The following is a 142,044-nucleotide window of genomic DNA, read 5'->3' on the forward strand; positions in this document are numbered from 1 at the left end:
TTCCCTATCCCAAAGAAAGGAGGACTAGCTTATAATATTCTTTACAGCTACATCTCATTTTTTATTTGTTCAAAAGTTACAGTTTTCAAAGTAATGTAATAGATCAGTCAAATTCACTGGGACCTGACCTACATTTAAAGTTAAGGGTGTGATTGATTGCAGTGTACTTTGAAGAGACATCTTCCTGACTTGGGTCATTAAGCAAATGAATAATTTTATTCATTCAGCGAGAATGCTGTAAGACATAAATATAAAAATGTTTGCCATGCTGGCTTCTTAATATGGTGTTCTCCACAGAGCAGATATCATCAGATCTTGGGAATACTCTAGTTACAGTCAGTAAAATGTGCGCAAGAGAGCTCACTGAGTACAGTGGGGCTGCATTTCTACATTTATGTCTTATTTTTCTGATCAGTTTGGAAACACAAGGAAAATAATGAAATACCCATGCCTGCATCCCAGCAAAAATGTTTTCACAAAATACAAGTGGATATTGAATTTCAAATCAGTTTGGCATACCTATTTAATGTAGCTTTGAAGGTCAGGCTCCAAACTGGTTACATATTCACTTTTTTGCGGCAAGGCGTTGTGGAACACAGTTCAGCATACAAATGAACGAATGTTATTCAGGAGATGCTTGTGCTTTTAACTTCCTCAGCTTCTTCAGTAGATCTTTCTTCTAAGAGGGGACCTAAAGAAGCCCTTCACCCATACAGTTCCCTTGACTCTAATGGAGTAGGTCATACAAGTAATTGACTCTCAAGTGTAAAGTTGATTCGGAAGCTGGTCTTTTGCTATCATACTTGTTTAGCTGATCGTTTGAGAGTTTCATATTCATTCAGATTTTCTACGGTTAGCAAATTTTTAAATTAAATCTGTATATAAATTAAGAATGTGATATATGGTGTACATATAGACTATGAATAGTAAATCAGGTCATTCTTAAATTATTAAACACTTTAATATCCAAATATCAAAATTTTAAGTTATCTAGAAAAGTAAGGAATTTTTCAGTTTTTGACTGTCAGCTTTGATCTCTTACGCCAGCTTTTGGTTCGTTTTTGTTTTTGCACGTATTCAAGAGTTAATTCACTTAGTAAAAGTTGAACTGTGTGTTACTAGTCTTTCCCTAACCCCTCTCATCTTTCTCTAACAAATAAAATACTACTTAAAATGTTTTGAAAATGCTAACCAATATGTAATGATATCCACTGTCATGTCTATTAAAAAATATTCCTTCAAATTCAGCACTGCGTCTAACACAAAAAGAAACAATTGGACTCTAAACTATGCATACTTTCAAGAGCTTACTCTTGGTATCCATTTTTAGAAATACAGAACAATTCCTCTAGCTTTTTAAATAGCTGAGACTTAATGTGCCATAAAAACATACTGTAAATATTTCTGTTGCTGTAATGGTGTCTCAGTTACCACAAAGAGTTGCTAGGATATTATCTTTGTCAGGAAGTTTGTTATGCCTTTATGAAGGAAAACCAACAGTCATTTTGATACATTATGCAAATAATATCCTGTTTTCTCAACAGATTCCTTTGGAGCAATCGAAAAAACTCCCAGTCTCTGAGCATCAGAATTACTATATTCTGCTGTTAATATCCTTGGAAGTAACACTTTCCCTCTTTTTTGAAACTATTGCAACAGTAAATAAATCTCTACTTAATTAAATTTAGTGCTAGAGATCATAGTGCAAATGTATCTGTAGGGAGCATTTTCCAATTCAGAAACAGGAAAAAAAAGTTATAAATAAATCATATTTTATCATCAAAATAATATTTAGAAAGGACACTGTTAAACTGCGATGTCGCTGTCTTTAACTGATGGTTATCAGGTATGATATATTTGATAAAGATGAGGATATGTAGTAAGGTGCTGAAGTTAATAACTGTAAGAGATAAATGTTGTTGTAAAATTGCTGCTGACCCCTAGATATATGACATCTAAAAGTAATCTGTGAGAAAACTGAACTTTTTTAGCTTACTTATGATACTAAGAGGAAGTTGGTTTCCCTTAAATACATCAAATTTCCTCCTGTGTTTGAAGTTCCCAAGTTTTTTATTAGATATGCAGCAAATCACTTTGGGCCTAGCTTAATTTCAGGCAAGCCAGAACTTTGCTGTGCTGTGTTCTGGCATCGAAGAGTGACAACTGGAAAGGAAATTTTAAATAAACAGAAAATGAAGTTGCCTGCTCTTACTGTCATAGAATCCAAGTAGGTTATTATAGAACATAAAATGATTAACTGAAAATATTAGTGGTGAAATGCTTACCTGGAAGTACTAGCAAAATTGAGAGGATTATAATGTCTGGCATGTTTGCATAGGAAAGGTAAAATATAAAGTTTTTAATTTAGGACTGTGCTACTTACTTTGTTGTTATCCTAAACAATCCCTTTAATTCCTCACTTTATTCAATAATTAGCTCTTCGATTTCGAGCTGCTTGTCTGAATAAGGATTGAGTGCAAGTTAAGTAAAGGCATCTGAATTACGGCTCTTGTCCCTTGCTACTAAAGACAGCTAGGTTGGTTTTTGATTAAATGTATGCAACATAAATCGTGGTCCAAACTTGAACCAAAATGAATTTAACTTCTGTAGAGCTCAGCTAGCTCTCTAGCTGGCTGGGGTTAATTGCTTGCAGGCCAGCGCACTGCTTGGGCTGGCCAGAAGCGAAGTCGCAGGAGAAGGTTTGCTGTGGTTCTCCTGCCCTGGCTGGGCTTGCAAGTGGCAGCGGGACAAGAAGGTCACCTGCGAGCCGCAGGGTGAATTCCAGGGGAAAGCTATTCAAACAAGTATGACATGAATGTTGCTCGTTCTGTTCAAGTTTGACTCATTACTAATGTGTTTTGTACTGGCAATTTTAATGTGGATTCAGAAGAATGGAAAGGATGAAAGAAAGCATTTTCCGAGATGATCACAAAGGAACCTGTGGTAAAGCTGTTTTTCTCCAGCACTGGGGTGCAAGTCTGAGAAATGCCATAATGGAGTTGTTGTATTTGTTCTTTATGCAAAGAGAAGTATGAAGAGGGATTAGACATCTTTGTAGGGTTTTAATGGCATATATCTTGGATAAATTTCATAGCTCTGTGTCCCAAATATGTCTTACCTGTTTTTCAATTTAGTATCAGGTGCAGACAATTATTCCCAAAAGTTGCTATCAAACTGATGAATGCCAATTGATCAATCTGAATTGGCTGAGTTTTAGTGCTACTGCACGCGAAATGCTTTAGAAATGACGGGAGATCATCACAAAGCAGCTGTGAGGGCTCTCCTATCCTTGAAAACAAAGCTACTCTCGGCTTCAATAAAATTGGCAGCAGGTCGTGACAAAAACGGCGCCTGTCCTGCAGGGGTCTTGAGACGTGATCAAATGGGTGGGAAGTTTGAGTCAGGCTGGAGAAAGGGCTGTGTCAAAGGCGGGTTGTGGATGCAGCACTGCACGGTGCCTCCTGCAATATCACTGCCGTCTCCTAGTGTATGCTTCGTATTTTTTGAAAGTTTTATCTGTTTACCCTCTGCAAGCTTTCTTCATTGCAACATAGGTTCCCCGATACGGAAGGGATGGATGCCCTGAGCCTGCTTGTCCTCCTGCAGGGCTGAGGCCAAAGCCAGGTGCGCAGTGAAAATTAGCTCCTATTCCATGGCTGCTGCCACAGCCTGCCCATGTGGTGAGAGAGCTTCATAGCTCTGTTTGTCTGAGTGACCTCATAAGTGTTATTAAAATGAAGTTAAGGATGAAAAAGAAGTTTATTGTTATTTCATCAAAGGAAAACCACTTTAAAAGAATATTTAGGCTGGGAGCTTTTTTTTTCTTTTATTTTCAAGTGCGCCCCTGAAAGTGCCAGAATTTGGCCTGCCAAGACCAGCAACATTCAGATATGGATGTGCGTGGGTGCACGTGTGCCGCACACATTTGATAAGACGATCTTTGATTGAATATACTGGTTCCGCTTATAGAAAGCTTTGAAAAGGTGCAGTTTACTAGCTTTCCTTTTTTTTTTTTAATTAAGCATTTCCCTTAACTTTACGTCTTTCTATGGCAGTCCATACTATAGAAGCCATCCTGCAAATTTCTCAGAATACTTTCAAACAGCACTTAATTATTCATATTGTGATAGTGCCTAGAGACAGTCCCTATTAGAGAATATAATTTCTAAAAAGGATGGCAGTTAATGCAAAACTTCTGCTCTTAAGATGTACAAAATATATAACGGAAAGACACGCTGTAAGTATTCATTATCCAAACTAAATTTGTTTTACTTCTTGTAAGAATGAGAAATACATTACATGTATGTATTTAGCATTTTTACCACTAGGTCAATATATGAACAATTAAGTATGAAGTATTTAAAAAAAAAAATGCATAGGAATAGACATGGAGCTGTCATGTACCCAAACATATGCAAGCATATTTCTTGCCTATTCACATTGTGTCTAAACTAGTAGTGGTGTGGTAGCAGGATGGGATAAAACGTACATACTGCTGTCTTTACATAAAAGGAGGATTTTTGCATGGGAAGAGAAATCCAGTCTAAAGAGAAACTTTGTATTATAATGCAGATGTAGAAGTTCACGTTTCTAGAGAAACCTGGAAAATGAGCATGACAACTGTGTGTGTTGTTACTGTAGCATAGTTAATATAGTATAACACTTGAGTCAAGACTATATAAGAACAACGACTTTCTAAATATGAAACATTTTTAATAAAATCATTGTATTTGAAAAGTTTGAGAACAGAATACATTCTGAAGGATTAAAGTGAAGCAATAGTCACATCACATTGAATATCATTTTCAGGGAGTCTAAACATTTCATCACTGCTAATTCCAACATAATATCTCCTGTGATTTTTAAATAAAATGTCTTTTTTTTCATTTCTCATGTAGTGAAAAAGAGGAATAACCCTTTTTTTTTTCAGCCTTCCTCAGCTGTAATTCAGATAAAAGCTTTTTTCCCTCCCTCTCTCCCCAGTTATAATGAAAAATAGCTTATACTCAAGGTAACCTAATGCAACTTATTTGCTCAACAGTCAGTGGAGTGATGCTGATGCATATTACTAACATACAGACAGAGAAAACAGACACAGCATACACCTTGCTTAACAAGTGACAGTATCGTGCCCAGGAAATGAATGCAGATTTCTCTGACTCCTCTTTCTGCTGTCCTATGCTTCCTCAACAGCTACCTGGTTATTAGCGCCAGACCAGCTTGAATGTTCAGCTTTTGGAAAGTCTTTCCAAGGAGTATTGGGTTAAAATGCTTCTCAGCAAAGCTCCTCATACCTCTTAGCAAAGAAATCTTCTCCAGTATAGAAACTTAGCCACAGGTGTGTTTCTTCCGTAATTTAATCTCTGTAGTATATTCTTTTTTATCTTCACAGCTCCTCATCAAACTGTCATGCAAAGTTTAGAAAAAGGTATCATGCAGTAACATTTAAAGAGATTTCATGCTTGACAACGATTTACCAAGATCTGCATATTTTACTCTGTGATATTGAAGGTATCCAGCACTTTGCTAGATCAGCTATGATGCTGCTACTCAGCTCGGCCTGCTCCCAATGGGTCATGCTCTGTCTCTTATTTTATGGGCAAAACTCCGTGTCATCTTCAATGAACTAAGATGAGCATGAAGAATATAGGTGCATTTCAGCTGCTTACCATTTATCTGCTCCCAGCTACTGCCACATGCCAGCCTCTTGCCCTCGTTCCACAGCAGCAGCCTTACTTAACGCAGTAGCCTGCCTCATATCAGTAAAACTCCCCCTACTTTAATGGGCCAAAGTTTCATTAAATCTTTTTATTTGGCTAGAGGTCCCAGTTTTCGGTGAGACCATTTTCCATGAAAATCAAATGAAGCCCAGCCCTCAGCGATGTGGGGGGAGGACCAGAGCAGTGGAACCCTTCTGCAGTGGAAGCTGTGTTGGTCCTGTCAGAAGGTGGTCTGGTCAGGTGGTAGAGGTAATATTCGCATTGGCATACTAGAACTATTTTATTTATTCTTACAGAAAGAGACTCTTTCAGTTTAATGGCAGACTTAATTTAAAAACAATTCCTTAGTTTCTTTTTGAATCTAAAGTCAGCAGCAGTTCACCAGAACGAGGCAGAAGTTGAGGTAGGAATATAGTGAACAGACAGGATGTTAGGCTGGATTTAGGAAGGCCTGTCTAAGCACCATCCCCCCTCCTTTTTTTTTTTTTTTAAACTCTGCATTTTGAAACAGCTACTTATTGTAAAGAGTGAAAATGATAGTGTAGGGCTATTCACATGTGAAATAAGGGAGGCCAAACTTGGCCCTTCTGCCAGCCCACAGGCGCCAAGCACTGCTGCTTGCGGAATCTCAGAAGTTGCTGGTGACCTCATCGTAGTAAATGAACTACCTATGCGAGGGAAAGGAGTTAAACATACTGGGGCAAGTTTGTCCCTGGTGCATCTCAGCTGAAATCTGTCAGTTTTCACCAAAGATGTCTGCAGCATCTGTTTATGCTTTCCACTTTAGTGTGTTAGCCCCTTTAAAGAGTGCAAATTCACTTGGAGAGCAGAGTGTTACCAAATACTTTGTTTGTTTTGGTATGGTGTCTGCAGCATAGTAAGAAGGGACTGCAGCTCATCATCGGATTAAAAAATTTCCAAAACACAGCTATATTCAGTCTTTTTAAATTAAGTAAATACACATTCTTACTTCCTTAGGGAAATATACTTAAAAGGAGGTCTCTTTGCAGTGGGAGATGAAAAGTAATTTCTAAAGCACAGTAAATATGTAAGAGAGGGAACAATACACGCCACCTAAACTTTTAACTTAATATTCCTATACAGCAGTTCTTCAAGATTTGCTGAATCCCAAGTTCTACTTCTGAGCAATAGGACTGACTGTGGGGTAAGTATTTCTGTATTTACAGGGTGAATTTCTTAAAAGACACAATGCCGGTGTCCCCTTCGGGCTACAGTGGACGTATAACAATGATGGTGCCAACTTGAATTAAGATTGAACAACAAGGATTAAATACAGAAATCCATACTTGGGCAAAAGTCCTGCCAACACTAATACTTTTTTTACTTCAGTAAGGATTTCGGGTTTGGGCTTTGGGGATTATTGATTTATAACAGAAGCACTTTTTATCTGTAACTGATATAAAGTGAAAATCTGAGCTGTGTGACATTCTGGCAGCAAAATATGAAAACAGATTAAGCTTAGTTTCAAAAAGATTAAGACCAGCTAGTTTTAAATTTTGTCACTAGCTAAAAAGGTAGACTTGCCAACAAGTTTGAGTTAGCGAACCTCATAAGTAATCTGAATTCTGATTTAAACTTAACAGCTGATTCATCTCCCAGGCTTGGAAAAGTGTGAATCACTATGGTCTGTAGAGTAGCTCTTCAGCGCTGGACAAAACTTGGTCTGAACCCGTAGACATAGTAATGATTTATACTAGCACAGAAAGAAATACCTGCAGTCCCATTGTGCTAGGTGCTGTATGTAGGTATGTTCCTCGACTTGTCCACGCACTCCAGAATCTAAAATCCAGGTAGGCAAGACAAAGGGAGCAAAGCTACTTTGTTTTACAGATAGGCAATGGAAACATAGGGAGAGCGTATAGGGACTTGCTGAAATTCACATTGGAACTGCGGTAGAACTCAGAAGTGGGCTCAGTTTTACTGAGTACTGGTCCAAAGCTTTTAGTTCTCCAGCTCTTTTTTTTTTAATTAATAATAGTTTTATTAAAACATTGTAATGATAATATTCAAATATTGATGAAGGTTTCTAATAAGGTACAATCTAGGCAGACCAAGAATGGAAAAGGAAATAGGCATAGAGAGATGCCAAAGGTCATGCATTACGTGAACAGAAATTGGGTCCTTTGAGTACCATTCTGCTCTCCCTTTTCCTGCAAATTTTGCTGTAATTTTAGGATTCCTTTGAGACTTGAGATATGGAAAGTCCCATGAACTAGCATTAAGAGAGAAGCATAAGAACCGTGAGTGCTTTGTGAACCAAAAAGGCCAAGTTTCTTACAGTTTCATTCAGAATGTGATCATATTTTAGAACTAGTTCATAGAAATTCGTTTCTTAAAATTTAGACCTAATCATACCACACGTGTTGTTTCCTGCCCTGTGGATATATTCAAAGCACAAAACACCTTACACCGATAAAAACTCATGAAAACTAATAAGCAAGTTTTTAATGCCCTTGGTGAAATGTCTTAAGTCAATCAAGTCCATAGCTTGGACTGACTTTAAAAATGCTCCTGAACTCTCAGAAGTAGCTCTTACATAGCAACAGCTCTAAATAACATGCAGTAACACCTTTGGCTAGAATGATCCCAGTGGTCCTCCCCTGGTGTGACGGAGTTTTCTACAGTGAGGGTAAAATTCATCTTTGCAATCAACAAAACTTCCTTGGTCATTAGCCAAAGTTTCTGAAACAATTTCCCACAGAGCTGGTTACCATCCTAAAAGTCACAGTCTTCCAAGCAAAGTGCAAGGAACATGTCTTGGATGTCAATCTTTCTCTAACCTGCATACATAGCTGTGCGTCTCCATAGGCGTGCTTGTGAGCATGTGTGAAAGTATATTATAAAAATACATGCTACCCTACACACTTCTCCCACTGGGAAGAAAACATTAGTCATGTTGCTTGATCGCCCCTGAAGGGCATTCAGACAAAGCAGGAATGAATGAGGCTAAAAAAAAAAAAAAACCTGGAAGAGAAGAATTTCTGTGTGCTAGATCAGAGTCCAGGAGGGCCTGGACTCTGGGACTGAACCCACCATTGCCACCAACTCCCACTCCCAGGCAGAAGCTCTCCAGAAGGAAAATGAGAAAGAAGAGACCTCAGAAGGAAATGTCAGGGTAGTCATTTTCTCATAGGACTCTTCTTGGCAGCTGGAGACAGTGACTCTGTAATAACATGTTAAAGTTTTGAAGGGGGATTCCTCCGGAACGGAAATGTCCTTAGAAGGACCATTTCCCTAACTATATTCAAGTCTGTGGGAAACTATTACCCTATGACGAGTTCTTCTAAACTAGATAGGATTTATATTTATTCTTAAATTATGTTTTATTTTTGGCAACTCCCCCACTGTGACTTGACATCCCAGAAACAAAACCCTTTGGATTCTCAGAAGCCAGAAAACACTGCTAACAAAACTTACTCAGAATTGTCTTTGTCAGTTTACTCACTTAGTAACTTTTTCTTTCCATTCAACTGTTCCTTTTTATACTAATTCTGGAACTGCTGGGATGTATATTAATATGTTAATAACCACCTTGGAGACATATAATCCAAATCAAGAGAAGCAAGAAAAGCAGCTCTCTATTGGCTTATTCTGATTATATTTCTATGTTATGAGGTTTGGATTTTGCAGGCTGAGACTTAGAGTTATAGGCAGATGCTGAGTAAATAGTCATCTTGGAAAATATCCCCAAAGCATTCCGTTTGTAGATGTAAATCTGAGTGTGTGACATGAGTTTTGTGGTTCCTGAGTTTTGTGTTTAGAAGGTTTTATTCATTCCACTAAATTCCAATTGTAATTTTATGCAGCTACAAGGCTGTAACAGCTCGTATTTCATGGGACTGATTGTTATAGTTTTTTTCCTTTCTCTGCAAACCTTACAATCTTAATCTGAGATCTAAGAATAAGACTGGATTATTTCCTATTTACACATCCTCATAAGAAGCACGAGAGTTGCCTGTTTGCTACACTATGCCTTCAGTGATATTCTAAAACTCCCTGGAACTCTATTCATATGAAGCATATTCATGTAATAAACCATTCTGCTGATAATGTGTAATGTAAGAACAGATTCTAGCTCAATATTTTAGTGGCACTGGTTGTTCAGATTTGGCAGCAGCAATGAGTGGTGAAAGCTGTTGCTATTAGATGAAGAATGACTCCAAGCACACGCAGAGGGAAGCTGACACTTTTCCAGCCTTTCAGAGCAGGACCACAATTTTAAAGTGTTGTTCGTTACTTTCCCTATTACTCTTCCAGTTTTCACACAAGAGTAAGAATTAGGTGCCTCCTGTTGTTACATTTCTCACTAGACTCTTTTGCTACATACACCAACAGCTGTCTCAAAAGTGAGTTGACAAACTGGCAATTCAGGAGCCTTTTTTACTGATAAAATGAAAACCTCTCCCCAGGAAGGGACCACACCGGATTAGGTACCACTCTGTGCCTCTTCGAGGGCTAAGGAGAACTAGCAGAGGGCTGCTTTGCCAGCCCTCTGCCGGAAGACGCTCATGTCATTACTCCGTGATGACGTGCTCGGATGCCTGCTCCGGAGTAAGCAAGCCAGAGGCTGCAACATCTTTAGACAAGCAATTTGGGCTGAACCTTGTATGTAATGGGCAAAAACAAATCCAGAAGAAAATGCTCCCACTTTTCAAGGTTTTTTCCCTCCGTATATTCCTACCGTTGTTTATGTTAGAATTTAGCGCAGGCAGAATTAGCTCTTGTACTGTATGCAGTCACATCAAATGATTGCATTTCAGTGACCATAACTCTCAGTAACAAAAAGGAAAATCTGTCTCAGATGATGCCAAACCAAAAGCTTTAGAGCCTGTATTTAGCTCAGAGTGTAGTGTTTCAATTTATGCTAGTAAGCAGGCAAGCTGAAGGTTTATGTTAGTACAGGCAGGTTGTCACATGCCCGTAGGCAGGCAAGAACAATTCGGGAAAGTTAAAATCAGTGCACTCCCTTTGTTATTGGAATTGAATTTTGGAAAATAATGTTGGATTTAAAATTTTTAAAAAGGTAAAGAGTATTTCTATTTCCCTTTTAAGGGTGTTGCTGTTTTTCCACAACCATCTTGAATGGCTCAGTAAGAACACTGGCACTCACGGAGCCAGGCAATGACAAGTGTTAACAATCCCTTGGCAGACATGATCCCATATCCAAAACAGCAAATTGCCCATGAGTTTCAGGGGGAGAGAAAAAGAGCCTTTCACTAGGTCGGAGAGTGCCACAATCGCTAGTCTCTGTATGTTGTCTGCGAGATCCTACATCTCCTGTGAGAAAAGAGGGAGTAAAGCGCAGATGCTAGTGCTTTAGTGCAGGGGTCTGAAGGGGGTGAGCTTTCTCCTTTGATAGCGTATTTGTACAGGTAGAGGCCCTATGTTTGAATAAAATACCTTACTGCGCTATGAAACCCCAGGGAACGTCATGCCAGTGGATTTTTACTACTAGCACCTCAAACACTTGTGCTTTATATGAAGCAATGTCTTGGCTGAGCGATGTCTTATTGAATTAATAATTGAATTATTTGTCTCCTCACGCTTCCACAATTTTTCTTTTATTCCTTTTTTACATTTAACATATGTATATCATATGTAAAGTTATTCATATGTGTGTGATCTAACAGCTTGAGAATCCAGACGTGTCACCCAGCGCATGGGCAAGCACTGACGCGTGTCTTGTGCGATCGGCTCCTTCCTCCTGTATAAATACCACTAACACGCTGGGAAGGTATGTGGTGATTCGCGTCTGAACGCTGCAGAGCAGGACAGAGCTCTTAAATGCGACATCTGTGTTTAGACATAGATTGCACCAGATAACTAACCTGGAAAATGAGATGCAAAGCAACATGAAAACTCTTACACAGACTAGACTTCCAGTCACTGAACGTTGCATAACTGAAGATAAATAGAAATCTTGGTTACAAAGCTTAAAAAACCTCAGGGATGGAATGCTTCTTGAACATAATACTGTCTAACTAATTCCTACTTTGTCAGCTGCAAAATTCATCTCCTCATTAAAAAGAAAGTCAAATAAACTGAAGTTTATGAAATGTATGTTTGTATTTAAAATTGTTTTGCTGTTCATTTTCAGATGACTTTGGAGACATGGCCTGTGTTATAATACCACTTCCATTAAACATTGGAAGCTCGACTTTTTACAAAAAAATTCACACAAACATTCTGCTCTTAATCCAAACATAGGGGTTATGAACTGAACCTTCAAACAGAAACTTTCAATATTTGGCTTCTCAGCTCAGTAGCACCAATATGGTATGCCAGCTATCGTGTACTGTAATTAATAATTGTTGTAAAGTAAAAAAAAAAAAAAGGTCTTTAAGGCAGAATACCCACTGCATATAGCTTGTCTGCTTTTTTAACCAAATAAGGTAATAGGGCATTACACTGTTTATAATAGCAACATGAAATACGATGTTTCAAACTGTTAAAGAAAACACATTTAAACTTTTCCTACCCATTTCCAAGTTTCTCTAACTTCTAAAAAACTGGCTATGATTCTCTGGCAGATTTATAGAAACCTCCATTTTTCACTTTTCAAAACACTTTAACAAAGCTTCAGAGAGGAACAACATATCGGCCAAGTTCTGGCATTTATATAAGGATTGTACACACAGTGTAGAGAGAGTAAACATGCAAAAATCAATTCCAGGGACTGACAGAAAGCGGAACTAATTAAAGGGGCCTAAGCAACAGAGATCATTTTCTAAGGCAAACAGGCCAATATTTGTCACATAAATAAGGCTAGTGCTATAGTGCATCTGGTGATATTTATAAATATACATTTCACCCCATAACATTTTGGTAATTAGAAAATGAATGCTAATAAAATGAGTGTTAATACTTAAGCCCTACACTAGATGCCTCTCAAACTACTGCTTTAGACTCCTATCAAAACTTAAACATTATACTGCCCGACATCATCGTGAAGCCCTTTAACGACCCAGTGTTTATTATTGTTCCCACTTACCACTGTAACTTTATCGATTTCGCTGGAGTTGCTTTTGATTACACCAGTGCAAGGAGATGGATTCAGACCATGTAGTTCTCATTAAACATTTTGTTCCTGCACTTTTCTTACCCTGCAAGTCTGGCGGCTGTTTAGCACGGCTGCCTTAGGCTCTGCTGGTGGCGAGGCCAGCCCTATGCCGCACTGATTGTCCCCACCTCGTGCTGGGGGGCTTCCTGGCATCAGACCCAGACAAAGTGCATCCTCAGTATTTTATCCATGCTGCAAGTTGGCATTATGAGTCGGAGCACAAAACTTAAGTCGGTGGGTTTCCACTTTCCGGAAGTGAGAGCAAAGAAGCGTATTTGGGCTGAACGGGGTGTTTTCCCCGCTCCTGACAAAAATCACAAGAGGTATAATCATTTTTAAAGTCTTTCGCTGCTGAAAGTGATGCTGCTACAGTCCGTCCTTTCAGAGAGTTCTCATCAGTTAAGTGTTCGCTGTTCAATACTAACAAAGTGATGCTCCACCAGAAACTTTCCCCAGTGCCTTCCTTTTTTTTTTCACATTCAGGTCTTGTTCTTTTAAGGCAAGGAGTACAAGTGTTTTGCTATGTCATTTTGTTTCTAGTATGGCATGCCACTGAAACAGAGCTGCTTGAAGAGGCGGCACCTATTACATCTGCCACTGGAGACCAGACTTCTCCATGCTGATCCCAAATAAGAAAGGTGGGAAAGGGTGAGGCGGGGAGGGAGCGTGTGCATATATGTGTGAGTTTTGCAAGCTCTGTGCATTTCTGTGTTCAATTTCATTATCTCTTTCAGGTTTCCTGGTATATTTTAATCATTCAGTTTATTTGAGACTTTTAATTGCTTCTGAGTTTTTTATGTATCAAATGCATTCGGGAAATACTTTAATTAATTTTAAACTACAGCTCTAGAGCTCATGAATTGTGCAATAAAATTCTGCTCTGCAGATCAAAGTTCCTTTTGTCGTCAATACAAACTCAGCATGCAAAACACATGGGAAATCTGCAGCAGACCTGCACAGCACACAAGAACATTGTGCTGGAGAGCTTCCCTTTCAAGTCTGAGTTTTTGGGTTTGGCATGGCTAAGGCCACTGCAGGTACTGTGGCAGCATTGCCTTGATATGATGGAGAGCCTCTTTCTATTCTTTCCAGGTAGAAGGGGGTAGAAATTAAAATATAACAGCAAGAAAGCCAGGTTGCACTCATCATTTTATTTCTACTTGGTTGGTTAGTAATAGAATTTCCTGTCTGCAGGAAAGTTCTGTGTTTTGGAAAGAACGCTATATTTCAGGGTGATTGAAACAATATACAGCATAGTTGACATTTTAATTTATATTATAAATCAAGTGAATAAAATAAAGTTCAGAAAGTTTGCATTTTTGTCTGAAATGAAATTTTATCCAACCTGACGTCCACGATGCTGCAAGTCTCAGTGTTCACAATAGGATGTCTTCTAACTTTTCTGTGGCTGCTTCCAGTTTGGGCTCTAGTTCCACATTCAGCAGCACAGTTATTTTGGGTGCCATAAGTCGTCCCCTGCTCTTCCCCCTTTCCAGAGCTGCCTCCTGCTCTGGACCATCACCAGCATGCGTGCTGCCATCTTATGGTTTGAGGAACAGATCCAATGGAAAACAAAATGAAACAACAACTTTTTTTCATTCAGCTCAGTTTCCTGACTAGTTTCTCAGCGGGTTGTGGAGCCATAGTGCAGGGGAAGGAGTGAGCGCAGCAATAAAAGGCCCAGCACAGACACGCACAGCGATGGCTTAAGCCAGCAGTGCTACCAACAGCTATTCATGTGGAACCACAGTGGCTGTACGATCTCATCATCAGGTACGGGCCACCTTACTTCCCCAGGGCAATGTGTCCCAATCCCCAAAGAGTCAGTTCATATGCTGGAGGGAGACATATTAAGTACCATGCCTGGATGAGAAACAGATGTTTTATGTGAATGTTAAAAATTCCAGGACAGTTTTTGCAATGATAGAGATTGCTCTGGTGTCCTTGGCTAGTTTCCCTGGTGTTGTCACTAGTATTGTATATTGTTTGGATACACTGCAGAGATGGATGCTTCAGTCATGTTTAATGTAAGGCATCTATCAAAGGCATCTCAGGAGTCTAGGGTACACGTGCAAACTCTCTGTAGATAAAAGCGGGAAAGAACAAATGAAAGGAAAGCAGAAAGATTTGAATGTATATAACTAAGGGAAAAGAGCAGGTAAATATAAAAACAACTGTAAGAATAACTTGTAATGACTCCAGTGAAAAGCAAGCAAATCACGCAGACATGAGTGAATACCAATTACTGAGGCCCCGAGCAAAAGCATCAGGTGATGTCTTGCACTGGCTGTAATCCTATCCGCTTACTCAGCTGGAAACCGAAGTGAACGAGCCCATTCCTGTGAAGGAGCTGACTGCAGTATGGAGCCGCAGCATAAGACAGGGACGGTTCTGCTTGAAGAAGAGACACCCGGCAGCTTAGCGCCAGCAAAAATCAAACTTTCCCAAGGCCAGGAATTAACACTGTCACCAGCATTCACAAAGAAATGTCCGTACCATAAACACAATTGGAGACATGTGGCATAATGGATGCAAAAACCACTACTATTTCTGGAATTAAGTAAAAAGAAAGGGAGAAAGATTTGGCTTAGGCAACACTCCCAAACTAACCTGCTCCTCACCTTGTCTCCATCCCACCAACTATTTCAGGTTAAGAAAGTGAAGAAAAAGCCTCTGTCACACACATATGAAGTCTACTCCGCTTTGTTAAGCAAGAGACTTCCCTGATTTAAGGGGCTAATAAGTGCAGTTGGAGGCCACTGTTTTAAGGTTAGAAAAGCAAGGCTTAAATCTCATGTTTGCAGGAGTTAATGGCTTTTTCTCCTAGTAACTGGGCCTGTTGTCAGTAATGTATGAGGTAAAACATTTCTAGATGAGAACTAAGGCACAGACAAGTTAGCTGACTCATATTCACAAGCTGGGTAGTTAATAGCGTGAAAAGGAATTGGATTTCTCTCCTGTGTTTTATCCACAAAACCATTCTTAAGTCACAGAATACTTCTGAGTGTATGATGAATTTAAAAAATACATTATGTGTTCTCTATAACACATATATATTACGAGGCCAAAAGAGTTTTCTCCACCTGAAAAACACGAATCAGCTGTTCTGCCTACATGAAGGAAATCAAAGGCTAACAAGAAACAGTATTTTCACCTCTGCAAATGGAGGTTATCTGGACAAAGAAACTCAACACCTGTGGTGGTGCTGCAGCCAAGGTTATACCTGTATGCAATTAATGTGGAGGTAACTAGTACCGAGCCCCTTGTCCCCAAGCAGCACCCCTGCCCTGATCTCTGTAGCCTCCCTGTCTGTCCCAAACCCCTTCTGCCTTTCGCTCTGCACTGGCACCCCTATCTCTGCTGTTGTGCAGATAATCAGAAAGTATAGGTTATCCCATCTGCAAGTTTCATGAGCGGAAATTCTCTGATAAATCCTTCCTAAGTGTGGCAGACAGATGAACACAACAGTGAATAGGCGTTCATAAGCTGTATGGATACAGAGAATGGGGAAAGTAATTCTTCTGTGCAGTCCCAAAAACTAGGTAAATTATCAGGAAAATCTTAACTGTGAGATCTGCAGAATGATTCTCCCAAGCAGAATAGCAGATGCTTGAAACTGTCATATTTGGATCATCATCATATGAATGGTATGATTGTCCGCTGTATGTTATAACTGCATTGCTAACCCATTTTAACTCTAAACAGGATTGTGCTCAGCTGCCAATTAAAAAGTGCAAAAATAGTCTGTCACTTGCAAAAGTTGTATTTCCTCCTTGTAACTGTTACCTGCTGAATTGGGGTTCCCATCTAAATGAGCTCTCAGCTAGGGGAGTCTGTTTGGAGACCTAAAGTTCACCTGCAAAGTGTTAATTCCTTTGAAAACTAGTTCAAATAGTGTTTGTGTAGGTTGGGAAGAGGGAAAGGCCGGGCAGATAATTACCTTGAGAATTACAAGAACATACAAAATCCAGGAGAGTGGGCCCAACAAAGCAGGAAATGCCTAAGGAGGAAACTCCCGGTGCCTGAAATCAAAAAGAAAAATGTAAAAGCTAGAAACAAGAGCCATTCACTGAAGTCCCAAAGGTGACTTGTTCTCATGAATGATGCTACAATGCTCTTTTGTGAGCCACAATGGGAATACAAAAGGAATAGTAGCTGATCTTTTGCATACGTAACCTTACAACCTGACACAGGATCTTGCAGTGGGTCTAAAAAAAGCAAAGTAGAAGTTTAGCAGTTAAAAACAGGCGTTCAGATCTTCAATTGCCCTTCTGTAACGATAGGCCTCAGAGCATCGTAGTCCTGCTCTCAGGACTGAGGTGGTGCATGAGCCTCGCGCTCACCCTCCACCCTGGGACAAATCCCACTTGCTCATATATGCATGTGAGCTTATTTTAATAGATGAGACCATACTAATTTAATAACGTTCAAATCTTAATCTATATTTCAAGACCTCCTTTGCAGTCAACCTTATTAAGAAAATATAAAGAAACTGAAAAGGGACTGCACATTTGAACAACACAAACATTTCTAAATTAAAAAATGCAAATGGTCAAAATGGTAATGGATTAACTTTTACATTTTTCAGGGTTTTCAGTGATTTTTCTTAGAAACTATATTGCCTCTCTATAACACAAAGGATTCCACCTTCTGGGAGAATCATCTCCAGCCACAAATAAACCAAATTCTAGCTAGTAAAAGAAATGAGGCAGCATAATATGCACATGCCAGGGATTTACTTTTCAGTTCATATCAGATAAAGAAATGATAAAGCACTACATTGCTTCTTTCCTTTATTTTCAAAATCTGTCTCATTTGAAAAGTCTATCAAGATTTGTAAGAGTTTTTTCTAACTTACTATAGGTGAATAGTTTCTGTCTTGCTCCACTAGCTTGTTGGTGCCCCCTTGTGTTTGAAAGAACATGATAAATATCAATTGTGCCTATAAATCTTTTAAGTCATGAGATTCATGGAGAAGAATTTAAATAACTATGGCTTATCAAGACATGAAAATTAAGGTAGAGGAAAAAATGTTTTTAAAGTTTTTTTTTAAGAAATGAAAACAGATTTTTAGCCTATAATTTTTCAAAAATGTTTTTAAATATTTTCAGATGTGACCCAAAACAGTAATAAATTGAAGATGTTCATCTGCTTACAGTAAATAGATTTTTTTAGTGAAAAAGAACAAATGTGCAAAAAGAACCTCGGGATTTATTCTCTTTTTCTATTCTGTTCAGGTTTATGTTATTCTCATGGATATAATTAATGAAATAATTGTTTTAAAAAAATCCAGCAAACAGACCAAAATCAAAAGCAAAAACAATCATAAAGTTTCCCCAGGTAGTCCCCGTGCTTCAGTAACACTACACGTGTGCATGAACGCAGGTAACATGCAACCCCTTCTTCGATAGCCCCCCCATCCCCCTTCTTCCACTATACTGTTTGTTATCTGAGGGTGACAGATATCTGAGGGCTTGTTTTCAGGTATCGTTATTTTAAGGTGTGTAGGTTGTCAGGCCTGCAGGTTATACGTGTTAAAAAAGAATTGTGGCAGAATCAGTTGCCACAAGCTCTGTTACGGCATCACTGATTCACTTTCAGACTTGTGCCATGCACATCCCTTAATTTCTGTAGCTGTCAGTACCTTCATCTTCAAAATACGCCCTGGCATCTTTCCATAGGATCTCAGCCTGCTGCTAAGACATTGCAAAAAACCTGAGCATGAGTCTCTCATTTTTATTTTATCACTGTGAAACAGGACGTAATAGAGAAAAAGGTAAGAGAGAAAAATGAGATGTCGTAGAGAAAAAGGTATGTCTGCAGTAACTAACGACAAGATCTCCCCCCTATTCTTGTACAGCAATACAGGACAGGAAAAAATACGGTTTTCAGTCCCAGCATGAATAGAGGCGGATTTGGATCAGTGGGCATGCTGCCAAGCACATATTTCACGGGGATCTCGATTAATGGCAGAAAATTGCATCCACCATGTCCGTCGTAACTTGGGAGCGTAGGACAAAGCATGTCAGCAACGGAGCAGCTGAAAGAGCTGCCAGACTGTGGCATCGAGTTATGAGAAAAGCAGTGACCAGCCACAGGTTGGGTGGGTGGCAGCCATCCAAGCACAACACAAATTTAACTGCTCCTGAAGGTCTCATGTTTTGAAAGGAAAAATGCAAAGGCCGGTCTTGAAAAGTGCATGAATCACCAGCATCTGTGTGAATGTTTCTGTTTCCCACTATGAGCCACATAAGCAACACATGCAGAACTTCCTAAAACCCCGCAAGTTCAGTTTTTAGCTGTGGTCAGCAAGAGGCTGCTGCGATTAGCGTTCTTGTGGAAGGCAGCGCGCCTCCTCAAAGAAAAGTCCTTCATCCAGCGCCTCTCGCGCTGCAGCCCTGGCAAAAGTAACAGTGAAACAGCCTTTCTTCTTCTCCTGTGGATAGATATCCGTTTGAGAGTCTCCAGGGTGACTTGCATGAAATTAAGTCCCAAGAGGTGCAATTAAGGGGGTTTATTAAGGCTAGACAGGAAGATGAGATGAAAGCTAAAGAAATGGCCTGCGTGTTACACCGACCCTGACATGTGGGGAGAGTCAATCCGCCAAGCTCTACTTCAGTCCAGGCTCAGGGAATAAAGGGTTTACAATGACTCATTTCTTTCCCTTCTTGCCCAGCTCCCCGCGCTGGTCCCTCAGCCGAGCCTGCTGTTCCCTGCTTTTGTGTGACCTTGTTTTGTCACCCCTTCCCACTCTGCCTGACTTCCCATACCCTCTTTCCGGGAACACCTGGGCCTGTTGTCACCCTCTTGTTTTTAACACATCACTGTGCAAGTGACACACTTTGCTGGTGTGTTAGTATACAATGACGTATTACATGGGTTTCTTACTCCTAATTACGCAGCCAGGTATAGCCAAGCTAGCTGTATTTACATTTACAGGTATATCACTGTAAAGTGTGTGCTGTGTTCACTCTGACCAGGAAACAATCACTGCTGCATTATTTTATTTATATAAATTCAAAGCATGATGTAAAAATGTCCATATGCTTTCTTGGATCCCTTTGATATTCAAAAATATGTACACGAGCCTAAACAGGATAGTCAGCTCTCCAGGATCAACTGAAAATGGGTACCGACAACAGAGACAACTATGCCTAATGACTAAGGGCTGCACTCACGAATTACATGTGATGTTCTGTCTTGCTATGTACCCTGCCCTGGATAAATGATTGCATACTAAAACATTCTTTTCCAATTTTTGTATGTATTTATTTCTCTCGGTACCGGTCCTGCAGGGACACACAGGTTGGAAGCTGGAAAAGCCAACACAACTCTTTCTTTAATTAGCTCATCATCCTCAAATGTTCTCATGCAGGTCCTTGGATATTCATACTTTGGAAAATACTGGTGAATCCATCTGAACTTTGTGCCAACTTAGAGCTCTGAACTGGATCCTGGGTATTTTGTTCCCTTGTCTCCAGGGAACCTTCACGGAGTCCTGGCTGAATTCATTCTTCATCTGTTTAAACCTCAAACTTTGGAGTGGATAAATTGTGGATACTGAAATAGGTAATGCAACCAGTTAGAAAGAAAACAACTAGCTAACACCTGTTGCCAGCAGTTGTAACTATTTTTAAGTATGACATTTAAACCTATAATTCAGTGATAGTCACGTGTAATTTCACTCTAATTTTTGATGTCCATAAAAGGGCCTTACGATATTTGTATGTTAAATACCTGGGAAATAATTGCTGTATATAGACCAGTGAGGCTTGTGCTGTAGTTATCTAAATTCTGGAAAAAAAGCAGCCATACGACAATATATAACACCATCCAAGTGTTAGCACAGCAGCTTCTCTGCTGTTACACAAGGATCTGGTACTGTCATCACTTTAGTTCTTCGCTTGTTCCCGGAAGTCCCAACTTGCTGCTCCTTCTGAATTGCTATTGTGAAACTATGGCCTTAAATCCTCAGTCACCATTGCACAAAATACACTGGTGAGAGGATCACAGCAGCCTGGGCAGAGTTAATAAAGGCCCCAACGTCTCCCCAACCATGGCCAAGCTGCCAAGTGGCAGCACCTGGGAGGGAAAGGGCCGGTAGCTGGTCTCTTGGGAGGTGGCACCCTTCAGGGAGCTGTGGGAAGGGAGAGACCCCAGAGGGCTGGTGGGGCAAGAAAAAGGCTTTTTGCATCTTCATCTTTTCATTCATCAAAGTGTCGTGGTGGAAATCAGTGTGGGACTCCAGGTGTGATCTCTGTTATGCGTGGTAAGTAAGTGCCTAATTTAAGGTGGCCAGAAGAGTCCTGGGTGGTCACGTGGAGGGACTGGAAGCACCAGCACATCCTTCTGGAGGTGCCATCAAATTTCTGAGTATTTCAGGGTCTAATCTCTAGTGGCCAACAGATTTCTAAGGCCAGTCAAACTTCTAGCTGTTCTAGTGGCATATCTATTGATAAGCAATGCAGGTATGTGAGTATTTAGGTCCTGGCACGTAAATATGCAAAAACTGTTGATATTCATGGCAAAACTCTGGTTAATGTTAATGAAGTATTAAAAAGTTCCTCTCTTTGCGGACTTTTAGTCTGCATAGGCTGGTACAATGCTTTTCCAGATGCCTCTCTGCCCTGTAGATGTCAGGAACGGCACGTGCGTCTTCCAGTGCCCAAGCCACTTAAAGAGTTTGAATCGTTATTAGTGCTTCTTTGGAAGAAAACATTGTACTGTTTCCTGTATGAATGGTGCAATGATTTCAGGTTAAAAAGTGAAGTCATAGTGGAACACCTATACTAAATGCGTGTCTAGGGAGACACTGGCTCATATAATTGTAAAGAATGGCGTGCCAAGTCACAAATAAATACTTCCCCCCTTTCTTCCCTGTGAGATCCAAATGATAGTGAAGCTATAAAAGTCACATCTGCCAAGTAATTTTTTTTTTTTTTTAACTTTGTTGCTTAAGACCTAAGCTATAGAGGCAGGCCACAGCATGCAGTTGCAGCTTGCACGCAGACATGCTCTGGACTAATTTGGGCTTTAGACTGTATACCACAAAGGAATAACAAGGTGTATCTAACTTCTTATTATTTTTCTAACCTCAGTTACCTGAAACTTTGGTTCAAGAAGACAGTAATCAACAGCTGCTGCTAAATTTTAGCCACATAGATCAAAGAGAAGGGAGCATATATTTTCACATCTACTGGAAACAGCCATGGACTGATGGACATGCACTAAAGTAAGGAGGGACTGAGATTTAGAAGTTAGGATGGAGTTAGACTGGACCCAACGATGGAGGCTAGAGCAGATGGAGAGGGCTCTGTGTCACTTCTCCATGGCTCAGCGAGCGCAGCTGGGCGAGCACCACGGCTGTCATAATTTCCTTGCATAAAGAGCAAGGGAAGCACAGGAGACTAACCGTGACTCAGACGGGTCTGAGCCAAACCTTCTCTCTCACCATTCCTGTCAAAGCTTACAGTATCTTCTAATTTAATTTCAAAGTCCTGGCTGGGCTCTTGGGCGGTGTTATTTTCAATGGTAAACTGTAGAAAGGAAGAAGTGGGAGGTTCCCCTAACTTCTGTAAGACAACATGTGGAAACTCTTCTCCAGCATTAATAGGAAAACCCTGTACATATTCACAGCGGCTAATAGTAACTAGAAAAAGCATTTAATGGGGAAACTGAGAGAGAGAGTAGTTCACACATACGTGGAAGCAGGGTGTTTTGTCTTCTTATTCTTTCTGCTCTCAGGCAGAAGAACTTTATCTTTCATTACTCTTACCTGTCTGAACTTGTGAAAATTAGGCATCCTATTTTGTTCTTTTAATTTAGGGACCGTGCAGGCATCTCCAGCCTGCTTCTGTTGTTGGCACAGGCAAACACCTGCAAAGTAGCGGATTTTTTTCAGTATGGACATTGTTTGATTCCATCCTTAAACTGCATTCAGCTTTGAGCATGTGTTTGGCATACTGGACATTGCTACTTGCAAACATCAATATTTTTCTCACTCAACTTTGGAAAATGTTGAAGCATAAAAGAATTAGCAGGGAGTGTTCGCAGAAGTAATATTAAATATAAGCATGCACAGAAGCAGTTGAAAGGTCAGGGTATTGATGAAATAATAAAATTAAGTTTTTAGCAGTATTCAGTTACTAATTTCAGCACAGAACTATGCTCGACTTAAATGAGATCTCAGAGCAAATAAAATATTTTGTGCTGTGGGTACATCAGCACTTTATAAATGCAAAGTATTATACAGCCAAAAGACTTGCGATACTCTGTCAGGTCTGAGGTCCGTCTAGCCCAGGACCCAGTGTCTGTCAGTGGTAAGTAGCAAGAAAAGGAGATAAGAAACAGAACATCCTTCCCCACAAATGCCTTTCTAACAACCAGAGGCTTAAGAGCTTACTGAGCTGAAAATTATATCCAGACTACTTTGTACAATAGACACTGCTGGACCTATTTTTCATGTTTCATGTCTCTCTCTAAAAAAAAAAAAAACAACTGTGCTTCTGACTCCAGTAGTATTGCACAAAAATGTGATGATGCTGTGTATCCACAATTTTATTATATTTGATAATATATGATAATTACATAATAATATAATATATTCAGTATACTACATGGAAAAAATACGACTTCCTGCTTTTCTTAATATTGCCACCTGCTAATTTCTGCAGGTATGCCTTAGTCTTTATGTTGTGACTAATTGCTTGCAAGGCAATTAAAATTTACAGTTGTTTTCTCTCTTCCACTTTGGGTATGATTTTATGCATCTGTATCTGACCCTCCACCACATATATAACACATCTACTCGCTTGTTTGTGTGTGTGTGTGTCACTGGCAGCCAGGGAGCGTCTTGCTTCCAGTGCCAAGGGAGCGGAGGCAGGGGACCCCAGCCTGCTGCGGCCACGGCCAGGCTTTGCTTCACCCTCATGTGACTACGTCCAAGCAGCGTGCGGCTGCCAGGGATGTGGGCTCTTATCTCCGGGCGCCCCTGGCCGCCGGCCCGCCGAGAGGGGAGCGGGAGCGTTTCACTGCCCGCGCCATGCTCACCTCCAAACCATGAAAACGGTCATAAAAGCAGCGCTGAGGCGGGCGCAGGCGGGGTGGTCGGCTGGTCGGGACGGCGCTGCGCCCCGGCGTTTCCCGCAGCGCGAGCGTGCCTGCGCCCCATCTCCGGGGATGAGAGCGCCGCGTTATTATTGTTACGGAGGTACACAGTACATTTTGCAGGAGAAAACTGTAAATATTTCCAGGCAGTGCACTTACTATAGGTGCAGATGCCAAGCAGCACTGTCTCCTTCCTAATTGTTAAGAAAGCGTTTTTGTTTTATTGCGTAGACGGGTAGGTTCCCCGTCCCTTAACAGTCCTTCTGGGCAAGTATGTGTTGAGCTGGCACCCTGGGTTTATCGCACGCTAAGGAAGAACTCTGTAGTTGGCGTCTCTGTTTCCTATCAGCGCAGCAGCCTATTTTAGCCCGCAGGGCTCTTGAAAAGACAAATTGTGCTTCCTTTGCTTGCGTGCGCGGTCACAGGCTGAACGGCCCTGCTGCTCAGCGCCGTCACTTCAGGCGCAGAAGTGGTCCCGCGGCTCTGACGCTCATCGAACTCTGAAGTCCGTGACCTGCCCAGGAGCAGCCCAGTAAGTCTTCATGGGCAAAGGCAAAAGTGTGTGGAAGCAGTACAGTGATGGAGGCAGGGCAGGCTCTGCTTCAGTCACGCTTTTCCCCGTTACCTACGGAGCCATTTCCAACAGTGGGCTTACCCAAAGCGGTCAGGGGATCTGCTACATCTCGGCTAGAGGAGTGGATGGAAATCTGCCCTGTCTGCTAGTACCGCTGGCTGCAGTACCACTTCCACAACACACATCAAGACTTCCATCACCACCTAGAGATGGGCCGTGCCAGACCAGGACCTTCTAAAATAATACTAAGTTTTTAATGTATTTGAATTTTCAGGACACTTTAAAAATACGTGATTGCTCCTTAACACTCAAACACCTGGAATGAGGCAGTGCTGTTACATCACAGCTTTCTTCTCTTTGGTTGCTTGGGGTTTTTCTCAGCATGTGGCTGGAACATAAACTTGATTTTTTTGAAATCCTGCTGGTCAGACTAAAACTGCCGAAATGCCCTTACAAAATGGTGTCATTCATCAGCTGGCCAGCCTTTGGCTGGACTTTCAGTAGGGAATTACTTTTGATAAAGGGACACGGCAGGAGCCTGCCGTGGCTGCCTGCGGGCGCACATGCGCCTGGGTAAGGTTGCTCATCTCTGTCCTCCCAGGTTCTTCACAGGTGAGGCAAAAGCCAGCAAGTGCAGTTCTGAGTAGTGTCTGACCATATGTTGATGAATGTGACAGCAAGTAGCCCTCAATTTTGTTAACTGGATGCTTTCACGCTTGTTTCGTCTCAACATCGACTGCTTTGTTAGGGGGGCTCTGCTTGAAACGGGAGGCTGGAGCCTGGCATGCAAGGTTTCCTTGCGTGGTCAAACTAGAAAGACCCTGAAAGCACGGGAGATTTGGGGCCTGCGGACTGGGTTCTGGTGGTACGTAAGTAGTCGTGGCGTGTTCATGTGGGTGTTCCTCATTGTGAGATAGGATGTTGGAGTCTGGCATCATTTCCAGGCTTCTTTGGGTTTCACATTTGTAAAACAAACATGTATGTTGGTCCTGTGCCCATATTTGGTTCTGCTGCAAATCTCCATCCAAAATAAATTAATTTTAGGCAAAAGAAAAAGAGAATGCTCTGAAGTGCTTTTGATCTAGAGTTAAGCAAGGCTGGTAAGTGAGGCTTTGGTACATGGCAGCTCTGGCACACAAGCTACTAGCCTGCTCTTCTGCTAATAATAAACTAAATAATGTGCATTTTAAAAATAGCCTAAATCCATACTTTCTCAAAAAAGCACAAAAGTTAAAAAGGAGTAAAAAGATATTAAATCTAGCCTAAAAGCATCCTGACTCAGTTTCAAAGCCTCTAGGGATTATATTCCATGAAGAAAAAGTCCATAAGCATAAATTCCCTTGTTTATATCTGAATGTGTTTTCTATCCATCATGTCCAATTTCCAACTTGCCCCAGCAAGATTCTGTTACTATTTTTAAAATATAGTCCCACAAAAGCATCAAAAGCGTAACCTGTTACATTTGTGCTAACGAGGCAGATTTGAGAGCGGAATTAGGACTGCCGTCTACCCGGGAGCAGGCCGTGCCTGCTCGCCCCAGGAGCGCGGCCGAAAGCGGCGTACCTCAGCGCTCGTCCCCTGGCAGCGTCGCCGGGTCCCCCGGGGCCAGGGGGCACCCTGTTCTCTTCGCCCCGTGGGCAGGGCTCGGTCCCTGTTTTGGTTTGGTGAAACTTGGTTATGGTTTGGCACAGCTTCTTCCCGGTCTGTGGGAGAATAAAGGGGCCGGCTGCCCCCTCGGTGACGTCCCTTCTGCAGCGGGGAGCGTGCAGGGCAGCGAGGGAGGCGAGGCCTGCGGGCAGGCAGCTCGCCCGGGGCGGCGATTGCGCTGTGCCTGCGTGCAACCTGGCAGAGCTTAGGAAACCTTTGCTTCTGCTTCTGGTGGGTGCGTTTCCCTCCGGCAGAGCCCTGAAGTCCTATATTCTATCCAAATCGCCATCTTCAGATACATTTATGAGGCTTAAGTTTTTGCCTCAGACCAAAAACAGAAAAAGCAGTCAGAGAAGGGTATGGTTTTTCCTGCCTCGGTTTCTCTAAAGCGAGTTTCTGCACCATGGCCCAGCATCAGGTGAGGGGGGGCTGCAGAGGACTAGGGAATGCGTCTGGGGCAGAGGAAATAGGTGTTTAAACCCCTTGAGATGAATAAGCCCAGAATTGTGTTTTCCCCTTTCTGTGCCAATCCTGCAGGCAGCTGCTGGCCAAGTGAGCAGCAGTGATTCCACACACCCCCCCCCAAAAATGCGGTGGGGTTTTGTGAGGGCCCACGCTTGCTGCTCTGCATGGGGATGTTCGGAGCATCCCTTCTCGAGCCTCCGGGTGGGGGAGAGGTGAAGGCAGCACCTCCAAAGCACCACGGCGGGGCTGGCCACCCCCAGCAGGTGCAGCTCCCCCGAAACCCGGCCTGAGAAACAAGGCCCTTGCCGCCGCCGTTCGGGGCGGGCAGGGGCACGCGCCCTCGCGGCACGCCAGGTGGGAAGGGCCCCGCGCTGGAGAGGAATGCCCTACCGCTATCTCGTCAGCCCTCTGGGCGAGGGGGACGTTATCACGGTCAGCCCCAAGTTACGGCATCTCCTTGGTACAAGACCAAGAAGGTGCTTTTAAATATATATATATAAAAAATATAGACACACACACACACGCATATATATACATACGTACACATACATATATATAAGAAAAAACACACACAAAAAAACCCCCTGAAACCACAGAGCGTTGCAGGAGGATTTAACGTGCACAAAAATAAGGGAAGGGACCAGCGGGAGGCTTAGGCCGGTTCCACCGCCCGGAGCCGCCGGCGGGACTCGCCCTCCGCCAGCGCGGCGGGGCAGCCCCCGGCGCGGCCCCCCGGGGCCGCGGGCGCGCACGCCGGGCCGCGGGCGCGCAGGGCGCGCTGACCTTCGGCGGGCGCGCTCGCCGCCGCGCAGCTGCCGCCGTCGCTCCGGCCGGGCCCCGGCAAGGTCAGCGCCGCCGCCACCGCCGCGTCGCGGGCGGGCGCGCAGGGCAGCGCGGGGCGTGGTGTGCGCGGGGCCGCGCGGGCCGCGTCACGCGGAGGGCCGGCTCCCCGCGGCCGCGCTCCCGGCGGGCCGGCCCGGCCCCGGCGCCGTTATTTAAAGTCGGGCCGTGCCCGCCCCGCCGCTGGCCGGGGGGCGGCGGGGCGGCGCGTCGCGGCGGGGCGCTGCGCTGCGCGGAGCGGTGCGGTGCGTTGCGCGGAGCCGCCGGCCGCCCGGGACCCCGCGCGGGGCGCGCCCGTGGGCTGGCTGCCCCCTGAATGAGAGCGCGCACCGAAAAAACAGAAGGAGAAAAAAAAAAAGACAAGGAGGAGGAGGGATCCTCGCAAGTTCAGGTTTGGTACCAAGTTGGAGCTGGGCTGGCGGGCGCGGATAGGAGATGGATAAGGATGAGATCCACCTGCGCAGGCTGCCGCCCGCAGCGCCCTGGGGACCGCGTAAGTGTTCCGCGGCGGGGCGGGCGCGGGGCGGCGGGCCCTTCCCCGGCTGCGAGCGGCTCCGCGGGCGCCGGGGCGCTCGCTCCGTCCTCCCGAGTGCCGCGATAAGGAACGTGTTATGAGCGTTGTATCTGCTACTTTTAAAAATCCGGGAGTAATCTGCCCCGAGTACCGGTGAAATAAAATAGCTGTCTTACTTCCCCCCCTGCTAAAGTAGTGTTGAGTCGTCTTTGCCTTAAATAAATACAGCAATCAAAAGCTCGTCTAACTCGGGGAGCCAGACTAATTGCGAGAAATTGCTACAATACAAAGTATATGAGATAACGCTCAGTTTGAGGATTGCTGTTAATTCATGCTGCTCCGTGGAAAACCGAGCAAGAAAAGGACTTAGAAAATGAAATAGGTCTGTATCAGATTGTCAGTAATGTTTTTACAGAACTGACTAAATCATGTATCTCCATATCATTAACTAATGTGGGCAGCAAGATAAATTATATATATTGGAAAGGGAAAATACATTCCTTGGCTGAGAAGTTACAGAATGTTTAGAGCCAAAGAGCAGATCATTTAACTGGTAGGGGGTGGGAATTTCCTTGGCTTCCCTCTAGAAATAAATCACCGATCAGTGTGTGTGTGTGCATGCATGTGCACCCACATATACATTTATACAAAGCCTTTCTGCACATGCACTTGTATATAAATTCAGGTACACACACACGCTGTATATAAAATCTTCACGCACACACATTGGAAAACAAATTTTACAAGCCCTGTTTACTGAACACATTTTTTCTACTAGTTTAAAGGCAGTAAAACTAGGAACTTAGATGCTAACCAGGAACATACTGTAACACACTTGATTATCCAGCTGAATTGTATACAAATGAAGTAAATTTAGCATGGCACCATTTATAAATTCCATGCTTTACAATCAAAATTCCAAATCTAACTCTTTGCAGCTAAGAATAGCACGGGGAGCCCTTTTCTTTACTCCCTCTTTTTGGATTCCCACGAAAACCATTATCCTAGAGCCTGGTTATTAAATGGCCAAATATTTCACTGGAGTTCAGCCCATTGCTAAAAGAAATACTGTATATTCGTAGAACCATAGACTAGCCAGAGCGCTCAGAATGAAAACAGAACTATGTCTTTAATGTCTGACAGAAAACAGCTGGACTTTATATCTAAATAATGGAGGGACAAGGTTTCTGCATGTCATTACGTGTATACTTATTTATTAAAAAAAAAGGAACTTTTCGAAACTCAACAGAGGGGTATACTCTGAAATGGAAAGTGAATAAAGCATGGGAAGATGAAGTGTTATCATAGTACATTAACTCCATCAATAAGAGGACTAAATGATAAAATGGCACTAGAAAGCTCTACCGTTACTCATGGGGCAGGTGGCTATTTATCATGAGGTAATCACAGTGATAGTTTGAGAGCGACCTGAGAAATTGTTTTAGTGGCTCTTTATCTTTGAGAAAGTTTACATTATATTTTACAATGACATTCTCCATTTAATTTACTCAATCGCCCATTAGCAGCATGAACACTGTGTACCAGCTTCATTAATAAATGCAAGGAGCAGCTTTGTTCTCAGAAGCACATCTTTGCATTTCTATTGCTTGCCTATACAAAAAGCTTGTTTGTAAAAGCTGGTCATACCAAGAAGCTCCTACCTAGTTATATAACAGATCCATGTATTGCAGTACAATATAATAGTTTTATCTCATTCTTTGGCAACTTTTGCTTTTATTGCTGGAGAGGCGTGTGGAAACCCATTTTTTATGTTTTTACTTGATCCTTACTCGAATAAAATTTCTGCAGACAACTAGGGAAGAAACTTGCTTGGAACAAGGAGTTAGGGAAAAGTTAGGGCCAGCTAGAGGGCAAGAGAAAACAGGAAAGTGGAGGGGAATCTGTGCCTGCGACCTGGGTAGATACTAAGTCCAAAATACTATTTTGCATCTGTCTAGTGAGGAGCTGATCAAAACAACTTTCATTAATTTTTTTTGGCCTCTATTGGTGGCATGAGAGGACAGATGTCCACAGCTGCATCCGTGCCCTAAAGACCCGTACTTCACTGCTGATGGCTGCCAGATCATCCCTATGCTGATTCCTTCTTCATGTCCTGGAGTAACGAGTGTGTGCAATGAAGAAGCGGAAAAGGGGCAGACTTGGGTGGGCTCCAGGGAAAGGTACTGGCATTTTGCTTCTGAAAGGACCGCCGTGATATCATGGCACTTCAGAGAGAGGTTTAGAGGTGCTGGGACAAGTGCTCAGGATTAAGCACAGGATTAGGAGTCAAATCTTCACCCCTTGCATTTCAGCAATCAAGAATTGCCCAGGGGAGAACCCCTGACCCTATTGAAGTTGAGAGTTTTGCCACCGTCTTAAATGTAGTCAGAATCTTATCCTAGAAAATGAAATCTGTTTTCCCTTCTTTCTCTGGAAGAGATTGTTCAGCCCTGAGCTCTGACTTCCAGCACAGCTCCATAGGTTTCTCAGATGTATTGCACTGCTTCCCATGGTAGCACTGTAGCTATTTCCATTAACAAGGAAAATGATGAAGCATATTAAGCTAATAATTAATCAGAGATGACAAAGGACTAATAACCATATTGATTTAATTAGGACTTCTTTTCCAGCAGTATTCTGTAGCTTGCAGTCATGCACATCATTAACTTAATATTTTAATTTGTAGTAATGATTTATTAATTTCTGCAGATGGGTGCACGTGCAGCCGAAGCACGGCTCTGACTTTGCGCTAGACTGCAGGCTTGTGCCTTGGTCCACTGAGTAGCTAGCTTCAGGAAGTGCGTCTTGTCCTGTACGAGACTGACGGCAAGCCTGGCAGTCTCCAAGACATGGAGAGCTCTTAGAGAGCATATAGGTTGAGGGAAATGTGGTGTGGCAGAGTCAGATGTGGTAAACGTGCTGGGAAAGATGTATGTAGCTCTATAGCTACATGATGTGGCTGTACAGTTATGACAATGAAATATGAAAGAAAAGTAGTGTGCCAGAACAGAAGGCAGGAGAGTATCCCTGGGAAGTAGCAGTATTGGCATCAAGAGGGGAAGAAAGTCCCTTTTGACTGTAATTGCACCCTTTGGATTCTGGCAATTTTGAGAAAAGGAAACGCTTGGGGACATGCTGTGTTTGGAAAATGAGGCTTGCTTTAAATGAGAATCACTTTGGGAAGCGGGAAGAAAGGACAGAACATGACAAATTTCTGGACTTCAGTATGTGAAAGACTGAGGAATGCTAAATATGCTCATCTCCTTTTCATTTTGGTGGGGATGCTTAGCACTCATTGAGGCATGCTTAGCATCTTATGCAGCAGGGCCCTCAGCAAGCCACCCATGACCAGAGCATAGTCCAGTTGGCAAGGGGGAGAGAGGCAGTTCTCGCTGCCAAAGGGATTTCGCTTTCCGTGTTGAGAGCACAGCGCTAGCTATATGCCTGTATCGTATTGTACAGGCAAAGTAGTGATTCCTCAGGAAGGACTTCCAGTTTGCCTTAGCATCAAGCTAAGCTCAGTAAGTTGCTCTGTTTTATCGAGTTTCTTGTAAATCTTTGCACAGCACCGTCGCAAGGCTGAACGCTCTGTGCTCACTTCATCCTCTGCAGGGCAATCCGCACAGGGTTGGTGTCTCTGCAAGCCCAAAGCCCAGAGCAGGTTCAGAGGAGAGCCTCTCCGAAGTACTTGGCGTTGTCCTTCAGCAAGATTATGGGGAGTTTGAAGTACTTAAACTGTCAGACTTTCATTTCACATGGAGTTCTTCGGTCACTTTATAGGTAAACCATTAGACTGATAAGCTCCATGAGCAAAAGCCACCACTTCTTTTCTTACTTCTTGTAATTGTTCTCAGGGATTCTGAAAAAGTACTTCTGCATACATCTTATATTTTATTATATGGGCCGAGTTATCAATAGTATTGTGAAATAGTTCTGCCTACCTTCAGAGATTACAAAAGCAGTTTAGCTAGGGAAAAAGCGTGCTGGTAAGAGAATACTCACCTTTCTGGCCTCACCCATGTTTGCCACAAAACTTCAGATTAGTCAGACCTGCAGTTCTGCCATAGGTAGAGCAGAACTCCAAGAGGAGTTTTACAGGTGACAATTTTTCAGGAATTATCAGCCTACATGTCTTGTTGGGACGCTACCGTACTGTTATGTTCAGTAGTGCTAAGTCGGCTTGTGCCAGCTGGTAGATCTAAGTGATATAATGCAGTAATGTGAGTAACAATGTACAGTTTTCTTCCTGTACTTTGAAGAGAGAAAAAATAGTGGTGCCTCAATTGTCACTGCAAGGTAATTTATGGTAAATAGAAGCTTTTTAGAAATAACCACAGTGGCTGACTCGCTTGCAAGGCTCTGAACGTGCAGGAAGTAAAGCTCCGCATGCTGAGCTGCATTAGTCACTACCATTACTTCGTATGCTAGCCAACATGCAGTCAAGGGAAATATGTTTTTATTTATTTGTTTTAGCCTTCGGTTTGTATCCCTCATCTCTATTTTTCTGCAAGTAGTACTGCATCCTGGGGGGAGGGCCAACCCCACTCCTCGCACCCTAACCTTCCTATCTCCGTTCGCCTTTATCTTTGGAAAGCTAATCTGTGCCCCGGCGTATATTCTGGCTTCTCACTTGTTCTCTTTCCTTACGCTGCACTGTATGTTGTGCTCTTTCAACTTGCTGTGTTTTTTCTAGTCTCTCATCCCCAGAGCAGCCCTGCCCTTGCTTTGCTGGTGCTGCTAGCTTGTGTGCCGGTATTTTTACTTTTTTCAAACTCCCACATGTTCACATCTCTCAACCTACCACTGGCAATCTGTCCTTCCTGCCATTATGGAAACTATTTCCAAACTTGTATTGATAAAAAGACAGTGATGATATTAGATCCCTTCTCATTCCTCCATAGCATCTTTGTCTGCCTACCTTATCTGCTTGCCTTATTTATTCTTGGTGGCTCTGTATCTATCCTAGACTCTGGTTGTACGTTCTAATTCCTATGAGTGGAATATTGATAAGGTATATTAATAATCACTGAAACTATAAGACCAAGTAAAGATTATTTATTTGACTTGGATCTGTGCTTTCAGACTGCAACCCCCTAAAATAGAACGTGGAAAAAAAAAAAAACCTAATATGAACGCCTGTGACTTTTTGCACACAACTGTAACTGCTCCAAGGAGTTTTAAAATACGAAATCTGTTATGAAAAGGTGAAGTGGTCTACAAGCCTTAATGACTGTTTTTACATCTTAGAAACCATTTAACTCATATCGTGATATCAGTGATTGCAGGTTATGTATTCCTGCCTCCCAGTCCTGCTATCTTTCTTCTTCTGTCTGTGTGCTGAGTGCAGTAAAACTTGATGACTATACACTAGAAAGAGGAAAAACTTTGTTTTCTAAACACATTGCAAATATTTGTTGCCTCTTTTACATCTTCATTGACGTCAGTTGATGTCCTGCTTGCAGAACAAACTTGGAATAGGCAATAGGAATCTGTATGTTGATAAGTAAGGTTCGCTAAGTGAAATTCTGTCCAGGGAGAAAAAATCAAGCATGTTTTACAGCACTCAGTTATTAAAAAAGGGGAAGGGATGGCAATTTAATTATGTTTTCAGTGCAAAATGAGGGTCCTTTTTTTTGAAAAGTAAATAGGGAAAGTGAGCAGATACCAACTTCGGCGGCATTGTCAAGGTAAAAATAGCAAACATCAAGTCTTCTGCATTTGTTTTAAAACTCTTCTTTCCAACGTGCTGCAGTGGCAATTTTATAATTGGTCTTAAGAAGAAGAGCCAAGGTGGAAGTTGCAGGGCTAAGCATCCCTCAAGGTTTAATTTTCTTTTTAGTAATTTTTGAAGTAAGGAAAATGGCAGAAAGTCATCCAGTGCAGTGCTAACAATCAAAGAAAACCCTATTCTGTGTTTGTGTTTGATCAGTTGTACTAGCGCGTCTTGGCTGACAACTTACTGCAAGATACGTCAATGAATGTGCATTGTGATTCTTCCCGCATTTTGACCCGCAGAGATTCAAAATATGGTATGACTTTATGCTTATGGCATGAGTGCCCAGAAGTCTACTGCAGACTGAAAAAGATGGAAGCTTTTATGCAAATATCACTAAATTCATCCCAGTGTGTTGCAGCACTATTGTCTCAAAAAGGTTTTCTACTAATTTATGCGTGCTATTTTGGCAACCCGGCAATAGGAGGAAAAAGAAGGGTTGTGTGGGTGTATTGCATTTACTACTATGTTTCAGGAAGTTGAGCATCCAGATCCGTTTTAAAGCCTGTATTTGTTTTGATTTAGCGTTGGCGTGTTCGGCTTATATGGAGGAGCTGACGTAGGCCTGGGGCCCTTGGCCCCTGTGTTTAACTTCGTCTGGACGCTGTTGCTGGAAGGTGTGCGTGTAGCGGTTCGGGACGTGTGCGAGGGAGGTATCGCCTGTGGAGCTGCTGCGAGGATAAGGCTAAACAGACCCGGTCAAAGGAGCCGCAGCATGTGCAGCGAGAGCGCTCCTTGCAGAGGCTTGCTGGTGGAAACTACTACATTATTGTCTGTATCCTGTGTTCCCTGGCACGGACCCTGAGACTGGGCTAAAGAAGGAAAACGATTCTCTGTGTGTAGTCTGAATGCTGGTATGTGGTCAGCAAACCTCATCCAGATGCTTGTATCTTGATGCATATTTTTGAATGTTCCTTTTTTTGATGAATGGCAAGAACAGGTTTCTAAAAATAAATTAATGGTTTTCCCTTTTTTTATTTCCTGTGACTTAATATACTTTATTTATCCATATAGCCCCTAGTCATCATCATTCTTCAGCTCACAAGAGTATAAACAGAAATGAGCCTGAGTCACAAAGTAAGGACGTGGAGCCAGGCTTTTTCCAGGTTTTTAGCCAGGTGCAGAAGTTACAATCTGGAGCTTGCGGTCTGTTCTGTGGGTAGACAGGATTGGCTCTTAGGTTCTGGTTCCAGATTCCCACACATTAAATAGGCAGAATATAGGTAAAATGCCCTCTGCTGTCCTTTCCCACCTCTTCTTCCAAGCTGTTGCAAAGTGTATCTGGGCAAGCCATTCAAGAAAATCTGAATGGATTTGTATGGTTAGTTAATCACTAAAATAATAAAACTCCAGTGAGATTCCAATTAATTTTTCCCCTAGCACTAGATCAGGCCAACATCCAAAACAACAATTACTTTCATTTAATCATCTTGAGTAGCCTATTTGAACAAATATAGTCTCCTAGGGAATGCAGTCAAATCACCGTGCTGCTGGTAGCGTCTTCCAAAGAAATCATAAACGTGAACCAAACGGATCTGAAAAAATTACTGTTATTGGGGTTTTTAGGGAAATGGTGTCCTTTCTGTGGTGACTGCCAACTAGAATACAAGGCTGTTCTATACCACAAGAACATAACATGCTGTAATTTTGTTTATTCATGAGAAACATGTAGTATCTGACCTAAAACATGCCGAGTGTTGTTTCATTTCCCAGAGCATAGCTTGGGAGTACCTCTTTGTTGCTAAGCAGCACATCTGTATCTTACAATGTTTGTTAAATAGGAAAGCAAACCTTATAGGGCGTACTGTACAATATCTGAAGCTGTGCTTGTCTGAAGCTCTGTGTATACAGGTATGGCTAACAGGCCTTGCTTTGTGTCCTGTGGGAGTAGAGAACTTGCTAACAAACAGAATAATACAGAGAGAATGTCAAAATATTCCACTTTTTTTTTTTTTTAATCAGAATGACTGGTTGTATGGAGGATGTGAATTGAGTAATCCTTGATTTTCCCTGCATGTGATTAAATACGTTCAATTCAGCTCTGCTAAAAGTTGGTGCAGATGTATCATTTGACCTTGTATCTAGTGGAAGATAGCATAAGGTTTTCCCCCCTTTACTATCCATGCGCCTTTCCTGAGCTTGCCAAGACATAACATTTTTCACAATTTCATATGTACCATATATCTGTTTTCCTTCTTATGGGTAGCATTTATTTGAATGCCTTGTTACTTAGTATACTTTCTTGGGAAGGGGAAATCCTTCTCTTGTTTCTCCTCTCATTAGTAACCATATTTGTGTAGCTTTATCCACAGCTCTCCTTAGAATTGCTGTTGGTTTGTTTGATGAAAGTGAATGTTTCTCCGAGTACCGTCATGTAGGATATTGCAAAAGTCTTCTTGGCTTCGCTCTTGACTGTCGAGTTAGTGAAAAGGAATCAAAGCCTCAAAAAACAAGTCTTCCCCCTGAATCCGTGCTTGCGATTCCCCTTGAGTTAAATGGAAGCCTTCTCTAAGTATACAAGGCCAATATTTAGTCCAGAATCACAGAATGGTTGAGGGGACCTCTGGAGATCATCTAGTCCAACCTCCCTGCTCGAGCAGGGTCCTCTAGAGCATATTTCCCAGGATCGCGTCCAGGCGGGTTTTGAATATCTCCAGGGAAGGAGACTCGACCACCTCTCTGGGCAAAATGAATATGTTGTATGAGGTCACAGGTTCTGGGGCATGGATGTCAGAACTCTACTAATAGTATTTATAGGCTCCTTGAATTTGTCTGTGAACAGTCTGCTAGGTTTTAATGTGGATGTTGACAGGGACATAGATTTGAAGTGTTATTTCATCGTTAAATTTGCTGTAATAATCCATTTGGCAGATAGCTGAGGCTAGCTAAAATGCATGAGAGAATGGCTTAAGGTACACTATGAGGACATGCTTCAACTAGCACGGATAAGGAGTTCCATGTTATGAATTTGTATTTCAGGTTCAGTCACTTTACAGATATATTTTGCTCCCATGTGCCCAGAGACTTAAGGGGACATTTGAACCCCCCAAATAGGAGCAGATCCCATTTCTGAGCAGCAGCACTTGAGGATGCACGACAGGTTCTCCTTTAACCCCAGTAATAGGGGGCCTGGTTGAGACGCAAAAGCTGAACACAGAAATTACATCCTAACCCTATCAGACATGCTTTAAAAGTGCAAAGTATTTATTTACCTAGTGAAGGACTTTATAAACCTTAGTGAGCCTTCAGGTTATGTGGGAGAATCCATCAACCCCTTTTTTGGCATATTCGTTTGCTGTTGCAGAACCTGTATTATGTGACAAGAAAAATTTACTTTAAAATCTCCTGTTGAATTTACAGGGTGATAGGCAACAGAACACAAGAATTGTCATTTCAGTTCACTTCAAAATGGGCTCAGTTGAGAGAAGATAATACTTGTGCAGAGTGCAATAATGTACATTGTGTACAGGAGAGGGGAAGAACTAGAGCAGCATGTACCTGGCCCAGATTAAACAAGGTAAAATTGCTCCAAGTGCGCCTTAGTGAAGAATTGTATTTAAGACTATTAGGCCATGTTTATTCAGTTTACTTTAAAGAGGACTGCTGAATGTTCATCAAATGGTAAAATCTGGCCTAAATGAAGTAACTTATTTCTTAAATTGCAGCCTATAGTTTTTATTCTAGAAGGAACCTGGTGTCTTGAGTAGGCTAATAATGACGGGTCATCAACTGGAAGAGAAGTTGTGCATCATCATTACCATTCTTAAATGCCTATAGTACCTTGTCTTTTGTATGTTGTAACAAAGTATTTTAATTAATCTTACCAGTTTAGGTCCATCTGACAATATAACTGAATAGTTAGATAGTAGGAAAGACCACATATGAATTACTAATGCAAGAGCAGAAAGGTGTTTTAGTTTAGATTTTGAACATTTTGTTGTTGTACCAGAGGCATAGAAATTAAATCTAAGCCTTTTAAAGCTAATTGTTTCTAAATGACAGCTGAATGAATTTCACTTTTAAACTTTCTCCTTTTATCACCTTGCTAACAAACTTTCAGTTAGAAGAGCCAGACTCTTGTTTCCAGAACATAAGACCTTTGTTGTCTTTATAATACAAATTAATGAAAGCTTCCCTCCCCTCTCTTTTCTTTTATTTCAGTATATTTTCTCAAAATAGTTCATGGGGGCTGTATTCTGCAATTTGCTCTGCACTCTGGCCCTAGTCCGATAAAACACTTATATGTGCAAATAGTCCTAATGACTGTTTTTGGTGGAAAAACAAGGGGGCAACTGGGTGAGAGACTCTGCTGTATGCCCCGATAGCTTGCGTGCCGTTGTGTTTCCAAGGGACTTGCACACTGTGATTGCTGCTCTGCAGAAGTCTCTCTCCACCAAACATGGGCAGTAATTCACAATATTGTCCTGAGCCTTTATTCATGCAGCTATTCAAGAGGTTTTGAGAACTGTTCAATTTGAGTAAGACGTGGAGGATCTTCCTTAAAGGTCTGGTGCAGTAGGATGCAGAGCATGTTGTGTTTCAGGTGGCTTTCAGTAAACTCTGTTCTGAAATTCAGGGGAGATTTTGTTATTCATCTTAATTTTGGAAATGAAGCACATGGCTGATGGTAGTTGAGGGGTTCAGTGTCTCACTAGACAGCGCTAAATCTTTGAAGTAAAATCCAGTGAAAGCAGTTCCTGGGAGTATGAGCCTGCAGTTGACTTCAGTCCTGCAATTTCTCTGTATTGACTGCCTTGAGCACGTGCCTCCGTCAGGAGCAGGAACTTGCCATGGAGACTCGGTTGCGGGAAGCTTTCATGTTTTATGGGTAGAAAATAAAATCAGGGACCTCAATTAACATATTTCAACCTTTACATGACCACTTGAATGCTTAAAAACTTTTAAATCTCATGGACTGTGTGAAGGGTAAATATGTGCTGCCATTTAATAATATAAGTAGGAAAATAATGATTTCTCATAACAAGATTATTACAGGGGTATGTCTTGCCTCTTGAGTTTGGATATTGCTATTAGACCAAAGCATGGAGCTATTTTCAGCCTTTACCAAGTTTGATACCATTGTTCTTTTTGTTTCTTTGCACAACATCTTTTTTGCAACTACTTTCTTTTTCACTCTCTCATTTTTAGGATTCTGGAGGGGGAAGAAAATATGGTATTACAGAAAAAACAGAGACAGAACTGAGCCAGGGTAGGGAAAGTGCCCAAGATACCCACCAAGACGAAATTTGAGCTCCTTTGGAACCTGAATGAGTTCTGGAGCAGTCTCGTTATTTTTATATATTTATTCCCCTGTTTGGCTATTCTGTCTGCTTTTCCCACGTTATAGTCAAAGCGGCCCTAGAAGGGACAGTTGTGAAACAGAAACTATCTGTGAGCAGAGCAGCAAAAACGGAGTTTTTGTTAAGCTACAAATGCCCTGATTTCTGTAAAACCAAACGTTTTCAATTGCCATAAGTATTTGCAAATGTTGCTGCTCTCTTCTAAAAGTGTTTTAATGGAGGGTGGGGGGGAATAGAGAAAGGCAGAGAGAGATGCCAGTGACGGTCCTCTTTCATGGAAATTTAGGTTGAGCCAGTGCACTGATGGTGGTTTCTACCTCTTCCTACTTTCTGCCCTTGCTTGAATGCAGATAAGTTTGTAGCGGTAAAGCTAAAGGAAAAAATAGTTTCTTCCCCTGGTTCACATGAACTGCTTTGAACTGGAACAGATGTGGATGTGCAGAACTGTCTGCTTACAGCAACTGTTCCATTTATAACCACAGATTTTCTATTCAGGTCTCTTTATCATTTTAACTTATTTTGTGTTTCCACATCCTTTTCCACAATAAAATATTCTTAACTAAATGGATTTTCAGCTCGCATGCAAAACCTTTGAAAGTACTATTCCTTGCATGAACTTACAGTGCCAGCATTATAGTTCAGTGACTTTTTCTAATAATGATGGCCTGTGGAGGCCAAGTCTAATTTGGGTTTGTAGTAGTGTTGAGATGGGGTTCAGAATATTGGCTTATTACCAAATTAGGGGTAGAATCCAGAGTCTGATATAGTGATGATAAAATCTCACAAAAGGTGGCTTGTAATATCTAACTTTAGAGTGACATTTCTATTAAATTTCTGATTTGTTGAGCTTTACACACATTTGATGTGCAAAGTAAGTTTGTATACAACCCAGACCAAACTGGCTCCAGTGAGTACAAGATAAGAGATTCAAATTCAACCACTAAAATTCAGGCAGCAGTGTTGCTTTTGCTTTGTATTTTTCATGAACTCCTACAATGGAATAAATTCATTCACTCTTTGGTTTGATTGAGTGTTCAGTAATTAATTCTCAAAATGTTTTGTTAAGTAAGAAGGCGAGGACTGTAGTTCCAACTGACGGCGACGTAGGGATGTGTCCTGAGATGAAGAAAAATGCCACAGAAGAGACCGAGCAGTGATGTTTGGTTAGAACTAATCTCCAGCTCTGTTCTCCGTTCTGCAGACCATGTGGCCTTTATTACAAAATTAGGAATTCATTTTTTTAGAATTACTTCAGTTTCTCTGTTCTCTAATTTTCTATGGAAACAGTCAGTTGTTTGTGTATTGGAGACTGTACTTGTCAAGCTCTTTGTTTTAGTCCGTTGCTTTCGGCCTTGACACAGAAAACAAGAATCTCATCAAAGTTATGGAGGCAGATAGGATTTTAATCAAAACCATACTAAAAGTCAATACCCTCCATGATCATGGGGGGGTCCTAGGGTTCAGGCATGCTTTGCACTACCGACATGAATGCCAGAGAGTTTTCTCAGTCACCTGAAGACACTTTTCCATTTGATTCAATACCAGCCTTAAAACTGGATCACGCAGTTCTGTGAAGCAATGTTTTGTAAGTGTTTGGGTGCTCTGAAGAACAGTCCAGGCAGGCAGCGTGTCCTGGTACCCCTGGCTATGGCTTTGGCACAGCATTGGGTAAGAAATGCATTGCCGTTGTCTGGTTACCTTGACTCACTGAAGCTGTGCTAAGGTAAATGAAAACAAGAGTAGGTATTCACAGCATGTAAAAGAGATACTCACTTAGAAATGCTTCTAAACAACAAATAGAAGAAGAAACAAAAGAAAAATGCGTGCTTAATCTGTTTGCGATAAGGTTAAATTTATAAGATCTTTCTCTCCATCTGTTGAGCTGGTTAGGTGTAGACAGTTTTCCAAGACACAGCCTGCACTTGCTTAGACTCACTTAGACTCTGGTGTAACTGCACCCAGGGTGCACCTTTGGGTGTGAAGTGTTCCTCTCGCCATTGCTCCCTTCCCATTATCCTTATATTTTCATATCAGTGTCTACAGGAATGAACATACGTGATAACAAACATCAAAATGGGAACCTGCGTAGCAGTCACGTTGGCTTTTGAACAGAGACAGGGAGGTAATTGACCCTTTTGGAGCTGGTGGCTGCCCTGGGACTCTTTCTTGTAGTGACTCAGTAAACAACCTTTTTCTGGGATTCAGCATGGAGTGGCATCATCTAGGCTGGCAACTGAAGTGAGAATTTTGCTTCCATTGCTAGTGCATGATGAAGGCCTTACAGGGGTGTCCTTACATAAGCAGAACATGAATCCTGCTTGGTGATACTCTGATATAGCACAGGAATGCAGGATCAGGTGATGAGTTGGCTTGTTGCAAAGAAATGGAGAAAGGACTGTGCTGATTTTGCGTGCTACCATTTTGTTTGTACAGGCGAAAGCTAGGCCATTTGTTGTGATCTCATCTGTCCATTAGCTGTAGCTCGCTTTATTTGCTTGTTTTAATTTTCATTTAAAGTTCCTTCTAAGAGAAAACTGCAAATATTTATCTGCAAATAATTTTTTAAATTTCTTTAAATGTTTATGGTTATGTTACATACTGCAGCCATATAGAAAACCCTTCCTAAATTACCCCCAAGCGGAGCTTCCCTCCTGGATGCTGGTCGTGTCCTTGCACTACCCTGCTGAAGCTTTCATTCTCCCCTGGGCACGTGCCTAATCCACAACCACATCAAAGCTGTGGTGAAGGCCAGTTTTCAGACATCCCCCAAAGCTGGCCAAGTCTGGATTTTCAGTTTTGGTTTGATACGTTATATGGAGACCCTACTTGCAACGTTCAATAAAGGCTAAAGAGCAGATACCGAGCTCCCAAACCCTAATTGCTGTCTGAACTGAGGCAACATCTCGCTTATCCATTCCTGCAACTTATCCACACGAGTTGTCTTATCCCCTCTTTAGTCAAAGTGCTGCGTAATTTGTCTGGTTTTAATACGGACCAGTATTAAGTTTTTAATGTTAAGAATGTGCAGGGAAGGAAAATCCGTTTACAATTATTTGATAGATCGGTTCCAGTTTTGTTTGCATTTGCCAGTTTTATTGACTTTATTTTAAGGAAAAATAATTATGTGGAGTCTGGTTTTAGTCGAGGATCTTTCTGTTTTATGTGAGGAACAGACAAAAACCTGTAGCATCAGAAGAGTAAAATTAGGTGTGTGGGGGGGGAAGCGTGCTTTCCTTCCAACAAATAAATCAGCTGCTTCCACCATGCAAGAATATATAACAGTTTAACAAGTATGGGCACTAAGGATAAGCAGACATATCAACAGAGGGAAATCTCTGACTAGTTTTAGGTATGTCACTTGGACATGGGATGTGTCTTAGCAGACAGTCTGTCACTTTTATTCCCCAATTACTTTTGACAAGAGACAGATAATACTGCAGAGTTTATTTTAAGGTAGATTGTTTAATTTTATCTGTTCTCTCTTTTTTTTCCTGGATACTTTTCCTTTTTCATACGAAAAAAAAAAAAATCCCCTGGCTATTTGTTAAGTTTGGGGATTTTGGGGTAAGTAGTGGGCTATATTTGGGAAGGAAGCAATGGATGCAGAGAGCAGCTGGGTTATATCTGAAGTGTCAGTTCGTTGGCTTTAGGAGAAGTGCCCACAGCTCCCGTGCTTCCCACCTGTGGTACTCCCCTGGATGCCAACGGGAGCCTTGGGAGCTCAGCAATGAAGGACTCTCTGTCTGCAGGAAAGGGGTGATATTCCTGAGTTGCCCGAGGTTCAGGAGGAAGAATGCAGATTTATCATCTTTGTTTTTCTTTTTTGCCCTTTTTTCTTTCTCTCTCTCTCTCTCTCTCTCTTTCTTTTTTTTTTTTTTTCCTTTCTGGATGCATGTCACTCTTTGGCCAGGTGAGCAGCACCTGACAGTGTTGGTTAAATACCCCTTCACAGAGCTGAGCTGGGGTAGGTCAGTCACGGTGCTCTCCTACCTGCCAGCTCCCAGCCTTGAACAGACTCCCAAACTGTATAATAGTTGTACCCTGGATCAGGTGTCTAAAAACGTCGATTGTCTGAACAGCACTCGTGGCAGCAAGGAGATTGAAAGATGGGGGTCTCCGAAAAAGAAAAGGCTAGATTTAGTTCACTGGTTTGGTGTCTGCTGAGCGTTTTGAGTGCTGGCAGTGTTTCTCTGTCTGTTTCCGGCACGGTTCTCGCAGCCCGCGTGCAGCCCGCGGCCAAGCGCTCCAGAGAGCAGCCGAGCGCCCTCCGCTCCAGCCGCTTCCCACGCTCGAGGGTGCCGGCAGGAGCAGTGGGTCAGAGTCGGCGCTGGGCAGCTGCGCAGCCAGCAGCGGATGGAGGACCGCTCCTGGGGTAAACGGGGTGGGGAGCAAGGGTTCAGGAGCAGAGGGAAGACGGGAGCCCACTTGGGAACAGTATGGGAATATCGGACCCATCCGGAGAGGCTGCACCTGGGAGGAAGGGGGTTTTAAAGCTCTCTGAAGGGGACAAAGTTTTGGTGATGCTTTGTCTCTTCTACGTTCCCGTCTTACATAGACTGATTTATTATTCATCTATGGCACAATAGATGGAAAAGGCATTAGAAAAATTACTCCACAGATTTGGAAGGACGCAGAAATCAGCTGTGAGAAGCTGGCATGTTCCATTAGGCCAGGAGCTCATAAAACCCCCGTCCTATCTGCAAAAGTGCCCAGCAGCCTTAGTCCAAAAAGCTGCAGGGAGTGTTATCCCAAAGAGAGGCAGGATAATTTGACCCTGAAAAATTTTCTTCCATGTTCGGAATATCTGAATTTCAGATTGTTTGTTTTCAGGTGTTGTTTGAAAGGCTGTTCTTTTTTAAAACTCCTCAAATCCATTTTTGAATCTCTTTGTACTGGTTATATCTTATAGTGAGAGTTCACCAAAGTTTGTGTGAACAAGTGTTTTACTACACATAGTCTGTATTTTACTGATGTTTTACAGCAACGGGAGTTTGCGGCATAGGATCAAGGAACTCAGTGTTTGTTAAGAAAGAGGGAAAGATCCATGTTGTCTCACTAAATTTATGAAGTAAAATGATGAATCTGGACCATAAGAGTTATGGACCGTAGCATCTCTAAGCCCTCACATCAGTTAAGTGTTTTTCTGTGCGTTGTCTGGGGTTTTGGAAGTGGAAATCTTAAAGCAGTACCAACTTTTGGCTGATCAGAACAACTTTGACTTCCTCTAAGCATCAGGCCTCCGGGCGTTTTTGAGGAGGTTCTCCGCTGTTCGTACAGTTCTCTCACTTAAACACCCATTCAACCATGTATAAGTCCGGTAAATGCAGCCTACACCTTTTCTTGAACTTGGTAGCATTATTTCTTTCAACCCTAACTTACATAATGTTCTTACAGCTTAAAATGACCATCCTGCTATTCCTTATTAGATGCATTTAAAACTTAAACCCAGTGAAAAAGTCCAGATCAAAATTAACTGGATGGATGGGTAATAGGCATATAGGCAAGAGCAGAGCTGCAGAAAGTTTATCTGCTAAGAATTTTCAGATGAACCAGAAAAAAAAAAAAGTGCATTCTAGCTTATGTAGGGGCTCTCATTTTTGAACCTCTTAATGTCTTACAGTCTCACAAAAATGGAAACACAGACGTCTTTTCTGATGCTACTATCACTTCACTTTTGTCCCTTGGGCCTATTTCGCCCCTCTCTCTATCTCATTTTAATAATCTCCTGTATTCCATTTATTCCATCCGAAAAGTGGAAGACATTACATGAACGTCTAAAATCTATTACTATGCTAAACCTAATACAATTGCTATACCTGTGCAACAGTAGTAAAGATAAGCTTATTATTTCTATTCTCTTTAAAATACTTTACTAGGGAATAACTTGTAAATGGTTAGCTTTTATTTTTCTGAGGGAAGAAAAAAAAGTTAAATAAAAATCTCTCTGGAGTAAGTGAAACTGATAGTCCCCAAAGTATGTGTTATGGTTCGGAAAATTCAGTGAGAAGCTGTCACTGAGAACAGGCCAAAGAAGGGAGCCAGAAAAAGAAATTAGAAAGGGGGTGGAATGTTATTAAAGTCATAATTATAAGTATAGGAGGCAGTTTAATATGTTTTTGAAACTATAATGTGAGCAAGACTTGCTGTCTGAGTTTGCAGCAGAGGGTCAAGGAATTCTGTGTTAAGGAAGAGGGAAAGATCTATGTTGTCTCATTAGATGTATGCATTACAGTGATGGATTTGAACCATAAGTGTTATAAATTGTAGCATTTGTAAACCCTTATGTTAGAGTCTTCCACTCACTGGAGTTGTTACAGTAACTGATTTTAAAAAACGGGCTCTCCCTCTACGGGAAAATTTTTGATTCCTGACCAGTTCTGAAATGAGACTTCCCTTGTTTGCCCCTAATGTCTCATAGTATATGAATGTGCTCCATCAGCTGGGATGTGGAGATGGATATTTTGGAAAAGGCTTTAGAAAAGTGTTTTTCCACCTCTGTTTTCCTTGGTACCAGCTGCTGTTGCACCCTGAAAAGGAAAATGCAAGTTAATTCCTTTGCCTCTTAAGGAAAGGGCATGTTAAACTAACGTTTATGATGGTATGCGTTCAAATTTCATACACTATTTCGGTGACTTCAGAAACATTAAGTTTGGAGATAGGCACCAAAGCCTCAGCGAGGTCGAGGGATGGGTGCTAGCAATAAGTTGTGTATGTGCAGGAAACGAGTTGAGTTAGCCCTGTGCTGGGGGTGAGTGCCGCTATCCACGTCCTTTCCTCGGCAGAGGGCGGGACTCGTGGTGTGACTTTCTGAGGGCTGCTATTGATCGCTCTGATACAAATGCACCCTTTCTCCAGGAAAAAAAGCTGGAACGGGGGACACATCTCAACACGCAAGTTGGAGCAGCGGCGGTGTGCAACGCTTACTCCATGTAAGAAAACACTCGGGCAGTGCCAGTGGGCAGCTGCGGCTTTGCAAATAACATGATGGAAATGTGCAGGGACGTTTCGGTGGCAGCAAGCCCGGGCATACTTGCAACTGAGAGCACCCTGTCTCCCCTTTGATGCCCCACTCAGTGGCCTCGTTTCAAATGTCCTTAAGGTTGGCTGTGTTAAAGAGAGCCAGTGGCTAATTTGCTTAACTATTAAAAGCTGTAGTTGGTCGAGCATGTATATAACTTAAGGCACATGAGTAGTCCCATTCAAAAGACTGGAAGTGCTCACGTGTTGCACTCATGCTTGGAGCTATTACGGACTTGCATAGTTGCTGTTCAGCAATGTAATTAAATCTCCTCTTTGTGATGGGCAAGCAAGATGGGCTCTTGTCCATGTTCTGAAGTGTTTAAATCTAATGGCAACTTTCATAAACAGTCCAATAGAGGCTGGCGCAGATTATTCATGCAGGGTAGTCCTGATAGCATGCGCGGCTTTGTAGTCTCAGGTTATAGGGCGTTTCTAAAATGTATCCACGTCTTTCTGTTAATTCTTTCTAGAGCTCAGGGATGTGCTGTTCCAGTTGTGCTCCACGTGTGCCCAGTTGGGGCTTTTGTAGAGATTTTGAACTTAAGAATACAGGAACTGTAGATGGAAATAGGGGGAGGAACCACGGTTTAACACCAGGTTGGTTTTTAGTACCAACTTCAGAATTTGCATGGTATATTGAAGATTCTCTTATGCTTCTTTGTGACACCTGAGGTTATCAAAGTTACACTAAAGTCTCTCTCTGGATAGTGAGAAATTCCTCTCTTAGTGGCCTGGCTGCACAGAATGGAAGTGGAATGTGTAACGTTACCATTACTTTTTTGTGTAAATGAGGGGAATGATGGCTGTTGCTTTGGAGGTGTTTTTTCCCTCCTCCCTATGTTGGCTTTTGCGTTCACTTATTTATCTCAGTTGCTGTCTTAGAAAAGCCTAAGATGTCTTTTTATTTATGTGTCGGGTGACTTTCAGATGACAGGTGTCATAGAAAAATATTGTAGTGCTAGATGGGAATATAAGAACTTGTATGTTTAGAAAAGCCTGCTGGACTCCAAATCCCTGTCCTTTTGCTTTGCGTTCTGCAACACTGATGCTCCTGAGAATACCTTCTCAGCTTGGTCCAACAAGTTAGTAACGGACCAGACTTAACAGAGGGTGTTAATGTCTAGCCTAAGGGATCTTCTGTTAGCATCAGCAATACAGTTTGTCTGCTTAAATATGCATGTTTGTGTTCTTCTCAATCAATCAGGATTGCCATACTTTGTCCTTAATTTTGTTTATTTATTTTCATCTTCTTTATAAAGAAGGCCTTTCAGCAGGTTCCTGCCAGAGCAGGAACTAGAAGTCTGGTCTAGGTTGTACCTGTGACTCAGATTTCACTGAGTCAATATGCATCTCCATCACTCCAAGTTGCAAACTGAATTATTAAAAATTACTTCAGTTAAATTTTGCATTTTGATTTCATGAAGGAGAAGAGATTTTAAAAGCTGTTTGAACACAGGGAGTTCTAACTGAAGAGATTTTTTTTTATATCCATGAGTGTTTGTGTTCTGCGCCACCATGTATTTATTTTAAAATCTGGTTGTGCATCAACACATTCTCAATCTGAAATGTAGATCGCAGACTTAGATGTTTTAAATGTTTGAACTGAATCCAGTTTTTAAGCACCACAGTTATCTAAGAAGTACATCAAAGTACTTCTCAGTATTCATTTCTCATTATTATCTATTCTGGAGTGCTGATTGTTTTTCAGTATAATTAGTGCATGTGTCACTGTAAGTTCTCTTTCTGATCTTCCATCAGATGTGCTCTAGTGTTTACAGAGAAAAATCTCATCCCATAACTATGGAACTAAATTTTACTGTGTCAAAAACAAACTTTTGCCCAGGTTCCACGATTTTAGATATCAGATCTATGTAGTATCAGGTCACTCAAAAGTACCAGTTTGATTTTCTTTGGGTATGGACAATGTGGTTTGCATTTCTATCAAATTAGTCAAAATGCACAAACAAGCGTTTATGGTAGCTGTATTCTTTTATGCCAGATTTAGGTTGGCTGTGGCAGGACAGTTGATAATAGTTCTGCAATAAAGCCTGCTGGTACTGAGTTACCCTAGCAGCAATTCCTTGAAACTTGAACCAATAAAGTGACTGTATTTCCATTTTGTGATTATGGAGTTTTGGATCTGGTACTAGCAGTCTTAAATCTCATATTGTTAAACCACAGACTCACTGTTACTCATCTTCCTGGAAAAGGATGTGCTCCCATGGCTTGTGGAGAGAACCAGACAAGCACAAAGTAGGAATAGGGTACGAATAATTAGCTGAAAAATTACAGGATGTGGAAAACTGATTAAATTCCTCAGAAAAGACTCTAGGAATTGTAAACTGAACATAAATCCACAATATCCTATATTGGGGTGGCGGGAGTGATGTAGGCAAGAGATCATGAAATAATTCTGCTCAGACCTGGAGTACTATATCCAATTTGGGACATCTTTCTGCAAGAAAAGTGTTGATCAAAAAGCTTAAAGCCCAGAGGAGAGCAACAAAAAGGAAAAGAAATCTGCAAAAGTATATCTTGGAAGAAAACAGTGGAAGAATGGCATTTGCCCAGTGGGATTTATCCAGTCTGAAGAAGGAAGGATTAAAGAGAACTGTTAATTTTGGAATATGCAAATGATACTGCAAAGAGAACCATTTTCCATGCTTAGTACAGCAAATTAAAAAGCTGTATGTTTAGATGGGCAAGGAAGACTTGGATTGAGCATCAGGAAAAAACTTTCAGAGTTGCTGAATTTGAATATAGTGTTTAAATTGCTGGAAGATTTTAAGGGCAAATGAGGCAGATCTCTCTCCAGACTATCTTAGGTATAAAGATGTAAAGTCACAGGGTCATCCTGTAAACTGGGACTCGTTCCTGTTGATATGTTTTTAGACTGACAGGTAAATGGGCCTTTGCTATAGCAAGACTCTGTTCTCTTCTTTTCTCATGTTGTAATACACTGCAAATTTCAGTTGGTTTTCTAGATAGAATTGTAGTATGTGGGGGAAATATTCACTGTCTAATTTCTATCCTGTAGTGTCCTATGTTAATGTAGAAATTTGTTTGGAAATTGGAGGGTAAAGTCCATTTTACAGGAGGGAAAAGGAAACAGTGGGAAACCCTCTGTGTGTGCATGGCCTGAATGCCAGCAGCTTTCGGGAACTCTTGGGTCATCATGTCCAAATCTTTGCTATTTTGGGCAACCACATCACAGAATCTCATTCATAAATTTCTCAAGTACCATTATAAAAATAGTTTATATTTTTTTTGCCTCCATTGCTCTGATTCAAATATTGCACTTCTGATTCAGAGCCTCATCTCTATTGACCATCTTTGAGTGTTTTAAATACTGATGTACTTTATCTGTACTTCGTTGCCTTTTAACTTCATGATCACCAGAATCGGGGGGAAGGAGGGTGATGAGGGGAAGGATATCCATGAAGGATAGAGTGATTTAAAGCTAGTCTTCTCGCTCAGTACAGTCAAGTTTTTACTGTCTTCTAAAAAGACAAGCTTTTCCTTCAGCGGCACCCCAGTCATTCTATATCTATTTACATTTAAGTTCATCTTCCCTGAATAGGGGTGAGGAGAACTCTAATTAATATCCTGGAGAACGCTGCTGTTGCTCTTTCGTCTTTACGAGAAATACCCTACATTGTCGTTTGCCTTTTTCTGAGCTATGTCCCGTAGAGGGATGTATGTATTGTGACCTGCGAACATACAGAAGGCAGGAGTCCTGAAATACCCTGCAATGCTAGGCGGAACAACTGTGCGGTTACCTCTGGAGAAGAACAGCACAGATTTAAGTAGAAACTATGTCCCACTGTACTGAGAGCCCTGATGGACTCGTAAGGGAATTACAGTCATAGAAAAGATATTTTTGTTGGTGTTCCTTGAACAGAGAAGTTCTATTGCTCTTGGGCATAGGGTGGACAGGCAGTGGTCATGTAGTTTGATTGCAAGGTGTCAGCAGTGAGTTGTTCTGACAGTGCTTGAATATGTGCTATTCTGCTTTGAGAGCTCCTCTGCTACCACTAGTGACTAGATGTTCTCAACATAAAGCATCTCCCAGGAGCAATGCACCCGTGACTGTGGGAACAGAGGAGTGCTGCGGTAGCACTTTGTAATACCAGCGTGAGGAGGCTCAGGCAGTCCAACAAATTGAAGTTGGGCCTGTAGTAAAACCAGTTCCTGCTTGATTTACAAGGAAGAAGAGGTGCAGATGGTTTTCCCTTAACTGTCATGGGAGAGAGGAGCTGATGTACCGGATAAGATTTTATAGAAACTGAGTTAGCAAAAATCTGAATTTTGGTGGCAAACATCATCAGGGAGAAGTATAAAGACTCGGAATGTTCCCAGCTAATAAACCTCACCAGTTTCAGGGAAGGGAATCACACAGTCAGCATGGATAGTAATTTCAGTTTCTGAGAGGAGGTATTCCTGTAGCAGGAGTTGAGGCAAAAGATCAGAATTAGAAAACCGCAGACATGTTTTGTTAGGTGTGGCTTACCTAACACGTTATATGTGGCTATATTTTACCCGCTCTGAAAGTTCGAGCGATTCACTGAAACCTGAACCTCATCTTTGGTGCCTGTGAAGCAAGGAGAAGGAGAAGGCAGACTTGTCAGTAAATGGTAAAATCAAAATATATCCTCCCACAAGCCAGAAGAGAGGGAATCTGGCACAAGGCCTGTTAATCCAGCGATCCCTGCTCCCAGGGAGATGTGGTCCTCGGCAGCCCGGCCAAGGGAGTGGTGGCGAGGAGGCAGAAGTGGCTGCGGCAGGACAAGCAGGCAGCAGTGCAGCACTTGGAGAACGGAGTTTGTGGTGACAGTGGGGAAATTGGGGCGTTTTAAGATATTTCTGCCTCCATTGTCCCTCATTCCCCATGGCAGTAGAGCATTTCAGCTGTACTTCAGACACCCTGGTGCAGACACTTGGCATCTCCGCTTCAGCTGACTGTAAAGTTTGTACTCGTGAGGATTGTGAATGAGTTATTGGATGCTGCCAGTGTATCTAGTTTTGTCGCACTGCATGGTTCCTGATGAAGCAACAGGCTCTGTTTAGAAGGGCAGGTTTTTAAAAGGTCGTTGCTGGATGGAAATTTTTATCTGCAGAATTGAATCAATATTTGGCAATTTGTAAATCTTAAAACTGTTTGATGTGCCCCAGTGATGCAGGGGGATTAATGAACGTTAAATGAATGTCTGCACAAGAAAGATCCACTTTTTTTCCTGCTCTTTTTCCTAAGACATGCTTGGGTGTGCTGCTACTACAGCGTTTCCATATTTAAACTGTACTCCAGATTGTTTATTGAAATGCGTATGTGATACACCATCTAAACCTCTGGGAATCACATCATAAGTTGCCCAAATACATAGGCATAAGGAGAGAAGCCAAACGGGATATGAGTGCTAAAAGGCCTCAAGATTAACAACATATCTCTGGATCTGTCAAACCAGAAAGTAATTGTTTTACTATCAAAAATAGCATTTCGGATGCAGATTTTTCTATTATTGGCTGATTTTGGTGTTTGGCTTGTTATATCTTGTTTAAAAGGTTGTAGGCTGAATCTCTTCTAAGAGCCTGAGGTCTGATTAGCAAGCAAAAAGATGAGCAGAGAAGCCACTTGATATTTTCATGTCCCAAGTTCCTGTTAGGGCACTGCAGGAATTGTTACCCAAGCTGGAGTAGGTGCTATGTGGCCTCCTTTCCTTTTTCTTATTTGCTTTCCCCCCCCGCCCTGCTTTTCTCTTGGAACATAATGTCCAGTGATAACAGCATCAGTCTGTAGATACGTTCTTCTGTGATAGCTGGCACCCTACAGCTTTGGGGCTGATCAGGTCATGTCTAAGTTTATATTTGCTTCAATTTTCATTACTATTAGAGCATCCAGCCTTCTCCAAAATACAGTCTTATTATGTATTTTTAGCCTCTGCTGTTCCAGGACATGAATAAAGCAGATTGTTGTTGCTGTTGCTTTCTGAAGTTCCCTTGGAGTATATTGTCATACTACTTTGCCTGGAGTTGAGTATTCATTTACTTGCCTTCCTGTCTTTGGTCACTGGGGCTTCAAAGACGAGAACCAGCCCTGCAGGTAGGCAATGAATAAACAACATAAACTGTTGATCTCAGTTATAAATACTTCCTGAAGGAACATAATTAGAGTCAAATGTTACAGGAAATAGCTCTCAATTCTGTATAAACAAAAATCAGCCTCACGTTAAAATTAGATAAAGAAAATGGAATCAGAAACTTTGCATTTATCGTAATGTTGAAATATTTCTTCATTTAATTATGCATAGCTATGGGCAGAGATGCAGTCACTACCCAACATTTTGGGGCGCTAATATCCTGTATGTATACATAGTTGCTGTGCAAGATTTGTGGATCCCATCCTCTCTTCACCACTGCCCCAGGAGCTGCTTGGAAGCTGTTCCTTGGTGAGGATTGTTGACTTGCATTTCTCTAACCAGAACTCCTCCAATTTGCCCCAGTAAATGGTCTCTGACAAGTTATAATGCCAGGGAGGTCAATTGTGCACGTGTTCTGCCCCAAACACTGCCGCTGCTGCTGCTCTGCGATCGCTCATGTGTTGGCAAGAAACAAATGGGCATCTTGGAAAGTGTCATCTTGTTTTAGAGTGGCACCTGGCTGCCCTGTAACGGCGAGGAGGCAAAGCGGGGTGGTGTTGGCCATCCCACATGTCCTGGCACGCGAGATGCGGGTTGGTGGAGACGGGCACTGCCACCTGCGCCCAGCCATGCTGCGAGAAGGGACGGAGGCACTCGCATGGCGCCGCAGGCTCGCAGTGCGTGACCGCATCCGTATGTCCTGACAAGGCAGCTAGTGTAAAGACGCCTTGATCTTGAGTTGGGATGAAGAGTGACAGTGTAAAAATAATAATTTACGCTTAACCCCTTGGAATTTTTTTCAACCACTGTGACTGATTCAAATATTTTAAATATCGTATGTCTCCCAAATTAATGCTTTGTGCAATAGCTGATCTAGCATTATGACACCTGTTCACTGTAAAGCACTGTTGCTCTATCACATCACTTCACAGAATATCTCCAATACGTAGCCAGTCGTAATAAAAAATAGCAACAGCTATGGGTTCCAGAAATCCAGAAGGTTAGTAAAACAAACAGTTCAAGGACGTTACTTGCAAACTATCTCCATTAGACTTGAAATCAGTCAGAATTGCACCACCTTTATTTATGTTTATCTAGTTGCCCTCTAATCCTTTAAATATTGGTATTGACTTAATTATTGTGGCCAGGGGGAAGAACTATTTTTTTTCTTAAGCAGCAACAAATTTATTGCAGCTGTAAAAACCATTGCATCATGGTAATTTCTGGAGAGCATGAGTAATTTTTTAATCTAAAGAGCAAATATTCATGAGAATAGAAACCTAGCTGGCAAAAATGCATCATGCTTTTTGTAAACCAGTTAAACTTACCAGCCAACTTAGTGTATGTTATAAAGAGTGATAAAGCTTGCAGATTGCAGTTTACAATATATTTTTGAAATGTTTATGGAATAACAGATATGCTAAAGGACAGTATCCAAATAAATTACTTTTTAAAATATTTTGTTAAAGTAAAAACTTTCTTTCATATGGAATATTGTTTTTCTAAATGTTTCTATACTTGAAGATAAGCAATATATTAAAGTTTAATTCCATTTTATTCCATTGTTTAGTTTTTTTCACTGCACTGATAAATATTTACCAGATAAATGAACAGAACATTTTCCTTTTTTAAAAAAAAAAAGCAAGTGAATTGTTTTTCTATTAACCAAAACAGTAAAACTCAAAAAAACTTTGCCTTAAGCTTATAAACTTAATCACACATTGGAGGAAAATAAATTCCTCTTTTAAATGCTAGAATGAAACTTTGGCCCTGTACGAAAAACAAGGCTACAACATCTTCAATGTCTTTGTCAGGAAATATGAAAACAAATTGTGTTTTCTCTCTTTCTTTATATCTCTGTTTGTCAAATGCGTGCTCTTGGCTGGAGGTGCTGTTTCCTTCTTACCCAATGTATCTTTAGAGGGATCATCACGGCAGTCGCGGCTGTGATACAGTTTGGTCTGCCTCATGAGTACACTTCAGTGAAGATTTGTGATGGTTAAAATACCTTTTGACCATTAATAAGTTTATAAGGGACTCCTTGCTCTCTGATGGGGAGTAACCTTGCTGTGCACTATGAATACTGTTTTAAACACTTCGTGTCAGAGATGTAGGAATAAAAGAAAAGAAAAAAGAAGAAAAAAGAAAATTTTGGAGCCTTGCATTGTACCCCCCAGGAGCTACCGATACCGTTTGTTTACTGGAGACAAACCGTTCCATAATGGAACGGTTACAATTTGGGAATTAACAAAATATTTGTCTACAAAAGAGATGTACTGTTTGAAATTGAAGGCATCATTTCTAGTTTGCATTTTGATGCGTCATATGTTTATTGTGCCTACAGTTGGTTGTTTTCTCAAGGAAGGATGAATTGCTTGTAGTACTAAATAGACAGAATATTGAGAATATGTCACGTGAAGACTAATGTCTACCTGATGATACTTGTAGTAGTGGGTCTCTTTCTGTGGGTAATTTCTTAAAGAGTAACGAGCAAAACGGAAGCAGCTCTCCCTGCTGCTATTTAATTTACACATTCTTGAGATAAAATACTGGGCAATAGTTGCCCTTTATTAATTCTGGTTTCATTAGTGTTCGTATAAAGTATGCAAAATGATCATTTTACTGACTACAGCAATTGTCTTTTTTTGGAGAATATCGCTTAGCTTCTGTCCAAAGATGTCCTTGTTTATGCACAGATAGAACATAATGATCTTTCTGAATATGATATCTGTCTTATGTTCTGTTTGTGTGAACTCATAGGGTTTTTTGTTGGGGCTGTGTGGGAATGTGAAGTGTCTGTATGCTGGCTGTGGACAAAACTGCCTTAATGCAGTTCTTTAAGGGTCACACGTCTGGTATGGATTCTGATCTGCTTCTGGGAAAGTACTGCTGCAGAGCAAACGAACAAGGGCAAGTTGGGAATGGAGCCTGGAGATGTGACATTTTGGCACAATTGCTTTTGGCCACCTGCAGCACCCTTAGAGTCCTCCATATCATGTTGGCTATTACTACTTAACATTTTACAAGGAACTTCTTGGGAGCTTCCTCTCTTTTACTCTGTTCAGTGTGGATGGAGTAGCATCCCTTTGAATAATCCAGGCTTTTTAGTGAGTTTGTCTCCTGTTACAAAACCTAGCAGGACAGACAGCAGTTTAAGCTTAGAATGGGTCTTGACTGCTCATTTGCTCTAAGGATGTAATACAAAGATCGTCAGAGGCTTGTTAAGGAGGAGACGTGTGAGTGCGGGCTAGTGTTTGCTGTCACTATCATGCTTCTCTGCAGAAGCTATGAAGAACATACCTGTCTGCTCAAACACGTCAAGTGTGCCTTTCACTGGGGGTCTCCGAATGTCTTACAAATGCGCCAGCCTGCTCCTTGCTCTTGCCAGTGCTGAGGAGAGGTTGGCTATGCCAACAGATTCGTTTTCTGCTCCAAGAATTTTGCTGCCCAAGATGAGACTACCAAGAATGCCAAGCAGGAGTATCTCATTTTCCTGTAGTGCGTGTCACGACATCCTTCGGGACCAGTAAGCTTGCCTTTGGTGCAGGGCTCCTTCCAGGGGCACCTTGTCTCTGTGGCAGTCAGGTATCTCGGCACTGTCTTAAAAACAAGGCAGAGACAGCCTGGTTGCATAGTCCCTTCTTAGGTCTTCCACCTCCGGTGAGCCTAAGCTTAGTCCGGTAAGACTGGAGAATGCAGAGAGAATAGTCTCAGACAGACAAGATTTAATAGAGCTTTTTCCCCTTACCAGTTTATGTTTGCTTCCTCTGTGAGAGACAGTTAGAGATTATTTCAATCACCAGTGAAACTTAAAAACTTTAATCGATGCTACATCCAAGTTAAAACTGCAGGCCTATGGAGAAAACTTACTACAACGTGGGCAGCATAACATGACTGCAACTCTTCCCCTTTATAACAGTGACTTTCAAGCCTTGCTCAGCATAGGAGTTCAGCTTTATTTTCTATGGAAAGGTACATCGAATAGCACAGAGCTAGACTGCGTCAGGACCAGGGCTGAATACCACCTACCACCGTCTCCCTATCCGATCAGCTCCACCAGTTCTGCACACCCAGAAACCATATATAACGTGGAGCTCTGCCAGACAAAACCCGACCCCACCCAGCCTCGCAGAGGGCCCTGGCTGTTGCAGTGCAAAGGTAGAAGAGCTGTAGTTCCTGCACATGGTGACTGTAGTCAAGTCTCTTCAACAGGTTATCAAAACCTTCCAAGACATCCGGACTTATGAGGAGGTCCAAGGAATTATAGCACCTCAGGAGGTGTCCTATACAGTAATGATTATCATAGAAGTATCGTTTCTGACAAATATCCTCTATTGATAGGAGTGTTCAGACTTAAGTCTACTCAGTCTGAATGCCTGAGTGACTTTGATGTATGGAAATTTAAGCACGAGTACAAAAGTTTCAAGATTAGAACTTTAGGTTGGAAACGTCTTGGATCAATAACAGCTTTACTGGTCAGTATATGCTATGACTTCAATCCCAGAATGCAGTCCATGACTAATATTTTAACAGTAAAGTTGATGATCTTTTGATCCTCATTTTCACATGTTTAGCATAAGAGGCTATTTGTAATAGCCTGGTAAAGGAAAACATATTTATCATTTTAAATTTATCTGGATATCTTTAAAAAGCATCCATCTGTGGGAGTTTACCTATGCATTGTCCCAATGTGTATCTCAAATCTGCTAAAAATAACTTTCTATTACAAATGACATATATTTTTTCCCCTCCTTCTTACTGTACCTATTAGGAACAACAACCTTCCCTTGGAACGTACAAACAAAAAAAAAATAACATCAAAAGTTGTTCACAGTGTACCTAACAGGATTCATAGAGCTCAGATGCTTCCTTTCCTAATCCATTGTCTTGTTCCCATACTATGTATATCAGGACCTGACATTACAGAGTGCATTCAAGGTCATCTTTGGCTGTTTTGGAAGTCAAAGGTAACTCACATAAATCAGAGGATTACAGCCTTCAGTTTCATTGAATTTTGTGTTGAGACTCCAGCGGTTCTGTTCTCATTACACTTAATATAAATGCAAATGATGCTGCAAGAATTATTCTATATGTATATAAAAGTAACTAGAAGCAGGATTTGGCTCATGTTGTCTATTTTGCTGTAAAGTACAATCAAGTTATGGAAATAAAAGAATAATTTATGAAAGTGTAATTACAGTTTGCAAAGAACAATCTGCCATGGGTTTTAACGTGGCTTTAATGCTAGTTTGTGTGGAAAGGAAAAAGTAGCAAATCTGAAATATTTTCCCAATATCTGATGATACAAGAATGCTTGCCTTTCATGTTCTATGCAATTACAGCAATTACCAGAAAACAGATGTGCTTAATAAACCATGAAACAGTTGTTGGTCATTAGAAAAAAACAAATGTATTTTGTCACAGGTACATGTGTGGGAGGAGTTTTTTTTGATTTTGTAAAATTTTGCTGGGTCTAGATAAACTGGTAGTATGAGTCCTATTACTTACATCAGAACTTACATTTGCTGGTCCCTTATGTCGTTCCACCCAACATGTGAGTGGCTTTTTGTTTTCAGATTTCACGTTTCACAGGGTGTTGAGTCAAATTACAGATGTGTTTGGATTTAGGGCTTAATACTGTAAACAGGGTAAATCAATCTTTAGAAACAAAAATAGAAGGGCAGAAATAGAAATGATGTCATAGCTGTGTGTCTTTCTAGCCTTCTAACATGTCGCTGCTGATATTGGATCAATAAGCTTAAAGCTGTGGACAGCCTTCCGGGAAAGCTCTAGTCCCACCCTAGAGACCTGCTGTTGATAAGGCAGTACTAAGGAATAGAAGTAAAACGATGTTTCGAATAATCTTGCCAGGAGCTGGTTTTTTTGGAGCTGGAGCTGTGTGACAGGAGTTGGTTTTCAGGCTCCCAAATGCTGGTCACAAAGTCTCTGAATGGGCTCAGCCATTCAGTGTAATCTGAAGTGCTAACAAAGCTGTCAGCTTCAGCTGTATTAAGTTTGTCCTGCATTAAAAGTACTTCTGTTCTGTAAAGAAAACGGTCCTTGGAATGCCATTTTATTTCGCTGTTCGATACTTTTGTAATGGATTGGATCATAAATAGCTTCCTTCCTGTGATTCTGCGATTGCTTTCTGTTCACCTCGTTAAGGTAGTGTTCTGTCCAGATCGAGGCTATAGCCAAGTTTTAAAATAAATGCAAAAGCAAGGAGATGGGCGAGCTTCATAATGTCATACGTAGCGTGTTGCTGTCAAAGATCACGGCCTGGGATTGACGGCTGCAAGCGAGTGACAGATGTCAACATTGCTAGAAGCATTAATCGTGTCTGGGGGTAGGTCAGTTGTCTTTTACAGCAATCCTGCGCCTTCCAGGTCAGTTAGTGTTATTAGTGCAGCCTCCTGCATCTACCAAAGTAATGCAGCTAGAGGGAACACTTAGCAAATCGGGATGAAAGGGAAAATTTAAATCAAATGATCACAGATGTGGATCTGACACTGTAGTTCCTGACCAGGCTGCTGGTCTCAGGCCAGTGCCTTGTAAACAGGTGTTAGGGTCCCAGAAAAGATCTCCGTGCTTGCCAGCAGTGGGTATCCTTGCTGGCATTGTCCCTGCAGAATTTAATGGGTCAGGAGAGATGACCCGTAAGTCAGAGAGGAGGCGCACTGGTGTGACGCGATACTGAGGTTTCCGTGACATTTGCCTTGCCTTGCCTTGCCTTATTTTTCTCAGGGCAAAGCAGGGATTTCAGGCTCCAGATCTGACAACCTAGACCTTTTTATTTTCGAGGGAAAGCAAAGAGAAGAGGAAGTGATAGGTGAATCACTTGCGAGAAGGTTTTTTTTCCCCTCTTTTTTAGCCCAAGAATTAAGCTGTAACTTTTAATTTAGAAGATAATAGAAAGTAAAGAAATGGTAAGAATGTGCTAAAGGAGGATTCTGCTGCTAGGGGGCAATATATATTAAGCAAAAACACACTGAAGAGCTTTCTCTCAATATCTGTCAAAGTTAAAAAAACAAATCGAACTGACATTTTGCTACAGTAGTGCTTCTTCTGCAGGAGTAGCATAGTTACAAGCAAACAAAATATGCCATCTTTATATACATATATATACATAAATACACACGTACACATGTATGTATGTGCGTATGTGTATGTGTGTTATGGACTACCAGCAACTTAATATGTTTACTCCCCATCGTAGCAGGGTCATAATCAGTTCTGGGGCCTATGCACAGCACTTTTCCATGATAATTGATATGAAACAAAAGTCTTAGGTTTTAGGATTCTGAAAAATACACGCTAGTACTTCTGAAGCTTTTGTGAAGTACAGGTACTATGACTCCTTTAAAATGATTAGCTCCTATCACTAGGAACGCCTCTTATACTGCATGATTCTCAGTTTTCTCTCTAAGTTCTATCACGTGTCATATAAGGCAAAAAGATAACTCTTTGTCTGGAGATTTAACAGTCTTCATGCACATGGTCATGTAAACGTCCTCCTTTTTCCTTGCTGAGAACAACTGGGACATCCAACTTAGATGTCTTTATGACATTTTTGTTCCAGCTAGTTTCTTAAACATAATGCTTAAAAAGAAAACAAAGGGAGGAGATAAGAGAAACCAGCTTCAGCTGAATTACTGGTTTCAGGTTGAGGAGTGAAATAGCTGTTGATTTGTTTATGTATACTCATGCTGACTTTACGATGCTCATTTTAGCCCTGGTGCAGGACGTTTCTGTAAAACTGCATTGTTTGCATGCAGTTTTCCATTTATTTTAATGAAAAACCCATTGCCTGAAAATATTCAGTAGTAATTATTAAGTAATGTAAGTAATTATTAGTAAGCTAGTTGATCCAACATGAGTCTAGGGATGGAAAAGAAATACCCAATTATAGAATGGATTTTCAGTGCTTGTTCACATGGTCACCTTCAGACCACCAAAGTCAAAGGAAGAAGCGTTACCTAAATGAGTAATGGTCGCCGCACCATATGCCAAATTCATGTGGTAGAAAAGCTGTTGTTAATTAGTGTTAATTATAGCAAGAAGAGTTTACATGAGAATGTTTTGCAGCTGCATCTGAAAACCGAACAAAGAAACAGATGCTTGCCAGGTGTGTTTTTTCTTATGAATTGAATCTTGTTTCCTATATTATTCAGAGTGAGAGACATATTGGAGATTCAGGAGGAGAATTAACTGGAACAAAGACACAAGACACGCACGTGCCCTCCTACATAGTGTTATAATGCACTTGCCTCTTCTGATCTTATTCACCAGTTTTTGCCCTCAGGCTCCCACCTCTGTGGTTCATATAAATGTATCTATTTCAGCTGAATATAGAGCTTGCTTGGTTTTTTGTGTTTTTTGTTTGTTTGTTTGCATAGCAACTGGTGTTTTATTTTGATTTTTTTTTAATGTTGGTTAGTCCATCATCCCTAAGGTAAATCTGAGAGAATTGATAATTACCTGTATGGTGTTCTTTACAACAATAGGTACCCTACGTTTGCACTTAGGCTTGGCTGTATGGCAGGTTTAGGAGATAATTAGGACATCACATTTTAGTTCCTTCCCATCTTTTCCTTTTGAAAGGGGGAAAAAGAAGGAAGTAAAACAAAAAAAAAAAAAGAAGAAGAAAGAAAGAAGGAAAGGATGGAGTACAACCTCAATTTTGTTCCACCTTTCATGAGTAATGCAGCTTTTATTCGTACGTGCTACTCTCTACCGGTAGCCACTCTCCTGAGAACAAGTAATTGCTGGATTTACAGAGAATCATAGATTCACTTCAAGTTAGTGACTAAGGGCTTTTCATGGGACTAGGATTACTGAAGGATTCTGCTGATTCCCCTCTCCCTCCCCCCAGATAGGTCAGGACTTGTCACAGTTTATTAAAGTTATTGGGTAGCATCTCTAGAGAGTAAGGTCAGAGTAAGACAGCTGATTATGTTTAATGGCTGGTGCAGGACACAGGCAAGTCCCTCCTCAAACAAAAGAGGCAGAAGAGGAATTTGCCCAAATGATGCGTCTCACTGCCGGGCATGAGCTGGCTGTAAGGTTGCTGCCTGGGTGCTGGAAGCAGCGCAGGGCTCATTGCAACTGATGCATCTTGCAGAGAAACCATTTCAGGCTGGCCTGGGTATCTCTAACTTATCTGCAGTTTGCAAGGCCATTACAGTAGCTCCTGAGCTTCCGCACCTCTGTGCTCTGCACGTGTGCAAAACCCTGTGCTCAGAGCTACAACCAATGGCTCAGTCTCAGCCATCGCATCCCAAGATCTGCAGGAAAACTCCGGGAAAAGAGTGGACAGGTAGCTTGAGAGCTGCTACAAAGATTTGTGTTTCTGATTCATCATCTTCTTGCTCTCCCGAGTTACCTTGCTCCTACCAGAAAAGGGACTGCTATCAACATGTATGTGTAATCTGTTACCCTATGGAGCTATTCCTAAGCGTAAGGGCTGTTTAAGAGCCTGTCCTTCTCTACTAGCTGTGAAAAATACAGGGTTGTTAATAGGTACTGGAATTACCCGACAATGCCTGAGTGAAGGAAGGTGGAAGTTATTCACGTATGACATTAGCCAAATACTTTCTCAAGCCTACTTCACCAACACTATTGAAATCAGTATCAAATGCTGTTTAGCCACGTGCGTTCTGCACTGACATAGAATTTGTGTGCTTCAAGACAGGCAAGGAATACTTTAAAGTATTTTGTTATATAATGCAAGCTTGTTGGGTTTTTTGAGATTCATACCAAATGTCAGAAAATAACAAAGCAATACATAAGAAAGCATGGAAGGATTGGGTAGGTCTGAGCCTACCTTCCGTGAATATTGAGAACTTCTGCTGTCTTGAAATCTATGGGTTTCTGAACAACGTCAGTTGTGAATATGGAGGGGAAACAGCTGACTGGTTACAGGGCCATGTTGAAATAGCTCAAACACCTCTCTAAGTCTTTGTCATAGTGTTTTCTGGTAAGCAAATAGAAAAGAGTAGGTTAGCTAAAGGATTTTATAGTTAGAAGGCAACAGAGCTAGCAGTTTTCACAGTGCTCCTCCTCTTTCAGCTCCCAGCAATTAGGATTAGGACATGTCTGTAGCTGAAGTAGGACGTTAAGATGCTCTTTGTGCTCTTCAAATTATGTCTGCTAACTTGACATAAGTCTGAATATGAATTGTTTTGAGATTAAACTATTCTCCTTTTGTAAATGATTAACACAAAATACAGTTTTACATTTTTAAAGTCTTTAAAATATTCTGTTCTGTACCAAAGAAAGATGTTTTGTGTTCTGCACCAGAATGCCCTTACCTTCTCTGCCAAATCAGCACATGTGAACTAGTTATAATCTCTGTGTGTATGTAATTACCAAAGTGGTTTGGATTGCTTTGCTTAAAGATGATGTCAGGATTTAATACTAAGTAGAGAAATTACTTCAAACTTGTTGTAATTAAGACTGTATCAATAAAGCTCTCACATTTCACGTCTTTTCCAGTAGTCATAAGAAGCCAAAGTTTTATGATTCATTGCCTACCTTATATATTTGTTCTTCCAGATATTGCCAGGATACTGACGTGTAAACAGAGATGTAAATATATACTTGCAGATGGGTGATTGTTTGAGCTTGCACAATAGCGCTGAATCATTTGAACAGATCTCCTTGCTCTGTACTGTAGACTTCACAAATGCTGTTCAGAAGTGCAACTCCAGGGCACACGGAGCTCTTTTGTACTCATTTGAGCATGTGTTTTTCTGTACTGAAACATTTTACATCCTAATTGTAATTTCTAAACTAGCGCTTTTCAGTTCAAAGGCCCATTATGAGGTATTAAAAATTATCAGATTCATAAAGTTAGTGATCAGTGCTTGTCTTCTAATATCCTTCATAATCCAGGAAAGTAACTAGGGTTTTATTTGATGCATGTGTGAGAGGAGGGGAAGGGAGAGAAGACTTACAGCACTTCGGCTATCATTACTAGAAAGTTGTTTTAGGCGTTCTTCCAAATCCAGACTTAGGTTGTTATATGTAAGAAGTATAGAAGTTCCGAAGTTGCTATATGATTATATGAGTGTTTCACAGCTAGAGAATAAAAGCTTTAATACATAGGATTCTCCAGCTGATCACACATGTATCAATTTCCATGTGTTGGGAGTGTGTGTATGCATGTGTATGTTGGGAGAAGCAGGGTGTAAATGCTACAAACATGCTGATTGTTCCTAAGGTGATCTTCCCATTCAACAGCTGGTTTTTGGTTACATCTCTACCTTTCCACATAAAAAGGTTCTTTAACTATTAGAAGTTGTTATTCGAGTGATTTATTGAGTTTGAGGATCTTGCCCCAAGATCACAAGCGTGGCATCAGTTATGAAATAACTGTCTGAGAATTTTGGTGGCAGACACGGATCTGCAGAGATGTGGGCATTACATGCTGTGTGCATGTAATATGCAAGGACAGTTGCAGGCCAGATTTTATGCAAAGGTGGTGGTCTTAATTGGGCAGGAGATGAAGGAGGAGGAGGAGGTTAAAATTCCGTGCCTGGTACAGCAGCGATTTGCTAAGTTTATAAAGTTACACAGGAAGTTCATGTGGGCTAAAGGTATCAGATTTTTGAGCACTGACACTCCAAGGGAGCCCAGAAATCATGCCTCAGACTTCTGAGGAAAAGCGTGGAGCATGTGGAAAGTAGCTTAGGGTGGCACGTTTCGCAAATACAGGAACTGAAGTGAGGATCCACAAACTTGTGGCACTTCCTCATTCCGAAGAAGCGTAGTAATAGTCTGAGATCTCTGATAAGCTCAAGAAACTCCTGCGTGTGGCACCAAGAACCTGGGCTGCAGATTTGTGCAGCGCCCTCTGAGCCAAACCTCCACCTTTAAAGTGGGTCAGATTGCTCGGGACCACATCCAGTTGGGTTCGTCTCCAGGGATCTCCTGTAGGCACTTCTGCCATTGTGTAATCACCCTCACTGTTGAAGATTTTTTTTTTTTAATATCTAGTCATAATTTCTGCAGAGTTTGTTCATTGCCTCTCATCATTTTGCTGTGCACCTATGAGAAGAATGGGGCTCTGTCTTCTCCATAACAGCTCATTAGGTAGCAGAAGGCAGAGCTGGATCCCACTGTTTGCCTTCTCTTTGGGCTGCATAAGCCCAGTTCTCTCAGCTTCTCATCATGCTCTCTAGCCCCCTAACCATCTTGGTGGCCCTCCACTGGACTTGCGTGGGTTTGTCAATGTCTATCTTGTGCTGGAGTGCTGAAAACTGGGCACAGCACTGCAGTTGTGGTCTGACAAGTGCGAAATAGAGGGGAAGATTACTTCCCTGGACCTACTGGCTTTGCTCTTACTGATGCAGCCCATTGTGCAGTTATCTTTCACCACTCAACACTTCATCACTCCCTTTCAACTGGTCCCCAGGACCCTCAAGTCCTTTCCTGCCATTCTGCTTTCTATCCAGTCAGTGCCTATAAACTTGCATAACAGTCCATATACTGATGCATGAGGTTAGTCCATCCCAAGTGCAGGACTTTGCTGTTGACTCTGTGCTTCATGAGGCTGCTCTCAGCCTGTTTCTCCAGCCTGTGGAGATCCCTCTGAGTGGCAGCCTTGCCTTCTAGCATATCAGCCATTCACCTCGGTGTCATGTCATCTGCAAAATTTGCTCAGGAATGAGATTTTTCCTGTTTCCCCTCTCCATATCATTGCTGAAGTTTAACCAAATCCAGAAGAGTAGCTTAGTGAAGAGGAGTAACATTCACTTAGGCTGACATAGCTGATACCTGTGCTCACCTCAGCATAAGCTTAGCAGCTGCTCTGGCTAGGAGGGAAGAGTTTTCCTGATGGGCTAGCTCTGTCCAAGGACCAGGTACATTACGTGTAATTTGTTCAATCCTCCTGATCATTTGCTCCAGAGACTGAGTCTTGAACTAGCTGGGGCAACAAACTGTTCTAGTCTAGCTGCTATTAAGAGTCTGCATGTTTTTGTTTGTTGTTTTTATGCATTTAATATCCATTCAAGGCTAAATTGTGAAATTCTTGCTTTATCTTCACTCTTCAGAGCAAATTCTGTTTTAGTTATATTCTGAGTGATTTTTAAAAAAGGCATTATGCTGTAGCGTTTTACTTCAGTGACAAAATGAACCAAATGTTAGAAAGCTTTGCCTCATACGGGGGTGTGTAAATGCATACGTGCAAACAATGGTTTGGTTTCATCAGTCATCCGACTGCTCACTCTGCAGTGAAATTTTTACATGAAATCCTTTAACCTATCTGCATACTTATTGAACTGGAAGTGCAAACACTAAGGGTGTCTGGCAGGTCAAGAAGGAGGAAAATAACCTCTGATTTTCAAAAGGCTACTTGTATAGGAAGTAGAATCACATACAGTGGTTCAGTACATCATATGCAATACATATGCGCTTGAAGAGAATCACAGTATTTAGTTTTCCAGCATGAACAAGTGAAGTTGCTTGCTGAAGGAGCAAATGCCTGCTATAAAATGGGAAAGCATTACGCTGCCTGTGTTCACCTGCTAATTCTCTGACTATTTTTCTTTTTTCCACTCTTTTACAAAGAAATATATTCAAATCTTTATGAGGCTAAAAGAGATGATTAATTAGATAAATCCTGAGATTGTGCGTTGTAGAAAAGCTGTTAACTAAGCGCACATCCAGAGGGGAACTAGGTAGCGGTAAAAAGGGTTGTGGGCTCCCTTTGGTGGCAGGAGGGAAAGTGGAGAAGGGTGGTGCAGACGAGGGGTGGGAGCGTTGCGTGAAGGCTCATTGGCAGACAAAGGCAGGAACAGGATATGTTTCAGCTTGGGTGCCTTTGGGAGGAGCAAGTGTTGGGATTAAAGTGTCCTGATGAAACTACTCCTTTGCTTTGCAGACACAGACAGTGAGTTTCATGGGGTGGAATTTCTGCCAGAAGATCTCAGCGAGGCTCCAAACAAGACCGGAATGAGGGTGAACGAAAAATATTCCTGTCTACCCACCGAGGAGAAGGGGATCCACATTATCAACATCCGAGCTATTGAGGATATCGGATATGTCCAGCATGAAAGTACAGTGAGTAAAGGACTTACCAAATGTGTAATAGCTGATGTACTGCACTTTGCTCCATACCTTATGTCTATTTGCTTCTACTCCTAGGACTCTCTGAGATCCTCTCCCTTCCTATTTCAGAGGAAGTGAGGAGGACTGTCACCTGCCACCCTACATGCTGATTTAGTGGGTTTTACTGCTTCACATAGGGACTGAAGAAGGAAACCAAGGGCTCTTGTTTAACCTGTAGCCTAAAAGGGGTTGATTATTCTCAGATTAAGTAGTCTGGCACTAAGACTGTGGTAGCCTTTAAATCTCTTTGTCCATACAGAGTAGAGCCCACATGTCTAAAATTTCTTGCAAAAGCTATTGTTAACACAGGTAACATTAAACGAATAGTCTGAAGCATACAATAGAGATTTTTTTTTTCTTTCCACGGATAGATTTTCACTGTTATTAATTGTGCCTTGGTTAAACACCTTAACAGGAATTTTAAGGAAAGTCAGTGACATGAATGCCAACATGATAAGGAGTTGGTTATGATCATAAGCACATAAAAATGCATTTATTTAGGTGAAAGAATTGAGGTGGAGTGGGCTATATAACAGATCTTGCTGAGGAAATATGTAGCAGAAAGGCAATACTTTCTTCATCATGGAAACTGGTGCTTAATTAGGATTGAGTAGAGAGGAATAATGCCATTAGAACACAAATGCCCCTCTTCCTATTTTAAAACTAAAATGTCCTTTCTGTGTCTTTCATTTGCAATCAGTGAGACAGTGGGCTTATATAGTCTAAGTCAATGCATCTCTATATATTTCAGTGCAGCAGCACTGTAAGAAAGGATGTGGCTCATGAGTACCTTTCAACATTAATACCACATCCTTAAAAACCTCACCATTATTTATTTCAAACAGGACTGACAGGCTTCTTTGGACTCGTCATCTGTACCTCTTCAGCTGTGGGACATAGCTATTCTCATATATTAATAGATTTATTGAGACTATATCTTTAGTATCCACAATTTCCTAATTTTTCTCTGCTAAATACTCAGTGAGTCCCTATGAGGGTCAGCTTTTCAACAGGAAAGTTCAAAGAACTGCAAAGACTCTCGCCCAGACTCTGTAGTGTAACCTACCTACTTCTGGTGGTAGTGGCTCAAAGAAACCAAGAAACTAAACATTTTCAATGCTGCTTTTTTCAGCCTCTATCAAAAGAGTGCTCGAGGACAAGAAAAGTTGTGGCCAGAATGTACTGATCTCTCCTAATCTCCCTGAACAGTTATAAACATCTGGCAAACTTATTGCTGTAATCTTCAAGAGCCATCTTCAGTCCTGTCTGCTTCTGTTATTTATTACTCTCCAGAACAGACTTACTAATTGGTGCTGACTGTCCCTCCTGAAGGCAAGCCAATGAGGATAGGAAGTGCTTGGGATCTGATTTGTTTACCTGTTTTATCTTCCTGCATTTACCAAAACATCTATCAGTTGAGTCCAGTCTTTCAGAAATTGATGTTTAATTAATTAATAAGATCCACACATCTCTTTAAATTAAAGGCAGTTAATTATCTTAAAAAAAAATTCCAGCATTCCCATATCTTGTTTACAGCGACTATTCATTTTGAAGAAGCTTCATATCCTGAAAATCCAGTTAATTTCTATTTTCTAATATTTTGCTTCTATAAAAAATTGCGCAACTGAGTTGCCTGCCACCGGGAAGCTGTCCACTTGCTTTAAAAATATTTCTGAATTCGCAGGTGCTTGCCATTCATCATGAAGCAATCAGAAAGGAAGAAATATTAGTATCTTCTGTATTATAGTAATGCATAAGAATTAAATGGGAATGTCTGGCTATGGCAGAAATACAAGGAGTCTGTGCCTTGTATGTATGTTTGTCTGCTTTGAACGTAGTGTTTTCATGGATAAATAGGATAGACGTGGAGCACAGGAAAGAGGGGATTGTGTAAAGATTGAACCCTGTGTTGGCAGCAAATACTGTATTTGTTCCATTATTTTATTATGTATCTATATATTTGGAGCAGAGGGCATAGGCTAAATGGAAAAGAGGGCCAGGATCCTGAAGAAAAAAGAGAGAGTGAGGGACAGTGAAGGCAGGTATGGGACTAAGGTGAGATCCAGGGGACAAGAGGGACTGAAGAGATGGGACCTAGAGTCCCGCTGCCGACATATTGAGTCAGGTTTGAGAATGACGGATGCTCAGGTGTCTCTGCCGTGGCAGCTGCTGCTCTTGCTCTGCCCACTGACTGGCATCTCGGGCTGGTTGCTCTCCGTCATCCTTTCTCACAGTGATGTGGCAGGGAAGGGAGCAGAAACACCCTCCTAAACCTAGAGCCCCCTGTACAGAAATTTTTGGCACTGGTGCAAGTGTGGGACCTGGGACCATTTTGCACAGCAGAGCAATCCTTATTGTGGCCACTTCTGCAGCTTCTCCTCTCATCTGGAGTCAAGCAGTGGAATAGTGTTTATTGCGCTTTCCAGAAGTAAATGACATCTTCCCTTAAACCATGTTATCCCTGTGCTCTCACCTGATTGCGCTGGTCTGATTCCTTCTGTAGTGTGCTTCCACCTCTCCTTTCAAATCCGGAAAGCTAGGATTTGTTGCTTGAAGAAAAATCCAGCAGGATTTGTTGTCTGAAGTGAATGTTGCCTGAGTAAAAATTGCCTGAGGTTCAGCCATATATATATAATTAAGCAAAATGGCAGAATAAACTGTCCTTTAAAGGCATTGATTTATAGTTGTGGTGACAGGGACATGTCCTCCTCTAAGCAGCACTTAGAGAAGTGCATCAGGTTTGCGTAACGTTAGGATGATATTGCAAGTGGAACCTGCCCCCTGGCACCAAGACTCCTGTGGGCGTACGGGTATGGGATGCTCTTCTGTGGAATCAGGTGGAGAGGGCACAGCGACTGTTAGTCTGGAAAAATATGACTTCTCGTTTATCACACATCACCTTTTCTTATTATTTTTATAAGCTCTGGGGATGCTGTTTTGATGAAGTTTCAGGCATGTTGGGTCTGATATGCTGTACTGGAAGATCATAGGTTACTCTTTTCATCTGGGTTTTAAAAATTGGGCTTAGTGACAGCTGTTTGCAAATAACCTACATTCACAGCTTTAGTTATGAAAGGAGCAGAAGATCCCAAATGGATTTTGACCGGTATGATTTGCAACTGGTAGCCAACTGCTATTATTTGGAGCCAGAGTCCTTTTCCCTATATAGAGGCTTAAAATTCTTCTGTGAAATTAAAAGCCAGATAACGTCTCTGATCTCTGAAAGGTTACTGCTGTGATAAGTGTTTATTGTAAAAACAAATGCAAGTTAGTAGTCAATTTGCACTCTAAAAACAGTCCATGCATCTTCAAGGATAGAATTAGGAATTGTGAATGAAAAGTGGTTTTGAAGGCAGAAATCAATATTCGTTGATATTTTTGTATGTTTCTATGGTTGTCCTGTGTAGTTTTCAGATAAATACTTGAAAGTGAAGTTATGTTTTAAGCCTTACATTTCTTGCATCTTGCAATACTGCAGAGCAAATTTACACAGCAAAATGGAATAAAGCTTTTGCCACCATGAGATTGCAAAGAGAGGTGGGTTTTATAAGAGGGGAAGAAAGCGATGAACTCAGTAAGCAATGAATCCCCTTCCCTGGCTACAGCCCATTTGTGTTTTTGGCTGTGCTTCATGAGCAGCTGGCTCCCTTCAATCTGTATCTAAGATGATATCTTTCTCAGATGATACAAACTTGCAGCTATAGATAAGAGAAGTGAGAAATGCTTGCACATGATATTAATCTATTCGTCAGAACTGAAACACAGATGTCATAGGTGGAAAAGGACAGCTGATCTTAGTGGTGATTAATCCACAAAGGAGGATACCAAATCCACCAAGTAGCTGACTTATGAACTAGCATGCTGGTAATTAGATTAAATCCCTGTCATTCTATCTATTTATTTCTGGCCAATAAAATCCCAGGTGGCTAATCAGCAAAATTGCAGGTGTTAACTTGCAAAATTGTTTTGAGTGACTAGCACATGGGGGCTCCTCCTGTATGCTGGCTGTTTGGAGATGGGTCATTGTGTGCTCACGGCAAGAAGGAGTACTTAATAGAAATACATGGTTTGTTTGGTGTCTGTCAGCATGTGCACTAATTATTCTTCTTCCCCCTTCCTTCTTTCCACCCGTTCCCTGGCTTCTAGTTATTAAATTCTCTATCCAGAAATCCAGATGCGGACTGCAAATATGGACTCTACTTTAGAGATGGCAAGAGAAAAGTGGATTACATCCTAGTTTATCATTACAAGAAGTCTTCGGCAGGGAGGACGCTCACAAGGCGAATTCATCACAATGATTCAAGTGCCCGAGGCACCAAGCAGGATCAGCCGCTTCCTGGGAAAGGAGTGCATCTGGAGATGGTGGAAAACGAGCCTCACGTGGACTACCACGAGGACGACAAGAGGTTTCGCCGGGAGGAGTACGAAGGAAACCTCATGGAGGCTGGTCTGGAACTGGAACGAGATGAGGATGTAATGAACCATTTCCAGCAGTTAAAGAGAGGGGAGATAACTGATGGCCAAATCCTGGGAGATGCTGAGCAGGTTCCTGTGAACCTGATTCTAACCAAGGTTGCACAGGCTCAACACTGCCAGGATTTGCTTTCAGGCTTGCAGAGTTGTCCTTGCACTCGATGAAATTCGCTTCACAGGAATAGGCCCAATGTTGGTAATGCCCCAGCAGGGTGAGGTTTCTCACTTGGGAATCTGCTTGGCTGTAGCAGGCTGTGGCACATCCAGTATTGCAACACAGGTTGTTGACATTTTACTGTATCTGGCAGTGAGACTTAAACTGCTCTAAACGCTAATCTAAGTTTGGTCAGTTTGCAGTATGCTGTCGTTCGGGTCCACCGGTAATTCTAACTCTACTGACAAAAAAGTCTGATAAAGGCACTGAAATTTTTATACCTCAGTATAGCCTTCAAGAGAATGAAATCTGTTCAGGAGGTTTTAGTAAATGCTCTAGTATGGATCTAGCATGGATCTGTGTTACAATTTGTTTCTGCATTCTTAGATACCATCAATACAGTCTATAACTCTTTTCACTTGAACCCCGAAAACAGTGGGGGCTATTAAAAGACTATTAGGCTATACAAAAAATGGTGTGTGAAGTCCTGCCAGTGTGTGATTAGTAGAAATAGCCACAGCCATATTAATTTCAAAGGACGCTATTACAATTAAGTGATTAAACCATTATGCTTGAAATTATTGTGAGAGGGGATAAACATTTCTGTTAGTTTTTTTAAACAGGATCTACAAGTTGAGGCTAAACATCTAGATCTGTGGTCGGAGTGTTTAAAAAAATAATAAATATGTCTCTTACCTATTATTTACAAATTATAGATAAAGCCAATGGTACAATGTAAAAAACTTGTATTTCTTGTCCCCAGGTGTAAATAAGAACTGCTTTCTGTCCAACTTAAATTGCTGTAGGAAATCGGAAACCCTCTTGTGCTAAGTCACAGAGATTTAAAAATATTTACAAGATAGGAGGTCCCCGCTTGTGCCAAGCAATACGATTTCAAATGATGCAGAAGGCCTCTGAGTTCATGCCAGGACACCATAAACACCTGTCCTAGGGAACACTGTCCTTTCAATAGTAGATATCAAAACAGATCAGAAATGTATGGAGACCAAAGCCCTGGGGATTTGCATCAGCTTCCTTGTCCAGCATGTCAGCGTAGGGAAAAAATCTGCAATCAGATGAGCTTGAGAGGCATGCCATCAAATTGCATTGGAGGCCTTACTCATTGCAAAAAGAGCAAATATTTCTTAAACAGATGATGTTTACTAAGTCACTTAAACTCTTTGATGAAGTAAATTCCGAAATGGTTTTGAAGCTGTGCCATATTTGAGGGCTGGCAGTTATTTATGGCCTCTGAGTAATGGATTTCTAGAAAGAAGGTGCAGAGTACTGGTATCTGAAAACCAGTTATTATAACTGCCTGAATTTGTAGAACAGCATGACTGGAAAGTTTCATTAAAGTTTCTTACTATTCTGTTTGCTGAATGCCTGTTAGTTTGATATCATTTATCCATTGTCTTTGAAACGATTACTCCCACAGGACTGGCAAACAAGTACAGGTATATTGGAGAGCACTGGCAGCAAAAGCCCAGACCCATGCGTCTGGAGCAGAGCTCAGATAAGTCGTAGGATCCAAGCGTACTGTTAATATTATCATTAATTTTTTTAAAAAATTCTTCCTACTAATTTTCCCAATTAAAATGCATAATGTTTTCACATAGATATTCCCATCTGCATATGAAGCATCTTTTCTTCTCTTTTACTGCAGTTCTGACCCTTCAAGATATGGGCAACTTTGGAAGCAGTAGGGACTTTCTCAACTCCATTAATTACGAAGCACTCAAGAAATCATGGCATTTGGCTGTATGCCTGTGATTCACATTTAACTGGCTGAGTCTATATGTGTGTCCATAGACATTAGTCTCTGTTTCCCAAACAATTTTTATCTTCTCTGTTTAACCTTGTGATAATTGTTTTGGAAGAGAACGGTATTTGTGATGGGAGCATTTTATAGCGGCTCAGCATGAGAGAGGTTTTCAGTGATTGTCCTGTTGTTAGAAACTAGTTGTTTCAAACAAATGAGATTGATAGCATTGTCTGCAATAGACCATTTGTTCCTTAAATACAGTTATAACACAAGGGGGAGGAAGTATTTAATTTTCTCTTATTAGTAGCATTGTCATTTTTTCTCTTCCTTTTTTTTAAGACTAAAATCCATGGGGTTGGATTTGTAAAAATACATGCACCGTGGAATGTGTTGTGTCGAGAGGCAGAATTTCTTAAGCTCAAGATGCCTACAAAAAAGGTAAGTACTGATTTTCCTTTTTTTTTTTTTCCATCTCTTTTTTTTTTTCCCCCCTCTGGAAAGCAGAGTTCAAATGTACGCTTATCTTTGTGCACCTAACAAATGTAGACTTTTCTTCCCCCAAGCATTTTTAAAATAGTTAACTAATCTTCACAGATGATCTGGCACGGTCAGTATTCCTCTTGTATTTAAAGAGAAAATGAGGTGGAGGCACTAAATTAGCACGACAGAAAAAAATAACTAGAGGGAAGAATGGACATCAAGAATTCTTGGCTCCTGCACTGTCTGTGCATGATGCAATGATTTTGTATAATGCTTCATCCCCTCAACACATTTGAAAAGAAAAGGCTGCAACTGCTGATGAGTTTTACAGGTGCATTTTGGAGAACGTTTTTCTCACCCGTAAGGCTAGACCTCTGGAAACGAATGTAAGAGTAATACTTTGTGTGCACTGGGTTTAGAGGACTATTCATGTACATCGTTAGTCATGTATGCAGGAATTAGAACTAAACTACCACAAAATAAATTACCTTTCAGAATATTTGAAATATCATTAAAGAAACTGTAGTATATTTTCATCAGAGGCTAAATTCTCAATCATCTGTGATAGATAGCTACCTGTTCAGTGAGCATAGCTTAGAGATGGATTAATATTTAATGATGTACTAAGTGCATGTCCCAGACTACAGAGAGAAGTCTATAATGGAACAAGAGACAGTCTCAAAGCCCAATGTCATTTATTACAAAACTAAAACCATGCTTTTGGTTTGGATTTTGTATCAATGTCCATTATTACTTCACTTATCACCAATTTTAATCAGAAGTGTAATTAAAGTAAATCAAAAAGGCCTGTTGTGCTCATGCAGTTAGCAAAGCTGTTTTGCCACTGAAGAACAGTTAGGGTGGGCTTTTTGGCTGGTTGTCAAAGAGGCTGCAGGACCTTTGTGCGTAGCCCAGGAGAAGTGAGACATGAACCCAGTGGTGTCTGTGAGAGTCAGCTCAGACCTAAAGCCCTTTGTTGAGTTATCTCCCCATTGTGGGACCCCTGCCTGCGAGCTGAAGATAAATGCTGTTGCTCAGACTGAGAAGCTTATAATTTTCTTCTGTGACCTGCTGTCACAATTCCTGTGTCTTTGGTACTTGTTGTAGCACTGCAGAACTGCAGTAGACTTAGTGTCTTCACTGTTGTTGAAAGATATGCAAGATGCTACAGTTCCTTTGGGGAACCGTAGTACGCGTCATTAATTTTCCCCCATAAGGGGTGAAACTCTTGAAACCTACACAATATTCACCTGAAAGCCCCTAATACACCATGGAGAGGCAACTACTTTTCTTGTTTTGTGTGGGGTGTTTCTGTAGCTGCATTTGTCCCAGAAGACACTAAATGCTAGAGGAGTCGGTGTCTCAGGAGCAAATACAGAGTTTGTCTCTGTGGAGCACCCCAAGCTAATTAGTTGGAATTGAACAAGGGCCAGGCCTTGGCTCTGAGAGAATAAATAGACTTCTTGTGTTTGCCTCAGTTTGACTTTTTCAATCCATCTTTGTGTTTCTGAATGTTTTCAAAAAGGTAAGCTACACTTCTCATTACTTTGTTGTATTTATTTAATTGATGTTTTATTCCTTACAGCTCAGTCTCTTATGGGTAACTTTAAAGTTTTACTGTTTTTTCTGTTTGTTTTTACCTACTCAGATGTATGAGATCAACCAGACCCATGGTCTTCTGAAGAAGATTAATTCTGTAATTCAAAAAATAACAGAACCCATCCAACCAAAAGTAGCAGAACACAAACCGCAGACAATGAAACGCCTCTCCTACCCGTTCTCCAGAGAGAAACAACACTTGTAAGTCTAAGCCTCATGTAAATATTCATGTCAACAGGTCCTAGCCTTTCTGATATCAACAGAGGCACGAAGAGGTAAAGAAAAATGAAAGCCAACACTTTGCTAAAGATTACTATAAAGAAGATTTCTTCCATTTTGCAGTAATTTTTTTTTTTTTTTTGCTCACTGTTGGGGAATGAGGCTTTGTAGAGCCACTCTGGGAAATCTGTGTGGATTTTAGAGACCGTTATGGTATAGTATGGTATATATTACATACTGTATAAGAATACAGATATACTTTTAGGCTGCAAAACAAAATTAATAACATAATGTGGTTTACAGTGGAATTTTCTGGCATAAAATAAATTTCTCAATAAAACTTGTAGGCAGAGGCATGGGTTGATAAATTTAAGAATAATCTCATTCATCTTGGATGAGCACTCACCTAGACATATACTGCAAACCAGCGCTTCTTTTTTATGTGGTATAAAGTCAGTGGTAGCTTTGTCATTGGTTTCAATGATCAGAGCAATAGAACAGCTGTAAATGTGGGTGTAAGACAAAATCCTAAGGTGGGGCTTAGCCAGAGTTTCACCTGCCCTGGATTGCTTTGCTGCTGCTCTTCCTTGGATAGCATCCCAGAGGAGAAGCTTTGAAGACTGTGTTTATGTATGTGCCAGCTGGAACAGTTAACAGTCCTAAGGCAGGATTTCTTCACTGTACATATGTTCTTTTTTTTTTTAATTAAGGGACACAGAACACTAATGGAGTTGTGTATTAGGTACATCTTAGAGGGACCAGTGACAATGCACGTGACATTTCCTGCAAACCTAAGAATATGTCAAATGTGTCTATATATTTTTTGCATGTGGGATGTTCCTACAGCAAAACAGCCTGTTGGCTTACAGAAAGCCCACATGATGATCCTTAGCTTAGGCTAGGACGTGCCTTACACCGGTTCCAGTGCTGGCTGTTTTCGGTGAGGCCCCCTGTGTATTACTGAGCGAGGGAGGACAGAGTGGCCTCACAGGGCTGCAGGTGCAGCCCAGGTGAGAAGTTATGAGAAATTCTAGGCCAGCAGCAGGAGGAGTTCAACTAAAATGAGCATCAACAGCCTCTTTTGTACAGAAAAACCTAAATATATGAAACCAATGAAACAGATAAGCAGCCTCTTTAAAATATGAGAGTTGGGATGGACTTTCTTTTTAATGAGGTTTCTACAAGGTACTCTTTAATGTTAACAGTGAAGGATCCCCAGGAGAAATGAAAATATTGAAGAGGTCAACAAGAGCAGGAAATTACTGGCATTTTTTAACCTAATGAGCTTCCTTCTAATCTTTTAACAGATTTGATTTGTCTGACAGAGATTCCTTCTTTGACAGCAAAACTAGAAGCACTATAGTAAGTACTGTGTATAAATAATTTATGGTGGATAGTGTCTTAATCATGATGTTAATAGCCCCTTTGCCAGCTTTAGCACAAGCCCATTACAAGTTTGTCTTTCTTTACCAAATGCCAGGAATTGCCTATGACATCAATTATTTAAATGCTAAGAAAGCATTTCCAGCTCTAGCTTATATGATGAATCGCATTTGATACAAACAGCTTGCCCCCTTTTGTAAAATAATTTAGATCCTCTTTCTAGTTCACAGTTGACCTGGGACATAGTTTCCTACTAGAGATATCACTAGAAAGGAGTAGATTCAGATTCTGCCGCTGGGTCTGCCAGTAGCTAACTGGAAAAGCAACTGTAGACCTCTGTGTATAGTTGCAAAGGGGTAACCAAGACATTGCTGTTCTTATAAAGTGTTCTGAAATCTCCCAACAAAAAGTGCAATGAAACAGCCGGGTATTAACAGAGAATAGTACTTAATTTTTATGCCAGTTTGAGTTAGAGACTGATGTTAAATGTATTGGGGTTTATGTGTTAACGTCAAAATTTACATTAAGCAAACCCAGCAAGGACAGAAAACTGCAGCTTGTTCTGGTTGGCTATTTATATATCTGTTAGGCAACGTTGTATCACAGACTGTGTTTGAATACTTTCTTGTGACTTACAGAACACAAAATAGAAGGGGAGATAAGGTTTGCTCTCCCCTCTAGCCGCTGAGGGAGTAGCTGTAAAGAAAGCTCATGTGACGTCCGGGGCAGGTGGACGGGATTATGCCGAGCAGAGTACTTGCTGCAACACTATTGCAAAGTCAGTTATGGACTCTTTGGCCCATTGGTCTGCTGGTGATCAGTGCGTAGGAAGGTGACTGTGAGCGAGTCGCCGTCTGAATATTTAACTTTATTCTTTCGGACGCTAAGTGGTTTTGAGAAGAACTTGTATCGCGTTATGGCTGCCTCTTATTGCTTCAGTGATAACAGATGCAAGATTTCTAGCTTCTTTTTCCTCCTTTGAAGCTTCAACGTACGGGCCACCGTGATGTAGTTCCCCTGTCATTTGAAGTGCAGCTTTTGGCTTGAATGCAGATTATCACAGCGAGGGGAATTTGACCAAGCTAGGCAGATTCAGCAGCATAGAAATGGAAGGAAAAAGACAAACATTGAAGTGATTTATTTGCACAAAACCATTTCATTTGAGATTGAAAAAAATTGCTTTTGTTTGCAGACTTTCTCTTACACACCTAGAAATATAGTTTAAAAAACTTGAAGGAGTACTAATGTACTGATAAGAAACCTAAGAGAGGAAGTGAAGAGTTAAAATCCATGAGAACAAGCTGTCTGAGAAAGTCAGCAAGACAAAACGGCACCAAAGGACAAAAGGGTGAGCCACCCAGACTAACCGGACACGGGACAGAAACACTGGAGCTAAGAGCAGAGGGAAGGAGGGAGATGAAGGATTTTTTAATTTTTTTTTTTTTTTTAACCACTGAAGAAACAGTGACACATAACAGTAATAGATAGTGTGTTGCTTTGTTGGAAATCCCTGCAGGTAACCTAGTAATAAAAGGCATATTGAGTGTTTCTCGCGCAAATTTTTTTTCTGTGTGCATTTTTCTTTCTGTTCTGGTTTCTTACAGTTTTCTTCTGCCTTTCCAATATGTATTTTTCAGTCACAGTGCAAATATTTACCCTTCCGCTTACTGCAGAATGAACAGGAATCTAGTCACTCCCTGTGAGTCTGTTGAATGGAACCTAAGCCAAAGAGCTTTTACTTATTAAAAAAAAAATATATTTTATATAACTGAAAATATCTCTGTGACAGCCCTTTAACTCACTCCAGGTAAAACATAACACGAGGCAAGCTGTGAGGCAGATGAACCACGGGGATTGCCTAGCAGGCCCTGGTCGCTTCCCGCTGTGCCGCTGGCCCGTAGCTGAGTTGCCACCTGGCTGGAGAGGCGAGAGGCGTCTCTCATCCATTCCTTGCCCACCTGGTCCAAAGTGGCAAATGTGTGTATGTGGCAGGCCGAGTAAGCACACAGGTTAATAAGCATCCCAAGGGAACCGTTCTCCGAGTCTCCGGACAGATGAGGAAAAGGGCAGGATGTGCATTCGCTCACACCGAACACCTCCGGTTTCCTTCTGCTCCCACCACGACCCCAGGCTGGCGCAGCGCGGCGTTGCCTAAAAGCACATCTCTTCAGCAGAGCAGCACAGGGTGAAAGTTTAACCTTTCAAGCGGTGTGATAAAATGTACAAAGGTTATTTCACAATAAACAAAATAAATCATAAGATAAACGCATCTGTGTTGCCACCAAGATCATGCAAACTAAGAGATTTTAAGGTCAGCTTGTTTTATTTAGTCCAGTTTCTGATAAACTGCTGCATACTCAGAGATACGCATAAACATTATGGGTCTGAACCACTGGCAGTGAGATGTGCTTAGCTCTGTTGAAGTTAGTGGAGCGAAGCCAACTTGCACCATCAGAGGCGAGCCTGGTGCACTGTTTACAGCCAAATGCCGGATCTGATCCGGCTGGAAACATGTTTCTGGTCTTTGATTGATGTCTTGTCTAACAGGAGTGAAATAGTATTTCTATGAATTGAATGGTTAAATGTAATCCTGTTTCCCTCAAACAAATGACAATCAAGTGTCTTGGTAACTGGTTGTTTAGTTCGGCCTTTCTCTCTTGTACAGATACTGCGTATGAAAATCTTTAAACTCTGCTCTCCCGAATGCTGTGGCTTTTATTAAAGAATGATGACTTCCTCAACATCCTGGTTTTGCCAATACTTATATTTGAGCTGCACACAGAAGGATTTTGCTTTTCGCTGGCAGTATCTGAAGTAACCCTTTCCTTTCTCTTGTTTTATTGTATAGGTTTATGAAATACTGAAAAGAACAACATGTACCAAAGCAAAATATAGCATGGGTAAGGCACTTTATTTATGTTTAAGATTGGTATCATTTCAGGTATTGAAAATAGTTACAAGTTGTAGCTGGCTGTGGAGTTTAGGGTTTTTCCCTGCTCTCTAATTTGATGTACATGGATATAATTGCTTTATTTCAAAATTTAATCTAATTAATGTAGCTAATTGGATTTTTTTTTTCAAATGTGAATGCGGATTCAACTCTAAATTAAATGGTAAGTGAGCATAGCCCCTGCAGGTGGTAAGTAGGTCTTTTACACCAGGACTTGGAGATAATATAAAACAGTAAGATATGCCAGAGGAAGCGGAAAATACGTGCTTTGCATTGTTTCAGTTTTACACTCGCTGAAATGGATGAGAGCATTACCATGGATTTCAGTAACTGAGATGAAAGCATGTAGGTTGGTCCAGTCTCTTCACTAGTGTCCTAAAATTTTAATCACAGGGTGGTTTTTCAATCAGTTGAGTGAGGGAGTCTTAATAGATGACTGTCCAAAATGCCATTGTATATTGAACTGTGACTAACCCAGTAAAACAGCCAGGGACTGAGGTGTCATTGAAATTTGACTGATCTGTTGGCCCTCAAAACCATTGTTGCAGGTCAGTGGATGTGAAGTTTGTACTGCCATGGCCCGTAGCTGTAGGATTTCAGCCTTAGGCCTTGGGTTCTAACAACTAACTTCGTAATAAGGAAAAACATGAATTGCAGATCAGGTCGCCTGAAAGAATCACTAGCCACTTTTCCTATTCGTCTGTTTTACAGTTTATTTTAAGCATGTTATGAGTTGTTATAGGTATATAGTTGGTTCTGGCACCAAAGTTAACAAACAGTTAACAGTAAACCAAATTATATAAGGTGGAGGGCTGAATTTCCTTGTGGCCAATCTTAACAACAGACAACCAATGGAAGCCAGTGTGGATGAGAAAAATGCATGAACATGAAAGAAAATATTTGATAACTTGGGATCTGTTAAACTGTTTATTTACCTACAAGCAGTTAAATAAAACAATGAAAACTTGAATTACAGGTAGTTCTGTTCAATATTGACCCATAAGCTGCTTAGAAATCCGTCAAATAATAGAAGAATAATTGTGCCAAAAGTGACTTCCATGCTTTGACTTTTCTGTTAAAGTAACAACATACAATGTACAATTGTTGAGTCCTTATATACACTAAATTTACTTGGTGTTCAGCCAGTATTAACAGAAGCACTGTTTCCTGTAGCCTGGGAAATTCAGATTCGTTTGTGATTTTCAGGACCCTGTTTTGAGTTTGGTGCTGGATCATTTTAATTGGAAATTATGCATTTGCACCCCTAAAAGGGAAGGGTTGTAGAGCTCAATTTGAATTACTGCCTTGGAGTTGGTAACTCGCTTTCTTTTTTTGGTCCAGAAATGGGAAACAGAGGTCTACTGAATAGGGCAGAGACTAAAGGAATGGGTATAGTCAGCATAACTCAACTGGGTCCTTTGTGTTCCAGCACAGGAACGCTGGGTTACAACCCAACAAAGGTTTCAAACAGATTTGAGCAAACACAGATAATGCTGCAACATTTCTGTCCAGCAGGAAAAAGGCAGCTGCACAGTGAACGCTACAGTCTTTGTTATTTATTTTGCAAATTTGTGAAAAAGTGAATATATCTTAATCTTTTAAGACTGATATGTAGAAGGGTGTTGAGTAGCTCTTTGGTAGCACAGCCCTATAAAATTAATTTATCTGCTCACCAGTTGATTCTGTCCGACATGTGGAAACATTTGCAGGCAATTCATAGTGCTGTATAATCTTGAGCAGGAGTTTTAGAAATAACGATACTGCAAGATTCAGAGCATTGCTGGAGCAATTCCTCCAGCAGGTGCTTACTATCTTGAAAATGTTAGTGCATTTGAAAATCCTCCCTTCAGAAATAATCAAAAATGTCTTCTGAACCTACAGTGACCTGTTTCCTGGTTCATACTCACTGTTCTTTCAAATCTAGTCCCATCCTGTTGTTAGCAATGAACTAACAGGCAACATGAAGCACACTGTAGCACATTGTTTTGGTTTTCTTTTAAATTCTCCACAGTGCCAGTGGCCAGATTTTTTTTTTTTTTGATGTTAATCAGCTTAGCTTTGCTCAGATAGAGCTACTTGACTTTGTGCTAACTGGCCTGAAATAGCCCAGATTCAGTACCCAAGGCTGGTAGGCAGAATCACCAAATATATCTTCATAGGTAACGCGGCACATTGAGATGTGGGTAATACCCCGTTACTGGCAATAGCTGTGTTGGTGCCAACAGTTGTAACAGGACGTTATTCGAGAAGTTGCGTACTGCAGCCCTCCGAGGTTTAGGTCCAGCCCAGAAACCTTTGGGATTTCTGCAGCAAGCTGAGATTTCAAAGGGCCCCTCATGCGTTGTGCTCACCCAACTGGACACGTGACTTCTCCTGGTCCACCTTCACTTCCCTTACTTGGTCCCGAAGGATAAGGAGTGATACCAGACCTGAGAAGGCAAAACTCCATAGAGTCCCTTATGCCACAAACATTTTGTAGATGAAGCATTTGCTGCTTTCAGGCTCATGCATGTAACTAATAAACGGATGTGTAAACAGGGAAAGGAGAGGGAAGAAAGAAGGAAACTACACTTTTAAATAAAAGACGAAAATGTGGTAAATATGGTAAGTATTACGCCAAGGTCTCTGCAAAGGCTTTCCCTACAATTTCTCTAATCAATCTGAAATCTTAATTCAAAACTTTGTGTGTATGATGAGTTTGTATGTGTGTTCCCGTATGCCATCAATTCCAGCCATATTCTTCTTGTGATCGAGCCTTCTGCTACACACTTTCAAATCTGCAGGCTTGCCCTTAAATCAAACTGACTTTTCAGAAAATGTAATCTATTATAATGACTAATTCCAAGTCATTGGCTTCTAATTCTTGATTCTCAAATATATATGACTTCCTCTTGCTCTCTGCAGTTTTCCATTTCATGAAGTGAGTCATGTTTAATAACCTATACGATTAAAAATGAAAGTACATGGAGAGGAATGAGATGGCAGAAAAATCATTATCTGACCAAATGACTGTTATTTTGAGGGAAATCTCAAGGAAGGAGGATAAAGTGAGACTGTCTAACCTCGAGATTGTGAATAACTATCGTGTCTTTATTTTTCAAGGGATCACCAGCCTGCTTGCCAATGGAGTTTACAGTGCTGCATATCCTTTGCATGATGTAAGTGATCTTGGAATACAATTTATAAGCCTACTATCTGACACCAAGAAATCCTTAATGAGTTACATACTAATGACGTCATCCCAAACATTAGTGTTTAGGAGCCTAATTTCCTGCTCACTTTTATGATGACTGCAACAACTTCTGCTGATTGTTTCCATCGCCATGTTTGCTTTTAATGAATTTGCCACCTCTGCTCTACCCTTGATGATCATAGGTGATGTTTTACCATAACATTAGAACAGTTGTTTTAGTGGCTTAGCAAATGAAATGCTTGTGTTAGTTTTTGACCTTCTGTTCCCAAGGCCTCTGGCATCACTGCTAAGATACATAGTTATTTCTGTGGCACTTCTGGCATTTCTGTGGCTAGTTTCCTGATCTGAATCTTCCTGGCATTCCCTTGCAAATAAGGAGATGTCAGTGACTGTCTCTGTGTGGTTAGTTGCCAAGGGGAAAAAACATGAGCTAGAATTCAAAGCGACGTTTTTCATGAGGTTGGATATTCCTGTAGACCTCGTTAGTGTTGAAATCTGCATTTGATCAGTTCAGGAAGATGTCAAAATATGTGAAATTGTAATGTTTGTTGAAACCGAGAGGATTAGAGACAAGTAGGGAATTTTGGTGGCCTTCATACCTGAGTTTGATATCCCTATCCTGTCATAGTAGAGTGGTAGGTAGCAACTGGATGCTGATGCAGTTTTACTCATAATTTCAAGGTGTGACTACGACTGGAAAACATGCACTCTCAGCTAGACCCTTACGGAAGCGATTAACAGGTATTGAGGGGATGTCCTAGTAATGCTGCCCTTAAGGTACTGGTTGGGAAAGTGTATAAAGAATGCTGAGTCTGATGCAGGCTTTACAGATGTTTTTCCAGTGTGTGGAAGTGCAGGAACGCAGAAATGAGGTGTATCTTTTTAGTTTTCTGCTCATTTTCACTGTTTTTATGCTGGAACTTTTACACTAGCCATAAATGTTTCATCTCAGAGTAACTGAGATCAGAACAGGCTCTTTGCTTACCTGATGTTTATCATGAATGTCAGGCGCTCCTTCTTAAACTACAATGATATAATTTACAAATCCAAAACGGTTAAATAAACTGCTCTGCATGTGCTCGTTTAACGTCTTTAGATAGCTACTGATATATATAACTTATTTATTGTCTTAGTTTGCTCCTTTATTGTATTTAAAAATAGCTCCAAATTAAAACCTCAAATCTAATCAGCCCTGAATGTTTAGAGGGTCTGGATATGGATCAGCTCTCTGCTGGGCTCTTCTCTTTAAAGTGGACTGAGCTGAACCCCAAACGCCACGGAAATACCACATCCTTTCCCTTGACATTTTTAGGCCACCTTTATCACTTATTCATTCCTTTTTCCACCATGACAGATGTTATTACTCTTTCTTAATGTGCTTGATGACAGAAGACAAAGTGTGCTATGACAAATGAACTCCTAAAATACAGCATTGTTTTACAGATTGCTTTTCTGTTTTTGATGCATTAAGTGAGTGGGATACATGGGTATGCAAGATGCATAGCAGCTCTGGGTGCGACTCGCTGGATGACTCAAATTTTCTTTTTTTAAAGGGTGACTATGAAGGTGAAAACGTTGAACCTAATGACAGAAAAGTAAGTTGATATAAGGGATTTCGGCATGTTTGCAAGTGTCTCAGCCTGAAGTCACCTGTTGGAATCTGGACATTTGACAAGATTTCACAGCAAATACCATGGAAAGGCACCAAACGCCATGCAGTAGAAGTACTTAAGTACTTTTCAGTTTTTAAATCTGCCCCAGTGTGGAGTGCAGTATTGATACGTATAAATTACCAAGCTGATAGTGGTACACTTCTCTCCACGTTGGTAAGAGTGTTGGTAGCATTTACATACAACTTCTCCTAAAGTTTGTGTGATGTAATTTCAGGCCAGATCTGATGAGAATATACTCAGCCGTAGTCTGATATCCATATGTGACGTAAATCCTGCTTCACTCCACAAAGAGCTCTGACTTAAGCACTCCAACTTCTGGTGAAATAATCTGCTAATCTGTCCTAATCTGAGTGGGAGAATCAGAATCAGGCCTGTGGGGGAGCAAAGAGGGAATCAAAAACATAAACAAAAAAATGATAGAAGGATAAAGATTGTCGTATTTCTGATAAGTATTCATTCCCTTGTACCTCAGCTAAGTTCTAATATGTGCTGTTCAACCAGAGCCTGCCCCGTGGATGTATACTGATGCACATGTATCACTTTTTACCTAAGTCTGTAGTTTAAACTGTGTGGTTTATGGGTTGTTTTTATTGTCTATACGCTGAAAGACATTCATTTACTGTAGTAAAGCTGATAGAGATTATTGTAAGGAAATGCTGTTTGTCAGAAAATGCCAATTTATCTATGCTTTGCAGCAAGGTTGATTTCCTAAGTTCAGCACGGAAGTAATACATACTTCTGATCACACTTTTCCAAAGAAGACATGCACTTTTTTCTGGTCAGCAAACAAGACCTGAAGTAGGGAGGCTAAGACCAGTTCTCTTGGGAGAAGTTGCTAAATAACGGTGCTATATGTTTTGGGCTCTTGGACTTGAAACACGCTAACTTTGCTTTCAGGCTTGCTTCCTGGTCACATCTCCAGAGGAAGCCTGTGGAAAAGTGTGGAACTCAGGGCATATGAAAAGCAGATCTAAAGCCCTCCAAGTTGGCTATATAAAAATAGGCACCCAAAAATAAAGGCTTATTGGTTGGGCCTTAAGGTGTAAGTGGCTCACCAAAAGCCAGCTACTGTTGTCAGCAACAAAGCTAAGAACCAGGTTCCTGATTTTCAGGTCTAGGAACAACTTTTTTCATTCTTTCTTTCTTTTTCTTTTTCTTCCCTCTGTTGATTTACCTTGAAAATACCACGTATGTGTCATTTCATTATTAAGCAATACGTTGCTCAAACAAAAATAGGTTCAAAATCTACATTTTATCAAAGCATCTGGAGTATCATCTTTGTTACTAACTTTCAAAACCTCATGAATTCACTTATTTCACAAGTTCACTGTGTGTTTTCAAATGTTTACCTTGGCTTTTGACTTCTAGTTCCTTCAGATAATCTTTTGACATGTTTTGGCATGTCTCTTCTGGCTTCTTGAAGCTTTTGTTAATCTAATCAAGTGCTAGGCCAGGCAGTGCCTTTTTTACAACAAAATTAAAGATTTGAGGCATAGAAATGAAGTAAATGTTTAGGGCTAGTGTACTGATTTCCTATAATCATGTATTTGAAGCTGTGCTTTGAATATCAGGCTGATAAGTGTCAGAATAAATGAGATAATGCATTTGTATTTTAACTACAAACATCTATATTATCTTTATGTTTGAAGTGCTATACAAAATTGAAAAATGGCATGGATGCAAAATCTCCTTAGTTCAGTACTTTTCTGCTATACTTGACCAGCTTAGGTCACTGAAAAAGGATCTAATTTTCAGCACAAACCTAGACTGTAAAAAGGAAACAAATAGTAAAAGGATAATCTCAGCTAGTGCACGTGAATGTTGAGGGATCCCAAAGCATCAGTTGTTCCCCAAACATAGAGAGTTGATTGTGACCTGTAGGAAATATGGTTGAAAGAAATCTCAGTATATTCTAAAGCAGAGTAAAAATAACGTTTTCAAGACTTTTCTCCCTTGTTCCATAGAAGTTGCTAAGGTAATGGGAGAATATACCTGGTGGTCAGTGAGCACCATCTATTTTATCCAATATTTTTTGTACATACATGCATGCTAATTTCTTGTTTGCTCCGTTGACTTGAATTTAAAAAATCAGATCTGAGAAGTACTATTTGTATATTTTACAAAGTAAAAGATAAGTTGAAGGTCTCAGAAGAACCTATTTTCGTGAGGGATTCAATTTTATAAATGGCTAAAGGGGATTGTTTTTTTTCCTTGGCCCATATCCTAACTAAAAGAAAGCATCACGTTCTTCTGAACAGCTCTTCAATGCAGCCTTCAGGGCACTTCTGCACATTTCCTCTTGATGGATGCTGAATATTAGTATAGTGAAAACAAACCCGTTTATTCAAGTTCATTTTGTCTAACAGCTCAAAGCCTATTCATCCTTTGCATCTGTTCTGCTAAACACCTGCTACAAATCATAAAATCAGGACTACCCTCCCCATCTCTCTGTAGTAGTTATCCATCAGCCCTGTTGCTGAAGAGCCTTTTAATGCACTAGAACGCATCACTTTATTATAGCATGCCAAATCATCAAATTTTATTTTAATGCAGACTGCCTGTATTGGCGGACTGAGTTATATGTTGAAACCACAAGGTGGTGAGACGACATCACAGCGTGAGCTCTGCAGTTTGCTAGAACAAGAGGAGAAACTGGTCATTTGAAGTGCTCTGGCTTTAGCTTTTCTTTCTGTTTTGCAGCTCCTGTGTGAGGAGTGGGCAAGCTATGGAGTCTTTTATAAGTATCAGCCCATTGACCTGGTGAGGTGAGAAATGCCAGTGTAATGTTTTGCTTCCAACTTTGCTTTAAAGTTATGTAAACTAATGCTTTATTATACATGCTGATGTGCCTGCACACACTTCTGTCCTTGGGTACTACCCAGTGGGGCTCCTGAGAATGGAAAGTTCCCTGGCTTTTAGACAAAATCAGCAATTTTCCATGGGTTTAGAAACAAGCTGCTGTGTCCCAGATAGTGTGAAGGCTTGCAGGGGATGGGGCAGGAGCAGGTGACTGCTGCCTGTGGTGACTCCCCATCTGGAACAAGCAGTGGTCTCCCCGTGGGGAGGGAGGACACGTCTACGCTGGGCCGCGGCACATGGTGCCGAACTCCAGAAAGACTATAGCGCAGTGCTGCAACCAGGTCATGGTGTTTAATCGGTGTATATGCAATTAACTTAAAGGAAATGAGGCAAACTGGGCTAGGTGCAGAAGAAAGTTGACACGCCAGCTCTGGAGCTCAGGCAAATAGGGCTAAGTCAGGGATCCTGCACCACAGTTTGCACAGTATATGCACACCCTCACAGTGCTTCTCGGTTCTGGCACTTCAGCACTTCATAGATTGTGGGATACGCAAAAAATGCGAAAGAACTAGAAAAAGACGCATTTATTGAGTTGTGCTATTGCAGCATCATACTTGAGTGATTTCAGACAGAAGTTACACTTGGGCTGGTAGTTCTGTTTTAATTAATAGCCCAGCGAGAATGAAGTCACACTCCCCTATTCTAGATTTCTGCCGGCTTGCCCCACACATCTAAAATCACAGCACAGCTCGGAAGTTTTAGGTGCTCAGAAGAGTGCAGGATTTCAATATTCGCAAATAATTCTGTTAGCTCATGGTGAGAGCTGAGACTCTCTGGAGTAAATATGTTAAAGAAAATGAGGTGCTTTTTAGAAAGGATTAGCTCTCACAGAAGATCCAAAGATACTAATTTATGCAGCAGAAAAGTAGAAGAAATTGACAGTTGGAATGACTGCCTTTCTTGGTGCCTGTATTACTGGACTAATTCCAAGCATCATGAGAAAGAGAGCCCTCTGAGGGGAAAAAAAATTCCCACTGGTCATCACATCTTAATTTCTCCATGCTTAATCCAGCTGTGCTTCATAATTTTAGCCATGTTATATTTTAAGTAATAGGAAACATTTCTTTCTCTCTCTCTTTTTGTTTCCTTCAATGTATTTCAGAAAATACTTTGGAGAGAAGATTGGACTATATTTTGCCTGGCTGGGAGTTTATACGCAAATGCTTATTCCAGCTTCAATTGTAGGGATTATCGTTTTTCTTTATGGCTGTGCAACTGTGGATGAGAATATTCCAAGGTAAAACAGCAACAAATGCTGCTTCTGTAGGCTAATTTAGGCCGATTACAGGTGATAGGAGAAAATGATTTGGGGGGTTTGTACAGGGGGAGCATTAGCATTGTGGGTTATGAGGAGCATTCTGCTTTCAGCATGGGCTAACCAAAGGATTTTCTGCTGAATAGCAGATTTTTCTTCTATTATTGGAGGCAACTAGAAACTCAAAATAAAATGTCACCTGTTGATATAAATGTTGTCAGTAATGTCTAGGGTGAGCACAACTGAAGTTGTGGCTCCTGATTTTCTAGGGCTTGCCCTGTGCCATCTGTAGTCTGACAGACTGCTTTAATCTGTTTGCTGGCCATGGCTTCTAGGGACCTGTCTGCCAGCGGGTGACTGCCAGAGTACAGTGCGCTCTGACCACTTTCTGTCCTCGTGCCCTGCATGCTTCCTTTCTTGGAAGCTGCACATACAATGAGGACAACCCCACACAGATGGGCTGTCTTGCAGTCCTGCTGATTTCTGTTTCCAGTAAGTGGTGGAGCTCTACCAAGGGCTGGGAGCGGGTCTCAGAACTGAACTGCATCTTTAAATCGTTACTATTACTTGTAGTGTTGCACTAATGTGCTAAACGAAAATAATTTTTGGCTGATTGCTCAGTTTTGTTTTGTTTTTTTTCCTAACGTAGATCTTATGTAAATTAATGTTAAAGCAAACTAACAAAATGCTGCTAATGATAAGTGTTGATGCTTCCTATCATAAAATGGTCAGGAGCATATTGTGTGAGATAAAGATAAATCAAGAATGTACATGTCTAAACTAGGCAATTGTGGTCATATTAACAAAGTCTGGATGTCCTACTGTTTTCAGGTTTTCAGTAGGTTTTGTATTGTAATGTTTTTAACACCCTGTGATTTTGCATTGTTAGTCCTGCATCCATCATCAGCTGTAGATGAAAATAATATAGTTTAAACAAGAACCATAAACAATGAATGGCAAAGCAGATTAATGGATGTCAGAAACTAGATGCTTTTGTTCCTTAAGAGTGCTTTATACCACTTCCAACAGTTGGAGAAAGTCAAGGGGAGTGTCACTATTGGGATTGCATGGATGGAGTACAGAGAGGTTAAACTCCAGAGTATTGATACTCAGCGCTTCCTTTTTACCTTATAATTAGTATTAGCGCTATAATTAGTATTTTGAAACAAGATTTTTTTTTTTACTGTAAGATCCTGTAATAAAAAGTATACAGCCTTACACATATCCTAACGATATCTCTAAAGACACTGTTACTCACTGGAGTATGAGCTGGACTGAGGATGGAGCAGGAAATCGGTCTTGTTTGAGGAGTCTGACCCCTATGGCAGTGTGGGTTACCAACAGTGCTGTTCACTGGGAACAAGAGATGCAAAGCGTTATGAGGGTCCTGCAGACCAGATGTGCATTCAGAAACAGATACTGTTCAGAGGAGAATAGCCTGTCAGAAAAGATTGTCGGAGCATGGAAGATGAGCTATTCCGATCTTACTTTTTGCATATCTTGCTGCTTCTTTGCAGTATGGAAATGTGTGACCAGAGGAACAATATCACCATGTGTCCCTTATGTGACAGAACATGCAGTTACTGGAAAATGAGCTCTGCTTGTGCAACTGCTCGTGCAAGTCATCTGTTTGATAACCCTGCAACTGTCTTCTTCTCTGTCTTCATGGCTCTCTGGGGTAAGAAGATATATGACTTGATGTTAAGTTTTTAATTATTTAAAGTACAACAGGAAAAAACAAAAGAGATAAAGCAGCATATTTATACTCAGACAGTTAATTATATAAAGAACTACTCTTTTTTTTTTTTTTCTCCCATGAAACTGTCACCCCAAAATTTATTTTCTGCACTGAAGGCTAAAAATTTAAAAAGTTGCTCAAGATGAATATCAAATGAAATTGTTAAGCATCTGTCATAAAACTGCTGTGTGGCATGTCAAAATTTCATTAACGGGATTGCATAGCTTGCCAACAAAATCTATTTGCAGAGCCAGCTTCCACTTTAGAACATTACAGAAAAAATGTATTAATGTACTTTGGGTTTGAGGGGAGGGCTCAGCAGGGAAGTATAATGGCCTCTAATGTCTCAGGACAAACCATGATTGATTCTTGAGTGTGCTCTGAGATGCAATTAAGTTTATCAGGAAACAGATGTCATATGTGTAGACCATGAACCCACAACTGCGACATTATAGGTGTTTTTCTGGTGCTGACTACTGCTGTATTTTGAGCAAGATATTTAACCTTTTTGTTTCTTTTCTCAGCTGTAAAACTTTCAAAAACTGTTAAACGCCCCTGAAATCTCTGTGAGTGTGTGTGCAGGGATGGCTACAAAGGGCTCAGGGAGGGTTATCAAGGGCTGTGTAAGGGCCAGGCGTTATTGTTGTCCTGGTGTCATTCCTTACTGGGTCAGGAGACCGGCTCTGTCGGGAAGCCACCAGGCACCAGATTCCCTTCGAGAGGGACTCGGTGCTCAGGTACCGCCAGGACTCCTCCCCTAGTCACATACTGCCAGTATCAGTGAGATAGCACAAGAAGATATTTGGTCCTCCTGTAAACAGTGTTCAAAGAACCTGTTTTGGATTATATTTGACCTAAAAACATAGCTCAAGTTTTCGTTTGTTCTAGCTGAACTAAACCAGCTTTGCAGCAGAGTCTTAAAGATCATCGCTGTCTTAAAGATCATCTTGCCATGTTACATATATGGAGAAATGTGATATACCTCAAAGCAGGATGCTGCATGTCAGAGACTTTAAATAGTCTGATTCGCTCATGCAGGGAATCAAATATCAATTTCTCTCTCCCTCATTTACTGTTACTGTGAACCCTCCATGGATCTCCAAACTTAATATTCTCTTGTCCAAAGAGTAACACTGTTTGGTTCCCTTTCCTTAGCAGAGAGTTACCCGTCCCTCCTTCCATTTTTGACATTTTTGGGCAAAGGAAGCCAGATTGGGAGAAGCCAGTTTTTAGGCTCTGTGCAGAATGAGGCTTAATATCTGAGATAGTTTTGGAATGGGAATCATATCATCTTTAAGTGCAATTCTATGAATATGTTCTCTCCCTGTCTGTAACAGAATGAAAAGCAATTCTTTTTTGGGGAAGCAAAATACCTCAGGTTCTTCTGGGTCAACATAACATTTTATTTTGGTGTAATACTGTATAAAATAATTGTGGTTTCAAAAAAAAGTCAGTGTGAGTTGGGAAAAATCAAGACTTTTTCTAAAAAAAAAAAAAAAAAAAAAAGGCCAATGTTATGAATTTGCATTATTTGCAAACTTCACTTCCAAAGGATTTGTCAAAACAAATTTTTAAATTAATTTAGCACTTTATTTTTTAAGGAAACAAAAACTGGTCATGTCTAAATATAGGTAGATGTATATTGTCCAGTGCCATTTCTGAGCACCTCTACATCTAAGGAAAAGGTTTATTATGTTCATGTGTAGTTGAAGAATTGAGACAGAGGGAACCTAAGTAACCTGCTAGGGTGACACAGGGAGTCCTTAGCATAAGAAGGAAATTATTCCAAGTTCCAGGGTGTTGTTGCGAGCAGCCTTTTGGCTAGGCTTTCCTTTTATGATGAAAATATTTTGACATCCTGGAGAACTACACTTCCATGAGAGTTAAAACAGCTTTAGCGCTGAATTGGGCCTCTGTCACAAGTTCACTGCTAAGCATAGATGATAGCACAAAATGCTGTTCCCCAAAAGAGCAGACTCTCCTGGCCCCAACCCTGAATCTTACCTTGTATTGAGTGGTACTGACTTTTTCTCCTAAGGCGTAGACCTGAAGCTTTGGTATGAAGAGACATTAAAGATCTCAGAGAATCCAGATGAGGTAATAATCTGGACAATAACCTTTTGGAATATTTCAGCTCCATTTATGTTTATAGGCCCAGATGAAATATGAAAATGCAGGTACACTTGGCAAAGAGGCGGTGCTTTGCTACTGCATTATACCTGGCACGTTCACTCGCTGCTTTTCAAATGAACTAACAGCTGGCTGTGTTTCAGATGTAATATTTTCATTTTACATTTTTGTAAGTCAATCCCATAAAATGGTTTCTAGTAGCACTAAGAAACAAAGTATCTTTCATTTTTCATATTTCTCTTTGACATGGAAACCGTAGACCACAGGGCAGGAACTCCCAGAGGTGTGAAAAGGGGAGGGAATTCCAGGATCGTGACACAGACTCTTTTAAGATACAATTATGATATTACTGATTTACAGGAAGCGTATGGCTTGTACCAAGGGCTGAGTTATAAGTATTGCTCATGGGAGTTTCACCTGAGAGACTAATGAATGCTATGGCCATAACCTGGTTCCAGTCATCATAGTGTCCATTCCTCTATAGTCAACTTTGTTACCCCCTCTCTGCCTCCAGTTTATCTGAACATGATGGCAAATGTTTCTGAGCACATCTGTTTATACTCACTGCAGAGAATTCCCCTGGGGACCCCATTTCTCGGTAGACTTGCCTCTTTCATAATCATTTATTTATTATACAGTACTGGTGTATTCCCAGCATCTAAATATGTCCTCTGAGAACTTCCTCAATCCCAGAGGCAGATAGACTGATTTGGGCTAGGATTATTTGTTGTGACTCAAGAACGACTTTAATGATGTTTCTTTTCTGTGAGTCTTCCGCAAGGAAAAAGAAAATGTCCATGTTGCTAATGCTAAAAAGACCTAAAAGTATTTCTCTTTAATCATCTGCCCACCTGCAGCTTTTACACTGGCATGAGTGTGTCAGTTTGGATGTGATTATTAGAGCTCGCCATACCCTTGTAACCACTAGATGGATGTAATTATAACAATATACAATGCTTAATGTATTTGAGGGAATAACTATACCAATAAAAGCACACATTTAGAAATATAACTGCTTTAACATGCTAGACACAGTATAAGGCTTTAAATTAGCTATATTTTGTATCAAAGAGCCAGTTTTGTTCAGATTTATGGGCAGGTTTATATGCAGATCAAGACCAACCATATCATTAGTCACGTGTGGAAATTTAAGTTTGGGTGTCTGACTTTCTTAGACCCCTTAAAAATTTCTTCCTACGTGAAGGTGTGGTTATAATAAATGCCATTTCTTTTAGCTTACAATAAAAAAAGGGGGGGGGGCCTCCCAGAACTGATTATCAATATTTCCCAAATAGACATTACTGCTGAATGAAAGAGAAACAGAAATGGAATAAAGTTAAACTGGCCCTGTGTACTATACAATATTGCACCTCCTGAGACCTTTCAGAGATCAGAACCTGCAGATTTACACCAACCTAGGTGAAAATGAGTTTGGCCAGCATGCCTATTCACAGCAGTTCCAGATTTAGGACAAATTCTAACCCAGGCTGATACAATTTCAAAGACTCTTTATAAAATATCCAAATAATTGTTTTAAAATCTGTTGTTTCAGCTGCTACGTTTATGGAACACTGGAAGAGAAAACAGATGCGTCTCAACTACAGGTGGGACCTGACTGGGTTTGAAGAGGAGGAGGTTTGTCCCTTAAGTTCTGACTTTTTGACTTCCATCATTGTATTATAAGTAGTTTTTTACTTTGAGCTGCTAGACATTGCTTCATGGAATACTACTCCTGCAGTATTCCATCATGTAAAAGAAAGGAAAATCCTGTACATGACTATTTGAGTTTTTTATAGCAAGGGTATGACTAGTACGCATTGTTGCTATAGAAACATAATTGTATAGCCACAAAATCTATTTTTTTTAAATATGTAGTCAGGTCACACCTAGCAGCGCAGGCATGGAATATACAGCTCATACATTACTCCCTGGCTGCTGTCAGGGTGCTAACAACCGTAGACCTCATTCATCTCGCACTGCTGTAAATCAGTAATGAACGTATTGAAGTTGATAAAGTTACAGCATTATAAAAGAGCACTGAAAAATTCCCATTAACTTTAATGATGGAGGATCAAGTCCCGACTTGGCAAATATCTAAGAAAATATTGCCAGACATGTGGGTTTGGGGCACTGGGAGGGACGCAAATGTGGAGGTGGTATTTTTTGCATATGCCAAAAAAAATCTCAGCCACATTTATACTAAATGTGCTAAATTGTGTGAAAGTAAAAAGAGACAAATCTGTACAAAGAAAGGATATTAAGAATCAATGAAATTCTAGAAAGAAAGGAGAGAAAATATTCAGCCAGTTGAGAATCTGTATTAGAGTCACCTTTTGATTTTAATTTTGTAATTTTACAACAAGTAACCTCCTCCCTAGATCATAACCAAGTAACTGCCGATGCAGTCCTGCCTTTGACTTTAATACATTTCAGAACAGACTGCGGCATGCAATGCAGGTCTTCTCTATTGTCCCATCATATTCAAAAAGCTATGGCCTTCCCACCACAAAGTCTGAGCTAGAACTTAAACTTTGTATAAAAGCTCACTACTTTACTGTCTATCTGCATGGATTTTTTTACTATTGTTATTATTAAAACGAATACAACTGTGCTTGTCGTATCACTAGATGTTCTAATTAGGTGCACAACAAATGTTGTTAAATTTGTTGAAATGAATACTTCCCGGGCCCTTTGCTAAACAGTGTGCCGTGCAGCCTGGTGAGCCTGGTACAGTTACTGTTCCCCTCTGCCACCCAGAAATCTTGCTGCTGGAATTATCCCCTCTTAACAGATTTATCCCCTCCATAATATATTGAGGGACTCTATGGAAGCAGCCTCTATGCCATGCACTTTGCTAGATCATATCTACTTTATCGGGAGACAATATGGGGATTTATTTCCTGGATACTATACCGTGCTTTTATTTTTGGTAACTAGTTGTTAGCAGACATGAAAGTGGAAAGGATTAACTGTATCTTTCCGATGACTATCTCCTTCATGTCTGAGTTCAGAGCTCTACACAGCTACGATGTTGTGTGACCAGAGGCAGCAGCTGTTAATAAATAATATTTTATTCTTTACTTTCTATAGTCAACTCTAGATAATACAATCTTGAGTTCAGTTAAGAGCTTAAGCACCTCCTATTTCTAATTTTGGTGATTAAGTTGGTACCATGTGCTGTAGGGAGTGAGGGTCTCAAATGATGTGCTAAAATACAAAGCGTCTCATCTTCTGTGGGATTTGTTGTTGTTTTTTTTGTTTTTAGTTCATGCAATGTTCACAATAATGTTAGAAAAATATCATTTTAAAACATAAGTAGACCGAATTCCTCTGGTAATGTCTAGCCATCTGCTGTACCTATGATTTAGTTTCATGTGATTTTAAAATATAAATGCAATATAATCTGCAACAGTTCAGTAATCAAATTTTTGTGTTTTGTTTTTCTTTTTTTTGTGGGATTTTTTCTGGTTTCCTGAAGGAGGCAGTCAAGGTTTGGAAAACTTTTTTTTTTTTTTAGTTACCCCTACCTTTTTTGTTACATGTCTACTGGTGAAAGCCATCTTTTGATCTCTGCCTTTTCTTTTTCCAGCATCAGATTTTCTTTAGAACTCCACTGATTCTTTTTTCCTTTACACCCTTCCCCTCTCCACTTGTTCAGACTTTTTTCAGATCCATTCTATTTTCCATCCAATGCATAATTCTGAGCACTTTCTGAATCTTTTAGCTGTCTCTTTCTTTGTATTTCTGTGTTTCCTACATCCTCTCCTTCAATGTATATGCACAATCTGTGGATGTTGTCAAAGATAGGACTAGAACGTATAGCCTCGGTCCATCTGAAGACCAGCTGGCAATTGTGTGGGTTCCCAAAGCTGCATATTTTGCATATTTACAGCAGATAAGTTTTGCTCATGAGCTGAGGATCACGGAAATTACAGTTAACAGCATACAAAATCTAATTTTTATAAAAAAGAAAAGAAATTGAAATCCAAGCATAACACGTGCTTTGAACTGCGCTCTCTTCAGGTTGTGCTGTATACTCTTATGTATTAAATTTAATCTGCATAGGGTTATGTCTGATAGGGAGTGCAGATTGGTTGTTCCTGCTGTAGAATTAGAACGGTATGGTATTATTACATTTTCTTTGGTCTACAGTCAACTATCAATTGACAGAAATGATGGAAAACTTGGAAATTATCAGGAAATCAACCTGCCATTCATTTATATGTGGCTGATATAGAAAATAGATAATTTTGCTTTTTCTTAAATATGACTTACTTCACAGGATCATCCCAGAGCAGAATATGAAGCTAAAGTTTTAGAAAAATCACTGAGAAGAGAATACAAACATAAAGAGGTATGGTAAAAATATTCATTTTTTTGACTTATGAAAAGCTTTGAAAAAGAAGGCCAATTATAGCTGGCACTGTCCCAAGACTAAGGGGAAAAGAAAAGAAACGGGGAAAAAAATAGAGACACTGCATATTGTGTTTAAAGTACAAGTATTTTCAATCCTAGCATATATATATAATACATTGTATATTTCAGTGCACAAGACCTGATTAAGTCTAGAAATGTCTTCAATCATAATATACAGAAATGTATTTTAAGAAAGTTAATCCAGCCTGACTGAATAGGGGTTCCTGTTAGGCTAGCGAATGAAGTTGGAGCAACGGGTAGAGAACACCTTATCCTATGCCTATTATAAGTAACTAAAGTGTCTCAGGAGAGATTCTTCTGTCTTGCTAGCATGCATCCTCATGACATCCTCATTTGAATCTTGGGGCTAAAATGTGTGGTACTGCACATATTCTAGTTGAAGACTTGGGTATGTGAGGCAGCCTCTCCTGGCGTTCTAGTTTTTCCGGTAGAACTCTAAAATTTGCTTTTTGCTTTCTGACTGGAGGTGTACCTCAGCTGAGACGCTGTTCCAAACTTTGAAACTGCTCTAAAGCACAAATACTCTGCTCCTGAATTCGAATGTAGCTTTTTTATGCTTAGGTCTTGAGACTGGTCTTGTAAATTATCTCAGTACTAGAGCCTTAATTAGGAGTACTAACACTAGTTTCCTTGCCAAATTTCAGCTTCGGTAATAACCTTCCGCCTTTTAAAAACATAACTTCCCTTTTCTTTCACTGAATAAGTATCCCTCACTTCTGCAATTAATTTGTTGTTTTACACTGTCATGACAAAGGTGCTGCCTGTCTTACGGATGGGCAGTGCAGTTCCTGTGAGGAGTGTCTGCACCCTTTCACTGAAGGCTGTAATTCCATATTACTGTTTGTCAGCAGCAGAGCAACTTGAAAAAACTCCTGGTGTCCCCTAAATGCTTTTTTCAAGGCTACTTCCTCCTTAGTGGCAAGAATTCAGCTGTTTGTGTGACCACATTTTTAAGCGGGGAAGTAAAGGCTCTGGCTTAAACAAAAATCTGTCAAAAAAGTGTTGGCAGAAATTCCTCTTTGGATCTGTTGCTGGTAGAACAGTAGCATGGAACCATGGCTGAAACTGGGGGTTTGGATGATAGAAAGCCCTGTGAAAATATAACTGCAGTAACCATGTCAATATCAAAATGTGCTATAATAGACACCATACATAGATAAACTAGATTAGCAATGAATTAAATGTGTCTGATGTTGTGATGTGCTTATACTTAAGGAATGCTGTGCCCTTAAGGTTGCAACAAAGCTGATACTGATATGTTCTAGTTTGTTTCTAAAATGCAATACATAAGCCTTTCAGTGTAGTGTGGAATACCTTACTTGCAGCATTGCTTTAAAAATTCTTGCAGAAGAAAAAAGAATTTGGGTTGCTGCCCTTTTATATGATGGATAAAAAGTGTTTGAACACAGATTCTTTGTATTTAACTGAACATCTGTAACTTGCTGTACTTTTTGGTATATTAGGAATTCAGACCTTGAGTGTAGAAAACTGTAGGATAACTGGACAATTAATGAATGGTGACCTCAAAATATCAGAGTATGAAAGCTGAGCAATTAAGAGAGGACTTTTTTTTTTTAGACAGATTTATTTATAAGTTTTGGAATTCTGTTCAAGTTGGATGTTACTAATTTGGGAAACGTGAGAAAAGGAGTCTTTATGAAAGACTTCATAATTATCTTTCCTTGGGATCGCGAGTGTTAAAGTTCAAATTCAACAGTTGTAAGACAACTGGGGGACCGTCTTAAAGAAAAGCTGTTTAAGCCAGCCTAGAAATTCCTTTTCTTCAAAAGTCACATTTTAAAAAAAAAAAAAAAAAAAAAAAAGGTCATTTTTAAAGACAAACTTTTCACAGATCCTTTACACATCATAAAGAAAAAAGAAGATTGCAATCCTAAATGAAAAAGAGAAAATCCTTTGCCAGGTCAGCTTGAGCCCCAAGCCTTGAGCAAAGGGTTTGGGGCAAGGAGAGAAGTTTATCTGTTGGGGTTTTTTTATTAGCCCAGAGCTGAAACATGAAGTATTGAGCAAACTAACAGAGCATTTGCTTGTTGCTAAACTGCTGTGTACACTGACTCAGTAGAGAGTACAGAGATTAATTTAGCAGTGCTTTGTAACATTGTGTTGCACGATCCTTTTTTGTTTCCTTTGACTGCCATCAGAAGCACCGATATTTTCCAGAAGAGACAGCAAACAAATGGAGACAAACAGTTAAGACAGTCATGACTGGGGTGAAATTGGTACTTTTTATTCAAACTTTTGAAGAAATTCAAATTATGAGTAATTATGGAAGACTCAAATCAATTGTTTTGCTGAAAAAACTTTGGCTGTTGGACCTTTGTTTAATATTTGCATTTAATTCTGGGGTTTTTGTTGTTCCTCTGCCCCCGCTCCTTCTTCAGCACTCCTTTAGTCGCTGTTTCTGCGTGTTGGGAATGGCACTGCATGACTAATCTTAGCTTTACTGTATTGGATGGATGTAGTGTTTTGCAGTGGAGCATGGGCCATGTGCTTGAAGTGTTGCTTGCTCTTCCCTGAGATAACACGCATGTACTAAGAACAGAATTTAGAGTAATATTTTTATGTTCATTGTAACATGTGTGCCGCCTTCTGTAACACTACTTTGTTGTTGTTTACTTTCTGGTGTTTAGAAACAATTCCCGGCTTCAAAGTTTATGAAGGTATCCAGATCAGCAATATTATTCTAAATGAGATTTTCATAGCCCAATAGAGAGTGGGAGAAGCAATGGGTGGTTGACTTCATTTGGGATATTGTACAAGGAGTGACGATACCTACCTATGTTAACTCCTATCAGAGTGGTCTGTTGAACACAGTGTGGATAGTCAGGTGGTAAAGATTACTGCTATTGAAGCAATTTAAAGTCCATTGCACAGCAAAACCAAATATTCGCTGTCAAATGGGCATTGATCCTGCAGGTTTCCAGCAGTATACTTAATCTATATTTCAGTGGCACCCATTGTGTAAATGCAAGCTCCACATATTATTTGGGGAGGGAGGTGAATTTTTCCAGGGAAAGCAAAAGAAAATACTCAACAGTAGAAGAGATCTTCACAGACGGCAGAGTATTTGCACATTTCCTTCAAAAGGTATATACCACTCTCTGTTTGACTTCTACTCACAGTGCAGATGCTTGACCAGTTTGGACTTAGATACAGAGTAAACAATTTTCCTGTTTGGAATTGTAACTGTAAACACTGTGTCCTTACATCTTCTAACTGGTTGTATATTTGTAGTCCTTCTTCTCTGTATTTTTGTCACATGCACAAATAGATGATATCTTTCTGGCTGTTCTGTCCTTATGTAATTTCAGCCTTTTTTCAATTTTAGACAGATAAAGAAAAACTGACGTGGAAAGATCGTTTTCCAGCCTATCTCACCAATTTTGTTGGCATTATCTTCATGGTAAGAACATCTGAAACGTACACACTAATGTGTGCCATTGCTGAGATTAGAATGGATACAAATGTTAGTGAAAGCATGACAGGCCATCAGATTTATATGTTTTGCAATCGCTTTTTCCCACTGAAAAAGTCCAAACACTTCACTGTTCTATAATCGAAAACTTTTTTAAAGAAATTGAATTACTAAACTGCCTCTGTTATCAGTAAAGAAATAACTGTATCTGAACGTAGTGAGTGAGAAATGAGGTCATGGCAACAGATATTACCATCACCGCTTTTGGAACAAAACTTTAAAAGTACGCAGGTCTACAGAATGGTGTAATTTTTATTATGAAGTTTTTTGAAAGAAATGGCATGGCAAATTGCAATCCTGATTGCAAGGATTTTTACTAAATCAGTCAAGCTTGGGGTTGTACCATACAACAGGCGAATTGAAAACATGATATTTAATTCAAGAAAAGGAAAAATAATGATTAGAACAACCTTTATCCATTTGCTGATAAAACCTTTAAGCCATTAAAGGTTTTGCCTTTAAAACAAATTTTGAAGGAAATAAAAATTCAAGATGTGGAACTGAGTAGCAGGTGGATAAAAAGCTTAAGCTCTTTCCAAAGACAGGATATGCCAAATTTTTTTTTCCTTTTTTTGGGGGGGGGTAAAATATCTGTTTTCAGAAAATGGAGATGCAGTAAATCTAATATCTGTGGATTTGTGCTACATGAAAGTGATTAGTGGAAGGAGGAGGGACCGGAATTAATATTGTCATTGTAAACAGAGGAATAGCCTGGCTAAATGAGATGCTAGTGAAGTCTCTTTGAAGGAAGTACTGGAGTGAAAGCAGATTGCTCGACTAGGCTTTCCTCAAGAAGGAGTGCCATAAGGGCCATGCAGGTGATGGTTGAGTGAAGTTAGAACGATTTGACTGACAGACTCCTCACTTCCATCTGGAAGTTGTGTGTGAGTTTGGAGCAGATGACAGAAATACCCTTGTCACATCACTTTGCAAAGCCCAGGTCTGAGGGTTTTTTCTGTATCTCCTGCAATTTCACTGGGAGCTGAGGAACTGCTGTCTTCCGAGTATCACATTTTTAATTTATTCCTCTATTTAAGCAATGAAAAAGTGAGTAAGACTTTTTTTTTACATACCTCTTTGCTGTCAACTCTGTGTGTCCAGCATTTGGTATTCTTTATGTTGTGCTGAAGCATTAGATTTAACTTCAGTTTGGGGCTATGACAGAATAGGGAACCTTAGTTGAGTGTTGGAAGGATTTTTGTGTGCAGACTTAAACTGAAACGCTCCTCTGCTTCAGCCTTGCCTTTCTTTTACAATAAGGCAAATTCTATGTGTATATGCTGTTGCTGTTAAAACTGAAAGGAAGTATACTAATATTTAATATAAGCAATAATTTTCCTTTGGGTGCCTATTAAAAAGCCTTTTGCATGTGAAGGTAGCATTATTTTATCAATTTTTTGTGTGATGGTCACATTAGTAGCAAGAGAGGATCTGATCATTCTACAGCTCACCAAAGTGACTGGGAGCCTTGATACAGATTTTAATGGATTTGGGATGTGGCCCAGAGACCCTGTTATTAAGATCATTGCTAAGTCCGATGCAAAGGAATTACAGTAAATTTTTTTCATAAGAGGCTATGGTATTCTTAATTGCAGGTTGGGCTGACATTTGCTATCGTGTTTGGAGTCATAATATACAGAATCTCAACAGCAGCAGCTTTAGCAATCAGTTCGACTCCATCCGGCCGGTCAAGCGTTAGGGTCACTGTCACTGCCACTGCCGTCATTATCAATCTGGTCGTCATCATCATCCTGGATGAAGTATATGGCTGCATAGCAAGGTGGCTAACTCAGATCGGTAGGTTCAAATCCTCCAGTCATGCCTGTTAGTGCAATTATAAATGAGAGGATAAAAAATGACTTGCTCTTATGACTAACTTCAAACTGGGAAGTTAACCCAGGAAATTCAAACGTAAAGCTAAAATTCTTACCAGTTAATTTACAAATATCAAAATACACATAGACCCAGCTTTATTCTTGAAGTTTTTCTTTCAGCTGTGGTAGCACTGTTCTCTAATCCAGTTATGGACAATATGGATGCAGCAGAAATTCCTGTACCTAATCTTCAACTTGAACTGGTTTCTTCTATATAACACAATCACTAATTTCATTTTCTGCCATTGTTTATTTGGCAGAAGACATGTTAAGAAATGGAAAACAGTGAAAGCAAAAAACACTACAGAAAAAATATTCTGAATTATTTGTGAAAACATCACAGAATCACAGAATGGTTGAGGTTGGAAGGGACCTCTGGAGAGCATCTAGTCCAACCCCCCTGCTCAAGCAGGATCCTCTAGAGCACATTGCCCAGACTTGTGTCCAGATGGCTTTTGAATATCTCCGGGGAAGGAGACTCCACAACCTCTCTGGGCAACCTGTTCCAGTGCTCGGTCACCCTCACAGGAAAGAAGTTTTTCCTCAGGTTCACATGGAGCTTCCTGTGTTTCAGTTTGTGCCCATTGCCTCTTGTCCTATCGCTGGGCACCACGGAGAAAAGTCTGGCCCCATCCTCTTGATACTTTCCTTTCAGATACTTACACACATTGATCAGATCCCCCCTGAGCCTTCTCTTCTCTAAGCTGAACAGGCCCAGCTCTCTCAGCCTTTCCTCATCTGAGAGATGCTGCAGTCCCCTCATCATCTTAGTAGCCCTTTGCTAGACTTGCTCTAGGAGCTCCATGTCTCTCTTGTACTGGGGAGCCCAGAACTGGACACAGTACTCCAGGTGAGGTCTCACCAGGGCTGAGTAGAGGGGGAGGATCACCTCCCTCCACCTGCTGGCAACATTTCCTAATGCAGCCCAGGATCCCATTGGCCTTCTTGGTCACAAGGGTGCATTGCTGGCTCATGGTCAGCTTGTTGTCCACCAGGATCCCAGGTCCTTCTCTGCAGAGCTGCTTTCCAGCAGGTCCGCCCCCCCAGCCCATACTGGTGCCTGTATGGGGTTATTCCTCCCTAGGTGCAGGACCCTGCACTTGCGTTTGTGGAACTTCAGGAGGTTCCTCTCTGCCCATCTCTTCAGCGTGTTGAGGTCCATCTGAATGGCAGCACAGTGCTCTGGGGTATCAGCCGCTCCTCCCAGTTTTGTATCATGAGGAAATTTGCTGAGGAGACACTCTATCCCTTCATCCAGGTCATTGATGAATAAGTTAAACAATACTGGACCAACATCAGAGACAAAAGGTCGAGAAAATTTTTCAGATAAGTGTTTGCCCATTCTGCAAACAAATATTTTTGTGGAGGTCAATCAGATGTGGAATGAAATTGGAATTATTGTTGTAATTCAGCTGAACACTAGGCTCCTCAGCAGATTTACCCCTGACCTCAGTGAGGTCGTACTGGTTTAACACTCCAAAGAGAGAGAGACAGAGAGAGATACCCTTTATTTAAAGGGTGGCTAACAGTTTCCAGAGTCCACATTTATAAGATTTTGAAATGCTCCAGCTAGGACAATCCCTTAAAGTTTCTTATTTATGTCATATGGTTTCCAGAGGTTCCAAAAACTGACAAGAATTTCGAAGAGCGTCTGATATTTAAGGCTTTCCTTCTGAAATTCGTCAATGCCTATACGCCCATTTTCTATGTCGCTTTCTTCAAAGGCCGGTGAGTAATGGAGGATGTCGTTGAGGATTTCAGCTTGTTTTTTGTGAGGCAGCTGTAGCTGCGCCTGAGAACGCAGCTGGATAATAAAGTAACTGTGGTTTAAAAAAATCCTCAATATTGGATCAAAAATACTGCAGCTTTATGGGATAAAGCAGCGATCTGTATGATTCTGCTGTTTCAAATTTGTTAAAGCCATTTTGCCAAGTTAACTTTGTACATTCAGATGTAATGCCCCATCAGGCGTTGTCCATTTATCGCGTTCTAATGTTATGTCATAGCAAGTAGTATCTCTCCTCCTGCAACCAGCATGAAAGCACAAAGCTAAAATGAACTCCATATCACATGTTCTGGCTAATGCAGCAGATGTGAGATTGGGTGCCCATGTGTAGTTCGAACACCTGATCATGCATCTCAGAAGATTTATGCTAAGATGTGCCTATAATATTATGGGGCAATCCTTAATTACTTTCCTTTGATTTTTCAGAACTAAACATTAAGTTGTCCCACACAAAGGTATAACATTGCACAATCAACTTCAGGAATCAATTATAAGAAACCTATATAATATAATGAGGTTTATAATTCTAACCATTGTGTTCTAGGTTTGTTGGTCGTCCAGGAGACTACGTCTACATTTTCCATTCTTTCCGCATGGAAGAGGTAATTGCATTTTACCCTGTCTGTGATCTCATCACCTGAGAACAGCATCTTTCACTGTCACAGCGATGCAGATGTTCTCATTTACGTTTCCTCTGTCCACTTTAGTGCGCTCCTGGCGGCTGCCTAATGGAGTTGTGTATCCAGCTCAGTATCATCATGTTGGGCAAACAGCTGATTCAGAACAATTTATTTGAGATTGGCATCCCGTAAGTAGCAAGGTTTTTTACGTGTGTGCATGCGGCTTTTTACCCTGTGTACGATACAGTGCGTATTAGCTGCCTCTTGATAAGAATTTGGTATGCAGGCTACATTAAAGATCTTTATAGTAAGGCTCGGCCTACTCTATATAGTAAATACTTTTGTTCTACAGCTGTCAGCCAACGTTGTAACATCAAACAATACCGACGTCTTTGAAAAGTGTTACAGGATCTCTTGATTTCCTCCTGGTTAGCAGTAGGTGTGATACTGAATGTGTGATTCAGCTGTGACAAAGTTTGAGTATCTCTATATGCTGATCTGTGATATTTCCTTTTAGTATATTGTAACTCTTGGATAGTTTTTATTAAAATAGACATAGAGCTTATTGTAACATAAAATAACCGTCACTCCTCATCCAGCTGAGTAATGGGCATTGTAACCAGAATAGCATGCTAACTGAATCTATCCATTTCTTCCAGAAAAATGAAGAAATTCATAAGATACATGAAATTAAAGCGTCGACGTTCTTTAGACCATGAAGAGCACATGAAAAAAAAGCAGCGTTATGAAGTGGACTATAACCTGGAGCCTTTTGCTGGACTTACCCCTGAATATATGGAAATGAGTGAGTGAGGTGGAAAGGAGGCATGTTAAGCCATAATTAATGTGATTAATTGGGACAGAGAGCTGAGGTTTTTCAATTGCAGATTTGGTGGACAGTGGGTAAGGTGCATATTACCTTATTTATTAGAGTACACTCTGGGACTGTAGCATGTTTCAGCTGACCACTGGCTGCTACAGGGATGAACTGTGATATCTGGTGTTCATGATCCCTTACGATAGCACTATACATTAGATATTTTTTATCAAGCTATGTGACATGTTACTGCCGAGTGTTAAATGCAAATGATTTAATAGCATAAACTTGAGATTTTGAGGCATATTTTATCTTCAGCTGCACCTAGGCTGGAAATAACTTATTTAATTTAATTCAGATGTGACAGTTTCCATTGTGTGTTGTCACTCCAGATTGACTCTTTTCTGAAATCTGAACTCAATCTTCTCAAAGAGATTAGGGCCTGTTGACCAGGTTGTAATTCACAGATGACATATGTATTTTTTTCCAAATAATTTGCTATGTTGAGCAATCAGTATGGAATTTAAGCACTGGATATCAGATCTGCGTTACTGAGGCTCTAAAACTACATTTCTCCTCCTACCTCTAAACTTGGTATTGCTGAATGGATGAGAAGAATCACTGCATACAGTGCTGCTTGCAACAGTATCAGAAATTCCTGAAAGGCTAGCCCAAAGAGCAACCTTATTTAGTATTTTCAGTAATGGCTAGGCAAAAATATTTCGAAAAGGATAATGAAATGTGCTAATACCAAAAAGTGGCATTTATAGTAAAAATAGGGGCAGATTAGAATATCAGGTGACTTTGAGTTTCAGAGCTGTTGAAACAGGGTTAAAATTTAGTAGTACAAAATATGAGGTCATGTTACCAGTTCCTAAGAATAAGAATATATGCAATTAGTTACATCAGCAGTTGGAAGTAATAGAAAAAGACAATGACTGGGCTATAATAGTAACAGGATGGGCATGTTATCAATGTGATATGCTCATGAAACAAAAGCAAATACAACCCCAGGATACAGCAAGCAAGTTATTTCCAGTAAAGACAGAGAATCAGTAATGTCATTTATGAAGCACGGGTAAGACCAAGCTAAGCTAGAGTACTATATAGAGTTCTTTTCACCCACGCTTGCAAGGAATGAGTGCAAACTGGAACAGGTGCAAGAAAGGCTGCTGAGGCGATCAGAGGAAGAAAGAGGTTGTTATGAGAGCACCGAAAAGATATTGGCTTATTTTACGCTGCAGAACGACAGATCAAGGGAGCTGGAGATCACTCTCTTTAAATACATAGAGTGAGTTAACATTAGGAAGTGTGAAGAGCTACGTAAAGTAATGAAGAAGGCCAACAGGACAACAAATAGATATAATCATGAATGGGCTGGCATGGAGAGGGTTTCTGAACTTCAGAAGAGAAAAGTTCCAGGGGGATTAGTGAGGGCTCAAAGCCTACCTGGTGGAGCACGACGAGTTCACATAAGAGCTCATACAGTCCCTGGGGGCAGCAGGTGACAGGACTCGATAACCCAGAAGAGCTGTGGTAATTCCATGTTCTTCACATCACTCCTACGGTTGAGGATTGTTGGGGACAGGGTTTAGCCCAGTGCCGCTTCCCTGATTCCTACCCTGCCCTGCTCAGAGGACAGCACACGATAGGAGCAGATAGCGCTAGCTTTGCTCACAGGGGAATGGTATTAGATGCTTTGCCTTGCTTGAACCAGTCCTGGCTTTGGAAGAGGGGCAATTTGCCCTATAATGCCTGCATGGAGTACCAGTCACTCCAACTGTGTCTGAAGTAGGAAATATAAGTTAGTTTCCCAACAAGTGGCGTCTTGTTAGGATTTGGGGGAATGGCACTGACATGCTGCATGCATTTGACAAATACAGACCACGTCCATTGAAACGGGGTTTTTTCTTTTCAGTTATTCAGTTTGGATTTGTAACTTTGTTTGTTGCATCCTTCCCACTGGCTCCATTGTTTGCTTTGTTGAACAACATCATTGAAATCCGTCTAGATGCAAAAAAATTTGTTACTGAGCTGAGGAGACCGGTAGCAGTCAGAGCAAAGGATATAGGTAAGTGCGCCTTGCTGTTGTTCCTCCTTGTTTGTTTATTCCTAGATTGATGGCAGGATGTTGTTACGCTGAGTTAGTTTCATTAACAGGAAGGTATTTGTAGGACAATTCAAAGCTTTAACTGTGAACTCTCATAATTTATCAAGCCTTTACTTTTAAAATAGAAAGAGCAGTGCTTTAAATTCAGATTAATATTTTATTAAGTAAACAATATCACTTCTCCAATCTAAGCGATCAATACAGCAGTGAAATATGTTGCAAGGTTCTGCACATCAACAGTTCTTCCTGGCAGTGTAAGTGTCTTGCAGAAGCAAAAATTTCTGCATTTAATTGTTCTGGACTGAGCTGGAGAAATACACTTGGGAAGGAGAGGAGCCCTCCATGTCCGTGGATAAGTGTATCCCTTTCTACTCAGCATGAATGTCAAAACTCATGAGCCTGAAAGCTGCAGTGATTCTAGCTGGAGCCAGGCTCCAGAGCTGTACAATGACAGCAAAGCAGTCTGCCTTTTATTGCCAAGGGGCTAAGAACAAGGTATATATGCAGTGATGAAGCTACTTTTCCTAGCTGTGGGTTAACTGGGATATTGGAAACATATAAGTAAAAAGTTTATTTAAATTATTATTCATATTACAGAGGAAGTGAGCAAGAGTGAAGTTTACTATGAGTTACCAAACTTAGTGTTATTTCAGCTATTGTGCACCGCAAGCAGAGTGTTTCTGAGTGCTCATCCTAGTGCCCTAGGATTAGCCTAGAGCTGAAGAACATGTTGTCTTTTGTTGTGCTATTGCCTTCAACATGGCATTGCTTTTCCTGTGCTGTGCGGCTGGCTCATTTGAAGCAGGGGACAAGGATTTTTGCTCTTCCCCCCGCCTCCCCAGGGGTGTTAATTGCAGTTTATTGCAATCCAGCCCCACTCAGAGAATTCCCAAAGTCAGAGATCATGAGATAGCTGTAGGCGAATCAGACAAGTTTTCAGGCAGGCACCAGCAGAACTGGTAAAAAGGGAGAACGTTGTACCTAGTGAAAGCTGTATGTAATCACTGGCAGTGAGCGGAGGTCTAGCTTGGCTGCTGCCGATATTGCAATATGTTTTTCTGACGTTAAATTCTGTACTCTGCTCAGGCTGACTTAGACATGCTGTGCCAGAAGACCAAAACTGTATGAAGCGTAAGTTAGTTATCAAGTGAAGGATTCTGTCACGCTAGAAGAACCTTCTGGAGGTGTAATATTGTATGAAGTCTCCTACATCTTCTTTCCTTAAGCCAATCTGCTATTCCAGAGCTAATCAGGGCTGTAACCATGCAGATTTGATAGCAGCCCTTGATTTTTCTATCACCCGTATTCTGCAGACCTCAAAGGTCACCCTTTCAATCAGTACAGGATCAGGCCATACACTACTTTACTTGCAAATGTACGTGACAGTTAGGAAAGAGACTATATTTAGCCCTTGATTTAACAAAGATGCCTTCTGCCTTTCCCACTGACTACCAGTTGATGCTACTGATTCTGACTGTGAACAAAGATATGCTGTGGGTGGGTTTTAAAGAAATAATGGAAAAGGGGAATTGAGCTTGCTCTTATGAAGTATATAGTACTGAGTACTGTACGTCCATATCTAGTCCACCGTTCAGGGTGAGTTTCACCAAGGGCCAGAGGAGGCCAAATCCAGGCTGCTGGGGTTTTTATAGTGAACTTCAGTTACATATATACTTTAGAGTCATCAGCACAGACTGAATCTAGCACTTGGATTCAGCTAAGGAGAAGTTTTCAAACTGTCATTAACGACTAGGAGAGGCCAGGTGCTGGGGTGCGTGAGCACCAGTGTAGGGCGTACAGGCTTGCAGAAGCCTTTCCGCGAGGAGGGGGGTGGGGAGATGGGGAAGAGCAGAGCTGCATGCCTGGGTGACCTTTGGCCATCGGCCTCACACTGCCTTCGCAGAGCTTGACCCTGAGCCTATCTGCAGTTGTGTTACACACTGCATGCATGGAGCCCGTGCTGAGGAGACAGCTAGCTAGGGTTGCCAGATGCAAATGCAAAATTCCTTTAGAGGAATTTCCAGTGGAGCTTTGCCTTCTCAAAACTGTTTCTCTTCACTATTTATCTTACCTCAGATTTGAGTAGATCCCTAAAATTGATAGATCGATATATTCTGTACCGCATCTACGACATGGTGGAGAGTCCACATCTGTGGAGAGTCCAGTTCCCCATTTGTAGCTTTTTTTCTGCTCCTCAAGTAGAAATCATTTGAGCAACTTTTAATGAAACTTCATGATCTTTTTGTTTTCTACCTATGCTGGCATTCCTCTTTCTTGCACTAGCCCTTCACATCCTCAAAGGAGCTGTTAGCTTAAAACTTCTAAAAATTGGATGCCTAAACATAGCTTTGGAAGACAGAGTTGGGCTTCCTTTGCTTGCAGGTCTTGAAATTAATCTGCTATAAGTTGTTCTTTTTATTTAAGCTATAACTATAGTTTGACACAGTCATAAGCATTCTAACACTGTTAACTGAAAATGTCATATATCTCATTCTAATGACTGGAACAGCATTTACATGTTTGTCTCCTTCCTTAGGAATCTGGTATAATATCCTCAGAGGTATAGGAAAGCTTGCTGTCATAATAAATGTAAGTATTTCTGCATTCAGTAGAATTAGAGACTTTAATTCAGTAGTCTGGCTCTTCCATTCTCGTCCATTAGTTTTATTCCATCTTAAATCCCTTAAATTGAATGAAATTATATGATATAGAAATGTTCTCAAATATTACTGAATCAGATCCAGTGTTTGTCTGGAAGTTGGGATAGTTTTGCATATTGACGCATTGTGGAGACAAAACGGTAAAACTTAAATATTCAGAATGATAGGGAGAATTGTCAATCTCTGTATAGCAGTAATATTCAGTAATAATAGCCATTGCAGCTTTTTTCCAGAATGCTTTCATAAAACAGTCTTGCTCCTCAAACAAATAAGACCACAGCTGTCTGCTTAAATACCTTTTCTTCCTACTTTACTATTATAAAATACTACCACTAAGACTATATATTTCTTAATTTGACTGATAAAACTTACGACCGCAGAAGCTTTTAGGGTCAAGTAGTCAGCTGGATATGAATTAGTCTGGCTCATCTGAGTGCAATGTCCCTTCATTGAAAATCTGGCCTCAAAATGCATTAGTCTACCATTTCTCACTCAGATAGCTCTGGAAGTCAAAGAAAATACTTTTGTTTATTTCAACAGTGAATACACTTAGAAAATTTCAGCACATCTTAATACCAGTTTTCCTTGGATCATCTTGATTCTTCAGAAAACATGTATTTTGTGGTCATAAGAACAGATTTTCTCTCACTTTGCTTCTGTAGACTCCTACCTCGGTCATCCACATCCTGTCCCACCCAGGGAAAGATTAAAAGAAAGCTGAATGACAAGTAGAAAACATATTTACAATGGAGCAAAATAGGGGCTGTGCAGGGCTATGGGTCCATAGGCCTCCTCACTTTCTCAGAGGTCTGTTCTGAAACCGCCACTTCCCATCAAATCATCTTGTAATTCCTGGCGATTGGACACGTGTCACTGCAATGTCTTTCTCCAGCTGGGAGATAAGGAGAGGAGACCCCCTGGAAGTGGTGGGGGCTGCTGAGACTTCCCAGCCCGCGGGGCTCCCACGGTGCAGAGGAGCTGAGGCTTCGCTCCGTTCCCCCAGCCCTGGGAACGAGCTCTCAGTCGGAGCAAATCCGGCCTCCTGCGACCAACAGAAACACTTCCATTCACACCTGGGGACTGAATCAAACTCTTACTGCCAATAGGGAAAATCCCTCAACTTTGCCAACAAGTGTCTGTTGTTCTACGGCCAAACCATTCTTATATTTTTGTATGCCGCCTTAATTTGTCTTTACCATTTCTCCTCCTTTCCTTTAGAAATAATTTCTTTATTCTTCTGTTTTCTTTCTTGTATTTGTCGTTATCTGGTGTTATTTTTCCCTCTTTGATCTATCTACTGTCCCTCTTTATCATAAAATAAGTAAGACATTTTGTACTGTGTTTGTTCCACATGTACATGAGATTTACGCCAGTGAGAATGTTTCATGGTGATAACAAATGAGAAGGGCCAAAGTTATGAAGAACTCAGCTGAATTGGCTATCTTATATTTTGTGGATGGCATTTTTATACAACTTTTTAAAATAACCAAATAACAGGAAATGTTTTGTGGCCATTTAAAAAAAAAAAAAGCAACAACAACTGGCTCGGTCTGCCCATCCTTTTATCTTGATGGAGTTAAAAAAAAAAAAAAAAAACACATAAAATAAATTCTCATTGCATTGCAAAAGCCCATTAAAAGAATCAATTCCCTGTAAGTTGTTCACAGAACACAAAAGTACATCTAAATGAATCAATCAGAGCTTATACAATCCATCAGGGACAAGCTGTAATTGGAAAGAGCACCATACTTTGCTTTCTTCTGATGTTGGGGGGCATGAAAGCCTCATTCTCCAGAAGAGTTCAAGTTGTTATCCATATAGCAATCTTAATCGACATGGAACTGCTCCATTGAATATCCTTCAACTCAAATGGGTAAGCAGTAAATACCACCTTGCTACAGCAGTTACTATTCTGCTTTTAGGGCTCCATGGGCTGCAATCTCCCCCTTTTTTTCCTGAAGCAGTCCCCTGTGCAGCAGTCCCTAATTCACATGAGTTGTTTGGGCAAGACAGGCTTGAATATATTATTAACTAAACACTATCTGAATATTGCGCTCATTCTTTACTCTTATGGCTTAGGCATTTGTGATCTCATTCACATCTGACTTCATTCCACGCCTCGTGTACCTGTACATGTACAGTGAGAATGGCACCATGCATGGCTTCGTGAACCATACACTATCCTCTTTTAATGTCAGCGATTTTCAAGCAGGAACAGCTCCAAACGACCCTATGGATCTTGGCTATGAGGTCCAGATATGCAGGTATTCCTTTGAATGATAACTAACTTTAAGTATTTCCACACCTAAGAATGTGACACATTTTTTTTCATTCCTGGGGTAAATCTAGGTCTCGTGTATTTTTAATACCTTCTGAGCAGGTTGGTAGCCTTTTATATCCGGTAAAGCCATTGCCTTGAAGTCTTGGCTTGCAGATAAAGTGACCACAATGTTTGAATGTTAAGTACTGCTTATTTGCAGAAAGACTGGTTAGCATTGTTAATGTTCGGTGTTTGTCAAGGAATTTGCAAAGATTTTGACTATTGATTACGTATTTGCTTTTTCTGGAAAAGGATATGAGTAATGACAAACAGTATAATGATCCTTTAAGGAAACAGAATGATGTTACTTTGATGTCACATTGTTGTACTGTATGCTGCTGACATGACTGTGACTTCACAGTACACCTCTCTTTCTTGTCCAGTTTTATAGTAATTCCTGATTATATTAATAGCAGCTTTATCTGCGCTGGAACTTAAGGCCCACTTAAAATGATACTGTGCAGAAAATTTGCATGTGTATAACAAATCCTATATATTATTTTCATTGTTAAAGGAAAGTTGTTGTTGCATATTTCAGCTTATCAAGCTATCTAGGTCAGTGCTGAAATCCATGCTTTGCTTAGGCTTCCTTAGATATGCATCATCTTCAAAACAAATGTTTTAAAGCTTATAATTGGGGACCAAAGCCAAAAGTAACAGTGAGAGCACTTAGAACAGCAAGGCTGTAGGGGAAAAAGGGGGTGAGAAGGAGAAGAGGGGAACAAAGAAGGCAAAGACATTCCAGAGGAGGGGGGGGAAAAAAAGATACTTTTGATGTGTATGTGTGTATATATATTTTTACATATTATATACTGGAAAATTACAGAAACTGACTGAGGGAGAAATACCTGTATAATTGTATTGTTTTTTAATTTATGCTCTTTGTAAATCAGAATAGAGCAAGTTAATCTGCTAAAATGACTGCTAAACAGAAAAATCACTCTTACTTTGAGATGAAAGATAAAACCAACAAGAACTGCACACATCTTAGCTTTTGCCCAGTTTTCCTTTTTCTGGTTTCCTTCTGGTGATCTCTGGGGACATGAGAAATTAGTTTAGCAGAAATGTTTTTAGCACAAAACTTATAGAAGGGAAGTCTTAATGTCCAGTATACAAATGCCAGTTTTATGTACTTTCTAGTCCTTGCCTCTTTCTTCTTCCCATTCCATCATTTCTCTCATGTTTGAGGGATTTTAAAATCAGATATTTAAAAATATGGAGGCATAATTCTTTCAAAATATTGAGAGGATGCTATGGTTTAATTCTACTTTATTTTTCTTGGTCTCGTTTCTAACAAGTTAATTAGCTCATAGGTTTTCCATAAGCCATAGCTAAGGCAGAATTCTCCTGTTCTCTCTATATAGTAGAATTTGGCTGCAGTCTTTTGCTGATCTTGAAAATGTAGAACTCCACATAGTATAATACACTCGATAGATCTGAGACCATTACTTTCATCTTCAAATTTAGTCTGAAACATTTTTTTTTTTACCAATTTTAAAAGGGAATAAATCATCTGAACTTTGTAGTTTACCCCTTCTTTATGCAGAGTTGATATTATTTGTACTAATCAGAGGGTATTAAGATTGAATTTTGATTAAAACTGGAAGGCTGTGGGAGGCTCTGTGCTTTGTCTTGTTTGTGTGAGGTTTGTACAGTTATGCTGTAATAGCAAATTTGCTTTTAGACAGTTCGATTTACTGTTTTACTATTAAGTATTAAATGCTCACTATGCTAAAATTTCTAAATGACAGCACTTGATGTAGTGGGTCTTGTTTTGCAGATACAAAGATTATCGAGAACCTCCTTGGTCTGAAAACAAGTACGACATTTCAAAAGATTTCTGGGCTGTCTTAGCAGCAAGATTAGCATTTGTGATAGTTTTCCAGGTATGTTATACAGCAGGCACTTTCTATATAAGAAAGGAATTATCACTTTCTGTACAAGAAAGAAAAAGAGTTATCATATTTCTTCAGCTAAATAAGGCAGGCCACCTTTGGAAATAATTTATTAGGGTGCATAAAACATCTCCTTTCACAGCTGTTTCATGTAATAGCAAAGGAATTTGCCCATCCTTATTCACCCTCTTTCTCCCTCCCACCCAGCCCCAGATGGGTAATCCCCAATGGGTAATTTCATCCGCAGGGACTGCCTGAACTGCTCTGACACAGAGCAATGCAATGACCTGAGTGAGCAGCAAAGCACGAGGCTGATACTAATTAAGTCCCACCAATTTCTCCAGTAGGACATCAACATGTTTGCTGAAGAAGTGCAAGTTTTATCCCAAATCATTTCTAGATCTGGCCAAGATATGAAATTTCTGACATTACCCAATTATATTTTATCTCGGAGTTGAATGAGATGGCAAAATCTTCTGATTTTTCACTATATAGCAATTCTCAATCGCAACAGTTACATTGGTTATTATGATATAAGTATTTTAAGAGTCTGCCTTATTTAAACAACTTGTTTCAAAACTTCTCCTTTTTTTTGACAAAATATGTATCTTTCTGTGAAAGACTTCACTTTCCTTGAATCAAGACTTTACAGCAAAAATATTTCAGTGAAAGGTTTTTTGCTACCTTTCAGCATTTTACATCTTGTTATTTGCTTCTGCCTTGCTGATGTAAAACTCATAAGCCATTTATCAATTATAGTATTTCCTTCTGATTTCTAAGTGGCTTTGACAGTATTTGTACATAAATCAGAAAGATCTGTGCCTGCCATTTTTCTGTCCGTTCTGGTATTGACAGGAAATTGAGGTAAATTTGGCTCAGTATCAGACTTGTGACATGCAGTTGAGCCCAACTCAAATGTTGTCCTTCATTCTTCCTTCCGAAGTACACTGAAAATAGCCCATTCCCTCACAGTCATCTTTTCATTTGACCTTGCTGACATTTTCTCACAATTTCATTTTCAGAACTTGGTCATGTTTATGAGTGACTTTGTTGACTGGATTATCCCAGACATTCCCAAGGACATTAGTCAGCAGATTCATAAAGAGAAAGTTCTCATGGTGGAGGTCTTCATGAGAGAAGAACAAGGAAAGCTGCAAATGCTAGAAACCTGGAAAGATAAGGACATGCAAAAAGGTGAAAACTGTAACAGTCACAGTCCCAAACTCTCCAGGAGCCACAGTGGGAGCTTGTCCTCCTGCCATTCATATCCCGTTGACGTATAGAAGAGAAGGGAGTTGAGCATATCGGGGCATTCCACTGATGAACAAGCCATCACGAAAAGGGCAGGACTTGATTAATAATGGACAACCTGGTGCATGTTTAAGGATGTGCTGCCATTTTGCGCCCATCTTTGTGAGAAATGCTCTTCTTACAAATATGGAGGACCACGTTCTATTTCTGATCTTTTATTTTTTTCCTTTTGCACAAGCAGTAATGCAGGGAATTTTTATATTTCATCGTTAGATAACACTATTGATGTTGGTGTGCATTAATAAATGCAGGTACTTAGTACATGTTGATAGAGATATTCTCTGAGAATTTGACCTTAGCCTATTAAGTAAATAAAGGTTAATTTTAATTAATAACACTACTAATAATTTAAAATATTTTTGGAACCCCAGGCTTGAAGGTCTGTGGGACAACTTTATAAAGTACATGCAAAACAGTTTTAGAGTGTGCTCTAGTATTCCCTTTGGCAGGAGGAGAGAAACAATATAAAGCTTACCAGGCTTATTCACTTTCAAAGATATGGTTTAGCTCTGCTGGCAGACTTCTGTATTTGAACCTGCAGGTCCAAGACAAACAAAGCTGCCATTGAGTCAGCTAAGGCGTAGAGAGAAAGAAATGCACGGGGCACTTGTGGCAACCTGCTGTGTACTCGAGACCTACACTGGGGGCACTGTTCTGTTCAGAAACATCAGAAAATTGCATCAAAATTGAATGCCCTTATCTTCATCCCAGTTCTGTGACCATGGAAAGCTGCTTGCGTACTGGACAAGATGTTTTTAACAATGAGCAAGTAATGTGGATGAAGCTACCTCAGTGCCCCAGCTTGTATCATATGCATTTGAGCAATCCTCTCAAGGGTCCCCACTAGCAGCAACACAGCAGCAGCAGCACAATTTCTGAGAACCTCCCAGCAGGTAGATTATCACAGAGCATTTTGTTAAATGCCCTGAATTAATGAGCACATGTAGAGCTACAGTGTCTCACGCCACCCTGCCAAGTACTTGGACACTGTTGTTCCTAAGGAGTTATACATTTTCCCATTATATTAGCACATCCTTTCCTTAGCCAGGTTTTTCTTTGTAGCCCTCTGTTCTCTGCAGGAAAAGGGAGTCTGCACCCATTTTTCAAGGCCAGTTGCCCCTGCAGGCTTTGTACTATTGAATATCATCTCCCAGAAGCTATGCCAAAAGGAGTAAATCCAAACTATATACTACATACTATCTTCAGTGGAAGTTCTACCTGCACTGGGGCTACAGGACCAGACCTTCAGTTACAGGACTTTTCCTTTGTCTTAAAATACCCTAGCTTTTGTACAAGGAACTTCCTTAAAGTGTAAGTCTAAAATCCTTACTTATGAAGCCTATCTAAATCCCATCAGTGCAACTCTTTTTATGTATCGTACATTTTACTTTGCTTTGTCAATGATAAACTGCACTTCCAAATAACATTGGTGCAATTAATCTCGTTTCTTTTACTGCTCTGTCTTGTCCATGGCACTTACATAACAAATATAAAACTAAAGAATAAAAGAAAAACTAAAGATGTTCTTTAAAGTCTAACTACTGTATGGTTTGTTACAAAACCAAACATCGAGACTGTTTTCAAGAAAAGTTAGTTTCTCTTTTTCCATTTCTTTTTTCTTTGCCAAACTAATTTAAAGATTAATGCTAGAACTTTAAAAATGCCATATTTAGCTTTTGCTATATTTATTTGTTTTAAAGTATGTAATAAACTTGATATTTTTCTGTGGTCTGTCCAAAGAAGGTGCCAGAAAAGAAATTATATGGAAAAAAGAGAATGATATTAACCAAATACTCTTGAAGCTAATTTAAAATATTGATCCAACCAAAGATTTTTATTAATAAAGGGCTTATATTTTGCTAACTCTCGTTTCTGTTGTATTTTGACTTGCAGGAATGTCACTATTTTTAAAATTTATAACTTATACTATTATGGAGCCAAATCCTGCCCAATTTATTCACATGATAAGCATTATGCCTGGTAGTAAGTTTTTACAAGATCAGGCCTGTTAACTGCAATAGAACTGTGAATGTGAATAAATTAAGCAGAATTTTGTCCATAAATCCTGTTGGAAAAGTATTCTTCCTTTCATTCCTTGGTAGCCCAGAAGTTCTACAAGAAAGCCAAATATGAACTACCTATTCTGAAGACAAATGTTAGGGGACTTCCTCTAAAGGAATTTAATCTGTAAATATCAATCAATCTAATACTGACATTCCTGTAAATAGTAAAACTATATCCTGAACACACACGTATCAGAACTTTTATTTGCTGAAATCGTGAAATAGTAGCAGTTGCTTATACTTTCTTTTGTACAGTAAAATGTTTGAAATGGAATTTTGTATATAAAAACTGTATTACTACTTAGATAACGATAAGACTCTTTCATGGAATCATTTTTTAAGAAAAGTAAATATATACTAAATCATCTCCTCAGTTGTTTTTTTTTTCTTTGAAAATTTGCTTGAAATATACTTAAATATACAAAAATTTCTCCTGTGGAACAGGTTCAATTCCCAGTGATGCTTGTGCTCCAAGTATGCAAACGTGAGCACTACTAGATCTCAGTTATATACCAAATCGAGTCACAGTTTGCATAAACTGGTTCTTTGATACCCTTCACAGTGCTTCTTATCTAGTCAGGTAGTAGAGACCAGAACGGAGAGATTTTTTTGCAAATATCGGCTCATTCATTTGTATACATCTTCCTGACAGCTTCGAATGCAAATCCTGCACTCTGGCTGCTTTAGACACCCATGCTGGGATGATTTGAATCCCACCTTAGATGTGCTTGTCTCTGAGTCCACAGAGGGGAAATTTGGCTGCTAGTACAGACATAGACACCAAATCCTGTCCTGGGAGCTTTAATTTTCTTTTGTCTTAGGCATTTAGCAGAATGTAATGCGTAAGAGTTTTCACTAAGTTGTTTGAAATGGGCTCCTAATGGGGGAAAATGTTATTTGGTTCATTCAATTGAATTAAAAAAATGTATTAATTACTAGAGGAAAAATGTTGAATGGTTTAAACTAAAGTAATAAAACTCAGTGATTCCTTCAGGTATATCTTGCTGAAACCAGCTCTGAAGTGCAGTAGTGCAGGAAGCAGAAAGGCTCTGCTACATAGTTCACAATTTCACTGGTGTTGTGCGACTGAACAAGCAAACCTGGGCTCCGAAGCTACCTGGCAATTTTATTTTTTCGTCTCCTCCCTCACTTTAACTGTTCTGTGAGAAGGTAAAGAGGGATGTTTCATACCAGTTCTTCCTTTCTAGCTAGAAAATATTTATGTTTCTAACTCCAATCAGATTTAACTAGAAGGTAGGAATTCTGTTCAGGGATAATGAATATGAAAACCTGTTCCTAGAGCACTCTCAAGATCTTTTGGCTGTTTACTTTTAGGGGACAGGTACAAGATATCCGGCAAAAGCCTTCACTTGGAGCATGAGTAATCGCACTGAAGTCAGTTTTGTTTTATGCTTGTTTTGTGATTTGTTTGTTATCCAAATAAAGGTAAAGACTTAATTTTCTAGAAAGGACATGTCACAAGTTAAGTTGAACACAATGTTGCCCATATCAAACACAAAATTCTGTTCCACAACACTTCATCATTGTGAACTTTTGTAGAGGCAGGTGAATCAGTGCACATTTGGTAACTGGTTTGGTTTTGTCACTTGTTAAAAACAAAATAGTAGATAGGAGCTCATTAGCTATAAGATAAAGTCTTCCATAAAGAGATTTGACTTCTGTTGTGTTACCTTTCATGAAAGTGTTTTTCATATTGTTGATGCAAATAGAAGTAGGTTTTGCTCTTTTACCAGTAGCAAATTTGAGGAATGATTTATGCCAATAAGGATTCAGTGGAAGACAGGAAAAGTACAGTGAAAGTTAATTCAGAGGAGCAGAGATTTGGAGGTGCCCAAGAAATAACTGAAGAGACCTGGATGTGACTCAGCTACCATGTGGACTAGCTCTTACGTCCAGGGTTTAAAGAAAGATAAGTTTCTGTATTCATCTTGTCAGCTGAATTCTGTATGGATTTGACGGGATTCAACCTGTTCTTGGCATGCTTCTGGCAACAAATTCTAAACACAAAATCTCATTCCTTCCACCTTTTGATTTTTTTTTTAAGTATTTTAAACAAGAAAATTAATGTACTAGTTTACTCAGTCAAAGAGCAGATAAAGACAGAAAAGTAGGATAGATTACAGTTGGAAGTGGCTATAGAGAACATTTATGAACTACTGCTAAAATACACTGTTTACCTTATGCTATCCAAAGTTGTGGAGTAGACACAATTTCAATTGGTACATTCGAGGAGGAAATCACACACACTCTATTGTGTTGACAGGACAAGTCTGAATCTTCTGGATTTCTATGTCATTGTGTTTCTAAGATACTGTTTTACAAATATTTTGCAGTCTTAAATAGCTTAAGAGTGAATAAGTCTCAATCAAGGCAAAGATACGTTTCTATTTTTAACACCTCAATGCTCTCTGGTGCTGAGCTGTTAATGATCTTTTTGGCTGTTGTGATCTCCAATAGGCAATAATAAAACAATTTACTTTTCATCTTGTTGCCTCTGAACTGTCTGGAAGTTTTGAAGATCATTTGAGTGCATTTTAATTTTCCTGTGAAGTTTTCAAAGTAAACAACTCTTTCCTCTAGCCACTGAAGAAGTACTATCTTAAAACTTATATGGATTCCACTCAAACTCTGGTTCAATTATTTTCCCATTTGAGTACTATTTATCCCATGACCAAACACAATATGCCATTTTTAGTACAGCAGAGAAAAAAAAAAAAAGTGTTTTGCTTTTTTCAAGCCAAACAGGCCTTCCTGAGAAAGAAAGTAACTATTAAAGTGGTCCTTTTTTTAAATTTAATTTATTTTTTTTTTAATTTTAAGCTCTTCCTTAATTTTTAATACCATGAATGCAGCCTGTTTCAAAGCCACCTGAAGCCAAAGAAAATATTTCCTTTGATTCCCTTTGACTTCAGTGCACTTTGCATGAGACTACGCATTACTTGTTAAATGACTGGTTCCACTTACAATAAGAATTCTTAGTACTTACTTTTTGGTACTTTCATAACTTTCAGAGAGTGCATTAAAGCCAAAATATATTGATGCAGATGAGTTGTGCAAGCAAGAAAGAGATTTACAGGCTATTGTGTTAGCTACCATAAAGTAAAGGGCTCAGAAAATCAAAGGCACTGCACAGTCATGTTAACTTAGCTAGTTAAACAAGTCTGAAGGTTTTGAGGTCATAGCCTTCATTCTGCTTATTACCACAGCAAACGTATGAGAAAATTCAAGCCAAATGGGGAACATATCCATCAAGTTACACAAGAGAAAAAGAATCAAAATACAACATAAAGCATTTTGATAGTGCTTGTGCTGAACAAACTTCAAAGCTTAACGGAGTCCACTTCTCCGAGCAAGAGTTAAGGTTCTGTGGTTAAGCAACCTTCCTTAGTGTGAAAGTAAAGGTTATTCCATATATTTATTTCTAAATGATAAAGAGTAGCCATCTTTTCTACTGGAAATAAAAGAGATGGATGCAAGGGGAAAGTAGCAAATAGGGAAGGGAGAAGGAAAAGGCTTTTGACTGAGGTTCTCAGGACGCAAGATAGCTGGCAGATCAGCCCCAAAAGTTGTTTTTCTGGACTCTGAATTGCTTCCCAAGGTGAGGTCATGTTGTAGATAACTTATCAGGTAGCCTTTACTATTCATTTTCTGACTGTTTGCAGTCTCATCCTGCCAAGCAATGCAATACTGTTGATCTTACCATCAGATGGAAGCTGGAAGGCAGTGGGGAATGGAATGAAAACAAAGTAAGAAGGAGGAGATCTCTCAGGCAGCAGGGAAACCTTGGTGGCTAGGCACTGTCCACTGACTTACAGATTTGCAAATAATACCACGGGCCTTGACAATCAAAATTAAATAGGTGCAGTGAAAACAACACTTTTCTCTGTGAACATGCCAGCTACCTTTTCCACTAAGAAAATTCCATTTTTTCACTGACACAATTACCCAAATAGGATAATCTACCATCATTTTGGTCACAAATTAAGTTTAAATTCTGGCATACCAATTTTGAGTCCTTAGTTTTCAGTTTAACTTACTTTTTCTCCGATCTCTAAGCCCTTCTAGGCACCAGTAGGCCTTTTTGTTTAGACTAATTCAATTATTTTCTCTCTCATATGTTCCTCCAGGAACATGCTTATTTTTAACATTGATCAGAGGAAATTACAAACTCTCACACTGCTTCCAACGTTGGAGTCAGGCCTCAGTTATTACCACCCTTTCAGTTTTGTAGTAGCTTAATCTCTATAGTTTAAACCGTCAAAGAGAGTATGCAAGTAAGTGGCTAATCTGTCTCTGTTGACTGCTTTGAAGGAGCAAAGCAGCACTACCTCATCACAGCACCGTGCTCACAGGAGGCAAGTCCCAGCTGTGCTCACAGGAGCCCGTCATTATCTAAGCATCTCACGTTTCTTAATGTATCAATATTCAATTAATAGTATCATCAGTAGGTAAAGAAATACAATTAGTCACAGGTAATTAACCATCAAGTGGGCAAGTAATAAATCTCAGCAGACTACACTACTCCAGGTTTACTGACAGGAAGCCCTAAGCCCAGTGGAGAAACTAAGCTTTCAGCCCTGTTTGCAGCTTAACAAGTTGAAGAGGCCCAAGTTTCACCAAAATGGAAGACTCCTAAAGAAGAGGCCTCGTTCTTTTTAAAATGGCGACACCCCTCTTTTATAGACTGGAACATTTACCCAGCAAGTTCCCAAGCAAGACCCAAAGTCTAGGCCATTTTTACCTCGAAAGGATTCAAGGCCACATTTCTGTAGAGAAGCTTTCCCTAGGTCAAACTACAGAGCAGTATTAACCTGCTGCTCTCCCTCCTCTGCTAACCCCCCGTGACACCAAGAGCACAAGAGTTTGCAGGCCAGAAGGAGACTGTGCGTGTAAGGAAAGGGCTCCCTGCTCTACTGGATTCCAGATCCACTCCTAGAATTACTTCTGCATTTCCCTCCGCACAGGCATGGTGAGGGATGGGAGGGGGTTGAGAGCCAGGAGAAGAACAGTGAAAGTCCTGAGAGTAAATTAATGTGAATTTCAAGTGCATCTAATTCCTGGCTGCAAAGAACAAAAGAAGCATAACTGGAGTCCGTTCTGAAATTCTCCGAAATCTTACTACTTTTAAGGCTTTGAATGTTAATTTTGAAACCAAATTTCTCCCCATTTTTACAGTATTTGTCTTTTAGCTCTGACTGAAGAAAGCTGTAAAGCTAAGTTGATAGCCATCTCTGTGTCTCCTTACAGTTAAGAAATGACAGTCACTTCCAGCTTCGGGTATTTGGCACGGGTGTACTGAAGGCTTCTTCTGCTTTTAAAAGGCTCACTCAAAAACTGGTGAAAAATAGCACAGCTAGATGTGTGTACATGTATTGCAGAGGCAGAAAGAGTGAGCATAGGTATGATCTGACATTATAAGCCACTTAATTACAGTTGTGTCTCTTGAGAGCTTCTCAGGGAAAAAAAGTATGCAGCAGGTTAATCCTTTCAAGGGCAGGCAGAGCAATCTGTAGTGCGTGTAACTCTTCCTTGCTTTTCACTAAAGTATACAAACTGTAGGCAAAGTATATACATGCTGTATTTTGTATTTTGTTGATTCATTGTTCTCTCAGTATGTCTCACTTTTCATCTCTGGGAACAGAGACAACTCTCCATTATGTTTGTGTATGCAAATGAATTCCAAATTGTGGCTTAAAACTAATTTGTATCTGGGTCTGAATAAAGCACTGGGGACTAGCTCAAATTAAATTGTTTAGAGAGCAGAAAATAATACTTTCCCCCACCCACCAAGGATCAAGGGAGGGGCATCATGAAAGTAGATTTGCTTATTTATTATTTTTAAATTCCTGTGAGTAACTAACCTAGTCATATCCTGTGTCACTTAATGGTTGCCCTAAAACGATTCACGTTTTAAAAGGAAACGACTTACCCAGATAATAATTGCACTGTGTTTGAGCAGACAGGGCACTCCCTCTCTAATCAGATTTGAAAAAAAATTTACACCTTCCAATTTCAATGAAAGTGAGATAATGACTCAGAAGGGAAATACTGTAGTGGCACATTCTTGAAGGGAAAAAGAAAAATCTACTCTTCTTTCCTCTAATTAGTAGTTCATTGGTAATTCTACTGCCAATGAATAATCACAGGTGTCTGAATTAACACTTCATTTTAAGAAATGCAACCCCCTCCTGGTTTGTTGCTAGCTGCAGTCAATGTAGTAAATTCACTACACCTGAGTTTAACTCAAAAATCAAGCAAGTGTAGCCAGGCTCATTCTTTTATTTTTATTAAAGAGAAATTTTAATAACTCTGGGAGATATTTGGAGACTGAAATGTTTTCTGATCTGTGAATGGGCCATTCTGCAAGATGGATGCAGAAACTTGTTTGGGAAAAGATTTTATTTTCACACTTTCTGCAGTAGAACTGCAGAATAGCAACGACCAGTCCCAAAAGCGTCTGAACTTCAAAAGACATAAGAGGTGAAATATTCACAGACAAAAATTCCTGCCACTACATTTGCAAGTGTAGATGCAACGTAGCAGTCAACTGAGTACTGTTGTACTTGGTGAGGATTGGAGAAGATGAAGTTCGAGGGTATGGGGCTATTTGAATGCTTTTATAAGAAGTATTACCCAATGGTGCAAACTGAGTGCAAAATTGATCTGTTTAATGCGAAATAATTAATTGTAAGGTATACTAACCTTTTCATAGCTGCTCAGAATGTTGTATTTTCCAATGCAAAGAAGGAGACAAACAATGCCCTCTACTATCCATGAAAACAAATCTTACGTGGTAAGTATTTATCTTTTCTTATTTTTATTGGGCTTGGGAACTGGAAATACAACAGCTCGAGAAAACAGAGAACAAACGCCTACACTCTGCAGGAATTAATTAACATTAGCTTTGGAGTCCAGCAGGTTGTATCCCTGGAAGAACAATAATTTCCAGATTGTATCCTAACTTAATTTGCTTCATTCTCAGCCAGCCACAGAACACACCTTTGTCATGCGATGCAGCACAGTCTCTGGTATCTGTATGTGAGCCCATGTGTCTGCCCAAGTGTTGGACTCACAAGCCACCTAGGTACAGTGGCTCCCCACCACACTAATTGAGATGTTTTGCTTTCAGACCCACACTAATATCTTTGCATGGCACTGTAGAAGACAGGCATGAGGACATGCCTTGGCATAGACTAATACAAGCTTTGGTGTCACTGTATCATATTCTGCTGTAGATTTATCTTTGTGAGGAAATTGCCCAGAATAGCTACTTCACATAGCTACTCTAAGGGTCGCTTAGAGGGGGTGGACACCAAATGTCCGGGGGTGGACACCAAATGTCATTGTTCAGGTTAGCTTCATCTAATTCCAGCAGGGACTGAATAGAAGAGAAAGTGCCCCAAAAGAGATCAAATGATAATTAGCTACTATTTGGGGAGGTTCTTTATTCACTTCCTGACTTATTTCACAGTAACATTCCTGTATAGACAACTCATGCTTTTTCCATTCTTCTGCTTTTCCAAGTGCAAAATTGATCTTATATAGCTTAAGTAGCAAATACAGTTGAGAGGAATGAGATGTGCTAGTCTAATACATACACATAGTTTTATTGACATGTGAAATGTTTGTCTGGATGGCCTAATGCTTACATGGTATGATGAAAATTCACTACAAAAATAGGTAATAAGTCAAGTCAGAGGTTTTTAGCTGGAGAAAATAAACAAAAGTCTACAATTTACTCTTCCCCTAAAGTTAAACTAACTTCTCCTGCCAACAATAACACAACAGAATTATTTCAACAGAATTATATCAACACTTCTTCTGTTTCAATATTAAGTTCAAGCATCTGCTAACAACTTATTGCTTGTTGTTGTTGTTACTTGGCCAGATCTTTTATCTGTATACAACCTCTTCATGCTGGAGTTCACTTTCTTTTCAATACTTATTTGCTTTTCCCACAGTTTGCTTCTAATTTTCTCTCTTTCAACCCAGAACAATTTGACATTTCTTAAAGTCCCTTTGGTTATGGAGTTTTCTCCTGGGATGCTAAGTCACTTCACAAATAGTTTATTTACTACAGAGCACATCTTTTTACCTTAGACATTGCAACAACAGGAAGAGGTAATAGCTGAGAAAAGAAACATGGGCAGATCAGTTCATTCATAATAAAAAAAAAATGTAGAAGCTACATTTTATTTGCCAAAGACATACATTTTATGATTTTGCAAACAACTGAAGAGGTAATGAATAAGTATATGAATAAATTTTATGGAACTCCGCTTATTCACCATGACATTAAATAATGAACAACCAAAGCCCACTCCTGCCCAATTAAACTACTAGGGGGAGGCTGCAGTTTTTTAATATTCCTCTTCTCTTGAAAACAGCAAAGAAAAACTGAAGTGCTTCTAAACCTCTTCAGACAGAATGGAACTCATAATAAACCAAGTGTATGGTTGACTGGACCTCAAGAGACAGACAGTTTTTCAGTGCTGCTCAGAGACAGGATTAAGTATTTCTAGTCTATGCTAAGAGGTCTATCTAACCTGTTCCTCAGAATTGTCACTTACGAGAGTTTTAAATTCTCCCTGGGTTATTTGTTACTTAATTGTCCGATAAGTTAGAAAAGTAGCTTATCAAAGCTACTTCATTCAAAGAGACTGTTACCTACAAACTCCAGCTTCTAAGGACTCAGGCAAGTAGAAACTTCATGGGGTCACGTTTCTCATTACCTAGTCAAAGAGGCAAGAGCGCTCACTTCTCTCCCTTCTCTAGCTGCGGGTCTTTTGAAAGCAGTGTGCAATCCACATGCAAGGTGTTCATCAGCATATCGATTTATCTTATCGTGAAGGAATGCCTGGAATTTTGATCTTCCCTTTCTTCCTTCCGCTTGCTAAAAAAGAAACAAATACTCCTTTGACAATTTTACCTCCCCCTTGACAATCCTCCCAGCTATGGAGTCACAAGAAGTGCCATTGAGCGGCTTGTAGAGAAAGAGCACGCCTTTCCTGACCTGATTCTAGTTTCTGCCCCTCCAGATACTTGACTGTCTCTTCATCCTGCATAATATTTGAAGTGGTTAGGATATTAGCGATAGGCCTTTATAACTCCGTATAGGTATAACTCTGTATAGGTGTAACTCTGTAAAGGTATAGTTGTGATCCATTCAGACTTTTACCTCTATCTGCGTTGTAAAACCAGCTAGGAATTCCTACAAAAGCATCTTAGAAAACTGGGAGCAGGGCATTACCCTCATAGGACAGAACAGAACTAATTGCAGTGACTTAAGCTTTACATATATGAAAGGTAAGCAAAGTAAGTAAAAAGCAGCAGGATGTACATAGTTCAAAACAAAAGCAAAAAAAAAAACATGCATTGACATTGGAAACTGTATACTTGTGCATAGCCCTCACCATGGGCATCGGAAAGAAGAAAGAGACTTTTCTGTGAATATCTTCATTAATATCTCTGACTGTGAGCAGGCTGATCAGTATGCTGAAGTAGTTACACTGCAACCAGCACCTGGTCTAGTTTAAAAACTAGCTCTAATGTGTCAACACTATGCTACAAGCACATCGCATGTTAGAGGAGAGAGACTGGCTGAAAAGAGAAGATGAGCTATTAATATTTACAGAAAGCTATTTGTCATATCAAGAGTAAGTTGCTTGACAGTAACAGAGAAAACACAGTCATCAAAGCTGGATTTAGCAACTCATACTTGTTAATGAGCGCTATTAGCAAATTGGATTACATCAGATGGATTACAGCTCTGGAGAAACCACCACACGTTTTCACAACTTCATAGCAGATCAGTATATAACTGTATTTTAAGAAGAGCCAGCCAGAAATCTAAGTTGCCTTGCCTGGAAAATACAAAGCATCTTGCACAGTTTCGATGCAAATATGTCTCAGTCACCTGTGGTTCTGTACAGCAACATTCATTTTATTAAAACTTTATTAGTATTCAAGTCATATAGATTAATATTCTGCCTTTTTAAAGCAGCTGTTTAATAAAAGTCATGAACCCTCCCAAGCAAGCTTTCAGCTATCCTATGTTTATTCACACAATGGGACTGCACATAGATCCTGAGAAAGACAGTCACATGCTTTGCTGCTTTGTTTCTACATTTTCTAAATACGTGTTTGTCGCCTGTATGTCCTGGTGACCGACACCTTACTGAAGTCACTGCAGAAATGAAGCAGTTTGCTCTCGTTGCCCTGCTCCTTCAGCGGAGATCATGAAGTCAAGAGCTCAATCTAGAACACTCCAAAGCTTTGAGCTCCCTCTGCTGCATCTGCGACAGAATCGTCCTGCCCTAAGAAACCTATAAATTATTTGGTTAGTAACAGAATCATTCTTAGCACTTAATTTCTGGGAAACCTCCACTGAAATCTGAGCTGGTCTAATAAATCATTTCTATTAAATTTTATTCTGATGTGGAGCAGTTGTGATCTGTTGACCCTGGCAAACACTTCCTTCACTAAACTCCTGTGAACTGCCATCAGAGGAAGTAACTGGAGGAAAGCAAGTTGCTTCGGTATTTTGATCTGTGAATGTGTCAAAGTAGAGTTAATAGGTCAGATGCAGACATAATAAAAGGGATTACTAAATCACTATGCCAGACATTAGAAGTAAGTTTAAAAGCATTTAAGTGATGATTTATATTGTAATTATATGGTGATTTATATCTTTTAGTTCCATATTTGTTATTAATTCAGACTCTTTTAGAATTACACTGATGTATGGAATTGCCATCACCCCTCCTCATACATCAGTGCTGAATTTGGCCACTGAGTTTATAAGAACCTATTAAAACCTAAGTTTAGGTTGGTTTCAATTGCATGTCAAGGGAGCCAGAGTAAGGGTAGGAACGATGCTGATTTAGACTTCCTTCCTGTAGACTTGTCTCTGAAATTAGCCAGCTGACATCACCAGGCACAAACCATACACCATGCACACACTGTTTTGTAGACTCTTCTTGCTTTGTGAGATTAAAATGAGATGTTAATTAACTGGATTTTATACTTCTTATATTGTTACTATGGCTTATATTTGCATTCTAAATTAATCTGCACATAGCAAATACATTCCTCTTTGGCATCGCACTATCCCTGTTTATCAATGTTCTTTCTTCTGATTAAAGTATCTTCAGGACTACGGAAAGAAAATACTTTCAGCTCTTCACACAGGTGCATCTCATCCCAGCTCAGGTGCTCAGTGCCAATTCCTCTCTCTGTCGACTTTCACACCTTCTCCATGTGACTCTGCAATAGGTTAATTCCCTCCAATGGGAATTGTAGCATTTAGGGACTCCATAGAATCTCTCTTTCAAACAGGTTTAATATTTCATCTTAAAGACTGGGAGTAATATGCACTTTAGATACCTCTTAAGATCTGTGTGATTAGATGACCTGTTATCTTTCCTGTGTGAGGAACATAAGGGGAAAAAAAGGAAGCTGATGGAAGCCCCATTGTTCATTGTGAATTTTGGGACTAGTTAGTTCAAATCAAAGAAAGCATTGCTAATGCTGTGGTAGAGGAAACGATTTTAAGGGAATGCTTCTTTGGAGGAGACAAGGTTGTCCAGTGCTCATATAACCTGGGAGGACTACATGGGAAACTAATCTTGTATTTAGTATGAAATGCGTATTTTCTCATATCACTGTGGCCACTGTTCTGGATGTAGAGATTGGTGTGTAGTTAGCCCTAGATGCTGGCTTTCTTGACCATGCACAAGACTGGCTCTGTGTAATAGACTGAAACAGGACGCTGAAAATGTAGCAATTCTGTCTAAACAGAACTTGTGCTTGTGGGAGTTTTATAAATGTTTTGGGAGTAGGAGTTGTTCTTCAAGTTGGAATGTGAGACTGGAGAAGGAGGAGATCTGGAAAATGATAACTCTTAAGTCTGTGTATCTGAGACTGTAATCTCTTTATGGCAAGGACCACTGTTCTGTTTGTGGGTTGCAACAAAAATAATTAAAGGACGTACTGGAAACAATTTAGTAATGGGGGTAGCTTGGGATATCAACATGCCAGCGTTCACTGAAGGAACAAGGAAAGTCCTGAACTATCCATACAACCCGTGAAGCAAACCATTACGGTTGTTCTGAATTTTGAAGACCTACAAAACAATGAGATGAACTTGAATTTTCACATTTAAAAGTTCACAACCTTTCACCTTGTATAAAAATTGGCTTTAAAATAGAGGGACTTCAAGTTTGCCCTTTGTCTTCTCTTTTAAAGGTCACATCAAGATTAATCTTTGTGAGCAATAAAGGCCACGCTATAGGTCCCACGTTTCTAGAGAAAGGCTTGAGTCTCTGTGGCAGCGGAGGCAGTGCAGGGAGGGCGGGGTGGCTTTGCTGGGCAGCCGCAGGGAACACAGGAGGGGAGCAACAGCAACTCTTCTGAGAGTGGGGCTCTGGTGCTGTTATTTCTTGCTCTTTGTCAAGTCGTTTCATCATTGTATTTCTGTCGCCTTTTCTCCTTTTGCAAAAAAAAAAAGTGACCCTTATAAATGCTAGGTGCTAGGTAAAACATTAACAAGTGATGAACCCCACGAGAAAGCTAGTAATTCTGTATGATATGGGGGACCTAGAGATTCCCCAGCTTAGGCACAGACACACCACCATCACTGAGACTCAGCCCAAGCTGAGAGGCAGGGACCTGCCTCCCTCCAGCCGCAGCTCCCGAGGCCGCAGACAGGCCTTGTCAAGGTTGGCTCCAACCACGTGTTTTATATTCAGTATAACAAAACCAGTCGGTTAATCTTTGTGATCTTCCAAGCACTGTGCAGTTCCTGAAAACTGCCTTTTAAATTACTTTCAAGATGGTGAGCCGTGAGCAGCGTTTCCACGCTGCCACACAGGGAGCTCCGCACCCCTGACGGAGCAGCCGGGCTGCCACCAGCCCTCTTCAGTGCCCCAAATGCCTCAGTGGGGACAGGGGCTGCTGCCTATAGGGACACTGCGAGCCAAAGGTATTATTCTGTTAAGATAATATGAAGCATCAGGGAAGTGGGAGCCAATCCCTAGAAAAACGAGGCTTCACCCCCCCCAACTTCGCTGTTGCCGAGGGGAAAGGCTGGCGGCGGCGGCCTCTCCTCACAGCTCCGTGCTCGAGCCAGGGCACTACGCCGCGCCTCTCCCGCCGGCCAGCGGCGGCGCCCCGCAACGGCTCACGCTGCCCAACGGCCCGCCCAACCGCCAACCGCCGCCGGGGGCGGGGGCAGGGGGAGCGGCTGCCGCCGCCGCCGCGCCCCCACGTGACTTCCGGGCCGGCGCCGCGTTCCGCCATCGCAGCGGGGCGGCGGGGGGCGGTCGGGTCGGGTCGGGTCGGGTCGGGTCGGGTCGGGTCCGGGCAGCGCAGCGCAGCGCAGCACGGCCGCTCCCGGCCGCCCGGGGAGGCGGCTTGTTGGAGCAGGAAGGGGCTCCTTGTCGGCCGGGGAGGGGGGACCTGCAGGCCGCCGCCGCCGCCATCATGGATCCGTTTTTGGCTCTGCTGCACTCGTTTTCCTCGAGCTTGTCGGAGAGCGAGCTGTCCGACCTGAAGTTCCTGTGCCAGCACAAAATCGGCAAGAGGAAGCTGGAGTCCGTCCGGAGCGGCAGGGAGCTCTTCGGCTTCCTCCTCGAGCAGCGGGCCATCGCCGCCGACAGCGTCGGCTTCCTGGAGACCATGCTCAAGGCCATCAAGCGGGAGGACCTGATGTTGCGGCTCGAGCAGTTCGTAGAGGGGGCGGAAGACAACGCTGCCGAGCAGCCGGACGTGAATGAAAAACGTAGGTGGATTCCCACCCCCAGAAAACCCCCGCGTACACCCGTCCCGCAGCCCTGGCTGTGCTCGGGACAGCCGCGGGCACGGCGGGGACCCCGCTAGCGGTGCCTCGCTGCTTGGTCCCGCAAAGGACTATGTCATACCCTGCAAGCGTACCCCGAGGGCAGCACCTACTGCAAACACCTTTCCCGGATGGAAATTTCTTCCCTTTGATACCTAGTGGTCACTTGGAAATCCTGCCATGTACTTGCTAACATACTGTTTTTAGTACATGCAGCAGCTTCTCAGGCGTGGTGTGATCTTCGGTATGTGTGCGGACTTATGATCGTAGCACAATGCTAAACACCAACAAAACTTAATATTTCTGATGTCTGTAAATCTGTCATTCATTTGGTGTAAGTGGTTTGTTCTGCTTTTTCAGGTCTGCAGAAGGTAGCTATTGAAGTCATATGTGAAAATGTTGGGAAAGACTGGAAAAGGCTGATGCGAAGTCTTGGCTTTCCTGAAGTGAAAATGGACAGAGTTGTGGCAGCCTATCCATTTAACTTGCTTGAACAATTGATTCAGTCACTTCGAGAATGGCAGAAATGGAAGGGAAAAGATGCAAAGGTGGCTGACTTAATAAAAGCTCTTCGGGATTGTGGGCTGAATCTGGTGGCGGACAGAGTCGAACAAAAACTCTTGCAAATGAGCACTGAAACCAAGTGAAATCAGTATAAAAATGCTTTCATGTCACACCGATATGAATGGAAAACGTAGAAGTGCCTTCTCTTCTTCTGAACAACAATCAACATCATTGGTTCTATTAGCTATTCTGCCATTAATTTATAAGCCTTAAAGTTACTAGGTTAATTTGTTGTCAGAAGACTAACATGAAAAAAAAAAAAAAGAAATCAGGTAATGCTTTGTAGTTTGATGCTTTGATTGTAGGCATTTTAAGAGAAATTAACTGTCAGAGTGGCTGGGCTCCATTTTATAGAAATCCTTATGCTTTTGTGCTACCTACCCCCAAACGTAGGATTTCTTTTACTGCTGGCACTTTTGAAATTTGTTCTCTGGAATTACATCCATGGGATCATTTCTGATGATTCCAAATTTCATTGAACTCCTCCTTCTATTTTTTTTTTTTTTTGTGGCATATTCGTAACTGTAGTGTGAAAGGAGGAGGGAGATAGAGCTCGCAACTGTGTACTGGGGTTGTGGGGTTCTTTGTTTGTTCAGAGTAGCATAAGATAACGTCTTCTGTGAGTTGCTGAATGCCTTTGCCCTCCTTAAAAGGACACCAAACAGATTGTGACCCCAGGCCCTGAAGCTGCAGTGCAGGAGGGCTCGTAACTATTGTGGTGGCTGTTTCTCAGCAGAAAGTGTGCCTGTTTTGAGAACAGAACTAGTTGAAATCGACAGTCTCTATCAAGTGCCTTCATCACCCTAAAGGGAACGTTCTGAAACTATCCAAGACATCATATGTATCTCACAGATGTTTACAGCAGCCTCTTTTCACTGCCTTGAATGTTTTAAGATTCCTTCCAGGGAAATCCTCGTGTAACCCATACCAGAGTCTTCCCATGTCTGCTGGAAGCTGCAGCTCACCTCACAAGAAAGCTTCTGTTATCTGTGCTCTTGGTAACAAAGATACAGGCTCTAACAAAAGCCTAGAGCATGGTTTCTTTTCAGGGGTGAGGTGTGAAAGCTTACTGAAAGCAAGTAAGCAGTATGGACTCTTCCATGTAGTGATATTCTGTGAAAGTTATCCCTTTTGCCACACTTAATTCTTTTCAAAGGTGACTCCATATTCAATAGCACTTGCAAGTTCTCTGCAGTTCTTTCATTCCTCTTCCTTTATATCTCGAATGTGGTTATAAGCAGCTCATAGATGAAGGAGGATTTATGAACAAGACCTGAATCGGTTTTTAGCTTTAATTTGGGACAGAGTACAGAATTGGTCTTCACCGCTAAGCTAGGCCTGGGAAAACTGCACATGGTTCAAGACATGCTGGGATGTAGAGGCCTCCCAGGATGGTGACTGTCACCTATGTTAGAGGGAAAAGTCCTCTGAAATCTTAATTGCTTGAATAAGTGGGACTGTTTGCAGTTAGAAGGGTGTTTGCAGCATCATAAACTCATACTTGAAGAGGAGAGGCTTTTTGCCACTGTACCTATGTGGCTTTTAGCTCCTTTCAAGTTCTCTTTACGTGGTGCTGTTACTATGAAGGTGTGGTGTCAGCATGTAATACACTAGTACTCTGTATACACTAGTATTCTGTAGAAATGTTGTGAAACTCATGATTTTCAACTTTTTATTTCAATTAGCGCTTCTAGTTTAGAAGATAACCACAACCAAGTATTCCAGTGTTACTGGAAAATGATGTAATGCGAACTTTTTTTATTAGGGTTTTTCTTCAAAAGCTGAGCAATAAATGATTGGTACAAGTATTTTTAGAAACATAATTTACCAACTATCAATGACTGTAGGTAAGAAGAGTAATGGGCAATACAGAAGCTTCCACTTGTCTGCTTTTTTGGCATGTACAGTTTTCGAAGTACTTCCTCCAAAGTAGAATGTTTCACTTTGTCAATATCGTCACAATCTGGGAGTAAATAAACACAAATTCCAAACTTCCAAATTAAAAAATCTATGCTTCAGCTGAATCGCTAGGTTGAAAGCTTTGGAGGATTTTGTTTGTTTAATGAAAAAGTTCTTTCATTCTGCATTGTTTTAAAGAAAACTTTCATTTCGGACTCTTTCCTTTATGCCTCTAAACAGTATTTATAAGGAGAGTGGAGGAGAGGTGAAGTTAGCGAAATGAGTTTATGGTGAAACAGCTCTGCAACGGTTCTAGGTTCAATGTGCCATGATCTGTCCAGTAACATATGTTGTTCTTGTCTACTTGTCATAAGTCGTCTCGTTCACAGAAGATATATGCATCTGAATATCAAAAGTAATATGCCATCTCCTGCATATAGCCAAAATATTTTAGGAATCAGTGGGGATAGTTAGTTGTAGCTAAGTGCTCATCAGTTACAAGAAATGTTCTGCCTCAAAAGATATAAAAGTCCGTTTCTCTTAGAATTTGTACATAGTGGAAGTTCTATTGCATAGGAAAGCAGTAAGCTAGAACGCATCAATGTATTCAGTACCTCAGGACCAATTAAAAACTGTTTTTATTAGAGATTAAAAAGTTGATCATGTGAGAACAAAATCAAATGGGACCAAATGGAACAAAAACCTTTTATTGTGGGAAGAGGTAGGGGCAGAGGGTATAACTCATAAGGAAATGTGATCAATAGCAACCTTACTTTCAAATTGAGTATTTTAGTCTCTGATATGCATATTTTTTAGAATTAAAGATTTATATTGTATAGTTTTGTGCATATAATTACATAACATTTCATTAAAAATTATTTTAAAATAAAATGGAAGTGTTCATTATATTGATGGGATTGCTGTCTATGATGGATTCCCTAATTAGAAGAAAATAAATGCTAAGGGCACTTTTAAAGCAAGGAGTGGTGCTAAACAGGCCTTACATTACCCAGGTACTTCTCAGAATATCCCCCTCAAAAAAGTTCCTCACTTACTTTTTTTATAGGTGCTACAAAGACTATAGTTTTTCTAGCTGGAGTAGCATTTGAATGCTGTCATTTAGGGAAGTGTTAAGAGGAAAAAAGTGCTCTCTCAGCCCCTATGAGTCTAAAATTCAGTCGCTGTGCAAAGCGTGCATGGAGGATAGGCTTCCTATGAGTAAGTGCCTTAAAAATCTTTTCCTTAGTTTTCTCTACTAGCCATGCTGTGGTAAGGGTGCTGTATTTGTTTCACGATTCGTTAAAAATACAGTTCATTCTAAACCTGTTCAGGCTTTTAGAGATATGGACGTATTCCGAAGTTAAATTGATACTGACTTCAGCATTACTGTGAAGTGTATACTAGCAGTAAAATGTTAGTTTGTACTCAGCACTTTGAATATATAAGATAAGTGACTTAATTACGCGTTTTCTCAGACACTCTGTATGAGCTCTGCAAGAGCCAACTAGCCTGTGAGGGGTTACTAAAACCTTTTCTTTTTGGTCTCTTGAGAGTCGTCTTTCCTTATGGCCTTGAGACAAAAACACCAAACATGTTGAGAGCAAAAAGCATTATCTCGGGAGAATACTCATAAGTTTCTTTTTTTCACGTTCCTTTGCAGGGAGATGGTGGGGTACCTCCTTTTGATACGTGCATACCATTTTTTGTGCTACTTAAGGATGTCAGTTAAATATTGCATATTAAATTTAAAAACAGTGCTCTATTATTCTCGTGACTAAGCTAAAAGAAGTTTTGTATTTGTTATGTAGACTTTAAATTAAAGTTCCTATTATACAGACTGGTTGTCAGGAACATTTCAAATACAGTGTTTTGCCTTCCTTTTTCTCCATTCCCCAAACACAGGCAGCTGTATTTTCTCCAGCCTTTGTTTCTGTTCTAAAGTAACTGGCTACTTTATGAAATTTAATGGCTTCACTTAATTGTCTAACACAAAAAGCTTAGTAATGCATGCTGTATCTGTGAGCTTTCTCTGGTACTCAGCGTGTCCTTAATTCAGATTTTTTGCTCGAGTATTTTTCAATTTAAATCGTCCTAATGACTATCTTTTTTTTTTCCTTTTATAATTATCAAAATAATGCTTCTGCTGTTCTTCCTATTCACTGCAGGGATCGCTTCTGTCCTTAAAACGTGCTCCATCATGGAAAAGATTTTTTCCAAGCTACTTTCCCTCTTTGATTTAGTATTCTTTCCTGTGCCAGTGGTTTTTATTGCAACTTTTAAGGATGCACTGGTGAAATTACAGAAATTAGTTTTCTGCTTTAACTGTATACCATAAAAATAAGAATTACCGGGGTGAGATGAGAGGAGGGAAAGGAGTTTCAATAGCTATGCCTGTAAGTAGTAAAAGTTCAAGAACTTTTGAAGAATCTTTGTCTTTGTAGCGATTTTTATAGTTGAGGATTGTTCACTGTTAAGAGAGCATGACTCAATGGGTTCTGGGAATTGTAAGTTTAGAAGAAGGGAATCAGCTTTACTCAGCTGCCAGGAAAGTTCAGATTAACGCAATACGAAAAGACAGATTTCTGTGTGGGAACTTGTGTGGAATAAAGACACAGGCGTCCTAAATGATTAAATAGGCATAAGTTTCATCCACAGAACTATTTCTCCTTACTATTTAATTCTTGAGAAAATTGCCCAATCATTTCCTAAAATAAACTGTTCAAAAATAAAAGTATAGAGGTTTCTTTTTGTAGTATTTTACGTAATTCACATTATTAAAACATATCAGTTGATAATACTGCTTGAGTTTAAATGCAGTAATCCCTGTAATTTGGTAAGTATCGGAGGCTGGTGTTTATGTTCATTGTTTTCCAAATACGCCGTGTGCACAGTTCTACTTGAATTGTAGCTAAAATACCTTTAATTTTCTTTCAGTTTGGAGTTTTAGTTTGTTGAAGAAAGAGGTCATACTGTGTTTTTGGCTGGTCACGGTATTTAAGACAACCTTCAGTCTACAAGGTAACCAGCTATTGTAGCAAAGTTGGGGTTTTGATATGTACTGCCTAGGACTGTGAAGAGATTGGTATATAAAAATAAAAGCTGTAACAAAGTTCTTGAGGATTACATTGCCAATATAACGTGAGTACTCTTGCGAAGGCCAGATGCTTAATGTCAACTGTGTACGTTACGAAGTTATGAAACTGGCATCTCTATTTACTTCATAGTATTGGAGCCTTTTGGGCAGGCAATTGTGCTGTGTGAAATTGCATGAAGATAAAAGTGGGACCATTGACATCGGAAGTGTATAAAATACTCAACTGCGCTTTTTCTGTGGTTGGTTAGAAATTTCCAGGGAAGCCTTCTTTCACGTAACTTTCACGTGAAGCAATAATCTTGCAATTAAAAATGCTCACGGTGTTTATAGTGTTTTCACTTCCACTTTTCTTCCTAATTCCTTTATTCCTGTTGAATGCAGCAGGACTATTCATTTTAAACAATTTGCGGAAATTACTCTGAATACTCACTGTCATCTACTTCCAATAGTTTTAACAGCTACTTTGTTTGTGCGCATGCTACCTGTGGCAAAGTTTTGTCCAAAGTGATGTATGAAAACTGTGCTTCCGTACATGAGTTGGTAAGTGACTTTTGTGTGCAAAAATCTATTGGTAGATTTGTATGGAGTGAGCACACAAGAATAGTTTTGTAGCTTCATTTTCATACAAAACCTTTGTTGTCGTTAGCCTCACGAAGTTCTGAGTATTTTAAAGCTTTTTATTTTATTTTACAGTTGTATTCAAGATTACCTCATGCTATTCTTTTTCAGAATTTGTAGTATTTGTTTAAAAAGCACACAAATCTCTAAACATGTTTAAGAAATATATTTCCCACACCTATATCCATCTGTTAGATATTTCATTCTTTTTTATTTGAACAATAGAGCTGAATGCTTATCTTTTTTTGCAACCAGTAGTCTCACTGAGAGATGCTTCCTGTTGCTTCTAGGCATATTGCCCAATTTTGAAAAAGTTTCAGAGAAAATGAGAGTTAAAAGGGTGCAGCACCTGGCAGGTCTGGACCCATGGGTTCTAGGATCTAAATCCTTTATTCTTTTTTATGTTACGCTAAATGCAAGCAGAACTTGGTCACAAATTCCCTGTTGTAAAGTCCCTAATGTGTGAAATCCTGGTTAGCCTAAATTACCCTCAAAGCCGTTATATTCCCATGGCAACCCTTTTGCATTGGAGTATATTGGGCATGTGGCTGCAGCATGCTACCTTCTGGCTATCCCAGCTACCTGAATAATGTTTAATGTTTAGAAGCTGTTACTAATTGTCAGATTCGCTGTAGTCTTCAGGTTTTGACCATGTCAGAAATCCAAGTGCAGGAATATATAACAGAAATTTTGACTCAGTTCTTCTCAGTTCCACAGTTCACTGTTCCATACAGGATACATCAGCAACTGTAGGTCTTAGAGAGTAAGAAATTTGCTTTCAACATTTTTCTAAACATTGTGGTGCTTCTATTTCTGTATGCATCTTCAACTGTAAGAATCAAACCTGTGTGTCTAACTGCATGTTTGTGCATGAAGTAACTAATATATATGCAAATGAATTAAAAGTAATTAGCACTAAAAACAGCAAAGTGTTTCTAGCTAACGGCTGCCTGCAGATCTGTCATATACTACCTAAATAAATTATTCACTGTGGACTTGATTATACAATTTTCTTAAAAATGTTTTTTTTACAAAAATACTGAAGAACTTAGTGTTTCCACACAGTGTGTGTGATTATTTAAATCAAAATGTCAAAATCCACATCTCGTCTGTGAATTGTAAGGGCTATTAAAATTTATGGTGTATCTTAGATAACTATTTATAAGGCCCTTCATTCTGTGCAGTATTTTTTATTTTCCTGGAACACTATAATTCCCAGCGCTGCAGCCCTGACTTGCTTCCTACCTTTATTCACATGAATGAATGAGACTGCTGAGTGAATAAGAATTTGAACCCCTTAGTTTTCTATTAGACTAGCATAACAGTTATGCACATGCCTTACTGTGAATAAGGGGCAGCCACGAGCAGCGGACTTGGATTGTTGTAAGAGTAACACTGTGGATGTCATTTCCATCCTCCTCATTCTCTATCCTGTGTTCAGTACAAGGAAAGCGTAGGGGAAGGAAGGTTTCCCAGCCAGTGCTGTCGTTCCTGTGTTCTGTGATTAGCTGAGATCCCAAACAGCTATTGAACAACTCAGTGTGCGTAGCTGATGCTTGTGCTCCTTACAGCCCCTATGGGTAGCTAACAGCAGCAGGAGCATGGCACAGGATGCTCTAATCATTATTTTCTCCCTGAGTATAACTTTTCCTTTCTCCTAATGTCCCTCAAAACAGTAATTAGCGCAGGGATGTTTGTCAGAGTGAGAAATCCTCAGCCCTAGAAATTCCTGATTCTCTACTAACTATTAGCTGGATAAGCGAGTGAGCAGTGTAAAAGGAGCAGGTCCTTTCAGAGACTGAAAGTCAACGACTGATTTACCTGTCTTTATTTAGGCATATGAATTAACGTTTGTAAAAGTGTCTGGGCTGGCAGCCTCAAAGTAGATAACATTGCAAAAATGTAGTATTTACCTAATTTTAGTATCAGTCAGCACCTTTGAAAGTCTTGAATCTGTGTTTGTACATAATGTAGTGCCATTGTTAACACATTTCCTAGCTTAGTATTCTTACTGTTTTGTAGTGTACTATTAGGAATACTTTCATTTAGGTTTAACTGCATTTTTTAAGGAGAGCAATTTTAGTATACCGTGACTCATAAACGCTGTTTGGCCATGCCTCCTGCCACAGGAGGCCTCACCAGCACAGTGATGTCTGTTGCTCAGGTCTGAGCTGTGGGGAATTCAATTTGCTTTGTGAGGTTTGAGATGTTCCCGCAGGCAAACGCAGAGGAATTAGAGAATTATGGAGAAATTATAACATAGTTACTTCTATTTAAACGGTACGTGAAACGCATCACAGGCTTCTCTCAATTTTTTCTTTAGAAGGTTACTTTTGTTCCTTATCTCCCTCCTGCAAACTTATACCCCCACACATCACTAAATGTTGAATAAAGCCTGAGGGAGGTCAAACAGTGGTTTTCTCGGTGGTTTGAGGAGAACTTTGACATTTCTTGAATCATCCCTACTCGTTCAGACAGCCTATTCCAGTGACTTTTAATGTATTCCAGTAGGATGTGACAACCTCAACTAGGGAAAAATGGACACTGATAGAATTGCCACAGTACCTGTAAGCAGGACGGGGAATATCCTGTTTTTGAAATGTTATCATGTCAAATGTTACAGCAGCAGTGGCAGTTTCCTGTTTTTTCATGAGAAGAGAAGTAATGGGGAGCTGCTGGCTGAAGAATGCTGCCAGCTTGTTTCAGTCACATTTTTTTGGTATTACAAAGGTGCCATTCTTGAAGGCGGACAAAAAAGCCTCTAATCATGTAACTGAAATGAACCATAGAAGCTGAAAAACTCTTTCTTTGTGCACTCATAAACGTTACTAACTAGTGTCCATATATCCAGGTTTTTCTGCAGCATTTTGTCAACAAAGCGATGCAGGTAAGAGATGCTATTAGCATTTTGATTTGGGAGCCAAGGACCTTCCCCATTGCGAGTACTGTGCGTCCTGACCTTTAGGCAGAATATATGATAAAACAGCCCAATGCAGCAAAACATCACTGGGTTTGGCATCTAAAACTTTTAAGTGGGCACTGTAGATCTTGGCTGGTATAAAATTTGATGACTCTGTTTACAGCAAAAATCTGATAATGCAGAACTTATTTTTGTTATATTACTTATACTGAGTATAAGCCCTTATTAGCTGAATATTCATGGTTGTGTAGAGAGTGAAGGCAGTATGTGACTGCTGAATACTTATGAAAGGAACATAAATGCTTGTACACTGCTTAAAGGTATATATGGAATCACAGTGGTGACACATTCTCTTTGGTGAAAGGAGAGTTTATTTGGGAGACAAAGCACTGGGCATGAAAATGGTGTGCCTCCTCAATTCTGTTATGTGTGTGTGTATACACACATATATAAACAAATACAAATACACACGCACTCATATATGTATATATAGCATGTGTATGCATATGCACACGCACCCTTAAATAAAATTATTTGATAGAATCTGGAAAACAAGGCTTTCCTGACAGGGCTATTTCTCAAGACTGTTTCTCAGAAAGCCTGTCACTTATAAGCTCTGTAGTATCTCTGTAAAGAGATATATATACCCTTGTGACATTCTCCAGGAGCAACCCTGGTTTTGCTAGAAACAATTGTGTTCTGTTCATGAGCAAACCCTAAACATTAAGTACAAATTCAGGGCCAGCTGCTGCATCTTCAAGATCAGGCAGGCAAAAGTGATTTTAAGCCATTGTTTTAGTCTCACAGATTTAAATGCAAGAACTGGCTTAATTCCTAGCATGCATTAGAGCAATCGTCAGCTACTATTATGTTCAGCAGCTTTCTTCAATCTGATATTTTTGACTAGTACAAAATCAGCGTAGCGCTGACACTGATCCTCTGTCGTCTTCCCTCTTACGCAGCTCTTGAAGGCAGTAGACGCTGGGAAATCTGGTATCATCAAGTAAAGGTTTTTAATAGGCACAATGCAGTTTGAAAACAGCATATGTGACCAAAGTGAATGGAAGGAACTTCCTTCTCATCCTCTGCACACTTTGAGTTGTTTGTGAAGAACGTTACAGCACCAAGGAAGAATGACATTCACTTCTGAGCTGTAAACGATATTACTCAGGAGCGGTACAGTTGCCTACTGTGTCTCTGAACAGTCAAGGCAGAAATTAGGTGAGTCTCTGCCGTTTCGGTCTTTGGCTTCATTGATTAAAAAATGCAAAGAACAGTTTAGCACCACTTTCCTTGACAGCCTTTCTGGGAAAGGCAACAGTCCACTAGACTGAAACTGCCGAATTAATCTCACCTCGACTAGACTTACCATTTCACCTTTGCATATGAAGAAATGTAGAAATGTTAATGCTTCCTGAAATCTTAGGTGTTATGCATCTAAAATGATTTAAGGGGAAAAGGGATTTATAAGTTTGGGTTTGCAAGAGGATCTGACCTGTAATTGGAGTATGGACTGATATGCAACACCCAAAAGGAGAAAGTGACCAA

General features: G+C 40.4%; 2 protein-coding genes across 5 annotated transcripts; both read left to right on the top strand.

Annotated features, from left to right (window-relative positions):
- The first annotated feature begins 27,692 nt into the window (after window positions 1–27,692).
- Window positions 27,693–117,910, top strand: ANO1 (anoctamin 1). 4 transcript variants are annotated; one of them, XM_068945411.1, is made up of 27 exons: window positions 27,693–27,926; window positions 66,060–66,238; window positions 70,433–70,759; window positions 73,018–73,116; window positions 74,807–74,958; window positions 76,284–76,338; window positions 79,208–79,259; window positions 81,848–81,913; window positions 82,412–82,467; window positions 84,056–84,097; window positions 86,876–86,940; window positions 88,137–88,271; window positions 89,807–89,967; window positions 93,710–93,792; window positions 95,636–95,647; window positions 96,440–96,511; window positions 99,941–100,015; window positions 101,683–101,884; window positions 103,578–103,689; window positions 104,292–104,349; window positions 104,455–104,555; window positions 105,027–105,172; window positions 107,103–107,255; window positions 109,831–109,883; window positions 112,034–112,218; window positions 114,055–114,160; window positions 115,192–117,910. In XM_068945411.1, the coding sequence occupies exons 1-27, from the start codon at window positions 27,869–27,871 to the stop codon at window positions 115,450–115,452; spliced, it is 3,066 nt and encodes a 1,021-aa protein (XP_068801512.1). In that variant the 5' UTR covers window positions 27,693–27,868; the 3' UTR covers window positions 115,453–117,910. The 4 variants fall into 4 exon arrangements, with proteins under 4 accessions (XP_068801512.1, XP_068801514.1, XP_068801516.1 ...); XM_068945415.1 differs by having other exon boundaries at window positions 27,755–27,824; XM_068945412.1 differs by lacking the exon at window positions 27,693–27,926 and adding an exon at window positions 31,565–31,727.
- Window positions 117,911–130,835: 12,925 nt separating this feature from the next.
- Window positions 130,836–134,770, top strand: FADD (Fas associated via death domain). The gene is made up of 2 exons (XM_068945416.1): window positions 130,836–131,344; window positions 131,762–134,770. The coding sequence occupies exons 1-2, from the start codon at window positions 131,047–131,049 to the stop codon at window positions 132,046–132,048; spliced, it is 585 nt and encodes a 194-aa protein (XP_068801517.1). The 5' UTR covers window positions 130,836–131,046; the 3' UTR covers window positions 132,049–134,770.
- The last annotated feature ends 7,274 nt before the right edge of the window (window positions 134,771–142,044 follow it).

The sequence above is a fragment of the Struthio camelus genome, chromosome 5, assembly GCF_040807025.1.
Source record: "Struthio camelus isolate bStrCam1 chromosome 5, bStrCam1.hap1, whole genome shotgun sequence".
In the NCBI taxonomy this organism is placed as follows: Eukaryota; Metazoa; Chordata; class Aves; order Struthioniformes; family Struthionidae; genus Struthio; species Struthio camelus.

Excerpts from the sequence above, each read along its gene's own strand:
- ANO1 (XM_068945411.1), top strand. The coding sequence starts at position 27,869 with ATGGATAAGGATGAGATCCACCTGCGCAGGCTGCCGCCCGCAGCGCCC. Across the intron at positions 74,959-76,283 it reads TCCAGAGAGAAACAACACTT|ATTTGATTTGTCTGACAGAG; the intron begins GTAAGTCTAAGC and ends ATCTTTTAACAG. Across the intron at positions 79,260-81,847 it reads CAAAGCAAAATATAGCATGG|GGAAAGGAGAGGGAAGAAAG; the intron begins GTAAGGCACTTT and ends ATGTGTAAACAG.
- FADD (XM_068945416.1), top strand. The coding sequence starts at position 131,047 with ATGGATCCGTTTTTGGCTCTGCTGCACTCGTTTTCCTCGAGCTTGTCG. Across the intron at positions 131,345-131,761 it reads GCCGGACGTGAATGAAAAAC|GTCTGCAGAAGGTAGCTATT; the intron begins GTAGGTGGATTC and ends CTGCTTTTTCAG.